The sequence below is a fragment of the Trichosurus vulpecula genome, chromosome 3, assembly GCF_011100635.1.
Source record: "Trichosurus vulpecula isolate mTriVul1 chromosome 3, mTriVul1.pri, whole genome shotgun sequence".
NCBI lineage: Eukaryota > Metazoa > Chordata > Mammalia > Diprotodontia > Phalangeridae > Trichosurus > Trichosurus vulpecula.
In genome coordinates this window covers 4,415,808-4,541,352 of record NC_050575.1, presented here as the reverse complement: position 1 = coordinate 4,541,352, position 125,545 = coordinate 4,415,808, and the positions used below count along the sequence as shown (strand labels likewise).

The 125,545-nt window shown below is 39.0% G+C and overlaps 1 protein-coding gene across 1 annotated transcript; it reads left to right on the top strand.

The window, feature by feature from the left end:
- The first annotated feature begins 3,866 nt into the window (after window positions 1–3,866).
- Window positions 3,867–98,932, top strand: DICER1 (dicer 1, ribonuclease III). The gene is made up of 27 exons (XM_036752249.1): window positions 3,867–3,989; window positions 31,068–31,256; window positions 31,897–32,059; window positions 33,499–33,629; window positions 35,095–35,229; window positions 35,840–36,000; window positions 42,951–43,119; window positions 45,474–45,946; window positions 48,237–48,369; window positions 49,636–49,878; window positions 51,110–51,264; window positions 51,868–52,000; window positions 53,369–53,444; window positions 54,210–54,349; window positions 59,937–60,116; window positions 60,371–60,584; window positions 61,037–61,190; window positions 62,842–63,024; window positions 63,280–63,385; window positions 63,499–63,674; window positions 64,580–65,369; window positions 69,961–70,116; window positions 74,801–75,683; window positions 84,624–84,892; window positions 92,891–93,053; window positions 93,144–93,219; window positions 94,439–98,932. Exons 2-27 carry the CDS (start codon window positions 31,113–31,115, stop codon window positions 94,602–94,604), a joined length of 5,772 nt encoding a protein of 1,923 aa, XP_036608144.1. The 5' UTR covers window positions 3,867–3,989; window positions 31,068–31,112; the 3' UTR covers window positions 94,605–98,932.
- Window positions 98,933–125,545: the final 26,613 nt, after the last annotated feature.

Sequence of the window (125,545 nt, the reverse complement as noted above, 5' to 3'; positions counted from 1 at the left end):
TAACATTCTACGTCCTATAAGTTGAAGATCTGTTCCCACTTTAACATTCTATGATTCTAACGATTTTAAGGTCCTTTCCAGCTCTGACATTCCTTATTCCCTTTCAGCTCTAATATTCTAATTTCTTGAGGATGAAGCAAATTGCATGAGGAAAGAGTGCTGGCTTTGGAGTGAGGTGGACCTAAATTTGAAACTTGGTTCTGCCACTTTTAGGCTATGTGGCAAGTCACTTTAATTCTCTAGGACTCAGTTTCCTCATGTAAGAAATGGGAGGAGGAGTTTTGTTTCCACAGAACTGAAGGTGTACTTCCCCTCCCCCACCCCAGCTTTAGCAGAAACCAGGCCTCAGGTCGGTCAGGTGAAAGGTCAGAGGCTTGTATGCATGCTTAAACAAGCCATTTGAGGAGGGCGTGATGTAGGCAGTCAGGGGGTTGTATCTGGCCAATAAAGAACCTGGTGGGAGATTCAAGTTGAGGATCTATTGAAGAGCTGGCATCCATCTGAGTCCTTTGTACTTTCTCCTGTACTCTGTTCAGGGGAGGTACCCATTTATTCAGGCGGAATAAATATAAATTATAATTAAAACGTTCCTGACTTCCCAACGAGTCTTGCTTATTCCTAGACAATGTGAGTATGTTTCTAACACTCACATTTAAAATGAAGAGGTTATATTAGTCCAGGGGTTCTTTATTTTTTTTCTTTTCAAAAAAAATTTTAACTAATTTATTTTTTGTTTTCAATATTCATTTCCACAAGATTTTGAGTTCCAAATTTTCACCCCATCTCTCCCCTCCCCCACCCCAAGATGGCATGCATTCTGATTACCCCTTCTCCCTATCTGCCCTCCCTTCAATCACCCACCCCTTCTCTCTTGTCCTTTCCCCCTTACTTTCACGTAAGGTAAGACAGATTTCTATACCCCACTGCCTGCATATCTTATTTCCCAGTTGCATGTAAAAACAATTTTTAACATTCATTTTTAAAACTTTGAGTTCCAAATTCTCTCCCATCTTCCCTCCCCACCCACCATCATTGAGAATTTATGCAAAACACTTCCCTAACAGTCATGTTGTGAAAGACTAACTAGATTTCTCTCTGTCCTATCTCACCTCCCATTTATTCTATTCTCTCCTTTGACCCTGTTCCTTTTCAAATGTTGGCTTTTGACTACCCCCTCCCTGAATCTGCCCTCTCTTCTATCATCCCCTACCTCTTATCCCCTTCCCCCCTGCTTTCCTGTAGGGTAAGATAGATTTCCTCATTCATTCTCACCTCCCCCCCTTTCCCTCCAATGCTTCTTTTATGTGAGATAATTTACCCCATTCTCCTTCTCCCAGTGCATTCCTCTCTCATCCCTTAATTTTATTTTTTAGATATCATCCCCTCATATTCAACTCACCCTGTACTTTCTGTCTCTCTCTATATATGTATGTGTGTGTGTATATATATATTTCCTCCAACTACTCTAATACTGAGAAAGGTCTGATTAGTTACAATATCATGCTTCCATATAGTAATGTAGACAGTTCAATTTTAATAAGTCCAGGGGTTCTTTATTTTAAAATAAATGTTATTAATATGTTTGAAATATAAATTATTTTGATTTTTTTTTATATAACCAATTCTTTACTACCACAAAAAGTGCTGCTATAAATATTTTGTTGTACGTAGGGGCTTTCTTCTTATTGATGACTTCCTTGGTGTATAAGGCTAGCAGTAGAATATCTAATTCAAACAGCATAGACATTTTAGTCATATTATGTGCAAAATATACTGATTCACAAGCTCTACCAGCAATGTACCAGCGTGCCCATCTTCCTACCATCTCTGTAAAGTTGACTGTTCCCACCTTTTGTCATCTTTGCCAATTTGCTGGATGTGAGATAAAACCTCAGAGTTGTTTCGATTTGCATTTCTCTAATTAGTGATTTGGAGCATTCTTTCATCTAGTTGTTAATAGTTTGCAAATCTTTTTGAGAACAATTTGTTTATTTCTTTTGAAGATTAATCTATTGGGGGATGGTTTTTGGTCACATATATAATATCTAATTATCTAAACACTTATCTCTGTTAGCATACTATATATCTTAGATACCAACTCTTATCTGAGAAATCAGAAACACTTTTTTTCCCCATTGGACCACTTCTCTTCTTATCCAAGATGTTTTAATTCTGTTTGCACAGCAGCTTTTCAGTTTCACGTAATCAGTTACCAGTTTTATCACTCGTAATTGCCTCAGTCTCTTGTTTGGTTAGGAATGTATCTCCTGTCTGTAGCTGTGAAGATATATTATCTGCTTCTTTTTTCATGGTATCATCTTCAATATTAAAGTCACTTAACCATTTTGGATTTATTGCGATAGAACCAGTATCGACCAGACGCTTCTCCACCCCTTACCTCCCCATCAGTGGACAAAGTCAAGGCTTGATTGGCCTAGGCATGAGGCAAGGTCCCTAGGGCCAGTTTCCCGGTGGCCTCTGTTAGGACAAGGCTTCCTGGTCACCTACTGGCAGAGACGATCTCCCCAAGGTGCCAGGGAGAGTCCAGGGGACCGGACCTGGTAGAGGTCTGAATACCAGACCTGTTTTCCTATGGAGATCCTCCCTCCTATCTTTACTATGTTAGGCCTAGCAAACCTCCTTCTGTAAACTGTTAAAACCTGAATGGACACGATGCTGGGGGCAGGCCTCCACTAACGTTGTGGAGTGCGGTGTAAGAGGTCGGCTTGAGGATAATCATTGCCGGACTGCTTTGTAGCTTTTAAGTAGTTTGTATAAGATTGAGCGTCTGTTCCTAAGTAATTTACGGTTTTCTTTTCATAGGACGCTGGGTTGCTGAGTTCTGTTCTTTCTGATTCTCACTCGTCCACTTTGCTCCATCGATGTACTCTATTTTTTTTTTTTGGCCAATACCAGCTGATTTTGATGACCGGTGTTTTCCAATAGATTACATCATACGCCCTGTAGACCAGGGACTCTTGGCCTTTTCTGTGTCCTGGACTCCTCCTGTAGTCTGATGGACTCCTGAGGATGTTTTTAAATCAATACTTTACATCAGATTACACAGGGCGCTAATTTTCATATACAGTTATGAAGGAATCAGATTCCAGGGTTAGAGCGGGGACTCCTGGGAGGACCGTCTGGGGCTTCGGCCGGTCTCTGGCACACAGTAGGCACTTAATAAATGATGGTTGATTGACGTCTGAGACTCTTTCTCACTCTCTCTCACGATTCTAGGTCGTCCCCCAAGCGCTTACTCGAGTGAGAAAAGAAGCCGCGGGTCCCCGACACTCAGGGGGCAGCCGGCCCCTGGAGCGGTCCGGTCGTGCCCAGCACCGGCCCTCGCTCCCCGGGCTCCTGTCCGAGGCTAGTCCACGGTCTCATTCAGGGCCGCGAACACCTCCCCCTCTGCTCCAACCTCGCGCCCTTCTGTCTCGCCGCTCTCCGGGTGAACCTTGCATTTCCCCGGGCCTCGGCCAATCGCAGGCTCGCTCTCAGAAGGACAAGCAGGCCGTGAGTGCGTGAGTGAGGAGGGAAGTCAGGGGGTCTGTGAGTGGCTGCAGAGCAAGGGAGGGGAGCGAGCGGAGAGGTGGGAGGTGGGGGGGGGGGCGCGCGCGAGCCGGCGGTATTCTCGGAGCCTCTTTGCGCCGCTGTCGCAGGCCGAGCGCCGGGAGCCGCGGGGAGCCGGTGACGGCCGCTGCGCTGTCTCCGCAAGCGCGGCGGGGAGGGGCGGTGGCGGCGGCGGCGGCGGCCGGAGGCTGATCCAGGCCCAGGTGAATGGAGTAACCTGACAGCCGGGGGAAGAGGCGGCGGCGACTAGCGAGCGAGAGGGGGAGCGAGCGCGAGCAAATGGCGGCGGAGGCGGCGGCGGCGGCGGCGGCGGCGGGCAGCGGCACAATGAGGCTCGGGCTGTAGCGGCCCAGGGGAGGGGGGAGTCTGGAGATCGGGGTCCGATGCTTCCCGGAGCCCTTCTGCGCCCCATCCTGCAGGTAAGGCCGGCCCCCGGACGAACCGCCATGGCGGAGCGAGAGCGCCGCGCAGCCGGGCCCGGCCGCCCGCCCGCCGGCGTAGGAGCGGCCTGCCCTCCCGCCGGCCGGACCAGGCCGGGCCGGGCCGCGCCGCGCCAGGCCGCGCGAGGCCGCCATCCGCGGGCTTCCCGCCCCCGGCGCCGGGGCCCGCTCCGTGCCTGCCTCGGGCCGGCCGGGCCCGGGCCGCGATCCGTTTCTTTGGCGGCCTCGGCTCCGGGCTCGTCCTTCCCGCCGCCGCTCCCGGTGCGGTCCATCCATCCTCCCGTCCCCCGGTCCCATCCGACCCCCTGGAAAAGAAGAGAAACAAAAAACACCCGGGGCCGGAGCCTGCGGCCTTTCTGCAGAATGTCTTTGCGTTTTACACGAGGGGGAGCGGGAGACCGAAAACCAAGAACACCCAAACCCTGCCCCGGCCCCCTCAGAGCCCCTCTCCCTCATCCCCTCCCGCACAGGTACGGTTAAAGCACTGAAACCGTCGAGTCAGCCACAAACGATAGGAAAACCCCCATTTATCGTGGAAGCGAGACGTTGCCCCGAGCCCCGGCCCTGCCGCCTCCTGCCGCGAGTTCCGATCCGTCTCCCGCCCCCCGAGTGTTCTCCCCCCGTCTTTGGCCTCATTTTTATTCCCTTTTCCCCAGACGGGCAGGAGTGATCTTGAGAAATGGCAGGAAGGAACGACTGAGGCTCCGATGTCACTTAGAGCGGGCCGCTCGCGTGTGCCTGGGCCGATGCCCCGAGCCAGAGCGGAGCCCGGCCCGGCAGGTGGGCCGAGGCCATCTTTCGGCCCCTCCTCCTCTCGTCAGTTTCTGCGCCTTGCCAGTCCTGCGGGAGCTGGGGTGTCCTGAGTCCCAGGAGGCCTAGGGGAGATGGATGCTTTCAAGGGGAGAAGGCGCATCGGGGCTGGTTTGTGTTTTTCCGGATAAGCGGGAGCGATCGCATTGGCCGTGGTGCCCCATCTTTACTATTTTTCTGGCTATTTTAAAAACACAGTGCCAAGTACATGCTATGTTCCCGCTAAATACTGACCGAATAAATTCTAATCTATTGCATTTGAGTACGTTCATTTAATTAGTGGAATTAATAAGCTAATAGATAATTAACCTTTATGAAAAAGCCCCCTGGGGGAAGCTGTAGACACCTTATATGTGTGATCATAAGAGTAACCCATATTTACATAACTCTTTAGTTTTCAGATTGCTTCCTAGAAACAACTCTGTGAAAAAGTATTTCCATTTTACAGATGATGAAACTGAGGCTCTGTGAGGGTGATTAAGTCATTCATCAGGTAGAGCTAGACTCAGACCCTCTTTCCATTGAACCATATACCGTATCATAATATTTGTCTGATGGAAAAAAAATGTGGTTGACTCATCAGACATTTATTAACTTTATAACGGGTACGTTAAACATTTAGAACATACTTTTATCCAGTGCCTTATTCTCCTATTCCGGTCACTTTGGCTTTAAAAATTTAATTGGAATTTCTTAATATTTAAAATTACTCCTTTTCCATATTGGTTTGGATAGTTATTATTTTGGCATAGATTACAGAGGCAATAAAAGTTCCTAAACAGACACAAATAAATTAAAAAGACAAACAATATATGCAGTTTTTCCTTTTTTCAATGAAAAATTGAAATAGTGATGTTGACGGTACTGAAGTAACATTACTTATTAACTAATTTTTAAAAAGAAGTGAGCCCTGAGTGTTCCTTAAAATAATTTAAATAATCTGAGGAATAAACTTATTTAGATGGAGGGCATATTAATATTTATGCAGATATCAGAACTGAAATCCTCAATTTATTTTGCAATATGACTTTTTTAATGCTAGTTAGCTGTTTTTTACGGTATACAGTTAATGATCATTGTTTCATGAATGTATTTGGAAGATTAATAATAATCACAAACCATTTTAGTTTCGAGGATGAAGGCAGCATAAAAATTATTGGTAGTTTTGCAAATTATGAAGTCATTGTATTGATTGGTAGCCGAGTTTGCATTGCCCTTTTCTTAAACCAAATCACTTTCTGAGAAATTAGTTTGGAAAAAGTGAAATAGTTAAGAAAGAAGCATTTTTTTCACTCTTTTTTTTGCAAATGTCTTGTATAGATTAGGGTTTTTCTTTTCATACTTCCAACTTCTGCAATTTCAAGAAGTAGTGGTACATTGGTACCCTTCGAGGTATTAAAAGAATAAGCAAAAGGTCTCTAGTGAGTTGGGTAGTCTGTCTCTGGAGGATCTATGGAAAGACAGGATAAGAGTCATACAGGATTAGAAAGCATGGAGGGGGTTCGATCTGCATTGGTGGAGGGAAGACCTACACCGATGAAATCACGGATCCAGCAAAGTAAGTAAGTGAGATGCTCTTTAAAGTTGCTGCTAAGCCTGACATTCTATGAGTATAGTATACATCACTAAAGGCTTAATTCCCCTAACTACTGTACTTTGCTGATAAAAGTGATTATCAGTGTGGTACATGTATTCTTTAGCTATATTATTTTTGGTAATAAGTTGAGCCTCCTTAGTTTTGGTTGTAGAAGACTTTTATTTTCAAACCCCTCATATTATTTGTTTATGGTTTAAGGTATTGGTAGTTTTTGTGTTGTAGTGTTTATTTTAATTCAACAAGCATTAAAGTATCTCCCATGTGACAGACGCTGTTCTTGCTTCTGTATATACAAAGGTAGAAATGAAACAGATTAATCTCAAGAACCTTCTAAAATGAATGACTGTACTTATGTAGTTACAAATATTAATTTCTTGCTGCAATTTTTCACTTAAAATTTTTTTAATGTACACTTTCTTCTGTGGCCATTTCCATTTATTTTTAAGAAAAGAAACAGAGTGGGTTTTAGGAGTGAATCTCATCTTAGAGTTCAGACAGGCAAATTATGACCTAAAATATTATTCAGTCCCTAGTGCTATGAATACTGTGGATCATTTAGTTGAAATAAGAGTCTGGGCTTGAATCCTGCCTATGCTGCTGAGTGACTGTGAACAAGTCACTTCACATCCCTGGTTCTCTGCTTCTTCATCTCTTAAATGAGGAGCTTAGTCTATGTGGTATCCAAGGGTCTTTCCAATCAGAATATGTAGCTGATCTTGTATTCTGATTTATATCTTGGACTTTGAGCCAGAAGATGTTACAGTAGAATTTCATGATTTCACAATAGGGTTTGGTTATACTGTTATATTAACGGATTTATTGAAAAACTAATATTGGCAGGGGTCAGTGTGTTCTACACATCAGTGTATTGTAGCATTGTTTATTACTGGGCTAAATGTAGCAATGGATTAATTTGATTTCAACTGATGATACCAGTCAGCGTATTAAAAGAAAACCTTAGCTATTTGAAATGCTTGGGAAACCATTTTTTTTCTGGATAGCTGAAAGTTGATCAACTTAAGCAGCAGTATTTTTTGTTTTATTTTATGGCAGTACTTCCCAGCCTCCTTAAAAAGTATATTGAATGTTTGACCCTTTCTTAACAACTCAAGGTGGTTATTGATAGCTGTTACTGTACTGCGTAATATGTCTCTTTTCTATTATGCCATGAACTATTATTTCTTGCATCTTTCAGTTTTGTCTGTCTGTAGCATTCAGTTCTTTCCATCTTCCCTTGTAATTTGTTTTTTGTTCCTTTTCATGTTTCAAGAAGCTGAGTTACGAATGGGAAAGAACTCTGAGCCAGAGGGATCCACGTTTAATTCCCAACCCTTTACTAGCCACCGTGCTATGGGCAAATCACTTCCTCTCTCAGAGCCCAGCTTTCTGAATTGCAAAGAGGGCATAATAATGCCCTCACTGGAGTCTTATGAAGGTTTGCTAATAGCCTGTGTACTGGCCCTCGGATATCCTTGATGGTTTTGTGTGTATGTTTAAGCAAAATTCCCTACATATGCTTGTTTCCTTGTGATTTCTTTTTTCAGAAAATCAGGACTGGGGGAGTGGGGGTGCGGGTGGGGGATCCTCAGTTAAGAGAAGATTCTGTGTAGGTAGTTTAATTGAGGTGTCTTTTGAGATAATTATTCTTTGCCTTATATCCAGAAAAGAGTTTTAGAATCTAAGGTGAAATTTATTTTTCTCTATAGGATTAATGTTCTTACCTTTATTGAAAACTTGCTTTTTTTTTTTTAATAAGACCACATATGGAAATGTCAAGTTAACTAACAGCTAGGTGGTGTGGAGGAGTCAGGAAGACCTGAGTTCAGATTTAATCTCAGTCACTTAACTGGCTCTGTGACCCTGGGCAAGTTACTTCACCCGGTTTGCCTTCGTTTCCTCATCTGTAAGATGAACTGGAGAAGGAAATGGCAGATCCCCAAAGGGGTCACCAAGAGTCGGATGCAGCTGAAATGACAAAACACAACAGAAGTCAGATTACTTGCATGGATTTTTCTTCTTAAGGTATTTATAGATAGACCTGGAATTAACAGGTAGACTGTGATTTTCTCTATCAAAATAGATAAAACTTCTCCATTTACAAAAGTGTCATTTTAGAAGTGATTAAAGATAAAGCTTTTTGGTTGCCATATGATATATGTAATAAGTGGTAAATGGAATTTTGGACCTCCAAACTTTAGGTGTAAGAATGATGAGCATGGGCAAAATCAATCCATTGCAACTAAGGAAACTCAAACCCTAATATGATTTGATTTGGATCTGAACTATTAGTACTTTGGTTAGAATAAACTCATCTTTGAAACAAATTAATCCCAACATGTAACATTAATGTTTCTTTCGGAGGTTGAAATGTTTCTTTAGCGAGGTCTTATTTTCAGTGTCCCTCAATGCGAATCATCTTGAAAAGTCTTCTTCATAGGCACTTTTTGGACATAGTAGAATGTACTGAGGAGCAGAATAAACTACCCTCAGAGGGCAGGCAGTTAGCGCTGAAACTAGTGTTTGGTCGGCAGAGGTTATGTTTTTTTGAATACTAAGAATTGACTAGATCCATAGCCCCTTTCTGGACTGTCTTTAGCCGTTGGTTTCTTTAGGGCTAAGGCTTGTCATTGGTTCTTGACAGGGCAAGTTGGTTTGTATCTCATATCCAATGGCATGTTCACTTAGACCCCATCATACTGATGTTCTTTGTAATCAAGAGGAATGATTACGACATGTTATACTCATTCTCAACCGCTTGTTATGTTGCTTCCCTCCTTACCCTTCAATATAAACCATTCTCTTCAAGGTCAGTGATAACCTTTGTATTGCCAAGTCCAGTGACCTTTTCCCAGTCCTCAAACTTTATCATCCCTCTTTAGCATTTGATCACCTCTCCTCCACCTGGCGCTCTTTCCTCCCCAGTTTTCATGTTTCTGCTGTGTCGTGGTTTCCTTCCTGCCTGTTGGACCAGATCTTTTGGGTCTCTTTTGCAGGAGCATCATCTAGGTTTCATCCGCTCTGCGTACCCCAGGATTTTGTCCTGAGCCCTCATCTCTCTGCATATTCTGTTGCTAATCTCATGGCTCCAGATATCATTTCTATGGTCATAATTTACATGTCTAGGCTTCATCTCTCCTAAGGTCCAGGCCTGTGCCCCCACCTGCCATCTGAACATCTCTACCTGTATGTACCATAGGCACCTCCAACTTAACACATCCAAAACTGAACTTATCTTTCTACCTAAATATACCCTTCCTAACTATCCTTTTTCTGTCAACATCTTTCCTGTGTGCCCCCTTCTTTCCTCTGACACGGCTGCCATTGCGGTACACTCCTGGACTATTGTAGTAGTATTCTGGTTGATCTTGCTTCTTCAAGGCTTTCTCCACTCTAGTCCGTCCTCCACTCGGCTGTCAAAATGAGCTTCCTAAAGTGTAGGGCTGATTATGTCCACCTCCTCCCTCAACCCCCAATTAAATAACCTCCGGTAGCTTACTCTTGCTTCCAGAATCAAATATAAAATCTTCTCTTACTACCTGCTCCCTTCCTACCTTTCCAGTCTTCTTATATTTTATCCCCCTCCGGGTACTCAGTAATCCAGTAACACTGGCCTCACCTCTGTTCCTCTGATAAGACATGCTCCTGACCCTGAGCCTTTTTGATGGCTGGCCTTCCTTCCGATAATTCCTTCTTTCCTCATCTCTACCTCCTGGCTTCCTTTAAGTCTTGGCTAAAACCTCATCGTCTATAAGAAGCCTTTCCTGGGCCTCTTAATGCTATTATCCTCCCCCTGCAATTGTCTCCAATTTATCCTAACATATCTCTTATTTGTACATAGTTGTTTACATGTTGTCTTCTCCATTAGATTGTAAGCTTCTTGTGGATAGAGTCTGTTTTTATCTTTCTTTGTGTCCCTCAGCGCTTTGCACAATGCATGACATTCAGTAGGTGTTTAATAAGCGTTCCTTGACTTTACTTGAAAAGGCACCAACATTCTTCCAGCTATGCTAGTTCACAGCCTACCTGTCCTCTGGACTTTTCACTCTCACTCACTCCTCCTTCCACCCTTCTTATTGAATTGGTTGTGCCACATTATAGATTTCACCACTTCAGTATCTCTTAGATCTGTCCCATTGCCTCTATTTGCATCAAAACCACCCTCAGTTCAGGGTCTAACAATCTCTTGATTAGACGATTACAATGGGTTTCCTATGACTGACCGGTCTGAACTGCCAAATAGCTGCCAAATTGAGATTCTTAAAGAATATGTCATTCCCCTGCTCAAGAAACTTCAGCAGCTCCCTCAGTGATCTTGAGAATAAAATTCCCTTTTTCATTTAAAGTGTTTCACAATCTGATTATGGCCTATTTCTCCACTCTTATTACAAATTAGTCTCCTTCAAACACTCTGGTCCATTCAAACTGATCTATCTACCCTTTGTTTCTTGTATATGCATGCCATCTTCTTAGCCTCTGCTCAGACTCTCCTCATTTCTGCCTCTTGGATCCCCTGGCTGCCTTCAAGTCTCAGCTGAAGAACCATATTGAAGAGGCCTTTCCTGACTTCCCCCTCCTCCAAACACTGCTCTCCCCATCACTGTGCATTTGTCTTGTATTTACTTGTGTATGAATAGATATCCCATTCTCCCAGGAGAATGTAAGGTTGGTGAGGATAAGGACTCTTTCTGTTTTTGTGTCCCCAGTGCGTTTTCAGTAGAAAGATCCACTAGATTGCCCACTTTGGGGGCAAGAACCTGGTCCGTCTGCAGCTCTCCCAGTGCGGTACATTGCATGTAGTAGGTGCTTGATTAGTATTCATTGAATGTATGAAATCTGCATTGCCTTTAGTATGTCCTGTTGAAAACAAAGAAAAAGACTGACCCTTTGCCAGGAAGGCAGCTGCTCAAAAAGAATGTTCTTAAATGCTTCTAACGGCCATTTCACAAGCTGGCCAGGTCCTGTTTCCTGTCGGCTATATTCATATTAGTACTGTGGAGGAAATTAAAATTAACCTAGCTTATAAAATACTGTAACTGCCAATCTTGCTATTCTGTTTATTGCAGTGGTTCCTTTCTTTGATTTCCTTAGGGTGGTTGCATAATAGAATCAGGGTAGATGGAGAGATCAGAGAGCCTGTCAGCTTTGTCCTGAGATAGTAATCTTTATTCTTATGAGCTCTTTTTACTTTTTACCTTCTTACTCTAGTATTTTTTAACTAGTTTCCTAGACTATCCATCATACCTCAAATTAAATTTAAAGCTGAGATGTTTTTAGTCATGTGATGATTGGCAGTACATTTAATTTTTAACCTTTAAACCTTAGCTTTCTTCATCTGTGTAGTAGTGGTGGTAATACCTACTTCATGGAATTGATATTTAGATCTTAAAATACTGTATGTATTGATCGTGATTGTGCCTTCTTTCTGATTACTCTGAACAATGTGGGTCTGATAGGAAAAAGATAATGAGAATACATTCCTGAATATTTTGGAGATGTTAATATCTCTGGGCAGGATTGCTGTGTAACTCGATTTCCATGCAGGCAGACTGCATGTGTCCCTCAAGAATGGAAGAGCCCCGAAACCTGATGGCCACAGAAATTCCTCTTATTCTCATTCCTATTGTTTCTCCTTCTGAATATAGAAGGGACCGTAGAGGCCAAACCGTACTTGAAGAGTGACAAGCAAGCATCCACCTGAAGACCTGTATTACCAAACTTACTTCCTATTAAATGAAGATTAGCCTCCTGGTTTTGAGCCATCGGCTCTATTTCTGCACACAGTAGATATAATCACAGATCTATCCCAGCAGTAGTGTGTCAGAATGCTTTTTTGAACCTTTTACATACTCAACAAATACCTACGGATAGTACAAAGAGATACATAGTACCAGCACACCTCCTCTCCTCCCCGGTATCCCTGAGTCTAGTTGAAAATAAGAGAAACACATGAAAAATTAATTAACAATACAAGAAAGCATATGATTGTATTGAGTGAATGTAAGCTTACTTATAAGTGCTCTAGTAGTTCAAAGGAGGGGAAAGATCAGAGGAGTTAGAGTGGTTGTGGAAGTGTGTATGGATGTAAGTGTGTATGTGGGGAGTGGGGTGGAGGGCTGGGTGTGCCAGCCTCACTGATTGTTCCACTGTCATTGTGAGCATGTGCACCTCAGAAATGGGCAAACACCCCAAATAAGGGCTTGATTTCTTGTTTTGTTGATTGTCTAGGCTGAAGAAAATGTTAATAATGCATATTAAACTTAAAAGTACGTCATGTGTACATTTTTTCCCCCTGTAGAGCCAGTTGTTAAGCATACATCAGCATAACTCTGGAAGGATTAATGGAGGAGTAGGGAATTTTGAATAGGCTTGGTATAGGAGAAAGGATGAAGAGTGTTCTGATTTGGACGATTGATCAGTGTGAGCCAAGGTATGCTAGTAAAAATGAACTAGGCTTGTTTCTGAGACTCTGTGTGTGTGTGTGTGTGTGTGTGTGTGTGTGTGTGTGTGTGTTTATGTACATAGGTATATGAACATATATAGACAGAGAGTGATGAAAATAGAGTTTAGAAAAATTAATCTACTGGTTGGTTATAGGTTGGATTAAAGGGGGAAAAGACTGGAGCTAAGTTGTAGGTGGGTGGCAGTAAGCAGGAAACTCTTTTATAAAGAAAGGAAATAGAATAGCTTGAAGAGACAGATAAAAAAGGATAAAAAAGGTTTTTAAAAACAGGAGATACGATAGGCAGTTTCCTTTTATGTGATCTGAGTGATATCCTTAAGCATTTTGATTTGTCCAGTAAGGAGAGACAGAGCACTGCCAGAAGCTGGGATCCCAGAAGGCTTTACTGAAGATGTGGTACCTGAGCTGAGGAAATAGGAGGTGGAATGTCAGGTGTGGAGAAAAGCTAGTAGGGAAGTTTGGATAGAGTGCTTGAGCATAAGGTAGAATAAAGCTGGAGAGGTTGGTAACCAGGTTGTCAAAGACCTTTATATGGGACTGAGGCGTTGGTATTTTATCTTCTAGGCGGTGAAGACCTACTGAAACATTTTTGGGTAGGGGAGTGATGTGGTTCAGGAAGAGATGATTGAAACACTATTTGGAGGATGAAGGGGAGAGGAGGAGACTCAAAGAAGGAGACTAATTAGAAGGCTGTTAAGGGTCTGGGGAGTAGGGATGATGGTTTGAGTGAGATATCTGGGAAGGAAAATTGATAAAATTTAGCAAGGAATTGGGTGTGGGGGATGAAGGAGAGGAAAAAATCAAGGATTATTTGGAATTTACAAACCTAGTGAAAAATAGAGGCGACTGGGGATGATATAAGAGGCAGGTTTATCTCCTGAGAAGGAGGTGTTGGGACTAGAGAATAAGCTAAGCCTTTATTAAGCACTTACTATGTCCAACAGGAAGCTCTGGAGTTACAGAAAGCTAAAAACAGCCCCAGCCCTCCATGAGCTTACATTCTAATGGGGAAGACCTGAAAATAAAGAGGTACATAGTAGATACATACAGAGTACATGGAAGGTAATCTCAAAGGTGAACGTACTAGCAGCTGGGGGAATGGGGACATGCAGGTTGCAGAAGGTAAGATTTGAGCTGAGTCTTGAGGAAGCCATGGAAGCCAAGAGGCAGATAGATGTGAAGGGGCAGAGCATTCAGTCATGGGGCAGAGCCACTGCAAAGGCATAGATAGGAAATGGGAGTCTGGTGTTTGAGAGACCAAAAGTAGGCCAGTGTAGCTGGATTGTACAGTGCGTGGAGGGAGGTAAGGTAGAAGAGGACTGGAGTGATAGAAGGGACCAGATTGTAATGGGCTTTACGTGTCAAACAGAAGACTTTATAGTTGATCCTGGAGGTGATAGGGAGCCATATCTACACTTTAAAAAAGTCATCTTGGCAGCTAATTAGAGGATAGATTCCAGTGGGGGGAGATTCAAGCTAGGAAGACCAGTTAGAAATCTGTTACAATAGTCCAGGCAAGAAGTGATTAGGGCCTGAAACTAGGCTAGTGGCTGTGTGAATTGTGTGATGGCATATATAATATGTGAAGGTAAAAATGACGATATTTGGCAATGGATTGTATGTGCGAGGTGAGCAAGAGTGAGGAGTCAGTGGCACTGAGGTTGAGGGTTTGGGTGGCTGAGAGGGTAGTGGTGGCTTATTGGAAATTTTAGAAGGAAGGAGGATTTTGTGTGGAAAGATAATCTGTTTTGGACACATTGAGTTTAAGATAACTTATGGGATATCCTGTCTGAAGTGTCAAAAAGTCAGCTGATGGAAGTAGTATAGCCCATCTTTTCCCACAACTGCTTCACAACAGTGATCTAAGAATGCTAGACTGAGTAGTGAATGGGAAATTAAAGAAGTTACAGAGGCTCATCTTTCCAGCCCAAGATTATAAATTTGGCCTACAAGTAAGTGACCAAGGCAATCATAGCGGAACAGCCTGGGATCATGGACTTAGTCTCCCAAGCCCAGAACTCTGGCAGCAGTGTGGAGACACCCAGAGCTGATCACTGACCCTGGCCCAACACAAGAAGTTTCCCAGAAGGCTTGCCAGGGCTCTGAGTTAGGACAATCTAGAGCGAATAGTGGAATCAGTACTCTACTTCCTTTGAGCCAACAGCTCCTCAGTGCCCAGAGCTCTGATCCAGCCAAGCAGCTCAGGGCCTGGAGCTTGGACTCAGTACAAACTCAGTGCCTAGTGGCTCCCAGCACAGAATCACTCAGAACAGATCATGGACTTGGTACCCTGCCCAGAAAAGCATTGCGGAAGGATCTTCCAGAGGTGCCAGGATCACAGATTCTGAAAAGAGCTCCCCAGTTAGGTCTGCAATGCCAGGTCCTCCAGAGCATATTGCTAGAAGAATGGCTAAACTCAGAAAAAGATAAAAAGCTATTATGAGACTAGAGATGCCCAAGACATAAAGCCAGAAGAAGAAAATAACTCCAAAACACCTGTAAGCAAAACCTCAAAGAAAATGTAAAGTGCTCACAAAATTGCTTAGAATTCCTAGGAGAAATGATGCTTAGTTTCAAGGAACAAGATGCCCTTCCTAGGTTAAGCCCATCACCTCTGATCTAATCACCATGCTGCTAATCAGGCCTCTGCTAGCACCTCCTGTCACCTCTGACTGAAGGGTAGAAGCCCCTCCCTTCCTTTATAGAGTGTGGACTCATACCACTCTACATTGGCTGCCCTGCCTGTTTTCAACTCCACAAAACAAGGTGCTCTTGAACCCTGTAGCCCTGGTTGTCCTCTCCCTGCCCCCTACTTTCCTGCCTCTTTTTCTGTGTTGTCTACCTCCATTAGATTATAAGCTCCTGAATTGTCTTGTTAATTGTATCCTTAGCTCTTAGCACAGTGCCTGACACATAGTAGCATAGTAGACAGTTAATAAATGTTTGTTTGATTTTGGATTTTAAAATAGTATTAGGAATAAAATGAGAACGATAGAAGAAAGAACTGAAAAAGAAATGAGAGCTATAGTAGAGACGCTTGGAAAGAGAATTAATAACTGGTAATTAATAATAGGTATAAAACCATACCCAGGTCACAGCTCCTTGTAAGTGGAACAGACCAAAAAGAATTTAATGATTCCATGAGACAATAAAAAATAATGAAATGAGTCAGAAGATTGGGGAAAATAAAAGAAAATGTAGGATATCTCATTGCAAAAACAACTGATCTAGAATAGTGGTATCAAACTCGAATAGAAACATGGGCCACTAAGCCATATGGAAGGGTCTCTGCAAGACACATTGACTTACAAAAATATATGTTAACATTATCTATGTTTTATTTTTTTTTTTGGGTAATATTTCCCAATTACATTTTAATCTGATTCAGTGTTGTGGGCCACGTTTGACATTTCTGATCTAGAAAACAGAATAAAGAGAGCTAATTTAAGAATTGGACTAGCTGAAAGTTACAACTACAAAAAAGAACCTGGATGTCATCTTTCATATGAATGAAAACTGCCCTAGCTTCTTAGAACCAGAGGGAAATTTGAAAATAGAAGAGTCTACTGGTCACCTCCTAAGAGAAACCACCCAATGAAAACTCCTAGGAATGTTATCGCCAAAATTGTGAGCTTGTCAAAGAAAGAATACCACAGACAGACAGAAATAAAAAGGTTGTTATCATAGATCCATAGTCATGATCACATAAGGCCCCACAAGATTTAGCAGCTTGCCATAAAGGAGTAGATAGACTGTAGTATTCAAAAGACAAGATATATAGGCTTAAAACCAAGAATAACTTACCTAGCAAAACTGATTATTGTCCTATAGTGGGTAAAATGGGTCTCTAATGAAATAGAAAACTTCTATGTATTCTTGATGTTTAGATCAGAGCTTAGTGGAAACTCTGAAATACAAGCATGAGAATAAAGAGAAACCTAAATAAGATAAACACAAGTGAGTAGTTGGAAGAGACTATAAGGATGAAGTGTTCATTCTAATGAGGGTTGAGAGAAGCATACTTGAAGTACTATCAGCTGTTCTTTCAGCGGGGTCGTAAAGGGAATCAGGAGTGACTGTTAGTTTTGATCATCTTAAACGGAAAAAGGAAAGTGAAAGGGAAAAGAATACCCTATGGAAGAAAAGGAGAGGGCTGGGGAGGGAACTTTTCTTACATAATGGCAAAGATGCAAGTAGAAGGGTATAAAGAGATGGAAGGGGTGGGAGAAAGTAACACAGCACTTGGACAGCACTTGGAACTGATGCAGAGTGAAATGAGCAGAACCATGAAAGTGGTTTGTACAACGTTCTAAAAATGAACCATCGTGAAAGGCTTAAGAACTCTGATCAATGCAGTGATCACTGTTGGTTTCAGAGGACCAATGATGTGCTCACCACCTGATGACAGAGAGGTGCGGAACTAGATGGACAGACTGAGAAACACAATTTTGGACTTGGCTCTTGTAGGGAATGCGTTTTTGCTTGACTGTATTTCTTGCAGAGATTTTCTTTTTCTTTTTTTTCCTAGGGGCAGGATACAGGTAGGAAGGAGAGAAGGCTAATGCTTGTTAATTGAAAAGTACAATTTAATTTTAAAAAAGTAAAATTTTAAGCTTTTGAAAAGCAGTCTGTAGCTCAGGAGAGATGGATTTATGATAAAGAGTTTGAGGAACATAGAAGTTTGGAACAAAGATCTGATAGGAGTAAAAGAACTTTTGTTTAGCAGCCATGACACATTTGAAATGAGATAACATGCATTTGTAGTTGACCTAGGCTGTATGGTTCTTTGTAACATCAGTTAGAACTTAGTGGTCTTCTAATCTTAACCCCTTCGTTTCACAGATGTTTATTCCAGTAGCATTCAGAGAGGTCCATGAGGAACAGATAAGGTAAAATGAGAGCAACCCAGGGTTGAGGGTTATCGGCAGGATGTGAATGAAGGAAGGACAAGGGATCAAGGGATGTGTGCTAGTGTTTAGTTTAACTGCTTAACTTGTCATCAAGATTAAAAATTGAGATAAAGAGACCAGAGCAGGATTTGCTAACTTGTAGTCTGTGAACTTTTATTTTTTCATATTTTGATAACTGCATTTCAATATAATTGGTCTCCTCTATATCTTATTTTATGTATTTAAAAACATTATGTTTAAAAGGAGTCCATAGGCTTCTTACACTTCGAAATGAGTCTGTAATAACAAAAAAAAAAAGATTAAGAATCTCTTAATAAGTATTGATGGCTATGAATGACTTATTAATGACTATTGATCATGGTGAATTGAAGGATAGCTTTAAGAAGGAGTGAAGAAGGAGAGTTGCAAGGAAAAGGTGCTGTACATAGTGGGAAAATTGAGGGTTCAGAATCTTGAAAGTGGCACAGTTTGGGGTGATGATGAGAGTACTAAGGTCTGACCATCACTGTAGAGGGTAGAGGTAAGAATGGATATAGAGATCATGAGTTGAGGCTGAAATGGGAGAGACTAGGATATTTGAGGGTATATCAACTTGAAAAAAAAAGATTGGGGTTGTAAGAGGAAGACTGAGTCTCGTACTAGGTCTCTTGAAAAAAAGGGAGAAAGTGTGACCCGGAGGCTAGTAGATAACAGCAACAGATCTGGGCATTTTGCAGATCAATATAAATGAATGAATGAAGAAAAAACACTTATTAATCACTTACTTTGTGACAGGCAGTGTGCTAAACTCTGAGATTAAAGTTTTAGCAAGCAAAACAGATCCTGTCTCCAAGTAGCTTACATCCTAAGGAGGAAGACACACATCTAGGAGAGTGGTGGCCAGGGAAGAGTATTTTGGTGAGGGAAGTCAAAGAGAATGGTGATTATGAATAATGGGGCAGCTGGTTGATTTGTCCTTGTTATTAATGTTATTAATGACATGGTTTTTGTTCCTAGAGCCAGAGTTGGAAAGGAAGGCAGGAGGATATGTTCATGGTGGCATGGCATGTAGAGCATGAAGAGACTGGTAAAAGGCATAGTGGTCTGAGACTAGGCAAGATTACATGACATGGATAAAATGGAATTCGCCATGTAAGAAGTCGCAGAGTGTAGTGTAAGCCGAAAGAGTCTGGAATTGACAGCTAGGAGGAAGTGCACAGGTTGTCTGCTTGGTACTTTGTGTGTTCCTGGGTCATGTGGATTGGGAGTAGGGGCAAGGCAGGAGAGGAGCAGACAGATAGAAAGGTGGACAAACACAAGGACCATGTGGTGAAGTTTAGATGTTTATGAGACCCACAAGCTAGAAAGAGAAGGGGGGGAGTTTGTAGATCGCGCTTTGTTACAGAGGGCACACCGGAAGTCAGGGATAGTGGAAGATGGGGAAAGGAGGTAGAATTTTGGTAGCCATAGGACAGTGAAAGGACCAGGTGATTAGTTATTCAGGGGACCTACTGGTCTAGAGTAAGGGTAGTCATGATGGTAATAAGTGGAGGGATGATGCTAATGCCAGGCAATATGTGGCAGGGCTGGCTTGCCTGGGAGTATCCAAGGAGGGATGTGGACATTGAATGACAGAAAAGGGAGTATCCGTGGCCTGGGAATAGCAAAGGGAGGAATGAAATATGTGAAGGTTCGATGGGACTGTTATTGACACTGGGAAATACTTATCCTGAAATCTTTGGGTCTTGTTTATTGACTTATTTATTTTCTTATTTATTTTCTCTTTTTCAAAGTAAAACCTTTTGATACACTGTGACTGTTGTCCTTGCAAGTACGATATTGTATAAACCTCTCTAATGTAACCTGAATTCTTTATGCCCTAGTGAAATTGTTATGCTTATATCTTAAAACCGTAATTAAGTAATTCAGATATTTCCTACTTCATTATAATTTGCCAAGCAAACATGTTGCTTGGCAGTCATTGATTATTGGTTTTGAATAGTTACTAGTGGTTTTGAAGTGAAAGAATCCTGGACTGGCATTATAAGACCTAGGTTTGAATCCTGGCTCTGTCACTTAGTACCTTTGTGAACCTAAATAGGCCATTTATTTAACTCTCTGGGCCTCAGTTTTCACATCTGTAAAGTGAGAGAGTTGGCCTAGATGATCTCTGAAATCCCAGTTCTAAATCTCTGGTCCTGTGAAAGTCTCTAAAATGATGAATAATTAAGTCTTTAGGTTTTGGTAGTTGTCATTTGTGTGACATACTATGAGGTCTTTTCTTTTTTATTTAATTTTTAAAATTTTGATTTTTTTCCAATTATATGTAAAACATCTTTAACATTCATTTTTTAAATGTTGAGTTCCAAATTCTTTCCCCTCTCCCACTTGAGAAGGCAAACAGTGTGATATAAATTATACATCTACAGTCATGCAAAAAACATATTCCCATATTAGCCATGTTGCAAAATAAAACACAGACCAAAAAAAAATTCCCCCAAGAAAAATAAAGTTAAAAAAGTATGCTTCAATCTGCAAGATTTATTCTTTTCTGAAAATTTTTATTAAATTATCAGGAACAAGTAAGACTGCATATCTGTAAGTATGTATACACAGTAAATTCCAGGGTTAACTTAAAGTCAGTTGTGTAGCCAGATATTTCTTGAAATATGAGAGTGAATGAGATTGTTAGACGTAAGAGTACAAAGGCAGAACTGTGGGAGATGTCCTTCCAAAGTCAGGAAGAGTATAAAAATTTGCTGGAGCAGATAGGAGAGTAGAGAGAGGCAGGAGGAGAATCAGGTGGTTCTTCAGAAGCTAGGAGAAGGGAGTACATCGAGAACTAAGGGATGGTCAGTTGTGTTAAGATGACCATCACTGTATATTAGTCACTGGACTTTTGGCTAAGTGGTATAGTAGATAGAGTGCTAGGACTGGGGTTCTGAGTTCAAATTTGGCCTCAGACCTTAATTGGCTGTGTGACCCTGAGCAGGTCACTTAATCCTGTTTGCCCCTGTTTCCTCATCTGTAAGATGAGCTAAAAAAGGAAATGGCAAACCATCCCAGTATATGTGCCAAGAAAACCCCAAATAGGATCGCTGAGTTGAACACAACTGAAAAGTGATTAGACCACGTCAACAGAGAGAGATACTTGGTGAAGGAATAACACGAAGGTTTGCCCATCAGACTTATCCTTTCCATTCTAATTTCAGTGTCAGTTATTTTGTTATCTTCCTGATGACTGCACCTGCGATGCATGCAGAATTATGGAGGTTTTGAATAACCATGGACTTGTAAATGCTGCAGATATAATTTATTAGTGTATACAGTAATTCAATAGTAAGTATTCTTGATAAAAGCAAAAAAATAACTTCAATACCTTCCAGGAATAATTTATTTTATTTTTGTTCTAAATTTAAATATCAGTATTTGTAAAGAAAGAAAAAAGGATAAAATGTCCGTCAGAACTTGTATTCTGTACAGTTGGGTTTCCAGAGTCAGTGCCTCACTGGTGTATCACCTTCTGAATTTCGGCTCCTTAGAGGTATTTGAAAAAGCTTCATTGATGATCTTTTGTTTCTTTTTTTCATAACTTTTTTTCATTACCCACCCACTCTCCTCTCCCCCACCCGCTCTGCTCAGAAACCCCTCCCAGTCAAGCAAAACAAATTCGCACATTGGCCTCATCTGAAAATGTGTGTCATTCTTCACATCTCAACCAAGAGGTGGGAACACATGCTTCCTGATCACTCATATAGAGTCTTTAGATGGTATTAACATCAATCAGAGTTAATTCTTTCAAATTTCTTTCCTTTTCATGTTTTCATTAATGATAGAAGTTGTTATTGGTTCTGTTCTCTTTACTTTGCCAGTTCACATAAGTCCCCTCAGGTTTGGGGGAATCTGATGTTTCTTACTGACACTTCTTATGACACAACATTGTCCATCATTTATTTGGTCATTTCTCAATTAATGGACAGTACTTTGTTTTCATTTCTTTACTACACAGAAAGTGCTGCTATTAATTCTTTTGTTCTTCTGGGTTCTTTTCCTTTATCTTTGACCTGTTTGAGGTATATATTAGCGTATCAGAAGTCATGCACAGTTTGGTGACTTTTAGGATATAGCTCTAAATTGTTTGCCAGAGTGGTTGGATCAACGCACAACTCCACCAGCAATGTGTTAGTGCCTGTCTTCTCAAAACCCCTGCAACAGTTGTTTTCTTTTTGTAGGTTTTATCTACCTGATGGATTTGAAGTGGAACCTTAGCTTTAAAAAAAATTACACTTTCACTGTTAGTGATTTGGAATATCTTTTCATATGCTTATTAATTACTTCTTTTCAAAAACTGTCAGTTCATAATATTTGACTATTTATTGGGGAATTGCTCTTCTAGGAGTAATTTCTACGTTGCTTTATGGCTTATGTAGCATTTCGCCTACAACATTCTTTGTGGTAGTTAGTATAACTGTTTTGTCCCTGTTTTAGAGCCAAGGAAACAGCCTCAGAGAAGTGAGATTACTTGCCCAAGATACACAGCTGAAGAATAGGAAATTTGAGATCTGAACCCAAATCTCCTGGATCTAAAATCAGAACTCTTTATACTGTATTTCCCAGTTCTTCAATCAGTGTGATTTGGTAGTTATCTTAAAGTATCTCTGATACTTAAATAGCAAGAAATACTATAAACCAGACTATAATCCTAGTTGAGAATTAGATTTCCAGAATGTCAGGTCTGAATTCCCTTCACCCTGATCATCTCCAGGCTCTTCTCTCTACCCTCCCCAATCCCTCCCTTTGACTTGTTAGGGATAAGGACTAGACTTGTGATTTCATAGATGTAGGGGACACCTGCGTGAGCAGACTTCCTGTAACAGTGCAAATTCTGTGTAATTTAATAATCTTAGGGATTTGCTTAGAGTTCTGAAATGTTGTGACTTGCCCAGAGTCCCATAACCTGTAGACGTCCGAAGCCTAACTTGAACTCAAGTCTTCCTGGTCACCTTTGAAGACATTGAGTCATTACTACCTTTCTTGCTCTGATAATTGTAATCATATTCATACTGCCATTGTTTCTGGAAAGGACACTGATAATCAATTGCCTTTTCTTCAACTCATCATCATACTCTGTTCCCAGACCCATATATATGTTGTCTCTCTTTATTTCAATGTGAGTTACTTGAGGGCAGGGGCAGTCCCCAGTGCTTAGTATTGTGACTGGTATATGTTAAGTGCTTAATAAAATGCTTTTACATTAATATAAACCCTTAATTTCTAAGACTTAGTTATACATTTCATTAAAATAGTTATCTTATATTTAAAATGATAACTTAAATTTCTGTAGCATTTTCCCCTTTAGGAGCCTAAAGATCTTGAAAGTTCTTTTAGTTTCTTTAAATTATTAGGCAGAAATATTTCTTATTTGTCTTTTAACAGTCACGATCATTATATTGTGTCTCCCACCTTGTATGCCATTGGGATTGTGTGGGAGGTGAGCATTTTTTGCTTTAAGGAGAGTGGAAATGAAATCTTGACACTTTTATTTGTGAAGTTAATGGTATTTGAATGTGACACTAGTAAAATAGATGAATTAGAAATTTTTTGGAGCCATTCACTGTTGACTATTGTTGAGAAAATCTCCTTGGGAAGCTCCAGATACCTTTAGCTTTCATTTGGTTAGAGTTAGCTGCCACAAGCCTTTGTCTGGAAGATTGCATTACAGCTACAGTATTTAAATGCTCACGTAGGTTAAGCACGCGGGTTTGTGGTAGAACTTGACTAAGTGTGTGATGTGTGGCCTGTCAGGATTCAGGGTTATCTTCAGGTTTTTAGAAGGGCCTGGTTTGCAGAAACTGGCATGTCTGTAATTTTAGCTATGTTCATTAATTAAAATTAGAATCTTGGGTCTTTATTGCTTTGTAGCATCAAAACAAAAGGTCCTACCAGTAGATTGTACTTGTCTTTTTAGCACTTTGTCACAATAGAATTGTCTAGAGAAGTATTAAGACCAAATGTTTTTATTTATTAGTTTAATATTATAGCATTGTGACCTTTATTTTTTCATAGATTGTTTATAGAATAGTGATTCGTTTAAACTAAGAAAGTAAAATATCAGACTGTATTGTCTTTGAATCATGCTAGGTGGTATGCATTAGAAATGAAATTAAATATTTAGCACATTTTAAGAGCTAGTTCTTGTTTTTTAAATACTCTTTATGAAACATAAAATATGATTGCGTATGTTAAGTGCTTTGACATATTAAATTTGGTGGCATTAGAAAGCTATTTAAATATAATTGGTCTAATAACTTCTTTTTAAGGTATGCTAGGAAACACTAGTTTCTTTGAGCCCTTTTAAAGAACAGCCCCTATGGAAGTGTTCTGTTGTCTTGGAGGAAGAAGAGTGTCTAATTTTTAAAAATCTCTTCGTTGATTCCTAGTGATCTAAATTTTAAAATTCAACAAAGCGTGCTGCCATGTTAGAAAAAAAATATTCTTTCTTGTTATATTACCTTTTAGGTTACCTAGCATGAAACGAATTTACAAATTCTGAAGAGCTCAGAATCAGCATTTTGAGGTAAACATAGACACCAAAGTAATTTTACACATAACCTTGACATCTGAAATTAAAAATTTTAATAGCCATACAATGAAAATGTTATATGAGCAGTTAATAAGGGAGAATTAAGAAGAAAATGTAGGCTAGCTAGCATCCACACCTGTTCTTTTTATCCTAATATCTTTTTACCTTTTATTGATTGAAGTCATCTGTGTTTTCTTTTTGAAGTTAGTTATATCTTCTAACGGAATTTAGATGTCTTTAGAAGAATTCAAAATTCAACTCTGAATTCAACTCTGAATTCTTCTAAATGTTGTAACCATTATCTTTGCAAATTATATAAAGAAAAATGTAAATCTCAGTCTTTAAAACTTCACCTCCCTTTCCTTGTTAACCCTCCCCCCAACAAATTTTTTGAAATTTTGTATTGAATGGTCTCATTTTCTCAAATTTTTGGCAGTTAGCTTTTTATTATAACTAACCTGTTGTTATCTGTTTCTAGAGAACTCTGAAATGTAGTTAACTAAAAAGCAACAGATAATTTTGTTTGGTTTTGACACAGAACGCTCCTTTCTTAATCCCTTTATACCAGTGATGTTCATTCCTTTTGGATATGTTTGTTTTTTATTTTCATGAAAGTCTCAAACTTCACTGTTTGTTCATTTTAGAGCAGAAGCATGGTGTGACTTTCCCTTATAAACTACTATCAGTGTCAAAATGCAGTTCATCCAACAGCAACACAGAGTTCTCAGAAATTAAAACGGTAAATCTATAATTCACAAAAATAAACAACCCTGTGAAGTAGGTACTGCAAGTTTTATCCCCATTTTGCAGGTGCATTGTGGTATAGTGGGGAAAAACACTGACTTTAGAATCGGAGGACTTGAGTTAAATCTCATTTCTGTTTCCTGCTTTTAAGACCCTGTCCAAATCATAACCTCCTTGAGTTTCCTTATCCGAAATGATGGAGTTGGACTAGATGCCCTCAGAAATTCCTTCTAGCTTTAGCTCTGTGATCTATGGTCCAGGTGAGGGAACTGAAGTTAAAAGAGACTGTGACTTGGCCACAGTCACACATGGCTGGTAAAATGAAAAAAGAGGCTGAGACTCTAGAAGTTTGTGGAGCTAATATTTTTAACTAAATATTTTTATTTAAGGCTTAGAATTTAGCTTTGTTTATACTATGTAATACCATAGCTATGCTGTCATATTAAATTTTTTAATGACAAGTTAAAATTTTGTGGGGGAAATGGCAGGTAACATGACTACATCTGCTGTCTTCGCTAAAGCAATTAATATTGTTTATATTCAGTTCAACTCTATCATGTAATGTTTTAAGTATACTCCATTTTGTTTTGTATTTTTAAAGATTCATGCAGTTAGAAATTCAAAACCTTCTTGTCTCTCTGCTTCTTCTCCAGGACTACTGCTGCCTTGTTGTTGTTGCTCCGCGTTTGGCTTCCTTTCTTTTTAATATTCTTTTGGATTTGCTTATTTCACTCTGGATCTGGAGGTTCATACAAAACTCCCAATGTTTCTGAATTTTTCATATTTGTCATTTCTTATATACGACAATACTGCATTACATTTGTATACCATATTTTTTCATCCGTTCCTCAATCAATGATACCTACTTTGCCCTCAATCCTTTGCCACTACAAAATAAAATGTTACTATGAATGTTTCGCTCTTTGTTAGACTTCTCTTTGAAAAATAAAAACTCCTTGTGATATATACCCACTAATTGAGGTCTTTGGGCCAAAGAGAATGAAGTTTAATCGTCCTTCTTACCTAATTCAAAGCTTAAGTTAAGAACAGTTGAACTAGTTCCACCAACAGTTTATTAATTTTCCTTTCTCGTAAGTCCCTTCAGTGTTGACTCTTTCTGGGTTTTTTTGTTATTTTTGCCAATTTGCTTGGTGTGAGGTGAACCTTCATGGTTGTTTTAAGTAATATTTCTCTTATTATAAAGAGGCTGCTCGGTGGTGTGGATTGACAGGCAGCCTCACATTCAGAAAGCCCTGCTTTCCAATCCCAGCCTTGACTCATGTGGCCTGTCTGATGATTGGAGTAAGTCCGAGTTACTTAACACTTCAGTGCTCCCAAGTAGTTCTTTATGATTGTTACATTCAGAACAGGTGCTGATCTGCATTGTTAGAGGGAGTTTTCTTGCTGGGAATTCTCTATACCAGTGACATCACAGGTCTGGACCAGCCAGTTCTCTCAGTATTAGTTATTTGAAGCCTGCCTTCATGTGGTCATTGATTGTAATTCTTTTGAAGACTATTCACTCATATATTTTGACCATTTGCTTATTGGGGAACGATTCTTTTGCCTTTGGCTTCTTAGGGGAGTACAAACTTCTGATAGGCCATATGAAGCCAGTGTGGCTTTGGGTTCTAACCCAGCAACAAATTGTATATGCACATTCATCGTCCAAGGATCAGTTGTAGCAAGATGTGGAAAGGTTCATTGCATCACTGCAGGGTGATTTTCGGTCATAGCAAAAATACTTACTAGGGGACAGGTTGCAGTTTATTTAGTTGTAGGGTGTGATAATATCAATAAAACCATGGATTACTAAAATATGCAGGCTAGTAAATTCTTTATATTATAAATGACTAAAAAAATTTTTAAATTTCAGTCTGTGTGTGTGTATCTCTCTCCATAAATATATATACACATATATCTATTTATGCACATATTTTTACAAAATTCCTATTCTGATGTACTCTGTGAGTGATCCTTGAGTCTTGGAAGGCGGTGACAGTGGACTGCAAGCTCCATCAGTATACTACAGCCTGGGGATTTGGCCAAATGGTTTTTACTTTTTAATTGTAATTTTATTGTATTACAAAAAGGTAAAAAACATTTTTAGTTTCTGGCCCAGGAGACAGCTAAATTTGGCTCTTCGTTGTAGTTTGCTGCTTTAGAAGATTCTAACAATTAACAAATAAAATAGACATAAATATTAATTTACATTTTAGCTGTGAAATTACAGTAAAAAAATTACCTGTAACCGTCACAGTTACTCTTGAGTTCTCACTTCTGGAATATAGTCCCACCAGTCAACTCTCAGGATTGCTTCCAGATTCTTTCAGTTTTTTTCTTTATAGTGTTCCTGTCAGAGATAAAAGTTAAACAGTTCTTTCGGTAAAGAAATTCTCTGTATTTTTCTTCTCTCTGAACCTGGGTCTCTCTTCAGCCTTGACCATAACAGTCTCTTCATAGATAAGATTTAGAACTCTTATCTCTTTACAGATAATTAAGATTCTGTCTCTTTACAGATAGCAATTAGAAGTCTCTATCTCTTCCTAGATTCCTCATAGGTCAGTGTTAAAATATTCACACAGTCCCATTGATTCACCTCAGGGAATGGTAGTTAATTTGTCAGAATGTAGACTCTTCAGTAGACGATAACAATTTTTATAGTTTCAGTAGAAAAGGCAGTTGAGGCTTATGTTACATAAAGAAATCTGGCAAAACTTTTGTGAAATAATGCAAAATGAAAACAGAACTGCAACAAAGTAGAGGAAAGGAGGGAGCCTGACTTAGTCTTGCAGGGGTGGGGTCCTTGCGGCCTCGAGGACACATGTGGCCTTCTAGTTTCTTGAGTGAGGCGGCCTTTTGACTGAGTCCAAGTTTTACAGAACAAATGCTTTTATTAAGGGCATTTATTCTGTGGAGTTTGGATTTAGTCAGAGGGCCACACTTGAAGACCTAGAGGGCCACATGTGGCCTCGAGCCTGCAGGTTCCCCACTCCTGATTAGTGGATAGGGTGCTTGACTAGGAGTCTGGAAAATCTGAGTTCCAAACCTGTTAGGCACATCCTAACTGTATGACCCTGTCCAAGTCATGTAACTTCTCTTAGCTTCCTTTTCCTTATCTCTGAAATGGAGATAATGATGTCATCTATCATAAGAGTCCTTACTAAGGAAGCGATGTCTGTAAGTCCGGCTGTCGCCCCTCCGACAGGGACCGTGCGCATCTGTTGTCATCTTTGCCAGTTTGCTCTTCAATATTGATAACACACGTTAGCTGTATATACTGACTACGGTCATATGAAAGGAAAAAGGAATGAACAAAGAACTTTGGATGGAATACAAGGATGATTTCATTGGCATCGGCAACTTCTTGGCAAAGGAAGCAAGCACCTTTCTATCGCTGCAAGTTGACATCTGTTCTGCAGTAGTTTGAAGGGAGTTCCTGGGGCACAGTAATATTTATTCTACCTACTTCGTAAGGTTATCGTAAGGAAAGCACTTTTAGGACTCTTCGGTGGCAAGCCTGAGTGACTGGGCTGGATGGTTCATGTTGCCAGCCGTAGAAATATAGAAATAAAAGAAGTTCCTAAGTCATCCATTCCTCTTCTGGTCCTCTTCTTTGTGCGGGAGTTTCTTTATTATTATTAGACACATTGAGTGTAAGATTTCTGTGGGACATCAGTTTGAAAGGGCCAGTAGGTAATTGGTGATCTGAAGCTTGGAGGAGAGAATGGTTAGATATATAGGTCTGGGGGGCATCTGCCTAGAGACAATGGTGAGTTTTCTAAGAGAGAGAGAGAATGTTGAGACAGTAGAAAATAGAGCCCAGGACAGAACCTTGGTATTCCCATAGTTAGGGGGCATGATATGGGTGATAATATCGGTAGCAAAGGAGACTGAGAAGCAACATTCAGACAGGTAGGAGATGAGTTAGGATTGAAAGTAGGATCATTGAAACCAAATTGGAAAAAAGTGGTGTCACCAAAATTGGAGAGTGTCCAAGAGGAGAAGGTGGTCATCAGTGTCAAATGTGGCAGAGAAGTCAAGAAGGATTAGGATTGAGAAAAAGCCCTCAGCTTTGTCAGTAAAGAGATCGTTGGTAACTTTATAAAGAGAAATGTTGGTTAAGTGATCAAATTCAAAGCTCTGTTGCAAAGGATTGAGGTGTGAATAAGAGGAGAGCATGTGAAGCCAGGGAGTATAGGAAAGTTTTTCAAGGCATTTGGCTGAGAAAGGGAGCAAAGAAAACCAGACTCTTATTTAAGGGTTTCACTTCACAAAGTGAAGCTAATCTAGGTTTTTATCAAAGAAAGGATAAGGGTTCTGGGTTGAGAAACAAAAAAATGCTAATGGATTATGAAGGAGGAGGGAGACGATGGCATGGCGGCTGAGCTTATGGAAAGCAACTCCTTTAAGATGTGGCCTTCCTTTTTTTTCCTTAGCATCCCATAACAACCACTTTTTCTGCTTTGAGGGCCATGAGGCACATTGGGATGTGGGTACAAGACTGAAAGAGACAAAAGGAGGAAAACCTCAAGGGTGCCAGCGGGGAGAGCAGTGGAATTCCTGGCCATTATCTGTCTTGGACTGCTCCTCTTACATAAGAAATACATCAAAGTCTGTGTGGTGATATTGAGCTGTTGGTTGGGCAGTCTTAAGATGATGGGCATGGGATATACTTTGTGTCCAAGTGACGTAAACAATAAAATCTATGTCTGGGGGAAGACGAAGGTCATTTTGGTTGTATTTCAGCGAATAATGGACAGATTATGTTTTGTGTAGGACACTTGTTTATTCTTATAGACAGAACAAGTGCTTGGTCATTTTTAGGAACATAGATGCCCTTTGTAAAGCTCTGCTATTTCACTGCAGTTTGAAAAATACTCTAAGAATGACTCTCCTGAAGTAATAATGATCCACAGTTCTTATCTCCTTGGGTGTCCTCAACTCCCGGTGATGGTGCTATTGCATTATCTACGTCAAAAGAATGGTTTAGAGGCTAAATAAGCTTCCCTGCCTTGTTGAATTTGTTTCTGAACCCAGTGGTTGTGCACCTGTGGGTTGCTTTTAAGTGACCCTGTATGAAAAATGTTTTTATATACTTGGATTGTAGGTTGAATTAAGTAGAAAAAAATCAAGTCAATAGACTGCATTTACATTGCAAATTTAACATCAGGGTATGTACTTGTATGCTCTTGTCACGGATCAAAGACAGTATTTTCTCTTTGTAGGTGTTAGGGGAAGGTAACCCATAGTGCAATAGAGAAAAGTCTGCTTTTGACCACTCCTATTACGAAGGATGGTAGAAGAGACAAATTCTCTCACACTGAGTAGGGAGCTCCCTTCTGGTACTATAAAGCCAACAATACTCAAGAGTTCCTGTCCATGGATTGGGAAATTAGAAGCATTAATTTATTCAGATTTTAGGTAGTCAAGCCCATGGGAAAGAATATTACATTTTACAGTATAATGTATGATAGAAACTTTGTGTGTGTTGTTCTGGTTCTGCTCCGCATCAGCTTATAAGTTTTGCCATTGCTTATAGTTTTTCAAAAGTATTTTAAAACATGCATATAGATGTTTATGTATATACATATGTGACAAATCTGTGTATCCATACACACATACCTGTATACATGCAGTTATTTAAATGGTTAAATGGTTGATCAGCTTGAAGGCTCTTATCTGCAACAAGGTGAAATGACAATCTCTTGGTTTGAGGCTGATCTGACGCTCAGAAGGCTTTCTATAGTGTATGGATAGAGTACCTTGCTATTAGCAGTACCTTATAGTCTTTAGATAAAATACTGTACTTGACTTGGAACATGTTCTTTGGAGATCGAAGAAATGCTACATCAAGTGAAGAGTGGAAAAGGATCCATAGATATGTTATTCTGAGATTTTCTTTATTTCTATGCTTTTTTAATGTTTTATAATAATGCATCGTTGGGTAATGATATTCTTTTTCTCTTTATAGTAAGCTGTGCTAGAACAAAAATGCAATGAAAGAAACACTGGATGAATGAAAAGCCCTGCTTTGCAAGCCCTCAGCATGGCAGGACTGCAGCTCATGACCCCTGCTTCCTCACCAATGGGTCCTTTTTTTGGACTACCATGGCAACAAGAAGCAATTCATGATAACATTTATACCCCAAGAAAATATCAGGTACTAATGCTAGTACTTAATTGAGCATTTTGCACTAACATGGAGTAAACTAGCTTGACATGAGTTACATGCGTCTAGTTTTACTGGTTATCAGGCAGTCGTATTCTGATTTATTCTTATTCAAAACACTTTTTTTCAGAGTTCCATTTTACCTTAATATTGTGTTTAATTAATTTGATATTATTTCTTAAATTCCTCATTTTTCCTTAATCAATTTAAAGATCTCACTGTACCTGAACCTCCATTTCTTAAATAATTTGGGTAGGCACCTTACTTTTGTCTTAATAGCTCAGGAATCTAACTTCATTTAAAATAACTTGCATTAAACTGGCAGAACAAAGTTTCCTTTTAACTTTAGGTTTTCTTGTCAAAGTGTATGTTTTTAGTATTGAAGTAAGATTTCTTAAACTTTGGTAGACTATAAGTGTTACATGAAAAATAAAACTTGCTATTAGATAATTCTCAAAAGCATCTCAGCAGGTCTAGCTATCATTCTTACATATCATTCTAAAATCTTTTTTTTGTGAATTTGTTCTATGATTTCTGCAGGAAACAATTATCCATTTCTTGCATTCTTTATTGTTGTTGCATTTTACATTTAACAGGTAAAAAGCTTTATTTTTTTCCAATGTATTTCTAGGTTGAACTGCTTGAAGCAGCTCTGGATCATAATACAATAGTCTGTTTAAACACTGGCTCAGGGAAGACGTTTATTGCAGTACTACTCACTAAAGAGCTGTCCTATCAGATCAGGGGAAATTTCAACAGAAATGGAAAAAGGACGGTGTTCTTGGTCAACTCTGGTAATTTAAAAAATGTTTTGTCCAAAAAATTGTAAGGAGTAAAAAATGGTGGAGGTTTGTCATAAAGAAGTTTTTTCTTGTGTTTATTGATAGGAGTTTGACTAGTAATGGACTTTTCAAATTCCTGAGAATAAGCATGTTCCTTTTGGTTTTCCTCTTATTTGCTTGTATTTAATTTGAAATAAGTGTTTTATAATTTTAAATGATTGTGCCTGGTAACTTTCTGATATATATTATTTTTTTCCTGACACAAAATTTACAAAAAGAAGTAAAATAGTCCCCAGGATTTTGACATTTGGGTAATGGGGATGACATTTGTTTTAACACAAATCAACTAACACACTTCTAAAGTTTAACAAACAAATTTTTTATTGGAAGTAAGGGTGGTGAGGTTCTTCATCTGCCTTTTTGAAACTCTGGCACATATACGAATGATTTTGAATCTAGCTTAACTAAATACGCAGTACTTAGGCTGCCTTATAGAGTATTTTAAAAGTTTAAATCCTTGTTGAATGATAAAATGATAAATGATCGAATGACTTGAAAATAGGACCACTAGCTGTAGAATCACTGTCATTTCTGCCCAAGTTCATTCCCACTGCCTTAGGCTGGAACAAGCGAATCTTTGGTGACTGGGAATTCTGGGAAGTAAAATTCATTTGTACAAGTTGGGAAGAAAAGATTTCTCTGACCGAAGGCTGTGACCAAGTGAATGAGAATGGTTTGAGAAGTGACACTAGTTAGTAGTATTTTGGCAAAGAGCATTTGCACTCTTGTATGATTGGTTAAATGCTAGCTCTTCTCTGTGTATCTTTCTTTAAACTTAGTATGTAAAATTTATGATTCCACATTTCTTTAAACTAGTACTGTTAGTATAGTGGTTTGAGAGTTGACCTTATAACTAAGGAAAACCTGGGTTCTAGATCAGCCTTTGACATATCCTGATTCTTGTAACCTTGGCTAGTCACTTAATATTTTAGTGCTCTAGGCAGTTCTTATATGATAGATAAGTTGCCCATCTACATGGCAAGTATTGGACTGGCCTTGGAATCAGGAGGACCTCATTGGAAACTCCCAGTGCTAATGAAATTACATAGTTTAGTCCAGAAAAATAAATATTATTATCAAGAAGTAAGTTGGTATAGTAGTTAAGAAGACTGGCCTTGTAGCCAGGATGACCTGGGTTCAAATTCTGCTTGTGAAGCATGTTAGCTCTGTGGCCATGGATGAAGCACTTACACCCTTTCACTGCCCCTCATCAGCTCTCTGAGACTCTTGGATGACAGGGCATCTTGGATGAATAGAGCTTTGCCATTGGGAGGTTCCTCATTCTGATAAAAATCTTAGTTATGAGCCCTGAAATATATATATTATTATGTCATGGAATCAGCTAGGAAGTGTTCATTTTATCTCACATGAAATTCTCTGTTGGTATTCAGCAAACCAAGTTGCTCAGCAAGCATCAGCTGTCAGGACACATTCAGATCTCAAGGTTGGAGAGTATTCAAGCTTAGAAACAAGTGCATCCTGGACAAAGGAGAAATGGAACCAAGAGTTTATAAAACACCAGGTGAGATAGAGGGAGATTTTTATAATGTGTATCATTAAATAGTTTTCGAATTTGACTTATAAAGTGATCTTAGCCTGAGTTAGGAATTAAAAGAATAAATATATATATAATTAAAAGTTGCCTTGTGCTGATTTTATTAGTATAACCAGTATTTTAATCAGATAGTAAGTTGAATGAGTACAGTAATAATATCTAACGGAAATATTTTTTCTCCTGCATACATTAGGAACTTAATGATTATTAAATTAATATCTCAGTCCTGAAGTTGGCTATCACCAGTTGTTTAGAATGGTAATATGGTTCTTAGTACATAAAGTGCTAGATTTTGAGTCAGGAAAGTTTGGTTTAAATCCTGCCTCTGACACGTAATAGCTGTGTGAGCATGGGCAAGTAAGTCACTTAACTCCTTTAAGCCTCGGTTGCCTTAGGTAAAATAAGGATATTTCCCGTAGTACCTACTTCACTGGGCTGTTAAGGCTAAAATGGGATACATACGTGAAACTCTGTGAGTCTGGAAGCAGTGTGTATGTACCAGTTCTCCTGAACTTACAGGGTCATTTACCTGTCACTTGCCTCTTAATTACTGGATTCGAAGCCAGTAATTCCAGGCAGCAGGAGACCCGTCGGAGAAATATGAGTTATTACTGTGCCACTTCTCCACGGCTTTTAAATTAGAATGTTTGTAAACTAGGAAATAAAAGGAGGCGTCCAGGTGGTTCAGTGGATAGAGCGCTGGATCTGGAGTCAGGAAGACCTGGGTTCAAATTAAGCCTTAGATACATACTGGCTGGGCGGGTGAAGTCACCTCTCTGTGCCTCACTTTCTTTATCTGTAAAATGGGGATGATACTAGTACAGGATTGTGCTGAGGCTAAAATGAGATAATGTCTGTAAAGCGCTTTTGCAAATCTTAAAGCACTATACGAATGCCGTTATTAATGTTACTGTTGTTATTAACTTTTCTGAGTTGGAAGGACTCTAAGTTATATATTTATATATATATTATATATGTGTTTATATAACAGTATTTATTAGAATTTGGCATAATTCATCAGCTTCCACTGAAGGATCAAATGAATTATTAGAATGTAGGAGGGATACTGGGTGTATTAACACCAAAACAAATGGTTTGCTTATTGTTTATTTTTTTTAAAAAAATTGGTCTAGAAGATTGAATTGACTGGTGTTTTATCTGTTTAATAAGTCAGTTCAGTGAACAGATGCAGAAACTCTGATATGGATGTAATCACATGGGCAGAGCCCCCATCACTGGGATCTTGGGTCTGTCTCACGGTTTTACTTCCATATTATTCATAATTATACTTTTCACATAAAATAAATGCATGAATTGGTTCAGAATTTTTGGTTTCACTTTGGATGCTAAATTTTGAAATAATAGCCTTTATAATTTAATCTGTTTAATGGATGCTGTGCTTCATATATAATCTACATTGATTTTATCTTAGGTTCTGGTTATGACCTGCCAAGTCGCCTTGAATGTTTTAAAAAATGATTACTTATCGCTGTTCAACATTAACCTGTTGGTATTTGATGAGTGTCATCTTGCAATCCTGGACCATCCCTATCGAGAAATTATGAAGGTATGGCTGTAAGAGATGCTCAGCTATCGGTGTTTTAAATTTTTGTATAGCTGATTAATTGTATACAGTGACAGATTATTTCCCAAGTAAGAATAACTCTGAACTGATGGCAAATCCCTTTTCTCTTCAGGTTTCAAGAAGAGTAATTTAGGCCTCTTGATTTTAGGCTTAATGCTATTACTTGCTAAAAATGGTGGGGTTGCCTGGGAGAAATCAGTTCTTCTCTGTGGGCAGTAGTTTTCTTATTCCTAAAATTGAGGAGTTTGGATTAGATAGCTTACATTCCTTTCCAGCTCCAATTGTAGGATATCTAAATAATTTTAAATAATTCAGATAACCTGTAGGAACAGTGCTTCTTTACTGAATGTATAATGAAATCAACATTTGATAAACAAATCATCTAAATATACTACAGTAAATTAGGGGGAATTGTAATTTGGTAGCCCTATAGTAAACCTGCACCAGAATTGCCATTAGAATTACTGCTACATAAATCCTTGTGTTTGTTTTTCAGAGCAGACTTTACACCTTTTTTTTCAGATTTAAGATCAGTGATAATAGTGTTATTAGGGCAAAATAAAATTCCTAATACCTTTTTTTATTATACTAGATCTGTGAAGATTGTCCATCGTGTCCTCGAATTTTGGGTTTAACTGCTTCTATTTTAAATGGAAAGTGTGATCCTGCAGAATTGGAGGAGAAGATTCAGAAACTGGAGAAAATTCTTAAGAGTAATGCTGAAACTGCAACTGATTTGGTAGTCTTAGACAGGTATGCTTTGATAGCATACTTTATGTTACCAGGACAAGCTCCTTATTCTTATTTTTAACACTTAATCCTATGCTTCAAACATAGTAAGTACTCATTGAATGTTTGTTGAATGAACGGAGGTCTCTATGTTTGGCATTGTACTTACTCAGAAGCCCTCTGTGGATAAACTGAGTATGGGAGAATTTAGCCTTTTTCCCTGTTGGAAGGTTTTTTTTTTCTCCTTTATTTGGCTTAATTGGATGTAGTGTTGTTTAGTTTGCATTGTCTCTTTCTCATGCCCTGGAATGCTCTCACTTTTCATCTCTGCTTCTTAGGATCCCTTATATCTTTTAGAACTCAACTCAAATGCCATTTCCTATAGGAACCCTTTCCTTATTTCCAGTAGCTACTAGTACTTCTTTCATTACTTGTATTTATTTGTATATACTAATATGTACACGCTGTCTCTATTAATGAAACTAAGCTTTTTGAGGGCAGGGATAATTTCGTTTTGACTTTGTATCCCCTTTGCCTCATAGTACCTAGCGCATAGTAGGCATTTTAAAAAATGCTTTATTAATTGATCCCAGACATGGGGAGAACACTTTTTGCAAAGGCACAAAAAAAGATAATTTTCCCTGGAAGAGAAAAACTGTTGCTAGTTTATCCTCAGGTGGCATAATTCTGTCTGCCATCAGCTATGGTACTTTTTTCTTCTTTAAGCTTCCTCTTATCCCAAATTGTTTTAAAAACCCTTTTTGTTGTCTTAGCATTTGACAGGGCACTTGATTCATTCTGCATTTTAGTGCTCCTAACAGTATTCTTACAGAACAATGTCATGCTTTTGTATTCATCCTTTGTTACCTGTCCTTGCTTCCAAGTTTTAAAAATCTAAGTTTGTTGATAATTTTCCTGTGTAGTCTCTTTAGACAACTGCCCTTGTTGATCCATGTTGGAATTTTTCTCTTATGATCTTCAGAAATGTATCCCTAAGAACTTCTCATTTTATTCCTTCTGATCCTATTTCTCTGTAGGATTTTAGGTCATGAATTCCTACTTGTCCTTCTCTAGAGCACTTGAAATGTGCTCTGCCAAAATTTAGGGTATATTTTTTTCAGAATATACCTGCTTTCTCTCCTCTGTTACATATTCTAAAATTGAATGGTTCACATAGGTCCCAAGGTTCCCATAATTCCTCAATCAGTTTGTCCTTGGTAAGTATCTGAGCATCAGGTACAGAATAAAGTGTCTTGTGTTTGAGTCCTCCTTTTTTTTTTGATGGATGAAATTATTAAGACTAACCAAGAGTTTTTTTGCTGTTCCCCTTGGGTAGAGATAAACCTGTAGCAGACATCCAGGTAATTGATATATTTTCCACTAGCTTGATCCCATTCCTCAGGACCAGGCTTCTGATCTGCTTAAAGTCTTTTTGTACAAGTGTTCTGCAGTAAACTTATTCACCCAAATATTTTCTTCCTTAGTTCCTCTCTAGATTTCCTCACATGAGTACATCTTATGTGATATATATTTGATAATATAAAATCCCAAACTGTTTGGCTTCACTTTAATCTCTCCTATTTCTTTTGAAATAGGGCTTTCCTATCCAAAGATGTATTCAAAACATGGGTCCAGTTGCAGGAGGGCAATATTTTTTTCTTTGCATAGGGAAAAAGCTTATCACTTGCACTTTGTATGGGGATTATGTGAGACCATGGATTGTATTGCTGGCCTTTTCTTGATTTTTTTCTTCAATTTTTTTTTTTTTTTTGGTATTTCTACTGCCCTACAGTCTTCTACCTACATTAGATCTGTTCCTTTTGGTATCTTACTTGGAAGATATATTAGATAATTTTTCTCCCTTCATCCTCCTTTTCATCTTAAAGCCCTTTTGATGTGATTTGCATGATAGTAGACAAATCATTTTAACTGGTTCTTGTCAGACACATTTCATCCCTTGTAACGAGCCTACTGTAATTTAATCTGTAGTGCTGAAATCCACATTCTGTCATGTATGGCGTATGCTTTGAAAATAAATGTGTGGAAATTGATTTTTTATGGAATATTCATTGAAAAATATAAAAAAGTTATAGGGTATAAGAAGTCAAGGAATTGTTGAAGTCTTCATGAATGGAGATTTCCGGAACTACATAGCCTCAAGAACCTCCCTGGGTTTACAAAAGTCCTTAGACCTCAACTAAAAAATTCTTTTGGATATTAGCTCCCCTCTATCTCGGTTTCTCAGATCAGTTACCGATTTGAGTGTAGTTTAGCTAGAGTTAACTTTCACTTGGAAGTGGCTGTTACAGGGACCACAGCAATCCTGTCCCCTTCACTTATTTATATATCCCTTTGAGGTTATCACATAGACTGGTTGTTAGCTGTTTACTGTCTCTTTGGATTTCCTGTTGGTGTCTTCAACTCAGCATATTCATAACAGAAGTAATTATCTCCCTCCCTAAACCCATTTCTCATACAAATTTACCTTTTTTTTCTTTTCCTGTTGAGGGCACTGTCATCATTCTCATATCTGACACTTTCTTCTTCCTTCCCCCCTTCTCCTATGATTCTCCATCAGTAGCATTTCTTGCCTCTTTTCCCTTTTTCCTCACACAGCTACTGCCCTGGTTCAGCCTCTCAACAATTACCTCTTACTTGGATTATCGTAATTACTTCCTAATTGGTCTCTGATTTCAGGTCCTCTCCTTTCCAATCTTTGCTTTGTATTATTGTTGAAATAATATTTCTAAGGCACAAATCTGATCTTGTCACTCTCTTTATTAAAAGCTTCACATGGTTCCCTATTACTTCTAGGATAAAATATCAACTTCTTTCTTATGAATTAAAGTACAATATGGCTCCAGTTTACCTTTCTAGACTTTTTATATATTACCTACTGCTCTTCCCTTGCCTATTTCTGAATTTCATTCGTCTTTACCTGCACCCTTAGGATCTTAACCATCTCCCAGGGCTCACCCTGTCACCAACTCTTTTGTGAAACCTTTCCTTAAGGCCATCCCCCGCCCCCCGCACCCCCCTCTCCCAGCCCTTAGCTCAGTGCCTTGTACTTTGTAGATGCTTAACAAATAATTGAATTTAGTCCCAATGTTTGTCAATCCCAAAGTCTGTCAATTATCTCATCGCTGATGCCCAGTCTTTAAATTAGGATCCTTCTATTTTCGGTTCTTCCTTGTGAAGAGAAGTCATGGAAAAAGGGGACAAGGATATTGTTAATAGTTTTAGAAATAAGTATAATGGAGCTAGAGAAAGAATTGAGGAGGACAGCTCAAGTGAACAAGGCGTGTGAGAATAGTTGTTTAAAATTAGTAATGTTATGTATACGTACATGTGCATATATACATGTATGTCAGTATGGCTGCAAAGTACATGTGCACGTATTCAAATATGTAAACACAGATATACATATGTATGTATGTATCCTTATGGGTATGTGTACGTGATTCACATATGTATCTGATACATCTACATTTATATACATATACATACACACATAAAGAAACTGAGGCAGAGAGATGTTAAATCAGGGCCGTGCAACTAGTGTTTAGGGCAGGATTTGAAGTTAGGAGTTTCTGACACCAGGTCTAGCACTCTATTCAAAAAAATTAGTAATATTAAGTCTTGTAAAAAAGTGGCTGAGGAAGGATAGGACCGAAGCCTAAAACCATACAGCCAGCCCCCCTTAATGGATTGGGCCTTGTATTAATAACCCAGCTAGCAGCTTCTGTGGGGGCGTAAGATCCCCCCACAGCCAGCACCCAGGAGGCTTTTTATCTGCTTAACCAAGGAAAGCTCGGTGAAGGGGTTGACCGGCTTACTTTAATCCAGCATTCAGTTAGTTCAGGGGAGCAAAGAGACAAGCATCAAGAGATATACCAAATACAGATTCATTCACGTACTTCAGGGGGAAAAGCCAGCACCCTGAGGTTCAGAACATTCATTTAGTTCGGGGGAAAACAAACCAGCACCCCGAACCTCAAAACCAAAATACAAATAAGTTACAAATATCAACAGACAGACCCAATACAATTCATAGTTACCAACATCTGGGCTCGGCCCGAGAGCAAGGGCTGGCCCAGAGTCACGCTTGCTTGCCGCTGCTCCCACACCAACCGGAAGAGGAAAGACGAGCTTCAAGCTGTCCTCTCCCCTCTTAGAGGGTTTTTGACATCATCAAGCGCCGCCTGAATGACCAGGGCTGATTGGTTCTTGACTTGGCCCCTCCCCCTAGCGTAGACCAGGTTAACACACCTCCCCTCAGCCAGCGCCATGACTCATCACACAGGAAGTTGCCTGCTTCCTGGCATGCTCTTTGGGCTTCCTGCCCCGGAAGAGCAAGCCCCAGCGTCCAGAGGCTCCATGAGGTAAGCTGAGTCACTCAAAGAAAACAAAGGCCACTCCGGTTACAGGCCTTTGTGCTGGGGCCAGGCCTTGCTTAGCTCTGTCCTTGATATACTTTGACTGCCGTGGCTCTTCTGTAGTTTAGGGTCATGTGGCTGGTCCTTGGGTCCCCCCTCCTGTCTGTTTGAATGGGCTGATTTGAGACCAGGCCTGCCAGCTGCCGAAACTCCTAGCTTTTGGGTTCAGGCCTTAGCCCTGTCTCCATGTCCCTTTCCTTGGCCAGTCACCAAGTGGGAGTTAACTGTGTCTCCTGCTGAAGCATCGATAGACTCCTGCCAAATAGTGGAGATTATATTGGCTTCAGGCCTCTTGGAGGGTCTCTCAGAATAGGCTTTATGGCTATTGTACTTATGGGCTGTCCTATAAACTGACTTTGAGCCTCATGGAGGGCCCTCAGGCATGTACTCACTGTCCAGGGTGGAGCCATCTCAGTTTCCTTTCCCACTGACCTATTGGGAACTGGCCTTCCCCCTATGGTAGCTCCATCAGCTCAGAGCTGAAATCCTGTTGACTTTGAGCCCCATTTATTGCATTTAATCTGGGTTTTGGCTTCCTTGTTAATCCCTATTCTCTGAACATTTCCATGTTTCTCGGTATCTGTTTTTCAGTTCCGTACTAGATAAAGGAGCTTCCTGGTGTTTCCCTTAGGTTGTATTGAGACCATTAGCTGAGAACTCCCACTCTTCCTCCCTCTCTTCATCTCATATCACCCAGATGCCTTCTGCCACTATCTCCTCCTTTACCCTGTCTCAGATGAAGAGATGACCATTCTCTTTGCCTAGGCAAACCCTCTACATGCACAGATGATCCCTCCTTCTCTAGCATAATGTCCCTTCTATCATCCCCACTCTCTCACTTCAGTCTTTTATCTACTGCTTCCCTTCTGTCTGCAAACATGCCTATGTCTTCCCTGTCCTCAAAAAACCTTTGCTTGATCCATTCCTCTCTGCTGGCTGTCATCCCATATCTCGCTTTCCTTTTGGGCTAACATCCTCAATCTCAGCTCTCTACAGTCTCACTTCTAGCCTCATTATTCAGCCAAAGTCAGTAGCCAAAGTTACTGACAATCTCTTAATTGCCAAATCTAATGACCTTTCCTCGGTCCTTATCCTGCTTTACCTCTGTGTAGCCTTTGATGCTATTACTTTCTTCTCCTTCATACTCTCTTCTCTCTAGGTTTTCAGGACATGACTTTCTCTTGTTTCCTTTCCTGTCTATCATTGTTCCTTCTCAGTCTCCTTTGCTTGGTTTTCATCCAGGTCCTGCTTGCCTGGGCCACATTCCCTTCTCCCTCTGTACTGTTTCCCTTGGTTATCTCATCCTCTCTCATGGATTCAATTATAGTCTCTACACTAACGAGTCTCAGATTACTTATTCAGTCTAAACTTCTTTGCCGACCTTCAGACTCACATCTTCAGGTGCCTATTGGACATCTCAAGCTGGATTTCCTTTGGACATCTTAAGCTCAGCTTGTCCAGAGCTGAATTTATCTTTCCCCAAAAACTTTCCCCTTTTCATCACTTCTTGCACATAATCTTTTGCCAATCAGTTTTACTTTCTTAACATTTCTCAGATGTGAGCCCCACTCTCTTCTGACATGTCACTCCTGTGACATAGGCCCTCATCACCTATTTTTGCAGCAGCCTGCTTGTCAGTTTGCCTGCCACAAATCTCTCCTCCCCATGCCAGTCTTTCCTCTACTCAGCTGTCAAAGTGATCTTCCTAAAGTCTGACATTTTACCCCTTTCCCCTTCTCCCCCTTCCCTCCACTTCCAGTCTTTAAACTCCAGTGGCTTTTTAGTGAGCTCTAAGATCAAGTATGAATTCTTCTTTTTGGTGTTCAGAGCCCTTCATAACCTGCCCTCTCCTCTACCCTTCCAGTTTTTTTATACTTGACAGCCCGCTTGTACCCTTCTGATCTAATTTGACTGTCCTTTATGTCATGCACAACTTTGATTCTTTGGAGACCACGGTATTCCGAGGATCCTAGCCTAACGGTTTATCCAGGACCACATTTGAGGAAGAGATTAATTTTTGTGCTTGGTATTGTTAAAGCCGTGCACAGTTTACCAAATGGGAAATTTTTCCAAATGGAATCTAGCCTAGTCTCTTCTTCATTTTAATTCCTGGGACCAATCTTGGGGAAGAACTTTTTTTTGGACCAAGAAAAAGGATGTCCTGCTTTACGCAAAAAGTAGTAAGCCTAGAGCAGTTACTATCCAAACAAGTGTGATACATGTTGAAAGTATAAATGGTTTCAAGAAGTTTGCAGGTAGGTTTATGTTTGAAAGACCCCTTGATGAGTTATTAAGAGAAGCTTGAGATGTTTTGGGTAAATGCCTAGCCTTTTGAAGTTGACACTAATGGAGAGCAGGCGTGCTCCCTCACATTATGCCCTATAATGTTACTGTCAGACAAATTCTGTTCTGGGGGAACAATAGGTCTAGCTTATGATTATTCTTAAATTTTTATGACTGTCAAGAAAAATTGTAAAGTTGTGTTTTCAGCAGTTCTTTCTTTACTGATGAAAATTTGTGTTTGTTTTCATCTTAAAGATATACTTCTCAGCCATGTGAGATTGTGGTAGATTGTGGACCATATACTGATACTAGTGGGCTCTATGAAAGGCTGCTAAAGGAATTGGATGAAGCACTTAATTTTCTCAATGACTGCAACATATCTGTGCATTCAAAAGAAAAAGATTCTATATTAATTTCTAAACAGGTAAGAGCATAAACATTTGGCCATAGGAAAGGACTACTTTAATTGTTTCCTATTGATTCTTTGTCAGTCATTTTGCATTGAACTGAATATTATAACCTTGTGACTTGAAACATTTCAATTTTATGGTTAAGAAGTTAGGCAAAGAAATTTTCAATGATATTCTAGGAGTGGAAGATAGAAGGCTAGTATGTAATTTTTTAATTAAAAGAAAGACAGTTCTCCTAAAGCAGCTTTTTTTGTCTCCTCAAATTAAAATGTATGAATCTTTTTTGCTTTTAAACTTTTTTTCTTGTTAATACCATATTTAAATGGGATTCTTAATTCCTGAATTCATAGCTTTTTGTAAATCAGAAAAGCAATGGTGCTCTTGGGCCAAACATATTTATTTTAGAGAAATAGCTTCAGATTAGCTTTGGTCTTTTGTCAGCTGCAAATTTTGTAGTAAATTTTTCCAACTGCTCATGTCATAACCGGGTTCTTAATTTTGAACTCTGAGACTGAGTTAATTCTTATCTACCTTGTATCTGTGTGTGCATACATATTGTTCAGTATTAAAAAGAGATCTACAGTAATCTGTGTAACCACCTGGATTAAGATGGTTCTTTCAGTTGTTCCCAATTATAGTGGATCATAGGGACCCACAATTGAAAGGGACCTTAGAGTTCATAGAATCCTACTAACTTGTTTTACATGTAGGGAAACTGAGGCCCAAAGAGAGTGATTTGCCTAAGTGACATAGTAGCAGGATTCAAATACAGGTCATTGAGCCTTGTGCTTAAGTGTATTTTTTAAAAAGTAAAAAGGCCAACCCACAAAAAAATCCCCAAGAAACCAACTTGTAGAATTTAGTTCCTAAAGTCGGGTGATAACTGAGATAAAGTTGGGTTTAACTGGCAAATATGATTGAAATCTGCATTTATACTTTCTAATCAAGATTAGTCTTTATGTCAATCCCCACAAATACTTCCTATTCATTTAAAAAATTATTCCTCTAGTCCAGGAGTTTTTAACAATTTGTGTCTCTCTCTCTCTCTCTCTCTCTCTCTCTCTCTCTCTTTCTCTCTCTTTCTCTCTCTGTGTGTGTGTGTGTGTGTGTGTGTGTGTGTGTGTGTGTGTTGTGGACTCTTGGTAGTCAAGTGAAACTGTGGACCTCTTCTCAGAATAATTTATATTTTTTGCTTTTAAAATGAATAATTGAAGAAAATGCTAAATTTCATTTAAGGCTAGTGAAAATAAAGTTGTAATTGTTTTCCCACTTGAGTTTATTGATTCCCTGATCTATATCTCTGAAGCCTTAGAGGAGGTGAGGTCCATAGACTCTGGGTTCAGAACCCCTGTTCTAATTCAGAAAATTCAAAACACGTGCAAGTGTTACTGTTCTATAGATCTTGGGTAGAAATGCCCTGGACTTATCTTACTGAAACCACTTGTAGTAAAGGACCCTCCCTGTGGATAGATTTAATCTAAAATTTTCCTTCAGTGTTGTTTTTCTTAAAGACTAGTTAGACCCCTGCTCCAAACATACCAAATATGGGAGATGGCAGGGCCAGGTAAGAGCAAGGGAGTTTAAGGTCCTAGATTAAACTCCAAAGTTTACAAACCTGTGCTTCTTTGGGAACTGTGTGACTAGTGGGAAGCTTTTTCCTATTCTCTCCTCCAAAATAGTACTTCTTTTTGGAGGAAAGGGAAATATTCATTGCTCTTTGGAACTCCCTTAGGAATTCATCCAGTCACTTTATAATAGGGTCTGATCCCATCTTGTCCCTTCTCTTAGAGGGATAACCTAATAACCTCTGTGAGCCTTATGTCCAATAGGAATGTCATTGTAAAACCGAACACACAGTTCTGAGCAAAATGTCCAGCAAACTTTAAAGCGTGTTGCAGGTGGGAGTTACTGACTATTTTCTTATCATCATCGTCAGTTACAGGAATAATTAGATTTGCATTATAGTCTTTGCATAGTGTGCTAAAATTTAGGGGGGATGGTGTCCCTTTGCTTCTGAAACTCAATGGACCCTCATTACTTGTATTACTTACTTAGAAATGAGCTAATGGGATTGTAATTCTTACTGCATGAACTTAAAAACATTATGGATTTTTTATTTTTTATGTTTTGCAATTTTACAGCCTAAAGTCAGGTGATATGTAATAGACTCCTCTGTGGGCTGTAGCAGAATCACGAAATACTAGATGCGGACGGGGGGTTTAATCCTTAAGCGATTAATCTTTGTGTTGTGAGATAAATTTACGTGCGTAGTTTGAGAAGTGAAGCTTCACGTTGTGAATCGTCAGGCCATTATTGTTTGACTTCTTTCTTTTTTCATGATCTAAAAAAAGTGTGTATATTTGGATAGATTCTTTCAGACTGCCGAGCGGTGTTGGTGGTGCTGGGCCCCTGGTGTACAGACAAGGTAGCTGGAATGATGGTAAGAGAACTTCAGAAGTATATCAAACACGAACAAGAGGAGCTGCACAGGAAATTTTTATTGTTTACAGACACTTTCCTAAGGAAAATCCATGCACTCTGTGAAGAGCACTTCTCACCTGCCTCACTTGACCTGAAATTTGTAACCCCGAAAGTAATAAAACTGCTTGAAATTTTACGCAAATACAAACCATACGAGCGGCAGCAGTTTGAGAGCGTTGAATGGTATAATAATAGGAATCAAGATAATTACGTGTCTTGGAGTGATTCTGAAGATGAAGATGAGGATGAAGAAATCGAAGAAAAAGAGAAACCAGAGACAAACTTTCCCTCTCCGTTTACCAATATTTTATGTGGGATTATTTTTGTGGAGAGAAGATACACAGCAGTTGTCTTAAACAGGTAAAGCTCTAGGGTTAATAGTTTTTCTGTAGTAGTAAAAGGAAGGGTTTTGCATTTTAAAGTAATACACAGAAAAACCTTTGAGAGCAAATGGAAGGATTACAGATATGGTATAAAATCTCATTTTTATTTACTAAAAACCAGCTGAGAAGGGGGGAAGTACATTTTGGGCAATCTGAATTGAGTACAAGAAGTACAGTATACGCCAATCCAAAATGATGTATCTCTTATAGTAGATGATTGGTTTATATGGCTGGTGATTCTGGGATCCAAATCTTAGTCACTGTGGAAGCTTCCAGGAGCTCTCTGCCACAGACTTGTGGTTTGTAGGCTGCTTCTAATTTAATCAAAGACTGTTACTTTCAACTAGATGGATTAGATATCTATAGCTGAATGTTTAAAAGTTAAGTTATGTATGTCAAAAATATATATTGCATTTGGTAGATGTACTAATAAAAAAGTAATGTGTTTAACTTTCTTTAGCTGTTAGTTGGCAGGATATTTGGGCACCCTAGGTAGCTCAGTGGATAGAGTGCCAGGCCTGGAGTCAGGAAGACTCCTCTTCCTGAGTTCAAATCTGGCCTCCAACACTTACTGACCATGTGTCCCTGGGCTGTCACAGAGACAGCACACTTTGAACCATTTATCCCACTTGAGTTCATTTGCTGTGACCACCACAAGAACAAAGTATGCTTGAATTAGAGAATTCATTTGGTATCATGTAGCTTAAACTCCATTTTATAGGTGAGGGAGAACCAAGCTCAGAGCTGAGTGACTTATTTAGGTTACATGGCTAATTAATGGCTGAGTTGACAATTGTTTCCAAGTTTTTTTTCTGGATATTTAGACAGTGTTATGGAGATAATTAATAAAAATATTCCTTTCTACTTTTTCATTTTGATTCAGTTTGCAGTATAAAATGATTTTAAAACATTTCATTATTGTCTGGTTCAAAAACTACACTTTGAAAATCACTGTTCTGAATAGTACTGATGGAAACCAGGAAGACAGTATCCATATGCTTGAATGATAGATGTTTTTGTTTTTCAGATATAATAGAAAAATTGAAAATTTTGAAATAACTAGTACCATATATTAAGTTGTAGAATGAGTGAATTGACTTTATTTTAAGTAAAATGCCCGAGTTAAAGGAAATAAATTATCCACATTATTTTCAAGAATTCTAATGGCTGTAGGAAACCTTAGAGAAAGCAGTTTACTAGACTACATGTTGTTAATGCTTTTCTTGTAACTCCTTACAACCTGAACAGTGGAGCCTCTAGGCGTTATAATTCTTGTTAAAATGTTGCCCTCCTGCCCAGATATTTTCAGTGGTTCCATATTGTCTCTTAAGATAATATGAAAACTTGTCAATCTCCTATTTAAAGATGTCCATCATTCAGTTCACACCTACTCCTTTAGTCATTTCGTATAACTTTCACCTTCCACACTTTGTTATACTCTTGCTGGCCTCCTGGCTAACATGCCGGCTCTTGCTTTTAAGTTGCCATTCCCCATATCTGCATTACTCTCCCTGTTGTTGCCATGTGAAATCCTTGTAGCTTCTTTCAAAGAACATCTCAGAGCCACCACTTGTAGGAGCCTTTCCTGATCTCTTCCTGGTCTTAAGAGCTCTCATTTCTTGTTGAAATCACTTTGTGTTTGTATACATGTTGTTTCCCCATAGAACGTAAGCCCTTTGAGAGCAGGCGCTACGTGCTTTCCCTTAGCATCTGGCACAGCACATAATAACCACTTAATACATTTTTGTGGAGACTAATATGGAAATAGGTTTACTATGATTCTGCATGTGTAGCCTACATTAGATTGCATGCCATCTTGGGGAGGGGAGATGGGAAGGAGAGGGACAGAATTTAGAACTCAAAACCTTATAAAAGTGAATATTGAAAAGTAAAAATTAATATTTGAAAAAAATTTTTAAAAGTTTTATTGAATGAATAAAAACTCTTTAGGGTTAGTATGGCAGCCTCCTGCTGTGTAAATGGCGTTTTCTGCACTGTGTAAAACTCTGTCCAGCATGGAGTTAGACAATTATTTTCCAACATTTCATGGAGAAATTAACTGATAACTTTATAAACCTCTATTTAACAAACAAAACAGTTAGGAAGAGAAGGTACAGAATACCAAGGCCATCTAATGTATATGTATGCTGGGAGGGACTGGGGATTGATGCTAATTTCTATTTTTCATGTGGACCTTACAAGCAGAAGGTTTTCTTAAAAAACCCTCACGTATGTTTAACTTTCTAATTAATATATAATTTTCTTAGATTGATAAAGGAAGCTGGTAAGCAAGATCCAGAGCTGGCTTACATTAGCAGCAATTTTATCACTGGACATGGCATTGGTAAGAATCAGCCTCGTAACAAACAGATGGAAGTGGAATTCAGAAAACAGGAAGAGGTAATTCAAATAAAAAATCATTTTTCAGTAATTAAGATTTTACACAGACAAGCTCTGTCTTTAGAAATTTTATTTAGCTCTTTAACATTTGTTTGAAATATAGCTTATTTACACAAAAGACATCTTTTTCATTTAATAGCTCCATATCAAATCACACTCTGAAGTTGAAAAATTGTCCAAAAAGTTAGCGTCTAGTTTTAATTGACCTATCATCAGTAATTTCATTTTTCTTCAGAGGGTTGAAGATGATTTCAACTACAATTTCAAAGAAAAAAATGAACTTCTTAGTTCTTGTTTAGAATAATAAACTACACTTAGACTTGTAGCAAGTTATACAAAGTTGAATTTATATTTTGATTAACTGAAAAGACATTTAACGCCTCTCTGAGTGCTTTTTTAAAGAGACTTTACATTTACAAAATTTTTGCAGACTTGATTCTTACTACCATCTTTAATGCCCAAGTTTCAGGTATATCCTTGTAAAGAAGCTTAAACTAGAGGTAAAATACTCTTACTGAAAAAAACAATAAAACACTTTCAGGTTTATAAGTTTGTTTTCAATTAAAGAACTAGAGTGGTGTAGCTCTTGAATCATTTTTCCAGAAGAAACTTTTATAACACTATTCAGAACCAGTCTTATCATTTCACCTTTTTGAGACTCCACTCAATGTTTAACTTTTCCAGTAGTGAGAAAAAAATGGCACCGTTGAACCTGGTATATTAGAAAATTTTATACAAAAATGGAATGAATGTTTCTGCTTAGAGCACTCCTTTCTGTGATTGCCGATGAGCCTCCAAAAATAAAATAAGCCAGTGCTTGCATCGTATAATTGCAAATGACTGGACACGTTTGGAATATTGAGCTCAATTTATTTGAAAAGCCATGTGTAAAAGGAATTATGCAGTTGTTATATTAGCAATACTTTAAGAGTTTTATAGTGTATTTAGTCACTTAATGGGATAGACTCTTGTTACAGCAGCCCAACTACATGCTTGGATTTTATGAACACATTAAGGTATTCATTTGGAAGGTACTTTGTGTATTTAGATTGCTTTTTTTTCCTTTACCGTGCTGTTATCATTTTAGCCTGTTGTCTGAATACTCAGTACATCACGTGTGTGGAAGTCGTGGCATCAATTTGCTCACCTTTTTTAGGTTTAATTGCTTTAACTACCTCCTCTTGCACGTTGTTTTGACCTCTATTATAATGATGGTTGTGCAGTTTAAGAACTATTTCTGTCTTGGGACTTTTTTTCTGGTTACAGGTACTTAGGAAATTTAGGGCACATGAGACCAACCTACTGATTGCAACCAGTATCGTAGAGGAAGGTGTTGATATACCGAAATGCAACTTGGTGGTTCGTTTTGATTTGCCTATGGAATACCGATCTTATGTACAGTCCAAGGGAAGAGCAAGGGCACCCATCTCTAACTATATCATGTTAGCTGATTCAGACAAAATAAAGAGTTTTGAAGAAGATCTTAAAACCTACAAAGCTATTGAAAAGGTGGGTTTTCATAAATAATGCAGTCGTCATCAGCAGCATTTCTAGAGAGCTCAGTGTATAGTGATAAACTTCTACTGAACATAATGTGTCGAGCATTGTAGTCAACACTTACAGAACGTAAACAAGGAATAGAGGAAACAGAAACTTTTTCATCGAATGAAGAGCTAAGTCTCACACATCAAGATGGATCTCAAGTTCCTTGAAATGGCATCACAGGGATGGCACAATAGTAGTATAAATTGGAAGTTCTGAGACCAGTGAGAATAAGTGGATGATTGAATTGAAATGGTGTTTTGACTGAGAATGGCTTCCGGGGGAAGATAAAACTTTGAGTTGTCTTGAAGGGTTTACTGGGTGTGGGTTGGATTAGTGTAGGAATATGTGATAAATTGAATAATAGTAACTGACGTTTATGTCAAGCAATTTAATGTTTACGTACCTCTTTACGGACCTTGTCTTATTTTGATCCTCAACAAGGGAAGGAAAACGGTTTGGTGGAAGGAGCACCAAAGCTGGCTTTAAATCCTACTTCTCCCCCATTTCTGAATAGGTTTTCTTATTTGTTAAATGAGGGGATTGGAGTAATCTTTTTTGTGTCATGGACCCATTTGGCAATCTGGTAAAGTCTGTGTTTCCCTTCCCAGGATAATGTTTTTAAATATGTAAGATAAAATGCTTAAGATTTTAAAGGAAACACTATATTGAAATATAGTTATCAAGATATTAAAAAAATCCAAAACAAGTTCATGGACTCAGTTTAAGAGCCTCCAGACTAGATCTCTAAGATCCCTCCCAGCTCCTCGTGGTTTTGTAGGTAGTGCAGCCGCTCTCATCCTTATGTTACAGATGAGGGAACGGCTTCAGATCAAATGATTTGCCTAAGATTACACAGCTGATAAGTGACAGAACCAGGGCTTAAACCCAGGCCTCCTAGGAGACTGTCTTTGATAAACCTGTAACATAATGGGAAAAGTTCAACAATTGCATTTATTAAAAGAGATGTGAGCATTTACAGAGGAATACAAATACAGATGTAGTGGAGACTTTACACTTGTATGTTGAGGGAATGTGGCATGGGTGTCATTGGGGAGGCCTTCGTGGAGGTGTAAGTTTAGGGTTTGGAAGTGAGAAAGGGTCACGGATAAAGAAAAGATTAGCATGTGTAAAGGCAGAGAGAACTGACCAAAAGAGCACTTATTCTCATCAGAAGTTCTTCATTTGAAACATACAGATCTTAAGGAACAAATGTTCAAAGTCGGTGGATACTGGTGAGACTGAAACTGAACCTATTGTGGATGACGATGACATCTTCCCACCATACGTTTTGAGGCCAGATGACGGAAGTCCAAGAGTCACAATTAATACAGCCATTGGACACATCAATAGGTATGGTGCTAAATCATTTGTGTCTATTTCAAGACTAAAAACCTATCCCTATTACAGGATTTGCATTCTCCTGAAATCATACCTAAGTATCCTATTCCACATGAGTGATGCACTGCCGCAGATTCTAGTCAGGAGGTTTAAAAAAAGATGATCTAATGTATAAATGGATTAATGGATACGTGTTTCTGCTTGATTATATTTTATTGGTCTTGATCTATAGTAATTTCTTTTTAAAGTGTATAAATATCAGGTGAAATCACATTTTTTCAAAGCAGTGACACCAGATCGTTATGTCAATTTGTATTTTTGAGATGGCGCTAATTTATTTTAGTGCGAGTGAGTAGTTTTTTCATTTTGGCTAGAAAAAGGTTTCAATATACATACCTGGCTTTTGTAGTGTATTGTGTTCTATCCAAGCACATAGCAGAATCATTATATTAAAATAAAACGCTGGTGTAATCCTGTATGCAGGAATTAAAAATCACATTCCTTTTAGTACTTCTTAGAGTTGCAAGCCAAGTTTGTATTAAAGGTAATGAAAGTAAACACCATTATTGTTCTACCCTCCTGTTTCCCAACTTTAGAACTTCTTTTTCTTCACAGATACTGTGCAAGATTACCAAGTGATCCGTTTACTCATCTAGCTCCTAAATGTAAAACCCGAGAATTGCCAGATGGTACATTTTATTCAACTCTCTATCTGCCAATTAACTCACCTCTCCGTGCTGCCATTGTGGTAAGTATGGAAGAGTTAGACATGCTTTTGCGCGCAGAACCTGGAGAGCAGTATTTCTTTTTGTTGCAACTTCTACTATAGAGGAAGCCATCCAAGTCATATTTCAGTTTTTTCTTTTTTCTCCCCTCCTCCTTCCAATTATTTTATTCTGTGATTAAATCTTGTACTTTTAAGATCTACTAATGTGGGAGGTAAGTAAAAATTAGGACAGCACACACACAAAAGTCAGACAGATATGTCCTTGTGGAAGAAGAGGAGAAATACATAAGAATTATTTCTGTATCATTTGTACAATTTCACAGTTGGAAAGGACCCTGCAGGTCGTTTAGTCTGACTTCCTAACCATTTCGGAGGGTCCCTTCTGCAGTATTCCTGACAAGTACGTCCACCTTCTGCTTGAATATTCTGTGTTTCCCAAACACCACACTTAACTGTTGAAGGACTCTAACTTTTTTTTAAAAACGTAGTGATCAATCGTGACTTCAGAAGATGAGTGATGAATGCTCTTCAGTTCTTGGCAGAATGATGATGAACTAGAGGTGCTGAATGAGGTCACATTTTCGGAATTGGCCAGTTTAATTCTTCTTTGCTCAGTTATACTAATTTGTTTTAAGGGCAGGCATCTATTGGGGCAAGGCCACAGCAGGAGGTAGAGATAGAGATGTGGAAAAAGAAGTAGTATAGCGTAGCACATACAAATCACATAGAAGGATGCAAAGTGGGCAGTTTTGTCACTATTATGTTGTTTAATGTATTTTCTCATGATCTCTATAACAGAAGTTCACGATTCATATAAGATCCTATTCTTTATATCCTGAAATGTTCATGTTTGTCTTTGGTTAAATTTATGATATAAAATCAAATATAAATTTAAAATAAACCTGCCTAGCTTTCACCTATTGCTCCTACCTAAACCTGCTGTCTAAAGTAACAGAGAAAAAGGCTATTCCCTATTCCACATTAAAAATTAGGTAACATCACTAATCATTTGTATTATAGTTACATATATTAAAATAGGCCTACGGCTACATAAGTGATTCTGTTATACTTAACAGTTTTTGGTTGGAATGAAGATTTTATTCTCGCTGTGTATAAAAGCTATTTTAATTTTATTAAAATTAATTGAATCATAATTTAAAACTGTAATAATGATAATGCCCTTTTGTTCTTCCATAAGAATTTATAAAAATGCATCTTCTCTTAAATGGAGAGCTTCCAGTATTTCTTAAAATACAGAATTTTATAATATCAGATAAATGGAACTTTAAAAAATGTTTTGAGGTAAAACATGTATTGCCTATTTTTAAATTAGTAGAGTTGAAAACTTAGTGATGTTCACATACAAATTAAAGGTCTCATTATTTTCAGGGTCCACCAATGAGTTGTGCAAGACTGGCTGAAAGAGTTGTAGCTCTCATTTGCTGTGAAAAATTGCACAAAATTGGTAAGGATATTTGAAAGGTAGCATCAACACAGAAAGTGCATGAATAAAACTTTTGAATGGAAATATTGAAAATTTATAGGGACCCAAATTTGTAGAGATTTATTACTTTGATGGTGTACTTCAGTGAAACAAAATCTTAACAATATCCTTAACAGACAACTTAAAATAATATAGGGATAGTCTGACTATTTTGTGTGGAAAAATACCCGTCATGGACTTGCATCATTTTACAAATAGCGTAATTACAAACGGATTGCAGATATCTCACTTATTGTCCTTGCCGTGACCCAGCCAGATGACGTTTCTCCTTCAGATAGCTGTGGAAAATTTGTGGTGACAGCCACCCACTTAGATAATTCCATCTTAGTCCATTCTTATAGAACGAAAAGCAGAATTTAATGTTTGCATTTGCAATTTTTACGGGAATAAGTTGGTATTTCTTGTTCAAATCCCACCTCGGACATTTGTTAGCTCTTTGATTGTGGGCGAGTCACTTGATCTTTCTGTGCCTCAGTTTCCTTTTCTGTAAAATAAGGAGTTTGCTGCATTGGCATCTAAGGTCCCTTCCAGTTCTGAATCTATGATCCTTTGTTCAGAAATGTAGTGGACAATAGTGAATTCATGCTAAGTGCTTCTGGAGTCTCACTAGCAAATGTACTCAGTAAAAGTACAAGATATGCTTACGGAGTACAGTTTTAACTATTAGAGAAGTGAGGTTCAGGTTATTTATGCTAATTTTCTTTTCTCTTTTTTGTTAATGAACAGGTGAACTAGACGATCATTTGATGCCAGTTGGAAAAGAGACTGTTAAATATGAGGAAGAGCTTGATTTGCATGATGAAGAAGAAACCAGCGTTCCAGGTCGACCAGGCTCCACAAAACGAAGGCAGTGTTACCCCAAAGCAGTTAGTATTGATTATAACTGGATAAAGACATGATATCTTTTGGGGCCTTATTTCCTACAGTGTCAAATCTAAATGCCTTGGTTTCACTTTGAGTAGTTTGAGCCTCTTCTGATGGTAGTTCATGTTCATGTGATAATAACTTCCATTTGTGGAATGCCTTTAGGGTTTGTAAATAGCTTCGGAGAGGCCATATACCCGTGTAAGGGGCAGAGTTAAGGTTCACACCTTCCCCTTGATCGCGTTCCACTGTTGCCCAACACCCACCTTCTGCTTCAGCAAGGCTAGCCTCCTCTCTGTCCCTGAGACAAGCAATATTTCTTCCTATTTCTGTTCCTCTGTTCATGTCATTGTTTCATCTAGATTTCCTGCCTACTCATCTATAAAATGAAATAATAATATTTATTATTGTGAGGATCATATAAGATAACATAATGTATATAAAGTCAGTCACACAATAAACTTTTATTAAGCACTTACTACATACCAGGCACAGTGCTAAATGCTAGAGATAAAAAGAACCCAAAAAACAAAACTCTTGCCCCCAAGAAGCTCAGAGTCTAATGAGGGCGACAGCATGCAAACAACTGTGTACAAACAAATTATATACAGGTTAATTTGGAGATAATCAATAGAGGGATTTGAAGGAATCCAGGAGGTAGAGATGAGGAGGGAGAGAGCGAGAGAACGTGCGTAGAAGGGGCAGATGGAGTATTTTGTTTGAGGAGCGGTAAGAGGGCCAGTGCCCCTGGACTACAGAGTGTGAGGGAAGGATTCTTTTACAGTGTCCAGCTACACCTGTTACTTCAGTGTGAGAACATGAGTGTGAGCAGTGCCTATAAGAGTTAAAGATTGTAACTTGTCCGTAACTGCTCGTCCTAAGTAAGTTGTTCTCATCCATGTTCTTACCTCAGTCACACAGAGGATCAACCCAGCCCAGATATTTCTGAAATTGGTATCGCATGATTCATAGAATTTATTAGTAGATGACCAGTGGTGATAGAAGGTTGGGCCTGCTAGGATCCAAAGGGAAGTTGTTTTTCAGTTGTGCCCAACTTTTTGTGACCTCATTGGGGTTCTCTTGGCAAAGATACTGGAGTGGTTTGCCGTTTCCTTCTCCGACTCATTTTACAGATGAGGAAACAAACAAACAGGGTTAAGTGACTTGCACAGGGTCACAGAGCTAGTAAGTGTCTGAGGCCGGGTTTGAACTCGGAACGAAGAGTCTTTCTGACTCCAGGCTGGGTGCTCTATCCACTGCACAACCCAGCTGTGCCTTCCAAATGGAAGAGATACTCCCTGTAGAGGGTCAGGTCCTACAGTTGTTTCTGTTTGTGTATGATAACGTACCAAGCCCAATAATATAGCAGTTCAGTTCAACAAACATGTATTAATCACTCACTACTATTGCTGGACACTGGAAATAGGCGTGTAAAAGTGACCAAATTTGTCCCTGTCCTCAAGGAGTTTATATTTTCTTGGGAAGTTTTTATTTTCATCTACAGAAACAGATAAGTCAATACGAGGTAATTTGAGAATGGGAAAAGCATTGGCAACCAGCAGGGACCTGGAAAGATTTTTACAGAAAGTAGGATTTGAATTGAGCCATGAAGAAATCTGAGGATGACAAGAGATAATTAGAAAAGAATGCATTCCAGGCAGGGGCCACAACCTGGGCATCTTCAGTGAGGTCCTAGACCATTCAAAGGAGCAGTGAAGCCAGGAAGTCAAGTCAAATTAAGTCAATAAGCATTTGTTAAGCACTTAGTATGTGCCAGACACTGTGCCAAGTGCTGAGAACACAAATATAAACAGAAAGACAACCACCAGCCCTTGGACTCAAGGAGCTTACCTTCTAATGAGGGAAGACAGTACATAAAAAGAAGGTGAAAGAAGAAGGCGGTTGGTAGAGGAAGCCCTGTAGAGATGAGTCAATGGTGCAGCCTGGAGAGGAATGAAGAAAGAGTTGGCTTAGGCCTTCCTAAGGTTCTGGGTGATTTTGGGAGGAGCCAGTTAGGTAAGGAAGAGGGGGGGTTTGGGGAGGAGTGTCTGCTGGTTGACCTCCCTGCCTCAATTCTCTCCGCACCCTAGGCCATCCTCCATTTAATTGTCAAAATGGTCTTCCTAAAGGGCAGTTCTTTCCTCCCGTCTCTCTCCCTCTCCCCTCATTCAGTAAACTCCAATGTTCCCTTTTACATCCAGAATCAGATATAAAATCTTCTTGGCATTCAAAGCTATTCATAACCTGGCCTTCTCCTACTTTCCAGTCATCTCATACTTTACTTTCCCCCATGTACTCTACCATCCAGTAACCTTGGCCTCCTTGCTGTTCCTAGAACAAGACAGTTATATCACCCTATCTAGGCATTTTTACTTCCTATCTCCCATGCCTGGAATTCTCTCTTCCTTAATCTCTGCCTCCTGACTTCCCCTGCTTCCTTCATGTCCCAGCTAAACTCCCACTTTCTGCAACAAGCCCCTCCTGGTCCCCTTTAATGCTAGTACATTCCCTCTGTTGCTCTTCCAGTTTATCTTACGTATGTCTTGTCCATGCATAGTTGTTTGCATTTTGTCTCTCCCATTAGCCTGAGCTCCTTGAGAGTATGGACTTTTTTTTAAACTCTCCCCCCCTCCCCTTTTTTTTTTGGTGTTTAGAACAGTACCTGACACATAAGCCAGTGCTTCACAAATGCTTGTCAGATTGTTTTGTTGACTGTACTCCCTCTCCTGAACTTCTGTATGTTCAGTGCATTCTATACCATACACTTTAGCAGCTGATACACTCTTTTATTCCTGCTGTGTCTCTTCAACTAGAGTGCAGATTCCTTGAGTGCGATGATTATATTTTGTGCTTCTATGTCTTTCACAAAGACTGGGTACATAGGATCGCAGATCTAGAGCTAAAAGGAACCTCAGAGGTCCTCTAATCCAAACTCTTCCTTTTACAGGTTAGGGAGCTGAAGCCCGTGGAGGCTAAGTGATTTGCACAAGGTCACACACAGATAATATCAGAGGCAGGATTTGAACCTTGGCAAGTCCTTTGATTCCAGAGTCAGCCTTCCTTTTCCTATACTGCTGTACTCTTGGGTACAGATTAAGTGTTCAGTAAACTGGTACTTGAATGATTTATTGGGCACGAAAAAATTCTTTGGTTTTGAGTCTAACTTACATGCAGTCTGCTCGTCCAGGGCAAGCGGGAGGCTTTGTGCTAGGTCTGTCTTTGTTTGAGTACTAGGTAAATAGGGCTTTGACAGTATCAGTAATGTCAGATGTATCTGCTGAGGCATTTCAGACGACCATACGTTAAGATAAGCTGTACAACTAACACAGCAGTCATAGATTTTCCGAAATTGTCTCTTGGATCCTGAAAATGGTGATACATAGTTTGGGGACTGATAGATGTAGGACAGAGGTGGGGAACCTGCGGCCTTGAGGCCGCATGTGGCCCTCTAGGTCCTCAAGTGCAGTCCTTTGACTGAATCCAAACTTCATAGAACAGATCCCCTTAACAAAAGGATTTGTTCTGTTAAACTTGGACTCAGTCGAAAGGCTGCACCCCAGGACCTAGAAGGCCACGTGTGGCCTTGAGGCCCCAGGTTACCCACCCCTGGCGTAGGAGATGTTGAAACTGCTCTCATGCTTAATAGATATGCATTAAACAATTGCTTGATGACAGTAGTGACTCCAGTAACAGCATTCTAGGTGAAAAGGGAGTGTAGTTAGAGAGGTAGTGCAAGAACTGGGTGCCATCTTGATTGAAAAAAAAAATCACATGTTAAATAAATGTGTGCACATAGGTTTTCACTATGTAACTTTCTTTCAATACCTGGTTTCATTTTCTACCCCGCCTCCCCCTGGGTATCTTTATTAGAACCTCGGAGAACTTGAATTAGCCTGTGTTTATATCATTCTTTTAGTGCCCACATCCCAGTTTCTTCCTACTTTACAACTTCAGTTTTCAAACAGTTTTATCTAGTCAGCCATGTCGGGGCGGGGGGGGACTCTTGGAGTCATCTTCAAGATTCCTCGACCTTTGGTGTGATTTTTGGAGTGACAATAACATCTTTCACCCATTTCTACTTAGCTGTGGTAAACAGATGTGTGATGTTAATGGACTGGGCAAGGGAAAATAATAGACTTTTGGAATGTAAGGAGAGGGTTTGATGGAGAGGAGCCGAAATGGGAAAGACGAATCAGAGCAGCGCTGATCTGATACCCAGTAATCCATGGGATAGGGCAAGGCGCGGTAGCTTTTGAGTCAGAGGACCTGGCTGTAGATTCAGCCTTTGGTGCTTATTACCTGATGTGACCTTGGTCTGTTTCTTAACCTTCCTGACCCGTGGTTTCCTCAACTGTAAAATTAGGGAGTTTAATTTACCTTCTAGCTCTAGATCAGAGTTTCAGGGGTTGAGTTGCAGTTATGAACTGTGCTTGGTCTGGTCTGTGGAATTCTTTTGAGATTGCTTTGTGGTCTTTGGGAGCAGGGGTCTGATTTCTAGATATAGCAACACTGGTCTAAAGAACTTCCTAGGATTTTTGTTAAAATTTCCAAATCTTTAGTTTTTAGAGACTTTACCTATTTGCATCCTACTCTCCAAGATTTTGTTTTGTTTTGCTTTTGCTGTACATATTTTCACCTTCAAAATTCAGTACCATTCGGCTTGATACTTTGGTCTGTTTGCACTCTGTTGATAGTGCCTTTGTACTTTGCCCTCCTCAGTTCTCATCTGGAATATTGTGTTCAGTTCTCGGCACCAAGTTTAGGAAGGACATTGTTATGCTCGAAAGTGTCAGAGGAGAGCAGCCAAGATAGTGGAGGGCATCGAAATGTCATAGAAGGATTCCTTAGATCCGGAGAAGAGAGGACTCAGGGGAGACTCGGTAGCTGCCTTCAAGTATCTGAAGAACTGTCATGTTGAAGAGACTTAGATTTGTTCTGTTTAGCCCCAGAGGGCAGAACCAGGAGCAATAGATGAAAATTGTAAAGGAGCAAATTTAGGCTTGAGGCCGCAAAAAAATCTATAACAATTAGAGCTCTTCAAAAGTAGAATGGCCTTTCTGGAGAGTTGGTAGGTTCTTCCTCTTCATAGATCTTCCACAGAGACTAGAGGGCCACTTGTCATAGTGGTGAGTTCTTTCTTGTATGGCCACTGAGGTAAACCAATCTAAACCAATTATCAAATTTTCTGAATACTTAGTTTCTTGACTTTTCAATAACAAAGAATTTATTGTATTTTGTTCTTTGAAGGACTATATTCATGAATTTTATGTGGTTAAAAAAAAGTTTCAGCATCACATTAACAAATGTAAGACCATCTTTCTGCGTCTCTCAGTTAAATAGTAAGCTCGTTGTGGGCAGGAACTGGTTTTTCCCTCTTTTTGTAATCTCAGCACTTAGTACGGTGCCTGACACATGGTAGGTGCTTAATAAACGCTTATTGATTATTATAGATCTTGGGCTGTGTATTTGTTTCTTAAGCTTTTTTCTTCACAGCTTTTAACTAATTTGAGAAAAGTCACTTGATATCAATGAGATTATTTGACGTGAGACTTATTTTAGTGATTCTGATTTTTTTCTCTCCAACTATAGATTCCAGAATGTTTGAGGAATAGTTATCCTAAGCCTGATCAGCCCTGTTACTTATATGTAATTGGGATGGTATTAACTACTCCTTTACCCGACGAGCTTAACTTTAGGAGACGAAAGCTCTATCCTCCAGAAGATACTACAAGATGCTTTGGAATACTGACAGCCAAACCTATACCTCAGGTAGCAATTTCCTATGGCCTCTCCTCTACATTACCTTCTACTTCCTTCTCCTTTATTCTTCTCCAGAGAAAGGATGGGATTTATGTGGAATCTTTTATTAACCCAAAATTAAGTTCAGTGTTTGAAAAGTGCTATTTCCCTTTTGTTTTAATATTTCACATCTGTATTTTCTGTGTGTTTAGAGGTGATGTGACTCTATATTCACCATTCAATCATTAACTTTTGGCTGGGGGCTTTTTTGTGTTGGTGCTTAGATTCCTCACTTTCCTGTGTACACACGTTCTGGAGAGGTTACTATATCTATTGAGTTGAAGAAATCTGGTTTCACTTTGTCCTTACAAATGCTTGAGCTGATCACAAGACTTCACCAGTACATATTCTCACATATTCTTCGGCTTGAAAAACCTGCACTAGAATTCAAACCCACAGAAGCTGATTCAGCCTACTGTGTTCTACCTCTTAATGTTGGTAAGGCTTCAGTCTTAAAATAGAGCAGAAATTCCAACTTTAAATATCCTATCCAGTGTCCCACAGAATCACTAATTCTTTTTTGTTGGTTAATTTGTAAGGGATAACTTTGGGCCCAGTGGTGGACAGTATTTCTGTGGTCTGAGCACCAGCCTAAGATGGCCGTGACTAGGTGGGTAACAGGGTGATGATGAATTTTTCACCTGTAGCCACTTTTAGAAATTGTCTTCCAAGCCATAGAGGAATGGCAGCGTACATTGGTGAAAAGTGGACTGCCTCAGTGAAATCACGGGTCCTTGAAGTGTTGAAGCAATTTAAATCTATGATGTAAAAATTTATTTTTCTATTCATAACTTAGACAAATCTGGTAATTTGTGGCAGAATTGGAAATCTCTTGTCTTTGTCATTTTTATTTTTAACAAAGTAAAGATTTTTTTTATCCTTCCTCTAAGTTAATGACTCCAGCACTTTGGACATTGACTTTAAATTCATGGATGATATTGAAAAATCTGAAGCTCGTACAGGCATTCCCAGTACTCAGTATACAAAAGAATCACCTTTTATTTTCAAACTAGAGGATTACCAGGATGCAGTTATCATTCCAAGGTAGGTATAGCCCATTTTTGCTCATTTAAATGGCTTCAGTATATTTGTATGAATCTACTTGTGAGTGCAAAAGTTTATATGTTGGTTTTGAAAAATGAATATAGAAACATTATTATTCTTATTTCCAAGAACCCTCTTCCCTCTAATCTATTTAATTATGTTTACAAACAATTATTTCATAGTAGAAGGGTCTCAATATAGGAAGCAGAGATAAATTTAAATATTTACTTTCTGTAGAACTTCTTTGTCTGATCCTGTTTTCTTTTGCTTCCCTCTCTCAATTCACCTACAACCTCGGATCCCTACTATGGAAAAGAAGTAATTCTTAGTATAGTTCCTAAGAATTTTGCCAAGAAAAATCCACTAAAAACTGTAAATTGCAATGATAGAGTGGGTTTTTTTTTCTTGAGGAGAGAGTGGCAAATGTAGGATAATACTGTTATACGGCTCATTCAGGGAATAGCAAATATTATGTAGCTTAGATAGACCAAACAAGTTTACAATTTTCAAAGAATTAGAATTCTAAAAATATTGAGTATATTTTAATCTTTCTGTGACTCAGAAACCATTACAGTGTTTTATTATGCCTTGTGATTACTATCACTGCCCTGTAGATTAGCCAGAATTGAGCTAAACCAACTTTTACTTTTGGCTATACTTTAAGTATTTACCGTGAAGTTTTGTCAGCTTTAGAAGTTTTCTACCCTGTTTACCTTGGTGAAACTAAGTAGAAATAGTATTTAAAAGGCACAGATGTATGTTTTACCACAGCACAAGTATTTATCATGGGGATAATGAGGGGAGATACAAAGTTAAATGCTAAAGAAATGAATTTTTCTTGCTGCGGAACAGCACACATTTTGTGTCCCCACCAAGTGTTGAAATAATATTGTTCCACTCTGGCCAAACCTCACCACAGTGCCGTGAAGTCTTGCTCTGACGTCATTCAGCCAGGCCCTCATTTGTAGCATTCTCTTGTAGAACCATCCGTTACCTATCGCATTGCTTCACCTGAGGTTTACGTAGCTATGATAGGTAATTAGTGTTTGTGAAGTGAATGCAGAGTCAGGATATGGCTGTCCGTGTGTTTGAGCCGTGTATCTCTTTTCTGTAATCACGCCATTCCCATACCTCAAAATAAGGATATTTAGGGGTTTTTTTTAATTATCATTGCTCACCTTTTAAGGCAGTGTAAACTTTGAGTGGGGTTAATTGAAGGGGCTTTACAGTGAGATTTAGGTGTGAATTGCCAAAGTTTTAAAAAACAGGAATGTAGAAGAAATAATATGGGCCTTTAAATAATTTTTTTTTTGAGGCAATTGTGGTTAAGTGACTTGCCCAGAGTCACACAGCTAATAAGTGTCTGAGGCTGGATTTGAACTCAGTTCCTCTAGCTACTGTACCAACTAGCTGCCTTGGTCCTTAATTTTTTAAAAGTTGGGTGCAGATCTTTTTAGGGTCTATTTGAAATGAACCATCTAAGATATATTATCTGAAATTTATAATTTTCTTAAATGTCATCTAATTTTTCATCTTCAGACTTGTTACCTCATTTAAATTACTTTTCTATTAGTTGTGATAATCTAAACTTAAAGGTAATCAGGCTTAAACCTCTTCCCCTCACCCCCCCACCTCCATCTTTTTTGTTTAGGTATCGGAATTTTGATCAGCCTCACCGATTTTATGTTGCTGATGTATATACTGATCTTACGCCGCTCAGTAAATTCCCATCCCCTGAATATGAAACTTTTGCAGAATATTATAAAACCAAGTACAATCTTGACCTGACCAATCTAAACCAGCCATTGCTGGACGTGGACCATACGTCTTCAAGGTAAGAAGTAATTGAAATGTGAGAAGGCAGCAGAGAGAGCTTGCTGTAGAAGAACAGGGCTTAAATCTCATCTAATACTGCCGTGTAAAATGAGGCAGTTGGACCAGTGGTTTCTTAGGTCCCTTCCAGCTCCAGTTTAGACTAATGAGTTTATTTTTAGAGGTAGTGATGTGTATGTTTATTTTTTGTCACCTAAAATTTGTGTTGGTTTTTACTATCTGGTATAGTAAAAGAAGTCTTATCTCTTAATTTTAGACTTAATCTATTGACTCCTCGCCATTTAAATCAAAAGGGGAAAGCCCTCCCACTAAGTAGTGCTGAAAAAAGGAAAGCCAAATGGGAAAGTCTGCAAAATAAACAGGTACTGCTTTTACATCAGTATGATATGACTAGATATAATCTTTTTATTATCAAAATGACTAATTTTGAAGGTCATTAGAAATTGCCGATTAATCTTTTTCCTCCTTTTCAAAGATATTGGTTCCTGAGCTCTGTGCAATTCATCCAATTCCTGCATCATTATGGAGAAAAGCAGTCTGTCTCCCTAGCATACTTTATCGCCTGCACTGCCTTTTGACAGCAGAGGAACTAAGAGCCCAGACAGCCATTGATGCTGGCGTAGGGGTCAAATCGCTCCCTGCTGATTTCAGGTAAATACTTTACATTATTTTAAAAAAATTTTACTTGCTTAGTTTGAAATTCTAGTTATGAAGTAATTGAATAAATGAAATTTCTAACTTGAAATTAGTTCATATTTTTATACCTTTAACAAGTTATTCTGAAAAAATTTTAAAATAGCATGTTTCATTCTGTGAAATAGATTCCTTCTTTGCTTATAACTTAAATCCTTGTTGTCATTATGTAAAGGAAGATAGATTCCCAAGAAGATTAACTCTTGCTCACTGATGGAAGGGTTCTGTAGGAGATCCAATAGGAGATTCTGAGATGAAAGCCTGGCTATTGATTTCTAGGCATTCCAAAGGTTGCTTTCATTTTTAAAAAATCCACATCATCATCTTTAGTTCTTTCCTCTTACGTCCTTTCGCCACCCTCTGCCCTCTTTACTTTAGTCACAATCTAGGGAAAGCCCTGTGTATTTATTTTTCAGTGCATAAAGATGGACGAACATAATGAGGGGGACCTCATCAAAGTAATAAAAGCTCATATTCGCATAGTGTGTTAAGATTTACAAAGCTAACTTTCTTCATGACAATGTAAAGCTTTGGGAGGTTGGCCGATTTTCCCCCAAGACCGTATAACTTATAAATGTCAGATCCATGATGCAGATTCAGCCCTCCTGTCTTCCAAGACCAGTGTGTGTTCTTTCTGTTATGCTTTAGCTTCTCCATTGGCACTAGATTCAGCCCTTTGTGAGTTATAGCATAGTAGGTTTAGTAAGTTGTCTTCTTATAATGAGCTCTATCTGGATAAGAAGATGATTTCTCTTTTGAGCCAAGAGAAAATGTACAAGTTTGTGTTTGCATATTTCAGCTACTCTGTTTCGCACTTGATACTTTAGAATAATAGCTTTTCAACAACCATATTGTCTTCACAGATATCCGAACTTGGACTTTGGATGGAAAAAATCTATTGACAGTAAATCTTTCATCTCAATTCCTAACTCCTCTTTAGCTGAAAATGAAAATTACTGTAAGCACAGCACAATTGTAGTCCCTGAAAATGCTGCACATCAAGGCACTAATAGAACCTCCTCTCTAGAAAATCATGACCAGATGTCTGTGACCTGCAGATCTTTATTTAATGAGTCGCCCAGTAAGATCCAAATTGAAGTTTCCACAGAACTCACAGCAATTAATGGTATTTCATACAATAAAAATCTTGCCAATGGCAGTTATGATTTAGTCAATAGAGACTTTTGCCAAGGAAATCAGCTAAATTACTACAGGCAAGAAATACCTGTACAACCAACTACCTCATATCCCATTCAGAATTTATACAATAGTGAGAACCAGCCCAAACCCAACAATGAATGTACTCTGCTGAGTAATAAATACCTTGATGGAAATGCTAACAAATCTACCTCAGATGGATGCCCCACAAAGGCAGTGACAGTGACCACCAGTACGTCAGAAACTTCTGTTACTTTAAAAGGGAGAATGGATTCTGAACAGTGCCCTTCCAATGGGTACTCCTCGAAAACCCTTGGCCCGAATCCTGGACTCATTCTTCAGGCTCTGACCCTGTCTAATGCTAGTGATGGATTTAACTTGGAGAGGCTTGAGATGCTCGGCGACTCCTTTTTGAAGCATGCGATCACCACATACCTGTTTTGCACTTACCCTGATGCTCACGAGGGCCGCCTTTCTTACATGAGAAGTAAAAAGGTAAGCCGTGACCTTTCTCAGGAATCATGATCAGATTCTGCTTTTGCGTAGTATCCGTTGCAGTTTTGTCAAAAGTAATGTCATTTTTGGAAGTATCATTTGACTGTTCTGTGCACGTGGCAGCATCTACTTAAGATTGCTTTGCTCCAGTTTCATTTCCCTCCTCTGTCCAGCGGCCAGCAAAGATCTAAGCAGTGAGAGCACAGCTCTTGACGTGGAGCTTCTCTTTCAGCAATGACATTTAGAAGTTTCTTTGAATTTCTTCTGATTTTCTTAGGTACACTGCTTTGCTCAGTGCTTGAATTCAGATGAAGTATCAAATGATGCTTTTTGATTGTTGACTAAATATGTACAGAGCTCCATTCTAGGCACTGGGGAGAAGGGAGATGGAGTGCTAATGTGAAAAAGCACACCTCTTCCTTGTCCTAGGGAGCATGCAGTCTCATTAAGGAGATGAGGTATGAACAGGGGAGAAGTTAAATTTCAGTAAAACATTTAAGCAGCAGTACTCAATTGCAGAATAAGAAACATCATAAGGCAGTATATGCCTACTTAACAAGTGAATTGTACAGATGGTTACTGTTATAATTCAGAGGAGGGAGAGAGAACTTCAAGAGTAATCAGGAAAGACTTTACAAGGGAGATGACCTTTGATATAAGTCTTGAAGAGTAGGTAGGATTTGGCAAGAAAGGAAAAAGAATGTTCCAGGCAGGTAGAATGTTGTGAGCTTAAGCTCAAGGCATCCTTTGAGTAATATTTCGAGCAAATCATCAGTTTCCTGACAGATAATAGCAAGTTTGTCAATCCTGGATTCAAATTTCTAGGTAAATATATTAACGAGCAAAGGGAGAAAGTAGGGATGGTAAGAAAAAGAGAACAGTGGGGAGGATTAAAATTATCATAGGAATATAAATAAGGTGGTTTTCTTCCACGTTACCATTTTTACGAAATGAAAGACAGTCTTTTACTGCACTTTGTAAGATTAAAGAGTAATACTTGCGCTGTGCTCAAAAATGCACAGATCTTTAAATGCATCTATGATACCATTGACCTAAATGTTGAGATCCATTTAAGGCTGCCCACCTTGTGTGATGTGAGCTATATTATAATTTGAATTATATCTATGGTTGAATTTCAAAGAAACTTAAGTTTTAACTGGTTTAGACCAAATTTCATTCTACATAAAGAATTTGTGATATTCCTTTGTATGTGTAAAGGGGTATATTGGGACATTACTGACTTCTAATATGGATTTGTTTTAAATAATTGCTAGTCTGATCCTCAAAAGCAGTTATTTGACACTTAAGTCATTAAGTGGTGTGTGGAAATACGTTTAAAACCTATTGTCTTTGTATAAGCATGTTGTTAATTTTTCCATGTTCTGTATTCTTTGTAGAAAAATAGTTACTTTCCAGTTTAGTATTTGTATACTAACATGTTAAAATACATAGAATGTTAGTTACATATTGTGATATTTTCCATTTTTTATTCAAGTTGTGTGCTTTAATGAATGTTGAAAATCACTAGAAGATTTGTTAGTGTTTTGCTACAACTTTAAGGGATAATGTAAGAATAAAGTATAGGTAAAAATATATTACTTCAGTACTTCAAGAATCTATAGTTTCATAGGAGTGGAGTACTTCTGTCAATAGATTATAGCACCTCTGTAATTAGTAGCTAGTTTTTGAGAGTGTTGTGGCTGGAAAAACTGGTCACTTTATGGTCATTCTGGTGAAGAGTTGCTCTAACTTCACCAACTTGATCCTTGTACAACAGACAGTTTTTGACTGGGCTATACTTTGGAGCCATTTTAGCCTAATAGGAGCTGACAGATTTGTGTTCCTCTGAAATAGTTTCTAAGAACACTTCTGTGCCACAATGAGGTATAAATGAAAGCTTATGGTGAAGTTTCTATTTTAAATGCTTTAAATATCTATACAGTACTAATGAAAAATAGAAAGAAACAAAGAGAAATTGCATTCAAAGTGACCACAAAATGCATAAAATATCTGAAATTAATCTACCAAGACACACTTAGGACTTATATAAGTATAACTATAGAATATTCTCTATAGAAAAAGAATTAAAGAATTAGAGATATAGTCACTGTTCATTGTTGGGTTGAGCCTATATAATATTACAATTTAGTTAATTAAATTAGTTTACAGATTTAGTACTATCTGAATTAAATCATCTAGCAGTTACCTATAGAACTTTACGTTTAAAAAATTCATTTGGAGGAAGAAAAAGTTTAGAAACTCAAAAGAAATAATGGAAGAAGAAATGAAGAATATAGCATTATTTGATTTCAAGCTATATTATATTATACATTGTAATAATAAACCATATTGCAATCATCAGGGCTATCTGGTACCAGTTAAACAGTAGAAAAATAGATCTGTGGACCTTAAGCAGCAAAACTCTTAAGGAATTGAACACGATCCAGTGCTTCATAAATCTGAGAAGACAAGCTACTGGGGAATACCTGTTTGACAAGAATACGTGAGAGAGCTTGAAAGTGTTTTGGCAGAAAACAGGTGTAGACCAGCATATTCCATAAACCACCATAGATTCCAAATGTGTACAAAACACAAGTTATAAAAGGGTGATTCCGTATTTTTAAAAAGACAAGAATGGAAGGAGGTAACCCAAGTGTCTTGAAAGCCTGTGGCTGGGGAAAGAATTACCAAAATGTTTATCTATCTTTTTTATGTCACCTCTACTTGCCAAAGTACCTTTCCCCCCAATTCTCACTCAAAGATTATCCCTTTTAATAGAGAACTTTAAAAAAATGGAGGAGGGAAGAAGTTTAGCAAAACTCATCAGGATATCAAACTATAAACGTAGAAGATGTTCCACATGCGTTGTCTCCCCTCTCAGCAAATCCATGGGGGGAGATGTGTTATTGTCTGTCTTCTTTGGGGCCAAACTTTAGTTATTATAATTTAATGGGATTTAGTTGAGATTGTTTTGTTATTGTTGACATTTATATTATAGTCATTGTGTGTGTTTTACTGATTTCATTTTGCATCCGTTCACATGTCTTTCCACACTTCTCAATATTCATTTTTTCTTACAGCACGGTAATATTTTATTATTTTTTATGTACCACACTTTGTTTATCCATTCCCCAATGGATGGATATCCATTTGTTTCCAGTTCTTTGCTACCTCCCCTCCACCCAAAAAATGCTACTATAAATAGTATGGTGTACTACACAGGGCTTTCTTTCTGTCATCTGCCTCCTTGGGGTATATGTCTCATGGTGGAATCTCTGCATCAGATGTTTTAGTCACTCTTAACCATACTATTCCAAATTGCTGTAACAGGAGATTGCTTAACAACAAAAGAGTTAGGGGGTGATCATAAAAGACAAAATAGACTGTTTCAATTAGGTAAATTCAAAAGCATTTGCATAAATAAAAATCATGCTTTTAAGATAAGGAATGAAACTTAATTGAGGGAAAAAGGTCTTCGCTTCACATACATCTGAATAAAATCCAACACCTGAGATAAGAGATCTAGGAGTCATTCTCCAAAAGATAGCTGGTCAAAGGATATGAACAAAAAAAAATTCTCAAAAAATTGATAACTAACAACAACTGTAAGAAAGGATTTTACAAATTACTGCTCCTAATAGTGAAAGTGAAAACAGTTCTAATATTTGCTTCAGCTTCTAAGGTACCAAAGATGATAAAAGATAGCAAGAGTAAAATTTTAGTCGGTGTAGGGGCAGACAGGCACACTGTCAATGAAGCTGTTACCAACTGTTTTGGAAAAACAAGTTGCAATTATGGAAAAAAGTTACTAAATTGTATTTTTGTCCCCACAATTCCCTTCGCCTGCCCAGCAATCTCTCTCTAGAAAGTAAGTTACAAAAGTGAAAGGCCCATAACATAACAAAATGTGCATAGCAAGGCTCTTTGTAGTAGGAAAATACTGGAACTGAGTGTTATTCATTGGGGAATGGAAAACTAATTTGGAGTATAGCAATTTAATGGAATATTATTATAGTACGAAGAAATGATGAATATGAAGAATTCAGAGAACTATGGGAAAATTGATATGAACTGATGCAAAGGGAAGATTAAACTGCCTACAGATTAATGTGTACTGTAGATTAAAAAACTTAAGATTAAAATGACTACAGTATTAATGAAACACAAAACGGCTGCCTCAGATTAGTTGCATTGACTGATCTTTGTACACAAGAAAAGAATGGGAAATATTCCTCCCTCCTCTTCTTAGAAAGGCAGGACCCTACTAATATGAAATGATGTATATACTGCCAAACCAGATTGCTTTATTGGTTGGATTTTGCTTATAATTTTCTTACAGTGGAGAATAGGAAGAGGATACATATTGGGGAATGATTTCACTTTTAAAATGGTAGTGGGGAATATATGTGGATGGAAGAAGTTAATACGGGAGAAAAAAAAGGTGTGATGTTTATGATAGACGATTCTTGACCTGAATTTCAAAAAAAAGTAGTATTTGAAAAAAACAACAAAAGCATACAACAGTTTTGCCTTATTTGAGGTCCTTTGTACATTTCTGAGTATTGGTGTTTTATGAACATTTCTGTTGAAGGTCAGCAACTGTAATCTCTATCGCCTTGGGAAAAAGAAGGGTCTGCCCAGTCGCATGGTAGTGTCGATTTTTGATCCCCCTGTAAATTGGCTTCCTCCTGGTTACATCGTAAATCAAGACAAAAGTAACACAGATAAATGGGAGAAAGATGAAATGGTAAGTTTTTATTCACCTCTTTGTTGTGTAAATGAATTACAATTTGATTTTTATGTAGCTAGCTGTGTGTTTCTCTTCGTTACTGCCATGCTCCCGTACCCAGTAATATGTGAAGTACGACTGACGGCCTGTTCTTGCGAATGAAGCTCTTTCTTAAAACAAAGTGAATAAAACTTGATTGGCTGATTGAGTAAGCCCTGCGGACAAAGTGTCCGTGAATGTTTTCAGCACTTGCTGAGAACTAAGTTCTTAGCCACATTTTAAACGAAAATAACCGTTCGAATCCAGTCCAGTGATAACACCGAGGCACCTCTAGAACTAGCTTTTAGGAGCCCGGTAGAAATGACTTTCATCGGAGATTTTCTTTGTGCTCTTTTATTATTCAGTTATTTCTGTCCATTTTGCCTTTGCTGGTAGAATTGCAGTAATTTTCAGTCTATTACTCACTACTTAAAACTAATCGTTTTCACTGAAGCCAAGAACTTTTCCTTTTTTTGGTCCATGATTCTCTTTCAGAGAGTACCCTTTTACAATGGCAAATGGCTTTTTAAAAAAGAAATGAAAAAAGAAACCTTTCCATTTTCTCGAAATGGTTGTTTCATTAACATACAGTCTGACCCATTAAAAACAGAATAAAAAATTGCTTGTGAGTTCTAACCATGAGTTCCTGTACTGTTTGTAAAATAAATACCATTTTTTAAAAGATAGTTTTGCCAGCAAAATTCAGAAATTACTAATCTCCACTAAAAACTTTTTTCCAGTTTATATTTTAGCTAAAAAAATGTTTTTCATCTTGTAAACTTTTAAAAAATTCAGTAGTTATGATAAATTTGATATTAAAACATCAATGCAGTCAGTTAATGAATTTCATTGCTTAAAGGGTCATATATAACTTTAATTATTCTTGCTTAAGTCTCTTTACCTCTGCCCATTTTTCCTCTTAGGTAGTCATGGTTTGTATTCTCTTATTGGGATTCAGTTTTTTTTTCCATTTTTCATTATTTCATAAAGGTCTTTCTATATTTCTTTGCTCACATTTGTCATCTTGAATTATTTGTTTTCCTTTTGATTGTTTTTGTTGTATAAAAATTAAAAATATAATATCCACATCTTTTGTCTTTAATATTTTTAATATTTTTCTATTTAATACTAAAAATCTCCCCTCCATAGTTCTGATAAGTATATCCCATTTTTCCCAGTCTTTTTTTATAGTTCATTTCTCAATCTTGTGAACTTTAATAAAAACAGTCAAACAAGCAAAAATTCACTGTAAGGAGGTTGTAGGTTTCTTAGAAAATAAAATTTCAGTCTTGGCAATAAGAAATACATCTGTAATGTTTAGTCTTAACTTCAAGGCCACCAGAGGGCACCTAGCAGGGTTACTAGAGTTTCTAACACTAAATGTTGATTAAAAGATTTTCCTGAATTTTCAAAATTTGTCTTCTGGGTAATTTCATTTCTCGGACATTTATATTGCATTGCTAGCAAAATACTAGTGTGTGTGTGTGTGTGTGTGTGTGTGTGTGTGTGTGTGTGTGTGTGTGTCTGTACTAATTATTTTTGCTGGTTGATTTTTCATTTTGCTCCAATAGCTCCTGTTACAGTTTCATAGACAACCATGCCTGTAAATATGCACTCCATGAATGATTATTTAGAGTCTAGATATACATATTAAATGTTTCCAAATGGTATAATTGCTTCTTTGAAAAGTGCATGAGTGGGTAGAGGGATGTCCTCAGGCACAACAAAAACTGATCAGGTCTAGGCATTTGGCACACACTGGCTGTGTGAACTTGGGAAGTTGTTTTTTCTTCCTGTGGCCCAGGGGGCTCTGTAAGATTTTTGAATTGCGCAATAGTTAGGATTTTCTTATACTAGTGAAGTCACAGGTCCAAACCAATAAAATAAACTGGAGTACATTTATTAAAATATTAAATTTTCTTTTTACTTGGAGGAACAGAAGTTTAATATGGTACTCAACTACTTATTACTAAAGCATTTTATATGGTGCTGAAATTCTGGGTCATAGTATAAAGCAAAAAATTTAAAAATTGAGTTACCTAGAAGGCAGATCAAATATAACCACATAAGAAAAATAATGGAAGGAAAATTTATATTGATTTTCGTGGAGACATGAAATTCCAAAATTGCACTTAAAATTTAGTTAGAATTTGGAAGAATGTTAGAGGAAAAAAATGCTATTAATTGGATAATCTTTAGCAAAATGTTAGCTTCCTAATAAAAATACAGACACGTTATTCTACTTTATAAGATCTGTATTGAATAAAGTTGCTACGTGATTGTGGTGTGGGGGTAACTTCAATATTACACCACTTTTAATATTCTATTTTGAATAGTGCAGTGTGAGGCACCATCTTGGGTTTAACCATTTTGTGTGTCATTCCTTATTCTTCTCCTCACAATCCTCCTTCATTTGGCCTTTTATTTTAGCTAATGGAATGGAAACTCGACAGCATCTCACTGCTCTTCATGTTTGGTTTGAATCATCGACACTTTGACATCCACTTTTTGTTATGCTGGAAATAATACAATAAATCTATTTCTTTGAACAAACCAGTATACAATCCCTATTTTAATGCTATGAAATAAGCATTTTAAAAGAACATTGGAGTGATTTAGGTAGGATATTGGAGTTGAATATTTACGTGGTATTTAAGCTTTCATTGAAGTGGTATGGAAACTTTAGAAAATTATATTTTTTATCATTTTATGATATGTATATATTTAAATAACAACAGGGGCCATGCTTTATTCAGACCAGAGGAAAACTTTCACAGCCAAGCCCAGTGTTCTGAACACACTAGCTACTTATTAAAGATTTGAATTGAATTGGATGACAAACCTGTAGTGACCACCTACTGTTTGCAGAACACTGCTTTTTTCCCCTTGCCCTCAAAGATCTCCTGGGAAATATTTGATATATACATGAAATATATATATATATATATATAAAAAACCAAAACTTTAATTCAGTTGGAACCAGGGGTGTGCTGGTAAATGTTTTAACAACCAGGTTTCCTAAAAGCCATGACACACTTTTAAGTTTAATCTGCATTATTAATATTTTTTCTGTCACTTTCTCAAGTCTAGAAATAATCAACAAAACAATAAATAAATCTCTAATTTGCAGAGTTTGCCCATTTCCAAGGTATAGATGCTCATATTGAAAATGTAACAATTGTTATGCTACTGGTTTTTAATTAAAATTATCAAAACTAATTGTTTTGTTTGCTAGTTTGGTCATTCAATACCCTTTATTATGAGGGCCAAAGGCTGACCTATTCACCAGGCATATTTCTACCCTTATATTTGATATAGAAATTATGACTTGGAAAATGAAGGTTTTCAGCATGGAATATTTAATTTAGTTTTTCTATCATAATAGAAGTTAGTTTGCATTGGTCGTAACTTTGTGCTAAGGGTGATGAGAGCTGATGTAGTCCGTGTCTTTTTATTCAAATTAGAAGTGGTCTTATAGTTCTGGGGAAGCTATCATTATAGCCATAGTTTGACACCATTCCCTGGTCTACACTTTACAAACTTATAGTAACAATTGAAATTTAAAAATATGTGGTTGCAAATATTTGAGTGTGTTAACCACTTTTTCAAGGAAGTGTAGTAGAAAATTCCTCAACAATCTAATAAAATATTTGTAAATTTCTGAAATCTTGAAAACAAAAGTAAAAAAAGACCCTCAGAATCGTTTTTAAAGGTTGTCACTGTTAAAATGCAATTTTAAGATAAGTTGGAAAAGGGTGATGTTGCTTGGCACCTTTCTAGCATTGCAGAAAAGATATGTCACTATTGAATCTCAGCATTTCCCAAATAAGCTTTTGCCAAAGAAATTGGAATTAGCACAGGTTTCCTGACAAAGTAGATTATGTTCTTTGTCAACCTATATTTCTTAGTGATTTTACTAGTCATGATTATAAATGAGAGTATCGTAAATGTAATCGTAGCATTTTTAAAGATGCAGATAAAATACGTTACTTATTTAGTATCTACTGTGTGAAAGTGCAGTGATTACCATATTTTTCCTTTTTAAGCAAAGGAATTTGCTTTAATGTGTGTTTTTATCCACATGCATAAACATTGCCAGAAACTTCAATAAAGTACTGACTCTTCATTTTTCATGAAAACTTTGGTCATCTTTTCTCTTTTAGTGGTGTAACTTTTCTTGATGTGTATGGAGATCAAACCATTTCCGTAGATCAGAAACTTAACGTTACTAACTGGAAAGTTCCTTGTTTGAATTCCATCGCCGTATTTTACAGAATATTGGAGATCTTTTATAAGGTGTAAGAACACCATGTGTGAAAGTATTCTTTTTTATTTATTCTGTAAAAGTTAGAGAGCTCAGATTAAATTTTGCATAATGAGCATTACAAATTTATGTTCTTGTACAAAATCTTAGTTCTTAGTGGATAAAGGTCACTGTGTAACTTCAAAAATAAACAGTAAAATGAACATGTCTTTGTTTATGTGATTAAATAACTTATTTTATGTTAATTGAAAACAAATGGCTGGTTTTTAAGTTGACTTTTAGTATTTGAAGTTGTCATTTGAAATTATCCATAACCCCTTGCTTTTATTGAATATCAAATTGCTTTTTAAAGTGGCAGTTATACTTCTCCTTCATTCTGACCTCTTTTCCTCTTTTCAGACAAAAGACAACATGTTGGCAAATGGTAAAATGGATGAAGATTATGATGAGGAAGAAGATGAAGACCTGATGTGGAGGGTTCCAAAGGAGGAAGTGGATTATGAAGATGATTTCTTGGAGTATGATCAGGAACATATTAAGTTTATAGATAATATGTTAATGGGATCAGGGGCTTTTGTGAAGAAAATTTCTCTTTCTCCATTTTCAACCAATGATTCAAATTATGAATGGAAAATGCCCAAAAAATCTTCCCTAGGTAATATACCATTTTCATCTGATATCGATGATTTTGATTATAGCTCTTGGGATGCAATGTGCTATTTGGATCCTAGCAAAGCTGTCGAAGAGGATGATTTTGTAGTAGGGTTCTGGAATCCATCAGAAGAAAATTGTGGCATTGACACAGGGAAACAGTCAATTTCTTATGACTTGCATACAGAGCAGTGTATTGCTGATAAAAGCATTGCAGACTGTGTGGAAGCTCTACTGGGCTGCTATTTAACCAGCTGTGGTGAGAGAGCTGCTCAACTTTTCCTCTGTTCTTTGGGGCTGAAGGTGCTCCCAGTAATTAAAAGGAGTGATTGGGAGAACACGTTGTACCCCAGCAAAGATAATATCAACAGTCAACAAAAGAGTCTTTCGATGAACTATGCTTCTATCTCTGTAGCCAATTTACAGTCTTCTTTATATAAAGACTTAGAATATGGCTGTTTGAAGATTCCACCAAGGTGCATGTTTGATCATCCAGACGCCGAAAAAACACTGAACCACCTTATATCAGGCTTTGAAAATTTTGAAAAGAAAATTAACTACAATTTCAAGAATAAAGCTTACCTTCTTCAGGCATTTACTCATGCCTCCTACCACTACAATACCATCACTGGTAAGGTCTCCTAAAATACAGTTTTATTGTTTTATAAATTAAATTCTGTATTGATTACTTTTCGGACTTACGGAGAGTTATACCTTTATGTTCACACCAGATGTTTACTTTGTGTGAGAGCCAAGCTCTTTGGAAAACATGAGACATTTGTCTTCGCCCGTGCTGGCATTCTCAGTACTTATATGCATCAGCTTCTTTTTTTAGCATGTATAAGCCATGTTTGGATATGCCTCCTTTTCACCTCCCTGCTCCAAATTTGAACCTCCCTTATAACAAAGAAAAACCGTTAAGCAAACACACCCATGACACTGTGTCTGTCAATTTATATGTTCTAGTTTAGTAATCACTCCCCTCTGAGCAGACAGGGTGGGAGGGGCATTTGATTTATCTGTTCTCCAGCACTTTGATTGCTTTTTTTCAGTTGGCTTCCTTTATTCTTTTCATTTGTATTATTATAGTCATGCATATTGTTTCTACTTATTTTGATCTCTATGAGTTGGTAAAATTTTCCCATGTTTCTCTCGGTTCCTCGTATTTGTAATTTCTAACTGTACTGCAGTTTATTCAACCATTGCCCTAATAGATTGCTATCTGCTTTGTTTTTTCTACCCTTGTAGCAGAAAATGCTTCTTTTTAGTCTTTTTTCCAGTGACGAACACCAAAGTGCTGATGAATTTAATACTTGGGCAGCTCAAGCATTACACAGCGCCATTGTATGTAGCAGACTGTATAATTATATATCCAGCTATACTTTCTAGAACAGAATCATAGCTGACTCTGTCTACCCTTCCTAGGCTTCCCTTTCCCTCTATAAACACAATACTATGTTATTTTAGCTCAAGCCATTTTAAGGTAACCCTGTTCTACTGGCTTTCCTCAAGCCTGTCCTCCCTTCCTATTTGTTATCTTTTTTCCCCAGTTTTGTAGTTTTGTTTAACTTATTAATTTGCTTTTGCTTTTTTCTAGTTATTTCTTTCCTCTCTGTTTTCCTCTGAGTTAAGTAGTCTTGTAGAACCTCGTTTCCTCTCCTCCCTTTCAGCTAGCTTATTAGTTTCAGAAATTTCATTTTCTATACCTTTTTCTAAAAAAAAGGGTTTCTTTCCTTCATTCTCTTTGTTATATATCGTCCCTTCCTATCTACTCGAGACTTCTGTTCTTTGATACAAGGTCTTTATACTTATTTCATCCTTCTTTAATGTCTGTATTCTTCACTGAATTGAAGCTTCTCTGATACCTATTTTTAGTTTCCTTCTTCTAAACAGCTTCTGCGTTACTGCCTTATATATTACATATGTATGGCCACAAGAGAATATTGTCCCATGGTAGGAATTTTCCCATGTCCCTGATTGTGCAGTTCACTATTGAACTTTGCTTGCTCCCCTTGGTCATTTTTTTCCCCATTTGCCTTAAAATCTGCTCTCTGGGTCCATGTGCTTCCACTCTTCTGGTGTCAATTGCTCCTAGGAGCTCAGACTCCTTTTTCTCTTGAGACAGTGGAATGTTCTCTTTAGACATCAAATCCCTGCAGATCATACCCCTTGTAAAGTCTCCATCTCCCTTATAGAATATTTCTCTTCTCATAGGAGCATTCGTCAGGGGTATCCCCTCCCACCACTGAACCAGGATCTCCCCATTTCTTTCCCTTTTCTCAATCTCACTCATTCTCCTGTAGGCTCTCTTTTTCCTGAGAGACTACGATTATTACTTTCCCTTCAGTGTCAGCCTCCACCACACATTCCCCTCCGTCCTCTTCCTCCCTTTCCTCTGTTTATGCGCCTTCCACATCGATTCACCTATAGGCTGGGTACTATGAAATTTAGTCCTTGGAATTTTGCGCTGTCACTTCTGTTTGTCTTCTGCTTTCATTCTTGTCTCCTGTGAAATGTCTTACTGATTTTTCTGTTGTTGTCCTTGGTTGCTATATTTGTCTAACCTTCTTATATTTCTACTGTCCGTGTTTTTGAGAAGCAGATAATGTAACTACAATGTATCTTGGAATTTGCAACAAAAGATTTTTTTCTGGAGGCAGTCTGTAGATTCTTTGGATCTTGGTTTTGTGTTCAGAAGTTATGTGCAGATTTCTTGTATCTTACCTTGTGGTGTTGAAAGTTTTTAATTTGTGTTCTTCTGGGAGCCCTCCATCCTTAAGTTATCTGTGTACATCCTGTCTTTGGGAACAGTATATTTTGCTTGTATAGAGATCATGTTTTCTCTTAATGTTAATATTATTTACTTCTCTTCCATTTTGTGTATTTGCATTCCAATCAGTTCTTCTCCCGTTTGTTTCCTTGGTGAGCCTTGTCACAATGGATTCAAGTTTTCTATTCTGCCAATCATTTCTGCTTTCCAGGCCACACATTCTATTTTCACAATTCTTATTTTTCTCCTAAACTATTCAGTCTCCCCCTGCGTTGGTTATGTGCTCTCTTTGGAATCCACCAGGTCCTCTGCTTCACCAGGCACTGATTCATTGCTCTCTGGTCTCTCTTAGTTGATCTGGTGGCTCTATTTCTTTTTTTTTTTTTAATTTAATATATTTAGTTTTCAGCATTGATTTTCACAAGGGTTTGGATTACAAATTTTCTCCCCATTTCTACTCTCCCCCCCACTCCAAGATGGCATATATTCTGGTTGCCCTGTTCCCCAATCAGCCCTCCCTTCTGTCACCCCACTCCCTTCCCATCCCCTTTTCCCTTCCTTTCTTGTAGGGCAAGATAAATTTCTATGCCCCATTGCCTGTGTATCTTATTTTCTAGTTGCATGCAAAAAACTTTTTTTTTTGTTTTTGAACATTGGTTTTTAAAACTTTGAGTTCCAAATTCTCTCCCTTCTTCCCTTCCCACCCACCTTCCCTAAGAAGTCAAGCAGTTCAACATAGGCCACATGTGTATCATTATGTATAACCCTTCCACAATACTCATGTTGTGAAAGACTAACTATATTTTGATCCTTCCTAACCTATCCCCCTTTATTGAATTTTCTCCCTTGACCCTGTCCCTTTTTGAAAGTGTTTGTTTTTGATTACCTCCTCCCCCATCTGCCCTCTCTTCTATCATCCCCCCTCTTTTATCTTCTTCCTCCTCCTTTCCGGTGGGGTAAGACACCCAATTGAGTAGGTATGGTATTCCCTCCTCAGGTCAAATCCGATGAGAGCAAGATTCACTCATTCCCCCTCACCTGCCTTCTCTTCTCTTCCTACACACCTGCTTTTTCTTGCCACTTTTATGGGAGATAATTTACCCCATTCTATCTCTCCCTTTCTCCCTCTCTCAATATATTCCTCTCGCAACCCTTAATTTAATTTTATTTCTTTTAGATATCTTCCCTTAATCTTCAACTCACCCTGTGCCTGCTCTCTCTCTCTCTATATATATATATACATATATACATACACACACACACATACACACACACACACATATATATATGTGTGTATATATATATATACACACATGCATATTCCCTTCAGCTACCCTAATACTGAGGTCTCATGAATCATACACATCATCTTTCCATGTAGGAATGTAAACAAAACAGTTCAACTTTAGTAACTCCCTTGTGATTTCTTTTTCTTGTTTACCTTCTCATGCTTCTCTTGATTCTTGTGTTTGAAAGTCAGATTTTCTATGCAGCTCTGGTCTTTTCACTGAGAAAGTTTGAAAGTCCTCTATTTTATTGAAAGTCCATATTTTGCCTTGATACTTGCGCATGATACTCAGTTTTGCTGGGTAGGTGATTCTTGGTTTTAATCCTAGCCCCACTGACCTCCGGAATATCGTATTCCAAGCCCTTCCATCTCTTAATGTAGAAGCTGCTAGATCTTGGATTATTCTTATTGTGTTTCCACAATACTCAAATTGTTTCTTTCTGGCTGTTTGAAGTATTTTCCCCTTGATCTGGGAGCTCTGGAATTTGGCGACAATATTCCTAGGAGATTTCTTTTTGGGATCTATTTGAGGAGGCGATCGGTGGATTCTTTCAATTTCTATTTTGCCCTGTGGCTCTAGAATATCAGAGCAGTTGTCCTTGATAATTTCTTGAAAGATGATATCTAGGCTCTTTTTTTAATCATGGCTTTTGGGTAGTCCAATAATTTTTAAATTATCTCTCCTGGATCTATTTTCCAGGTCAGTGGTTTTTCCAATGAGATATTTCACATTGTCTTCTACTTTTTCATTCCTTTGGCTCTGTTTTATAATATCTTGATTTCTCATCAAGTCACTAGCTTCCACTTGCTCCAGTCTAATTTTTAAGGTAGTATTTTCTTCAGTGGTCTTTTGGACCTCCTTTTCTATTTGGCTAATTCTGCCTTTCAAGGCATTCTTCTCCTCATTGGCTTTTTGGAGCTCTTTTGCCATTTGAGTTAGTCTATTTTTTAAGGTGTTGTTTTCTTCAGTATATTTTTCAGTATTTTTTTGGGTCTCCTTTAGCAAGTCATTGACTTGTTTTTCATGGTTTTCTTGCATCCTTCTCATTTCTCTTCCCAATTTTTCCTCTACTTCTCTAACTTGCTTTTCTAACTCCTTTTTGAGCTCTTCCATGGCCTGGGACCAGCTCATGTTTTTCTTGGAGGCTTTTGATGTAGGCTCTTTGACTTTGTTGACTTCTTCTGGCTGTATGTTTTGGTCTTTTTTGTCACCAAAGAAAGATTCCAAAGTCTGAAACTGAATCTGGGTGTGTTTTTGCTGCCTGGCCATGTTTCCAGCCAACTTGCTTGACCCTTGAGTTTTTCGGTGGGGTATGACTGCTTGTAGAGTATGGAGTACTATGTTCCAAGCTTGGGGGGATGCGCTGTTGATTTCAGAGCTATCACAGCCAGATCTGCCACACCAGCACTCCTCCTTCCCCAAGAACCCCCAACCAGGACTGGACTTAGATCTTCAGCAGGCTCTGCACTCCTGTTCTGATCCGCCACTTAATTCCTCCCACCAGGTGGACCTGGGGTTGGAAGCAACTGCAACTGTAGTTCTGTAGCTGCCCCACCTCCTCTGCCCCCGGGGCTGTGGCTGAACTGCGAACTCTTTCATTCACTCTGTTCCCAGCAGCTTTTCCCACCAACCTTCTCTGTTGTCTTTGGTGAGAAGTCTGGTAACTGCTGCAGCTCACTGATTCAGGGTGTTAGTGCACGCTCCGCCAGGTTCCTGGTCTGGTTGGTCCGCGCCGCCCACGCTGGGCTCAGCCCCGCTCCTCTCCCCTCCCAGCTCCGTGTAGGATAGACCTTACCCAGAGACCATCCAGGCTGTCCTGGGCTAGAACTCTGCTTCCCTCCGCTATTTTGTGGGTTCTGCAGTTCTTCTCTGTTGTCTTTGGTGTTTGTGGGTTGAGAAGTCTGGTAACTGCTGTAGCTCACTGATTCAGGGCTCTAGGGCATGCTCCGCCGGCTCTTGGTCTGGTTGGTCCACGCTGCCTATGCTAGGATCTGCTCCGCTCTGCTCTGCTCCCAGCTCCGTTCGCAAAAGACCTCACCCAGCAACCATCTAGGCTGTCCTGGGCTGGAGCCCAGCTTCCCTCTGCTATTTTCTGGATTCTGCAGTTCTGGAATGTGTTCAGAGCCATTTTTTATAGGTTTTTGGAGGGACTTGGCGGGGAGCTCTGGCTCTATTTCTTTCACTATTAATTCTTTCATGTTGCTTCCTGTGTCTTCTCAAGTTTTTTAAACTACATTTTCTTCCTCCTGAGATCTTTGATAATTTCAGTCTTTTCCCCCTTGTTCATCATTCACTTTCCAGCTCCTTCCCTGGGTAAGCAGCGCTGTCATCCTAGAGGTGGACCGCTGAGCTTTCTCAGCCTCTTCCCGTGCTGGGCGTTTCACAGTCTTAGACTGGGGAGATGGCTGAGATTGCTTTATCCCTTGTGCGTGATTCCTGTTCTAGGAAGGTATTGAAGATCAGAGAAGATGTCCAGTCCTCCATCTTGTTGGTCACATGACCCAGAAGTCCTGTGCTCCCCAGCAGCGCCTATTCAGGATGACTTTTTCCGTAAACTGGTTCCGATGCCTTGGAGGAGGCTTCGTACCCTTTTGTTCTGTCTGATCTTGAGGGAAAAAAAGTGCTGAAATGGCTTCCAAGCCCATCTGAAGTGCCTTCTGATCTGACCGGCTAGTCCCATTCTCCAGCCCCATTTTCTACTTACTTTGTGCTGACTTTTTATAATAATAAAAAAATAATAGTTAAACCTAATGCCTATTAATGTGGCAGGCTCTGTGCTAAGTGCTTTACAAAGGTGGTTTCATTTGAGCCTCACAACAGCCTGGGGGTAGGACTATTGTTTATGCTCATATTCCAAATAAGGAAACTTAGGCAAACAGAAGTTAATAAGCATCTGAACTCAGGCCTTCCTGACTCCAGACCCAGTTACTCTCTCCACTGTGACACCTGCCTGTCCATGTGCATGTTGTATCCTTTCCTCTAAAGAATATAATTTTCCTGAGGACCGGGCCTATTTCATTTTTGTCTTTGTCTCCTCAGTGACTGGCACAGATTTGTTACTTAATGCTTTTTGGTTCATGCTATCATGATTCTCAAATCAACATACATAGGTAGAGACTGTCCTTAGAATATTTCAATTAGCAAGGTCTTGCCCTCCCAGCAGGGAAATTTTAAAAATCAGCATACAGTGGAATTGTACATGAAACAGTTAGAGCTTAGAGGCCTGCCTTCATATTGATGGTGTTGGGTGATTATAAGCAGAGGACCAAAAGTGAAGTTGTAATCTTTATTTAACTTAGATGAAAAATTATTTAAATTCAGTGATTCTAGAAAAAGTTGCTGGTGCTTCCACTTCTTCTTCTCTCCTCAACCCTTTACAATATGTCTTTCGTTGTCGACACACTCAAATGAAACTGTGCCCTCCAAAGTTATCACTTATCTCTCAATTGCAGAATCTGGTGCTTCTCAGTCTCTTTTCTTCTCTTTACATTGTATCTAGGTGATCTCATCTGCTCTCATTGTTTTGCAGATGGTTCCCACCCATGTAACCAGCACCCGTCTCTTTCCTGAGCTTCAGTCTTGCAGTAGCAATTGCCTACTAAATATTTCAAATTGCATCTCCAACTTACCATGTTCAAAACCTAACTCATTATCTTTTCCCCAAAACCCATCTGTCTATTTCTGTTGAAGTCACATCAGTTCTTCTAGTTTCCCAGCTTCGTAACCGTGGTGTTATCCTTCACTCTTCCTCACCCTGTGTATCCAATCAGTTGCTAAATCTTGCTGTTGCTACCTTTACAAGATCTAGTGTATCTTCTACTAACACAGCACTTTGTGACCTCTAAGCTTTTAAAGCCCTTTACAGTCTGGTCCTGAGCAATCTCCAGCCTCATCGAATGTCACTCCCCTACCACAATGATCCAGCTAAACTGGACATCTGTCTGTTCCTCACTCATGACGCTGCACATCTTTTCTCCATGTCTTTGTTCTCACTATCCCCTGCTCCTGCCGTCACCTCGGCCTTACAGAATCCCTCAGATCAGATACCACCATCTTCATGAAGGCTTTCCTGATCCCCCCAGCGACTAGTGCTCTTCCTCCCAAGCTACCTCATACTTCACTACTCTCTATTTTGTTTCTGTTTATTCACCGGGTACATAATTATGTTGTTGCTTCTCTCATTAGAATGAAAGCTCCTTGTGAGTGGGGATATTTCATTTTATGCATTTATATGCCCAGTGGTAAGTGATTATTGATTATTATAGTTAAGACTACTAGAAATAAAACTGATGGAAAATATTGACATTTTATGCACATATTTCTTTTTTATTCATTATTGAACCTGAAAACTCAAGAAACTCTTAATGAATAAGTCTTTTAATCATTTCTAAGATAGTAAAAATGATGGTTCCTTCTGACAGTTTTGAAAATCAGTGATAAATTAGGTATGTCTCAAATCTTTCCTCATCTCACAGCTCAGCTTTCCAAATGCACAGGTAGGTGTCAGAATCCAGTCCTGTTAGTTCATATCTAGAAAATGACCTCCCATTTCCCAAAAGTCATGTTGAGTAATGTAACACTGACTATGCCAAAGTAAGGACTGTGACTGAAAACATGAGAATAATTCACCCGTTGACCACTTGGTCAAGTCAGTGCCCGCATATATGACAATGTCAAACTGGTAATTATTCTTTAGTGAAGTATCATTCAGGTTTTCATAACTGATGCAATAAATGACTCATTTTATAGCATGAATTTTAGCCTGTGAATTTTAATTCCCAATGTCTTTTAGAATATACTCCATCAAATTAATGTATCTTTCTGAAATATGTTAGCAATAAAAACATTTTTTTCCCAAAAAATCTGTGATGGCAAGTCCAGTTAAATTGCTGTATGATATTAGATAATTCAGTCAACTTCTCATAAGTAAAATAGGGAGGTTGGATTGGATGTCCTGAACTCTCTGCTGGATTATTCATCCTATGAGTTTATACAAGTACCTGTGTAAAAAAGGCATCTTTATGTAAGACCAGTTCATGGATTATTTAAAGTGGCTTACAGAAGGACAGATTCCTTCTTGTACATACAGATACTTTAAAGATAATATTACACCTTTTGTTTTGACACCATAATAATAGCTAAAAATTAATTCCTACTACCTTTACCCCCATCTCACTACTGGAAGGTTGGGGGCCAAGATTGTTTCTTAAAATCACTCAGCTCTTTTTACTGTTTTCTTTTGCATTATTGTAGTTGTGAATATTGTTTTCCTGGTTTTCCTTACTTTTCTGTACATAAGTCTTCCCAGGTCTCTCTCAGTCTCAGTTCTTTATCTTCATTGCTTCTTATATCACAGTATTTTCCATTATTCATATGTTCTAATGTACGTAACTATTCTCCAAAAGATAAACACTTTATTTCCAGATTTTTGCTGCCACAGAAAGTGCCAAACAGGTCATATTTTAAGAACTTGCTGTGGCGACTACTTTAAAAAGATTTTTCTCCCTCACAGATTGTTATCAGCGCTTGGAATTCCTGGGAGATGCAATTTTGGACTACCTCATAACCAAGCACCTTTACGAAGACCCCCGGCAGCACTCCCCAGGAGTCCTGACTGACCTGCGGTCCGCTCTCGTCAATAACACTATCTTCGCGTCACTAGCCGTCAAATACGACTACCACAAGTACTTCAAAGCTGTTTCTCCGGAGCTGTTCCACGTCATCGATGACTTCGTGCAGTTTCAGCTGGAGAAGAATGAGATGCAGGGGATGGACTCGGAGGTGGGTGGTTTCTGGGTTCAGCGCTGAATTTCACATGACCGTGTTGCGGCGTGTTTGTAACCTTGTAGAACGGGCGAATGCCGCTGGAAAGTGAGTGGTGAATGTCTTCAGGGGAAATGTCTACACTGAGCTCGAGCCCTCCAATGGCCCTTTTACAGGGGTGGTGATGGCCCGACACGAAAGTCCACTCCGGCTCTGTTTAGGAACTTAGAGGCTTGAGAGTACAGTGATAGGTGTACACTTCATTTCAAAGGACTTTTTCTTACCATTCTGATTAGACTTAACTATTTTAGATTTTTTTTCTATTTGCTGTAAAAATAATGGAAAGTGGAAAAGTTGGTCAATAAACATTTATTAAGCACCTACTATGTGCCAGCCACTGTGCTTAAGATATTTTAATTTGGAAAAAACCCCATAGTATTATATAATTTTTCTTTGCATACTACTCATTTTATGTCAGCTAAACAATTATGATTCTGTTTGGAAAGGGAAGGTATTCTTCTTGAAAAAAAATAATCACAGCTTGGTTTTCGTGTTTGGCATTCGGCAGGCTTTTCAGTAACTTCAAAAGATTCACAGGGGAGCTAATTCTGGTATCTTTGAGGTGTGGCTGCTGTTTTAGATTTTTAATAGGAAAAGATACTACACACCAGGTTGTCCAGCAGGTGGTTGGAGATGGGAGTCTAGTGGTCAGCAGAAATGTTAGGGCTGAATATGTAGATGGGAGAGTTATCAGCATAGAGATGATAAGTGAATTCGTGGAGCTGAGAAATCACCAGAGGAAGTAGTATAAAAGGAAAATAGAAGAGTGACCAGGACAGAGCTTTGTGGGCCACCTACAGTTAAACAGGACCTGGAGAAAGATCCAGCCAAGGAGACTGAGAAGGAACAGTCAGATAGGAGGAGAATCAGGAGAGAAGAAAGTATCAGATAGAAGATGATTATCAAGTCTCAGATTTTGGTATCCATTCCACCCTTTGGGCAAGTCATCCACAAACCTTCAAATGCTAGAAATAGAATAATTTCCTATCTTTCCTCTTAGCTTTGTCTTCATTTAACCTTTTCTTTTGAAGAGACAGGAAAGTTTTAATTTGCTCCCTAAATAATGTACATCCTTCTAATTACCCTGCCCTTAGTGCATGGCGTTTCCACCTATGTTAGTAGAATCTTTAGCACAGCTTGTGGCCTTTTGACACAAAGGCTAGTGATGGGAAGAGTAGATGCTTCCATGAATGGAGCCTTTCCATTTTCTTCAGATCCTTCATGTCAGGGTCAGCACTCTGTTGTGGAGCATTATACTGAATGAAAATTAATTAAAACTCATACTCTTACTTTTTTCTTCATATTTAAAACTTTATAAAGTTAACAATATAACTTATTTAGAGCAGAAGTGCTTTCATGTAATATAAATGTCCAGAAGTCCTTTTTTCTAAAAGAATTTATCTCAGTTTTCTCTGGAGAGATTTAAGCATACAATGACATGAGTTACTTGATATTACTTCTTCCTTCCTCCATTGCCGTCAGTGTATCAAGCTGTTTTTGTAATCTTGGGACCATCTCTCTGTTCACATAAATAAAAGTTTACAAAAGTTACGATCAGTAGTGTCATACGATATATTTATAATGGTGGCATGTACTTTTTTGAGTGGTTCTTGTGTTTTTCAGTAGCTGTGTTTTCAGCTGCATGTAGCTTGCTGCTACATACAGCTGAAGAAGACATGCAGGTTAAAAATGGAGTAGGATGCCTTAGCAAAGTTCCTGTCATTGGAGGTCTTGGGAAGTATGTTATAGAAAGAGATTCATGATTTTGGTAGGGATTGAATTGGATGATGTCCGGTTCCTTATAGTTCTCAGATCCCATGATGCTAAGTAGTGGGAAGTAATCTTTATTTCAGAATAATGAATAATTTTTCATTGCTGTGTCAATTTTTTAGGGTTTAAGTGCCTTTATTGCTTCTGAAAGGTATTGGGATTGATAGCCTGAGAAACTCCAGTTTTCAGCCTGTTCTGGTGTACAGAATGGGTTTAGCATGTGGAAATGGTAGTCGTAAATAATGTAAGTCCATTAATATAATTCTACCTTTTCCAGAAAGAATCATTATGACATTGAAAACCGTGTGTTCTGTTTCATTCGAGACTTTCAGCAATAGTATCGTTAGAGGATTTGGTAGGGCTAAAGGTAGTGAACGATATTTGTCTACAAGGAATCGAATTAAAATGAACTTGTTACTCAGTAAACGTTTAAGTGTCTGTGCTGCGTGAGGCATTGTGCTAAGTGCCAGGGTTAAAAGGAAAGATAACAGGCAAGCCCTGCTCACGGGGGAGACGATGCGCAGGCAGCTGTACAAACAAGCTAAATACAGAATAAAGAGTAAATAATCAATAGAGAAGAGGCACTGCCATGGAGAGGGAGCAGGAAAAGCTTGTTACCGATGGTAGGATTTTGGCTGGGACTTGAAGGAAGCTAGGAGAAAGAAATGAGGAGGGAAAGCATTCCAGGCATATGAAAGTGCTGTGAAAATACCCAGAGTCTGGAGGTGGAGCAAGGAGGCCAGTGTTACTAGATTACAGAGCATGGAGGGGAGAGAAGAGAGTGTATGGTATAAGAGGACTGAAAAGGTGGGAATAGTTGGGGTTAGGAAGGGTTTGGAATGCTTGACAGAGGATTTTAATCTTGGAGGTAATAGAGAGTCTTTGGAGTTTACTGAGAGGGAAGGGGAGCTGTGACATAGTCAGACCTGAGCCTTAGGAAGATCAGTTTGACAGCCGAGTGGAGGGTGGACAAGAGTGGGGAGAAACTCGTGGCAAGGAAACCAACCTGCAAGCGTTACAATAGTCCAAGCATAAGGTGGTGAGGGCCTGACTGTATCAAGGTGGTGGCAGTGCCGTAAGACAGAAGGGGGCATGTCCAAGAGATGTTGCAAAGGTGAAATTGACAGTCCTTGGCAACAGATGGGATGTAGGGGGTGAGAGGTGAAGGATGATACCTAGGTGGTGAGCCTGGGGGACTGGGAGGTTGATAGTGCCCTTAACAGTAATAGGGAAGTTAGGAAGAAGAGAGAGTTTTGGAGGAAAGATAGTGAGTTCAGTTTTGGCTTTGTTGATTTTAAGATGTCTGTGGGACTTAGAGTTCAGGTTGTCCAGCAGGTGGTTGGAGATGGGAGTCTAGTGGTCAGCAGAAATGTTAGGGCTGAATATGTAGATGGGAGAATTATCAGCATAGAGATGATAAGTGAATTCGTGGAGCTGAGAAATCACCAGAGGAAGTAGTATAAAAGGAAAATAGAAGAGTGACCAGGACAGAGCTTTGTGGGCCACCTACAGTTAAACAGGACCTGGAGAAAGATCCAGCCAAGGAGACTGAGAAGGAACAGTCAGATAGGAGGAGAATCAGGAGAGAAGAAAGTATCAGATAGAAGATGATTATCAAGTGTCAGGTTGCAAGAGGTCAAGGAGAATGAGGTTTGAGAAAAGACTGTTATATTTTACAAAAAAGAGATCATTAGTAACTTTAGAGAGTGCAATTTTAGTTGACTGGTGTGGTCTGAAAAGTCAAACTAGAGATTAAATCAGACAGTGAGAGGAAAGGCTGCGGTGGCAGCCTGTGTAAACCACCTTCTCGAGGAGTTTAGCCACAAAAGGGAGGAGAAACATAGGATAGTAGTTAGCAGGGATGGATAGGTCAGCCAAGGTTTTTTGGAAGGTCAGGCAGACATAAGTATGTTCATAGGCAGTAGGGAAGCAGGTAGTAGACAGGGAGAGATTGAAGATAAGTAAGAGTGGGGATGATGGGTGGGACAATTGACTCGAGAAGATAGGGTCACTTGGTGCATGTAGATGGAGTTGTTTTGGCAAGGAGAAGGGCCGCTTCTTTATGGGAGACAGGTGAAGGAAGAGAGAGTAGCAGAAGGACCTGGGTGATGTGAGATGAGAGGGGAGGGGAGAAGAGGGAGGTCTTGACGTATGGCTTTATTTTTTTCAGTAAAATAAGAGGCAAGTTTCTCTTCTAAGAGGATAGGGGGGTTGGAGAGCCCTGAGAGGTTGGAAGGCGAATAAAAAGAAAAGTTACTGTGATGGGTGGGATAGCTAATTATGGAGATGTAAAAGAACTGCATTGCCCAGAGAGGTTAGGTAACATAAATATGTAGTAGACCCAATTTATTGATTTTTCTCTAGCATCAATTAGCAGGCACCTGTGTAGGAGCAAAGTGGGAGTGATCCAAAGCTGAGGCTTGGCAGGGAAAGATCTTTAATGGGATAAGGGGGCAAGAGAATCAAGAAGAAAGTGTAGAATTGAACTGGTTTATCAAAGGGTCAAGATAAGGAAGAGGAGGAGGAGAGAGTGGCTTGTGCATGGATGATGACCTGGGAAAGAACTGAGGGGTCAGTGGATTGGAGGTCATAGTGTGGACAAGAATAGGCTCTGGAGTTGCAAGGGAGATGTGGAATGACAATAGATTATGATCAGATAAGGGAAGTTTGTGAGTGATGGCAAAGCCGAGGGTATAACCATCTTTGTGTGTAGTTGAGGTGGGGTGAAAGGGTAGGTCAGGTGAAAGAAGTAAATTGAGGAACTGTAAAGTTATGGTTTTGAAGGAGTATCTACATGGATGTTGAAGTCCCTTAGTATGAGGGCAGGAGTGGAGGAGAAAAAAAGACCGAGTCAGACACTGAACTCATTAAAGAAGGAAGGGGGTTGTCTTGGAGATCAGGAGACAAGAGCTACCAGAATTTCAATTGGATGGTAGGTACAGATTCAGTGAACCTCAAAAAAGGAGAGGTTATTGAGTGATGGTAATGGAAGAAGAGCCTGGAAGTGGCAATGGTGAGCAAGGAGTATTCCAATCCCTCCATTTCAACCAGTGATTCAGGAGAATCTCCCCTTCATAACCTGCTATTCCCACCTTTCAGTGTTCTTACACCATATACTCTGTCCTCTCTCCTCCGTACTCTGTGATCTAGTAACACTGGTGTCCTCACTGCAACTCGACTAAAGCTCCCTCCTACCTGGCTCCTCGTTCCAGCACTGACTCCACTATCACAAGACTCTTTTAGGAAGCCAGGTCTCAGTGAGAGCCAGAAAATGGAGTGTGAAAGGGAAAGATAGAAGATGAAAACGTGTCTGTTGACTGTGGAGCAGGCATTCTGGAGAGCTGATGGAATGGGTGGGCTTGGGTTGAGGTGAATGCGAATAAGGATTGACGCACTGAGGGACAGGGAAGGGGGTTTAAATGATGACCTCTGGAGTTCAGAATCACTCGTACAATAATATTTCATTAGATGCATATATTCCAGTTTGCTCATCCATTCCCAGCTGATGAATATCTACTTAGTTTCTAGTTCTTTGCTTGTTTTTTTTTTCTTTTAATCTCTCCTTCAGGACCTAGAAGTGTGTTCTGCTTATGACCACTTCCTCCCCAGTATCATTTCCCATTTTAACCCTACCTTTCCCTCTCTCCACCCATGTCCCTGACAAATTTGATGATTTTTACACCAAACCTGTGTGTGTGTGTGTGTGTGTATGTGTGTGTGTGTACGTGTACATATGTACGTACATTCAAGCTTCCTTTGTAAGGTTCAGATGAGAGTGAGAATCTTCTGATGCCTGTCTCCGCCCGCCACCCAACCCCCCCAGTTAATTATAAGAAATAGTCAGTCCCACCCCCTTCTTCCTTCTCTCTACACTACCCTGTGTGTTTTTCTCGCCTTCTTTTCTTTTCCCATTTAAAATCCTTAGAACAACCAATCCACCCCCAGCTGTCTTGCATGGAGGCAGGGTTGGGGGCAGGGGAGTTTCCTCCTCCTGCTGTTCTTCCTCTGAGGTTCTCAGAGGCCCCTGACATGTGTTGTAAGGGTGGCAAGATGGCATTTGCTTCTCTGGTCACCCACACTGCCTTCAGCATCATCTCCTGGCTTTGAGGGTTTTGGGGGAGCTGGGGGGAGGTATTTTCATCACAGCAAGGAGTTAGGGATCTTGCCTGTGTTACCCCCAGAACACTGTGACCTGATAGGCACAGGCACGTGACCTTTGGGGAGAGATTCTAGGGGAAGTCTTTCCTGACTTTCCAATTCTAGTTAGTTCTTAAAGGAGCCCTACACTTTTAACTCTAGCATGTTTTATGTCTGTTAGTGAAGCACTGCTATCTTTCACCTCTTCCCTTTCCTCCCTCAATGGGAGGAAGCTTCCCAGATTAAAAATGTGGACTCTGGTTCTGAGGTATAAGAGGAGATTACTTTGGAGTGTAAGAAACTTCATTCTAAACCTTTCACTTTTCCTTATCAGCAAAAAGTCAGTGTGGCAGAGCAGCTTGTTGTTTCTGCTCTCATTTGAGTCAGGTACAGGCATTCTCACTATACCTTCACACCTCTGGTCACTGGCTGTCTGTTTTGCAGCTAAGTCATCAGGCCGACTGGAGCCAGCCTAAGTTTTGTACCACTGCTCCTGCCTTCTCATTGTGAGAGCTTCTCTCTGTTATCCTGAGGAGTAGCCAAGGGATAGAATCCTTAGTCCCCTTAGTAACCTTGGGGGTTAATGTTTTGTTCTCAGATAACCCATCTCTGAAATTCTGGGAGGTCCAAGGGGTTAAATCCTTTGACCACTGAATACCCTTGCAATCTTGGGCTCTCAGGCACACAGATGCTATACTTCTTGGGGAGTATTCCTCCTCCCACAGATGTCGTCCTCCAGGGGATTTCATCCTTTAAAAAGCCGTCCTGATGGTGATGCTCTTTCCATTCAACTTCAGACACCAGCTTCAGTATGAAAAGGTAGAGAATTGGTCTCGAAAGGTAACATTGATACACAGGAAAGGGGTGCCAGTGGAGAACAGCATGAGTATGTGGGCCCCAATGTCCCTAGTTCCACAGACAACATGTGAGACTGTTGGTTCAGTTTTGCAATAGAATGCACACTGATCAAAGGCCCCTGAAGGCCAAGAGCCATTTAAAGTTCAAACTTATATAAAATTTTTAAACAAAGAGCTGCTGTGGTACTTATAGAAAACTGCCCTGTCACTAGTGAGGTGAGGCAGTGGGGGGATTATGGACCACTGAAATGAAGGCACTGTCTGAATTGCCTAATAAGGAATGAGGAATGAAGGGCAAGGAGCCAGGAAAATTAACTCTGAGCCCCAGCATAAAAGTGATGGTGGCAGGGGAGGGTTGGGAAGGAGGCCTTCTGGGTCAGTTAAGCTTTAGCATACTGCATTCAGGGGGCACAGGGACCAAACCAGTCAAACTGGGTTTTGTAGGCTCATAGTTGGGTTTCTGGATATTTCTGGATGTTCCAGCTCCCAGTGCTGGGCTGTTTCTTCCTGCCTTTACTCATCTCTCCAGCCTTAGTTTCAGACCATAGCACGATGTGGCCCATACACTACACCCTTGATGCTTTCTTGTGGGAGGCTTGTTGCTTTCACTGACTGGATACAGTCTTGCGGAATACATGTTTCTGGCACATTTCTGGCTGTGCCAGGAGACTGCATTCTTGTTTACTTACTCGGCTGTTGGCTATTCTAGTGACTGTTGCCGTGGCCTTCTGGCTGACATTTCTGCGTTTCTGGGTTGAAGAAATCACTTGATGTCATTTCTTATTGGATTTCTTGATAATTATTCAATTCAGTGTGATTTTTATGTTGTTGTAGTAGATACATAGGAGCTGGGCTGGCTGTATGTACCCTTTTAGGCATCCGTCTTGGCTGGAAGCATCTCCGTAATTGGTATTCTAAACAAAAAATAGCCTTCCTAGAGCAAGAGTTGCCTTGCTTAGTTAGTTTAGTTGAATTTAGGGCTTGGTTTGTTTTTTTAGTTGCATTGTCAGCTTTGATTTTTTTTATATGGTGCAGCATTGTGGTTTATGTTTTGTTTGGGATGTTGAGAAAGTTGCTGACCTTTATTGAAATGAAAATCAAGGAAAAGGATTATGTTGTGTGAAGATTAGTTTTAAAAATACATCCTTTTCCCCCCGATGCTCCACGAAATAACTGTTCTTTCTTTTCACAGCTTAGACGATCTGAGGAGGATGAAGAGAAGGAGGAAGACATAGAAGTACCGAAGGCCATGGGAGACATATTTGAATCCCTCGCTGGTGCCATTTATATGGATAGTGGAATGTCGTTGGAAATGGTTTGGCACGTCTACTACCCGATGATGCGACCATTAATAGGTATTATTCACTGGCAAGAAATGAAGAATTGTAAAATCATTTTATCTCTCAGAGAACATTATTCATACTATGTTTTTAATCTAATTGTAGAAAAATTCTCTGCTAACGTGCCCCGTTCTCCTGTGCGAGAACTGCTGGAGATGGAACCGGAAACTGCCAAATTTAGGTAAGAGGAACCTCGCGTGGAGGCTCGGGGCCATTCAGCCGTCATGAAGTCCCTGCTACACTTAGGTGATTCTCTTATGTGATAGTCCACTGAATGACACCAGTAACAATAACTGATGATTCCTAAAGAGGAAACGATGCTTTTTCATGAAGAAGCTCCATGGATGAGTAAAAAGATCACCAGGCAAGAGAGTTAGAAGCCCTAGCTAGGTGTGGTCCTGGCCCTGCCTTTATTAACCACTACTGAGGGGAAGTCACTCCTCCTCTCGGAGCCTGGGTTTTCCCATTTATAAAATTGGGATAATTATATGGTGCCACAGATTTCTTTATAAGATTTAAAGCTGGAAGGGCTTTTAGGTGATCATACACCCTTGATGCTTTCTCGTGGGAGCCTTTTTTGCTTTCACTGACTGGATACAGTCTTGCAGAATACATGTTTCTGGCACATTTCTGGATTTCTGGAAGAGAGCAGTGCTTTGCTAACTGACAAAAGACACACTGGGAGTAAAAGTATAGGGTTTCTTTAAGAACTGTGGTGAAAACCCTTTTACTTCACACACGAGGAAACTGAGGCCCAGAGTAGTTAAATAAGTTGCCTAAAATCCCACATATATAATCAAGAGAAGAGCTGAGGCGGTTTTTAACTCTGGTGTTTTGATCTTATAGGATTTCTCTAAGGAATGCTTTGTTAAATTGTACCTGTTTATTTATACATAGATATAAATATAAATGGATATATCTATATCTTTGATATTAATACTTACTCTGTATTATGGTTTGTTGGCCTGAGTGAAGGAGAGAGAAAGAGCTTCTGGGAAATTAAGTATATTTATTGGGTATAAATATATACAACTTAAATTGAGATTTTAAGTTTAATGGTTTTTTAAAAAATAAATTGGTTTTAAGGGAAGTCACTTTAAGTATTAGTCACATTATCAGATGTAGGTTAAAACCAAATCAGTCTTGGTCCCTATTACCATAAACTTTTATAGTCACTAAAAAATCAGAATTGATAGTAACTTATTTTTGTAAGGATTCTATCATTTCAGCAGTTCCTTCCTTGGTTATTTATGTCTTCTAGCTTATTTGCCCACAACACTTTTTACTTTTGCCATTTTATGCTGAGCTAAGGAACCAAGGCAAGGCTAAATCTCTCTTTTGTGCCGTCTCCTCAGAAGGTGATTGGGCCTCTCATGAGGAATGTTGGTTTTTTTTTTCAGCCCTGCAGAAAGAACCTATGATGGGAAGGTCCGAGTTACTGTGGAAGTGGTAGGGAAGGGAAAGTTTAAAGGCGTTGGCCGGAGCTACAGGATTGCCAAATCTGCAGCTGCAAGGAGAGCGCTACGAAGCCTCAAAGCAAACCAGCCTCAGGTTCCCAACAGCTGAGACTCCCACTTGGAAACAAAGAGCAAAACTGAGAGTAAAACACATTTTTAAAGAATTTTAAAGTTGATGTTGAGAGGAACAAATTGAAGACAGAATTTAAAGTTTGTTTGAAAACAGAGTAGTAGCAGAGTCAGACATTTAACATGTATAAAAAATGTTGGAACTAATGGTAGTTTAGTCTTTTGCGCAAACACAATCTTGTCTTCTTTCCTCACTTCTGCTTTGCTTAATCACAAGAGTGCTTTAATGATGACATTGAGCAAGTCTCCAAAACCATTGTTGTCAGGTCTTTGTCAGTGCAGCTTTGCTTAGTGTTAGAAGGCCAGGGAGTGTACAACTAAAGCAGTTGCTAGATCTCTCTAGTGTGATCTTGAAATTCCTCCATCTGTGCACTAGTGCCAGTCACGAAACAGTTTATAAACCGTACTGAATGATATGGGATGAGAGCAAACAAGTGTGCCAGTCAGTATTGTCCTCTGTTTCCATGTTATCTTGGTGTCAGATGACGTTCCCTGTCGCTTTGCACTTATTACTTAGGGACGGATTGCTAATTGAAATGGCTGGGCTGGCATACTGGTAGAATAAAATTTCAGCTTTCTGATGCCACATGATCTTGCATAGAAAAGGTTCTTGCCTTAAAAAGTAAAACCCTCATGGATGTGCTTTTTTATTTCTAATCTTTTTAGAACAAACTTATTTTTCCTTCCCTGCATTTTGTCATGTGTCATATGATGAAACAGCTCAATATTTACAACTCATTAATGTAGATGGATTATAATACTTTACCTTCATAGTGAACATACATAAATTATTTGAAGAGAAAACACAGAAGATATGGTTAATCTATGGAATTTTTTAATGCCATAAATACAAGTGGTCTTTGGCTAAATCTTTAATTTCTTTGAAAAATGCCAGCTAGATAGTTCTAATTAAGGGAATGTTTATGGGGAAAAATTTTGCCATGGAAGCCAAGCCGTTGCTCTAACAAAATAACCTTAGACATATCACACCTAAAATATGCTGCAGATTTTATAACTGATTGGTTACTTATTAAAAAAAAAAACCAGAGCACCTTTACACTTAGACTTCTCATAGGAATTTCTTACTGTGCTTTTCACAATGTTGCATGCGTGTGTCACCTACCAAAGCTCTGCTGTTAAATGCCAGGAAAGTTTGATGTTAGAGATAAACTGCCGTACTCGGGATGGGATGCCTGTGATTTAGGTCATTGATTTAGAGAAGCTAGCTCATTGTTGTTTCAGTCTGTTTGAAAAAAAAAAAAAAAAGAGGAAAAAAGTTGCATTTATAGGCTTTGGGCCTAAATTTCTTTGATTAGATTTGGTAGGCACTCTTCACTTAAATACCTCAGTTCTTTTATTTTTCTTTTGCATGCATTTTTTTTTCTGTTTGGTGCTATGTTTATGTATTATGCTTGAAATTTTAATTTTTTTTTGCACTGTAACTATAATACCTCTTAATTTACCTTTTAAAAAGCTGTGGGTCAATTTTGTACTCCCACCAATATACCAGTAGAGGTTTGCTGCAATTTTGCTCCATTAATTATGCTTGAAGTTTGAGAAAGCTGAGCAGAGGTATTTGATGTTTTCCAGCCATCAGTCTGAACTTGATGTTTCATGTAATGCTGTTTTTGATGTGTTAACTCACAATTGAATACTGTATTCCTTGCTTTTAACTGCTCCAGAGAACAACCCTTTGTGCATGCACACGAAGAGAACTGTCAGCTCCAGCTTTCAAAGAAGCCTGAATGACAGGGGAGATTAAGCTTCTTGGAAATTAAGCTTATTTATTGGACTCAGATGTCTTAAAATTTAAATTGAGATTCTAAATTATTTAATGAATTTTAAGGAACAAATTAATTTTAAGGAAAATAATTTTAATGTGGTGATGTTTTTAAAAAAAATTTCAGCCTAAGGTATCATAGCATGCTAAAACCAAGTCAATCTTGATCTGTATTACCTTAAATTTTTACAGCTGCTAAAATAAGGATTGATATTAATTTTATTTGCATTGGTTATATGTGGCAGTCATTTCAACAATCCCTTGGTAATTTATGAAATAAATACCTGATGCCAAAAATTAAGGTTTTAGGATAATTTTAAAGAAATGAATAGAAATGCTAATTTTTAGACCAATTAATAGAAATTCCATTATCTCCTGGCACTAAGATCAAATGTTTTCAAAGTGACACGACGTTGGAGAAAACATTCCTCAGTATCTTTTGTAACTTAAAAAAAATTAGTAATCTCAGTTGATATTAAAACAAAATTAGGTCATAGGATTCTCAGGGGTTCAAATTTCCTGCTGCCATCAAAATATTTTATCAACAGCTATTCCATTTTTTGTTGGGGGAGAAGGAGCTTAATTTAATTTGTATCTTTCCTTTCTGAAGCATTCAATGATCCCCTCGTTCCTAGGCGAGACTATGACTTAGGTATCTGGAATAGATATCTTGTGACTGCTAAACTATAGTTCCTGCTGCTGATATGTTTTTGATCCTGTAAATTTCTTCCCAGTGTAACCTCATCAAGATGTTTTGCATCCATCTATTAAGACAGGCCATCCTGTGTTGCCATGTAATAGAACTTTGTATTCCCTTCTGTTCACGTGTTTGCAGTGTTGAGCAGAGAATGCTGTTAAAGATGTGGTAGTTTGAGGAACAGTCAGTCACAGGAGACTGTTGCAGCCAGTCTTGGGAGAGGATCTGCACAGACTCCTTCTGAGAGGATTGTGTGGGGCTTAGTTGGCATGAACCTCCAAACATTTAATAGATTTTTCTTATTTCTATTATACTGTACTTTCAACAGTTCTAACTATGCTGCGTTTTTAATAGCTTTTTTTTTTGCGCTGTTCTGTTCATGTAGCACAATTAAGCATTGCACTTGGTACCATGCTTTACCTCATTGCAAGGAAAATATGCTTAACAGAGAGGAAAAAATGTGGTTTGGCCTTGCTGCTGTTTTGATTTACTGAATTTGAAAAAGATAATTATAATGCCTGCAATGTGTCATGTACTTGCACAACTTAAAATAGGTCATTTGTAATGTCTGTGGCATTTTTACTGTTTGTGAAAATACAACAAAGATGTGTTAACGAAATTCTTAATTATGTTTTTAAATTGTTGGTTATATTTTTATTGTTATGTGAAGTAATTAAAATTAGAATGACCTCTGACACTCCTGTAATTATCTCTGAACAAACCAATATTTCACATACCTGGTGTATACTAGATTGGCTTCTGAAAGAGTCAAGCGCCTGAAATGATACACCCTGTTTAAATATCGAGAAACTCTGGTTCTGGTTGTTCAGTTCATAACTGCTATTATTCACACGACAGCCTGTTCTTTCAGCATTGTTACTGGAAATTATGCTGTGACTTCAGAGTACAGAATATAATAGAAATTTAAGCCAACCACAGTACAGTCTCAGAACTCATTGAAAGGCCCAGATTTAAGACTATGAATGCTGAGTTAAGGCTTCAGCTCCTTTACATTCAGACGGTGCCACCCAGCTGAGATCCTGAGACCTCTATTTACAGTATACATAAAATCCATCCCTCATGGGGCTTTCATATCTACAGAAAGGAAATTCACTTGTCATATTTGTTACCTTATAAAGTGATTTTAAGTATGTTCAAATGTGTATATTTTTCAACCACTGATTAATTTTCAGGAATTTATTTCCAAATGAATTCCTTTATTTTATACTGTACATTAAGTGTTTTTAAGTAAGATATGCCATTTTAAGACCAAGACTATTATTAAAAATGAATATCAAAATTGTGGTTACACCAGTTGGGAAATTTCCATTGCGGTAGGCCATTATATATTCCACTAGCAGTTCAAATGAAATTTTCAAAGGTAACTTGTAAATACATTTCAATCATTCGTTGTATCGATTTTTTTCCCCAGCCCACTTCCATGGGCAGCGACCACAGACAATTTTAAATTGCTTTGTCAATGCACTCAATATTCACTGCAGCAGCAGGTTGTGTAGCAAAAAGCGCAAATGTTTTGTGAACAGGAATGGAAAATTGCAGGCTTTTTAAAATTGTAAATAGTTTTGATGTAAAAGATGGTTAAAATCAAGTAGAATTAATAACAAATATAATTTGATGGACAATAAAATATTTACCATCACATGCTGCAGCTGTCTCTAAGGGACATAAAATGTAATTCATTCATACTGTAATCATGCTGCAGAAATTTGCAGTCTGCACCTTATGGATCACAATTACCTTTAATAGTTTTTTTAATGTAATAATTGTAGCTGAGTATATCTCCAATAAAGTTATGGTCTGTTCACTCTGAGTCCTTTTATTTGTTTGATTGCAAGCTGTGAAGTTTTCAAAGTTGAAATAAGGTAGATTTTTGTTTTTATTTAAAGGGCTTACACTTGAGAATTTTTTTGAATGCAAATTCACTGAACCTGGGTAATTTTATGTCTAAAACTCACTTAAATTAGGTAAGGGAAAAAACATTTATTTAGTGTCTATTTTGTGACAGGCACTGTGCTAAGTGCTTTTATAAATATTCTCTCATTTGATCCTGTAAGGTAAGTACTATTAGTATTCCTGGTTTATATTTGAAGAAACTGAGGCAGAGATTGAATGACTTGCCCAAGGTCACATAGCTTATTAGTGTTTGAGGCTGGATTTGATCTCAGGTCTTCCTGACTCCAGGCCCAGTGTTCTCTCTACTCTGCCACCTAAAGCACTAATTTACTAAGTTATTAAATGCAGCCGTGGAAGATGAAGTAGTTTTAAATTACTTGAGAGTGTCAACATGAAGTTCAGGACTTAGAAGATCTACCTGGCCCCTACTCTTAATTTTGCCATGAATTAACTGACCTTCATGTGACCTTCAGCAGGCATTTTTATTAAGCGCCTATTACATTCCAAGCGTTGCGCCAAGTCATGAGGATACATAGAAAGACAAGACAGCTCTTGCCCACGGGGAGCTCACAGTCTAATAGGGAGACAATACAGAAACAATCGTGTACAAGCAAGATATATACGGGACAAACTGGAGGGCATCTCTGAGGGAAGGCACAGACGTTGAGGCCCAAGGAAGGTGGGATTTTAACTGAGACTTGAAGCCAGGAGGTGAAGGTAGGAAAGGAGAGAGTTCCAGGTAGGAGGGAAAGCTGGTGAAAGTGACCCGAGGCAGGAGATGGAGCGTCTTGTTCAGAGAGCAGCAGGGGAGATGAGTGAACCTGGAATGGAGCCCAGGATTTGTTAAGATTCCGATCAGTTCAACAGCGCAGGCTTAGCTGGCACATCCGATTTGTGGATGACACAAAGCTAAGAGGGATGTCTGCAGTACTGGATATCGAGGATTCCAAAAGGCCTCTGACTAGACTCGGACCGGATCTGATCGGATGAAATATAGTGCAGATTAGCTTCAAGTCTCACACTTGGGCTCAAAACATCAGCTCCGCAAGTAGGAGATGAAGGAGGCGTCCTGGGCTCACTGAGAAGAGGTAGGGTTTTAGCAGACTCCAAATAAACGCATATGGCAGACGAAAGAAAAGAGCCAGCTCCCTCATACCTATGACGCTTGTTGCATGGTTCCCAAAATGAGGGAAACCCTAGTTGTGATACACGCTTGGGTCAGTCTTCATCTCAGTTAAATTCAGTAAGTGGTACGAGCCCACTCTGTGCTAGGTACTGGCTTTACAAAGCCAAAAGGAATACCATTCCCAGCCCCCAAGGAAAGCTAACATTCGTTTGTGATATTATACCACATTGTAGGAAGGATGTTTTGCTAGATTGGAGGACGGTGTCCACGATGAAGGACTTTGATCAGTGCACATATACGTTGAAGGAAATAGGATGTTTTCCTTAAGAGAAGAAAAGAATTAGGAGACTCTTAGTTGTCTTTTGAGGCCCGTAATCTGTTGGACACCAGACTTGTTCTCTTTGGCTCAAGAGGGTAGAATCAGGAAAAATAGGTAGGAGGTTTTAGAGAAACATAAATATCTGCTTGATAAAAGAAAAACAAAACCTCTCTAAATTCAAGCTGTCCAGAAAAAGGATGAGCTGCCTCAAGGCAATAAGCTTACCTTCACTAGGGGTTTTAAAGCACAGGCTATGGGACTACTTGTTGAAAATATTGTAATATTCCTGGACAACTATAGGTTGGATTAAATGATCTCTAGGGTCTCTTCCAGCCGAGATTGTGATCTTGGCTACTTTTAATCCTTGAAAAATGGCTTGCTGAATTGGGTGCAGGTGATGACTACTTGGCTTTCAGAAGAAAAGCAGTAATTTTGATATCCAGAGAAAGTAACAATACCAATCTGAAATAATTTCAGATTCCTCAGTCTTATGAGGTGGATAGGAAGGCGTATTCTTCCCCTTTTACAGATGAAACTGAGGCTTAGAGAGGTAAGCATCAGAACAGATTGGAAACTTTGGTCTCCTGACTCTGAGCCTTCTTCCCACGCTGCCAGACTTGAGGCCCAGATTAATGTGGGAAAACTTACCGATCTGTGATGCAAATCATAAAAATCCCATCCCACTAAATATTTCATAAGGCAAGCAGATATTTTAAAATCCCTTTTTAGGTTAAAGGTTCGGCACCAAGTCTACGATCCTGCATCTGATGTAAAGATCTCTAGAGTGAGATCTTTCAAATTGCTGTTCTGTTGGTTAACTAAACTGCATGACCTTAGACCTGTCACCTGCCTAATGGACCTCAGTTCCCTTCTCTATAAAGTGAGGATTTTCGACTTTGGTAGTTTCTAAGGTCCCTTTAAGATCCACATTTTCTGATCGAACTTAAAATAAGATAAATCTTGGGTTGATTGACAGAGACATACCCTCAAGGGGGAATGCTAAACTCACCAAAAACGAGTACTGAGGGTAAGTATGGGCATCAGGGCGGCCTGAGTCAGAAGCCCCATACTCCATTGTGCTTATAGTTCCTGGAGTCAAAAGAGCCAAGAAATGAGAAGTATCCTAGGGTATTACTTTCTCTTAAGCAAATAGAGTTGTTTTTCTTTATGTAGATGTCTAAAATTAATTTGCTAATGGCTTGATAATAGCTACCCCACCTCAGCATTCCTAGGATAGAATTAATACTGATGTATTCCTAGTATCCAGGAGTTGGCTTAGAACACATAGAACACTTAGAACCATAGAAAAGCTGTTCTAAATGGTAATTAAATGAAAAGTACAACTACGACAAAACAGTCAAACTTGGATGTTGTAAAATTATAAAAACTGAACCTGATCTGAACAAAGCTATGAAAAGACACCCTCTCTGTCTTATCTTCTCTCCTTTGCAGAGGTGAGGTTTCCTGCATGTGAAACATTACATATAATCTTAATCTTTTTAAAAATACATTGATTTGCCGATTTAAAAAAAAGTTCTTACAAAGGGATAGCTCTTTTGGAGGGGAAGGAGGAGAGATGTACAGAGAAATGTAGGTGATGAAAAACAAGAGATACCCATAAAGTTCTATTAAAAAACGAGTGAGGATTGGACTCACTGGCTGATTTTAAAAATCCCTCTCACCTATAAATCCTGAGGTTAGATTGTGACTCTTGGCCCTGACACTACTTACGTGATCGTGGGCAGCTCACCTAACATCTCTGAGTCTGTTTTCTCATTTGTCATGGGACCATAAAATGTAAAGTTAAAATGGGCCTTAGAGGTCTAGACCAAACCATTACCTGCCCTCCACCTTTATTTTTTTTAAGCAGATGGAGAAACTGAGGTTCAGGTGAAGTGAGCTGCCGAAGATCACTCAAAGAATTATTGGCAAAGTCAGAATTCATCCAAGATCCTCTGGCTTTGCAAATCCAGGGCCTTTTCCATTATACTGCCTTGATAGGCTCTTCTTCATCAACTTGTGAACAAGAAACCTCTATGGGCTATAGAATTGTAACTTGTTACATGGGTCACTATTTAGTTCAACTTTGGTTTTGCCCTATTACTAAGGAACTTACGTCTAGTTGCTATGACATAAAATGCAGAACCTAATTGATAAATTTAGTTATCCCTTGTTTTTTGAGGCAATCAGGGTTAAGTGACTCGCCCAGGGTCACACAGCTAGGCAGTATCTGAAGTCACATTTGAACTTATGTCCTCCTGACTCCAGGGCCAGTTTCCTATTCAGTGCACCACCCAGCTGCTGCTTTGTATACTTTCCTTGTGAAGACCAAGGCAAGTCCTCCATATGCAGTCAGTAGATTTCTCTCTTTCATGAATCCTTTTTTATTGTTCAGTTGTCCAATGCTTCATGACCCCATGGTCCATACTATCCGTGGGGTTTTCTTAGCAAAGATACTGAAGTGGTTTGCTACTTCTTTTTCTAGTGGCATCTTTTTTTTTTTTATATCCCACTGATGTCTCAAGCTCAACATACCTCAAACAGAACCTCATCATCTTTCCCTCTCAAACCCAAACCTCCCAAACTCCCCTATTTCTGTTGAAAACACCTTTGTTCTTTTACTCTGCCAGGCGCATAACCTGTAACTTATCCTCCATTCCTCACTTGCCTTCACCTGGTATAGCCAAACCATTGCTAAATTTTGCTCTTTCTGCCTCTCCAACATATCTTTAACCCGAAGGCTTATCTCTGCTTACAGAGCTACCACTTTAGTTCAGGCCCCTATCATCTCTTGCCTAAAATAATTACATTGGCCTCCATATCAGTCTCCCACCCTCAAGTATCTCCCTATTCCGATTCATCTTCCATATAGCTACCAAAGCGATCTTTCTTAAGTACATCTGACCATGCCACTATCCTACTCAATTAATTCCAGGGGCTCTCCTTGGCCCCTAGGATAAAGTATAGACCCCTGTGCTTAGCTTTTAAAAGCCTTACCTATCTTTCCAGCTTCCTTATACATTACTCACTTTCCCACACCCTCCAGTCCGGTCAAATTGGCCTTCTCTCTTTTCCCTACGTAAGGCAGGTATTTTGTCTCCATGCCTGGCATACACTCCCTTCTCACCACTGTGTCAAAATCCCTCTCTTCAAAACCTTACTCAAGAACCACTTTCTCCACCAGGCCTTTCCTACTGCTTCCAACCCTTGGTCCCTTCCCTCCCTAACAACCTTGTATTTAACAGCCTTGTATTTGTATTTATTCTGTATACATATATATTATATTCCCCCTATAGGATATAAGTTGTGTGAGAGTAGGGATTGTTCCAATCAGTCAATAAACATTAAGTGCCTACTGCATGCTAGGCACTGTGCTAAGGACTGGGGATCTTAAAAGAGACAAAAGGGTTTCATTTTTGTTATCTGTATCCTTAGGGATGTAGCATGTGGCATAGAGGTCCTTAATAAATATTTGTGAATTGATTGAACATCTTAACTCTGGCTCATGAGATTTTAGAACTGAGACATTAGAGATCTCTGGTTTGACCCCCTATTCCACAGAGGAGCAGATGACTGGCCCAGTTATACCAGAATTCAACCCCAGGCCTTCCAACTGCTCATACAGGGAGTGCTCTTCCTACAGCACCATGCTGTTATTTTGGTGTCTGTCAAACTGAGAGCTGGATGAGAAACCACAATGGGATTTCAGTTCACTTGGATTTAAGTGCCTACTGTGTGTAAAGCACTGTACTGGGTAGGGTGGGGGAGGGAGGATAGAAAGTTTAGTCAAGCCCATCCTTATCCTTAACTGTCCCATAGGAAAAGAAAACAAGCACCTAATACATTTCAGGTAATACATGATAAAGGCTTCCTCCCCGCTTTCTTCGCCACCACCTTAGAATGTAACCTTCTTGAGGGCAGGGGTTGTGTTTTTGTCTCGCTTTGTATCCCCAGAGTTTAGCACATAGCACATGATAACAGCAAATGCTTGTTGGCTGAATGCGGTGGAGGAGCAGGGCAAAGTGCTGTGTGAAACCTGGGGAGGGATAGAAGGGGAGAGAGCGAGTTACACACTGACTTAGGGAGAGGGAGATGAGGAAAACCGTGGAGGAGGGGAGACTTGAATTGGAGTATATTTTTTACAGTGAGGACAACAAACATCAAAGCATGTATCTATAACTGAAATTTAGCACGACGTCTGAAAATGGAAAGCTTCGTTATAATCTCAGGGAGGCAGAGAAGGGTGAAAAATGCCTCTAATTTGAGGACAGTGGCTGGCTATGAAACAACGTTAGGATGAGGCCTACCTCTCTTTTTCCCTCTCAGGAGGGAGGAATTGCTTTATAGACGTTATCATTTGACCATTATACATATGTACATATGCATACATAGATAGATAGATATTTATATTCCTATGAATGCTCATTAGGTGATGAACAGTAGCATCTCATCTCACAGATGAGGAAACCTGCAGAGAGAGATTAAGCGGCAGAGCTGGAGCCCGCATCCAGATTAGACGGCCCTTTCCATCCACTGCTTTGGCAACTTCTGCAACATTACCAAAAACGTTCCTTCTGGGTAAGATTTGGATTGGATCCAGTCTTCCCACTATGCTCTTTGCTGTTTCCCAGGAATGGTGATAAAGTTCAGGCACTTCGTGAAAAGCTGCACCGCTAGTCCTGTAGTCAGATCACAGAACTGCAAGACCGGGAGATGTTGAGTTGGGAGACCTCCTTCCTTGAGAAGTCTTACACCTACTTACTACTCTCTGGAAGTCAGGAACTCCCTCGCCTTAAGCCCATTAGGTAAAAGTACCTTGTGACTCCGGCCACCTGTGACCTAGTCCACTTGTGCATTGAAGTACTTCAAAGTAATGCTATCCAGTGGTGTCTGGGGATTTGCTACCTTTATGATAGTAACTTATTTGCTATTTCCAGGAAATAGGCAGCGTACAGCTAGGTCCCAATGAGTAAGAAGAATGAATGCCCCTGGAGTGGTCACATTGCATGTTTGAACTTGGACAGCATCTTTCCATTGGGCTGGAACCATGTTTTACAGAATTGTAACTTCAAATAAACTTGGGGGACAGTGAGGTGGTGCAGTGGAGAGCGCACTGGGCCTGGAGTTAAAATCTAACCTCAGACACTTCCTAGCTGTGTGATCCTGGGCAAGTCGCTTAACCCTGCTTGCCTCCGTTTCTTCATCTGTAAAATGAGCCGGAGAAGGAAATGTCAAACCACTGCAGTATCTTTGCCAAGAAAACCCCAAATGGGATCATGTAGCGTTGGACACAACCAGAAAATGACTGAACAATGACAAAGAACTTCAAACAGTGTAATTTCACACACACACACACATTCATTATTCTCACTCATTGAAACCTAGCTGTAGGGACAAGTGCTGGGTTTGTAGTCAACGGATTGAGATTGAAAACGAAACGTCCTTCTCACTATTTGAACCCTAACCCTAATTGCTCTGGGGCTTAGTTTCCTAAAATGCAAGGGTTGTATTAGATGACCTCAAGGTCCCTTCTAGCTCTAAATGCTACGAGCCTGTGAACTTTGTGTTTTGATGTGCGGCTGACCTGTGTACACGTCTTTGGTTTCCCAGTCTGTCAAATGGATAGATCTCGTACGGGGATGTAAGGTTGAATGAGACCATAGGACTAGCCCAGATTTCCAAGTGCCTGGGGTCAGCCTAACAATGATAGCTAGCATTTAGACTAGGTTTGCAAAGAGCTTTATAAATGTTTTCAAATGTATTCTCATCACAACCTGAGGAGGTAGGTGCTGCTATCTCCATTTCACAGGTGAAGAAACTGAAGCAAACAGGTTGTGTAACTTGTCCAAGGCCACACAGCTAGTTAGAGTCCGATGCCAGATTGGAACTCATCTCTTCCATGCCATCTGCTGCTGTGCCACCTTGCCTTTTCAGTTCCTTTCATCCCTGGTTTTCAGCCCATTTTCCTCAGAAATGAATTGATAGGCAGACATTGGTTACTTTTATGGAAAAGTCGCTTGAATTTTAAATTCTTCTAAGAGCCTGGAGCCTGGACTGTGTCTCATTTGGTGGTTAGGTTTTACTTTTGCCGATTTTGGAATAACGGGCTGATTCAGTTCTCCCAAGAAGCCAAGAAGATTGGAATTTGTGGTTATATACATATAAAATCACAAGCGAACATTTCCCAGGCTGGACTTGCTAAACGCAATTGCTTTGACAAAGGGTGGGTGCTGCCAACGGCTTGAGCCTGCTGTAGTGTAAGAAATGCCTGTGCTTTCATAGAGCTTCTTCCAGGGTCTGACTTTAGTCCCAGAACCCCAGAATGTTAGTGCTAGGCAGGAGCAGAGACTGTAGGATTGTAGAGCTGAAAAGGACTTCATACTTTGAATGTTACAGCTGGAAGAGATTTAGAACCTCAAATTTGAGGGTTGTTAAAGGACCTCAGAGCCCACCTGTTCTGATTTCTTTATTTTGCAAACGAGGAAGCTCCAGTTCACATAGGTGATGGCAAACAGCTAATTAGTAACAAAAGACAGGACTAGAACCCAGGTGTCTTGAGCCTCCAGTCCAACGTCCCTCTTGTTATTTGTAAAATTGTGTTGTTGATAATAACAACACTAGCCCCTCCTTTGAGGAACACTGGCCAGCGACCTTGTGCAGTTCTCTTAACTATTTAGTATTCCAGGCCAGAGGGGTCAAACCCACCACTCTTGGGCCCAAGCTGGTGGGAAAACTCCAAGACTGCCAAAATCAGATCAGCATGTAACTGGGAAACATGTAACAAAATAGACAAAAATACAACATAGATACTGTTAATTGGTGATTTTCTAAGTCAATATGTAGCCGACAGGGAACTGTTTCCATTTGAACTTGACATCTAGGCAACTTTCTAAGACTATGTATCAGTTTCAGAGAAAGTGCCATCCTGCATTGGTAAAAAGAAGTTACCTTATCCAGCAATACCAGGGAAAGGATAGCTCCAGCTTCTATCCCTAAGAACAATAAGAAACACCAGTTGGCCGTATTTGAAGGTTTGCAAGAACTTGGGACAGAGAAAAGAGCTGTGATTGAGTCCGATCTGGGTTCTACCAGTCCTATGACCTTGGGTAAACTACGTCTCTTTGGGCATCTGTAGCAGGATGGGGCTTCTTCTAGCTCCAAGAGTCCAGGATTGAAGAATCTGTGTGCTAAGGTCCCTTTCAGTTCTGAAATCCAGTGTCCTAGCATGTATTCTAAGTCAGAGGTGTCAAACACATGCTCCAAACCAGATTAACATATAATGGGGGAAATATTTGACAAAAATAAATAAAATGCAATAGAATATAGATAATGTTAATATGTGGTTTTCTGACTCAAAATATGGCCTGCTGGGATCCTTGTGTAAAGTTTAGTCCTCCCATCCCCCTTCTATTTGAGTTTGGTGTCACCATTCTAAGGTTCACATCAACTTGTAAACATTCTATTTAGAAATAAGGTTAAAGTGCCATAGATTCAGAGCTCTAAGCGTGTTCGAGGTCATCTAGCCCAAGCCTCTCATTTTACGAATGAAGAACCACGGCCCAGAGAAATGAAGCAACTTGTAGAGGATTGCACAGGCAAGAGAGCCCGGTGTATCCCCTCGTCCTCCCCGTAGCGCAGCTACACTTCAACATTTTACCCTGCTCTAAAGTTCCATGTTCCTTTCCTGAACTGTTTTTGGATGTTCCTCCGCTGTCCCTGAACAGCTGTTGCCATTCATTCGTGATGGGGAAATACGTCCTAACTATTGCAGCGTAATGGGTTGTTTTACTCCTATGTTCTGAATGATGGGGTAGCACCACGGTGACGGGTATAAAGCATTTGAGATCCTTTGGGATCAAGTGCAAGATATTACTAAAACAAGACTCCATTTAATAGGTGATAAATCTTGATATTGTAAATTTAATATAGTTTGCTGGTTGTAAATCCAGTGAATCTACTGGAGGCATTTGCTGTTTGTAGCATTTATGAAATATTTAGTCAGGTGCTTTGGAAAGTCCGGTTTTTCTCATAAGGTACTAATTTTGCTGGGCTTAACAAGAAGATTTTGTATGGGTGTCAAGCATGCTGCTGCATTTGACCTTGCCAGTGGAAAAAAATATTCATTTTAGCCAATTTTTAAAAATTATTTTTTGCCAGTTTTTTTTTTCTGACATGGTAAATTAAATTGGGCATTCACAGGCTCAGAGGATGTTAAAACTGGAAGTGGCCTTAGAGATAATCCATTCTAGTGTAGTTACAGATGAGAAAATTTAGGCCCATAGAGAGTGGTATCTTGTCTAAAGTCACACAGCTAGTTAATGGCATAAAACCAATTAGAATCTAGGTCTTCAGTCACACTCATGTTCATGGCTAGGACAGTTAGGCGGTACACTGTCTAGACCTGTGCTAGACCTGGAGTCCGGAAGAGTTAAGTTCAAATTCAGCCTCAGACACTTTCTAGCTGTGTGTCCCTGGGCAAGTCACTTGACCTCTGACTCAGTTTCCTTATCTATAAAATGGACATAATGATAGTACCTCTACCTCCTAGGGTTATTGTAAGGATAAAATCGCAAAGTACTTTGCAGACCTAAAAGCGAATGCTTGCTGTCGTTCGGTCATTTTGGTCGTGTCTGCCTCTTCTAACCCTGTTTGGGGTTTTTGTGGCAAAGATACTGGAGTGGTCTGCCATTTCCTTCTCCAGCTCATTTTACAGATGAGGAAACTGAGGCAGAGTTAGGTGACTTGCCCAGGGTCACACAGCTAGTAAGTGTCTGAGGCCAAGAAGATGAGTCTTCCTGACTTCAGACCTGGCATGCTATCCATTGAGCTACTTAGCTGCTCCACATAAATGCTAGCTGTTATTATTATTGGAAAGAAAAATAGATTTGGAGTAAATGTAAGAATTGATTTAAGGTTCAGCCTTGGAAATAAGTACAATTTTTCTTTTAAAGTAAGCATTGTGGCAGAGTGGGAGGAACTCTGGTTTTCAGCTCTGCTTCTAACCCATCATGTGACCTTGGATAATTCACTTCCCCCTCTCTGGCCTTGAGTTTCCTCATCTATGAATTCAAGAAAGGAGTTTAACTAGATCTTCTCTAAGGCACCTTCTAACTTTAATGTTCTGTGTTCCATGATTCTAGGTCCTTTCCAGCTCTGACACTCTATGACTCATGTAGTTAAATGAACTTCAGCTCACAGTCTCTTGATCAGGATGCTAGAATGTGTATGTTAAAGCATGAGAACATATTTCTGTTTCTAATCCTGACCTTTTTTCTTATCGACTTGCTCTGTGACCCTGGATATATTACTTAGCCTCTCTGGGTCTATGCATATAAAATGAAGGGATTGGATGAGATGGGCTTTAAGGTCCCTGCCAGTCCTAATGATCTCTGCTTCTGTGATATCAGAACTGTCTCTAACACAGACTTGTTGAGGTGAGGAAACCAAGCCAATGTGGAGCAAACTTGAATATGGCTTTCATTTGATTAGAGTTCTGAAGGAGGAATAAAATTGCTTGCTGTTCATTTTTTTAAAAAATTCTCCAACCGACCCAAACGATTATTGGCCAAGAACATATTTTTCAGATTATGAAAGATTGAAATATTTAATATTTTACGTTCACTCATTGAGCTTCTCCTGAACATTTCAGGCTCAGAGGACGCCACGACAGTCAGTTTTTATAATTTACAGAATGAGCTAATTTGAATGAAGGGGATAATAGTTTATTTTCTGGTGATTTTCCTGAACTGATGATTTTTTTAAGTTGGTAGCTGGAACCTAACGTGAAGTGGAGATAGCTGTGGGTTTGAGATTAGATGACTTGGGTTCCAGACCCATCAGATGCAACTTTATTTGGGACCTTGGGTAAGTCACTAAACTTCCCTAAAACTAAACCATAGTATCCTCCCTTGTAAAAAGAGACTTTTGACCTAGATGATCTCTGAGGTCCCCTTCCATGTCTAACAAGCTATGCTCCTATGATTATAAGGCCATTTACAACTCTGACATTCTATGTTCTGTGATTCTAAGGCCCCTTTCAGCTCTAACAATGGTTCTATGATTTGAAGTCCCCATTCTAGCTCTGCTCTTCTAGGTTCTATGACTGCAAGTCTCTGACATTATACCGTTCTTATCCTGAGGTTCTCTGGCTCTGGTGTTCTGAACTGTAATTCCGTGGCCCTTCTGGCACTATTTTATGATTCCAAGTTTTTTGTCTTCCCTTCTACCAACCACTCTCCCTCTGTAACTCCTCAAATGTCCCCTGCTTGATTGGTTTCCATTTCATAATTAATACTAAATTCAATTGGCAGTTGATGGGAACAGACAATTTTTTAAACAGATGGTCCAGGTCACTTGTAAGTTATTTGTCAAATATTCTTTGCAACCCAGATACGCTGCTTTTGCCATTGTAACCAAAGGCCTAATGGCCTTCTGCTATAATTACAAAGCCAGGGTGATGACGGGAAAATCCATCTTATTTGAAAGTGTTTTCATGTCAGCAAACAGATTGCGAGGCCATTAGGAAAGTTTTTGTTCAGGATGTGTCCAGCTTGAGGTTTTTAATTTGTTTGAAGTGTTCACTAAAACAGAATTATGCGGGAGTTTACATAAAATGAGAGAACGACATGAAAGTTTTAACTTAAGCAGCAAAATATAAAAGCTAATCTTATTTAAAAGTAATATGTATGTCTTGATTGAGTGCCCAGATACACTCAACTGGGACTTTTTAGTGGAATCGGTTCTAAGCTGTTACACTGAGTTATACAGAAGAGGGTTTCCTGAGCTTATATTGCCAGACCTGAAATACTCTTGTGGCTGCATTTAATAAAGAAACGAAAGTCTTGGGTAAGGGGATATGATTTTTTATGACAGAAGGAATGCAAATAACTTTTAGTCTCACTGCCTCAACCGGGCTTGGTCTGATTTGATGGCATTTAATAATGACTTATAACCTGTGCTGACAATGTGCAGGCCCGCACAACGTCATTTAACTCATTTATTCGGCTTGCTGTAAAAACAAAGAGACGGCAAATAAATATATGGAAAGTTCATTGTTTGTCAGAGGGCCCAAGCCAAGAGTTTTCAGTGACCTTTTAAAATATGGTCCCAGGCTAGCACTAAAATGTCTGTCACTCAGCACACACACTTGCACGGTTTGGCCTTTTGACCCACGCATCTTGTTCTTCTCTCTTTCAACTGGGTGTATGAATTTCGAATCAGCTGCAGCCATTTAAGCTTTTGCATCGGAGGATTACTGTAAATTGCAGTCTGACAATTACAATGCGCAGCGCACCAGAGAGTTATTAATGGATAGGCCTACTGACCGCCTTTCAGTGCTACCCCAGACCTGGCATTCCTCAGGCCTAATGAGATCCAGGGGTAGAGGTCTCCCCCCTTGTCCTCCCTCCAGGAGTTGGGGGGGGCGGAGTAAGGTTGGGGGCTGTGTGTGGGGGAGGTGTTCTTCTCAGATACCTGCCCCTAGCAGAGGAAGATATCAATTGATTATGGATGGCTCCTATCGGTGGAATCTCTAATTCACCTCTTGCTTAATGACTTGTATTGGCTTAAAGAGCTCAAAGTTATTTGACAGCATTAAGCTCAGCTGACAAAGGCCAGCAGGTGGTTTTAATTGAGGCTTTCTACTTTCTATTGCAAGAGATTTTACTCAAGACAGAGCAACAGTTCAACAGACACAAAAGAGGCCCGTAAAAAAAAAAAAAGTCTGCTACATTACTCAGACTGGGCCTGGGCCTGAAGCTGGAGTTCACTCCTTGGCTTTCATTTACTTGATGGTGGGATGGGGAAAGGAGACAATTTCCCCTGTTAGAAATTCTGCGGCAGCCTCTCCTCTCTTGGGTTTCAGTATTTATTTTAAGGGATGAATTATGTATGGGCATAAATTGTGTTTGACACATCCCAATGTGGAAAAAAAAATTAAGTTTTTCCTCGCTATGAAAAACATTCTCCAGAACATATCATACTCAGAATGAGTTCAAAAAAAATTTAAAAAACTCAAAACCAACAGCTCCCTCCCCTAACTGCCCCCATTGATGCTGCTGCTTAGTTTTAAGAAATTAAAAGGACACTGTCTGAAACTTCAGGAAGGTTGGCAATGATTAGTGAGGGAATGAACTCATATTTACAAATGTTGGCTGATAGGATGACCGCCTAGAGCTGAAGTCCAAAGAAGGGAGAATCAAACTTGAACTAGACATTAGATAAGCAAGCACCTAGTTGTTATAAACTAATTATATGATCATGTCAGCATAGAATGTTAGAAGTGAACAAGGCACTAGAACATAAAATGGTAGCAAACAGGATGTTTGAGAAGAGAATCGTAGAGCTAAAAGGTAGCTTAGAACCTGGAAGGTTCTTATTGGAAGGAATCTTAGGCTACAAATATGCAAAGAATAAAGCATATTAGGAACTGTGAGAAATTTTAAAGATCTTCTCTTCTAATCAAACATTTTTAAAATAAAGAAAGAGAGACCCAGAGAGATCAACTCACCCACGGCCCACCCAGCTAAGTAATAGCAAAGTTGTGACTAGAACCCAGGTCAGGTCTCCTTCCCAGGCTAGGGTTAGTTCAAATGTACCATACTACGTCATTTCCCCTGGCAAATGCCAGAGCTTACTGGAAACTTTAATTTAGCCGGATGTGTCCTTGGGGAATGCATTGAGGGGCACCAGTGGCTTAGAAGGTGGTCTTTGTGACCCCTGATTTGTGGGGATGATGTATTTTGCAAGCTCCAGGGTCAGATTGTTCCAACAGCCTAGCATGCTCCATAAGCTGTCAGCAGGCTGGCAGACACTCCAATTCCCAAAGAGAGTGAATTCATTTTAAAGTTGGAGAGCATGGGAAATGAGAGAGTCTTTCATTCTAAAAATTAATTTGGGGAAATTGGCTTCAATTGAGTCGGGCTTATTTTTTTTTATTTTGGTTTTAAAAAATAAATATGTGGGAACACCCATCATATGTTTTTCTGGCTCTTCAGTTAGGTAATAACACAGGAATAAACTTGTTCTATCCTTGGCTCTCAACTCTTGTCTTTCTACACTGCTGCCTGTGGCCATCTTTTTTACTCTCCCAAATTTAATTCTGGGCAGCTATTGGCTCAGAGGTAGAGGGCTGGGCTTGGAGTCAGGAGGACTTGAGTTCAAATCTAGCCTCAGACATTTACTAGCTATGTAACTGGGCAAGTCATTTAATCTTTGTTTGTCTTAATCCACTAGAGAAGGAAATGGCAAAACTCCAGCACCTTTGCCAACAAAACCCTATGGACAGTATTGGCGTGTTATGGCCATGGAGTCACAGAGTCAGATGTCTCTATCTTGTTAGTTCTAGACCCCAATCTCCATTTTCCCACAGAATGTCTTTCCCAGGATGATGCCTTAACGGCTGATAAGGATCAACTCCTCAAAGCCAACATGTTCAGAACCAGGCTTATCATCTTTCCTACTAAACCTGCTTCTCCTCCAGACTTCATCATTTTGTTAGGGGTACCAATATGCTCCCAGTCTCTGATGTTCAAAACCATGAAATCTTCATGTGTTTTTCCCCCTTCTTCACCTTTTGTATCCAGTCAGTCACCAAGTTTTATCGATTCTACCTCTATGATGTCTCGGGTATCTGTTCCTCTCTGTTCTTGCTGCCACCATTCTAATGCACACCCTCTTTACTACCTGACTGAACAGGGAGCTTTAGCCTCTTGAGACAAGTCTTTCTGTCTCCATTCTATCTCCCTCTGATCCATCCTTCATACATCTGCCGGATCAACCTTCTTTATACATAGATCTTGTCACAGCATTCTACTGCTCGAAATACTTTGGCTCTTGGGATGATTTTGCTTAACTGGGTGTCATGCACCATTTTTCTTTCTTTTTTCATGAATTGGTACTGCTAATATTCTTTTCAAGTGCCAGGAATTGAAAAGTTCATTGAGCAGTTTGATCATTGGTGCACTTGGAGATGCTTGTCTCTGTATCCCCAAAGTCAAGCATAGGACTGAGCATGCTGTAGATACTCCAATATTTCATTGTATCCTTGATCTCATTTGTGTACACACATCAATATGAATTTCTTCACTGTAAATGAAAGCAGAAGATACAAAGAAATTACAGCTAAATCAAAGGGTACCTAAACACTGGGGATACAAAGACAAGAGCAAAACAGCTATTGCCCCCATTTAAATAGGGAAACAACATTTACATACATAAGTGTATATGAGCCCCCACTGATGTGTTTATCGCTAACGGTCAACAAGATGACACAATTAGATCAAAACAGAGTAATTAATGAAATGGAATAGTAAGAAAAGTAACAACGAAACATTTCCCTATAAACTGGATACACATTTGCCCACAAATATTACATTAGTGAGGAGAGTAGACACAAATAAGGAATATATGTGGAGGGATGTATGCATAGGGCATACATACAGCCAGGATGCATTCAGGGAGGGGTGCCCTTGTGGCTAAGACTCATTCCTAGAGGGAGAACATACCTCCCGTGCTATAAGGCTGCTTGGGTCTTGGCGTGATAGCATCTCACTGCTCCTCACTGGTCTCATGATCCCATCTAGGTACTGCTTTGCTAGACCCTGCTCTTCTTGACTAATGGTTTCTACCAGATACTCTTCTACTGGACATGTATCGGTAATCTCTACCAAGATGCTGCAATACCGGTTATTTGCTTAGCAGGTAGCCTTAAACTTCTGTCTTAGCTAAAGTCCTTAGCTATCATTTTAAGAGAAGAATAGGTGCTTCTGTGCTCTTTCACATTAAAACCCTTATACGATCTTTTCCTAGTTCTGTTAGAAAAATCCCTTATTCTAGGACCAGCAAAAAGTCTCCTGGTGTTTTCTCAAGGGTCTTGGGGAGAAGAGGGAGAGAAGAGAATACACATTTATATAGTGCCTACTCTGTACTCTGTGCTAAACACTTTATAAATATTATCTCATTTAATCCTCACAACGACCTGAGAGGTAGGTGCTATTATTATCCCTATTTTACAGTTGAGGAAACTGAGGCAAGAGGTTAAGTGACTTGCCCAGGGTCACACAGCTAGTAAGTACCTAAGGCTATATTTAAACTCAGGTCTTCCCAACTCCAGACCCAGAACTTTATCCACTGTACTATCTAGCTGCCGTCTTGGTATCTTTGACTATTTCTTATTTTCTTAGTTAGAAATTCTCAACTCTAGGTGCAGAGCTTTAGAACAAAGAACAGGGTCCTGTCAACTATGTTATGACTTTAGACTTAGTCTTTTCTTTGGACTTCTCTTTTTAATCCAGGGCTTGGGTCCCTCTCAAAGGAACCACCTTAGCTCATTGTCAGCATTCTATAAATCTCCCAAATTTTTATCTCTGAAGGTAAGATTATAAGCCGAGTAAGGTTAGTTGCCTCAAAACTCAGGAGTTAATCAGTTTGATCATCTTAGCCCTGGAGTTCAGAATTTCCCAGTTTTCAAACCCTGAGTCCTTTCCACTCTCTCATGTAGATGAATGCAGGGAGAGGAAAAAGCTTAAGAAATAAGAGGTCAAGGTCATTGTCTCTGCTCCCTGCCCAACTACATTCCTGGTGATTCTGAACACAGATGCCACTAGTTAAGGCCTGAAAGGACTTTTGTTTCAAGCCCTTACAATTCTATTTCTAATTCTTCATTTAGTACTTTGGGGATTGAGGTGTTAGAATATAAATGTAGTTATTTTACTGTTGTTGAAGAAAAAAAGGCATTATGGAAATGCTGATACATCTGTCCCATTTTCAGTCTTTTTAGTTTTATCTTTAAGTGTATTAAATGGTCTTGCTTAAGAGAGAGTCATACCAAGCTTTCTGTAAACTTGCACCCTCTCCCCCTTCTCACTCTTTTATGAGCTCCTACTGCTCGTAATCCTCTACCATGTTCCTAGGTAAGATTTTGAATGTAACAGCATTCTAATCAGCAATCTCAATAATCTTTCTGGTTTGGGGTTCAAAGCTACTCACAACAATGCTCTAAGTCCCAGTTAACTGGATGCTTCCTCTTAGATTTCTACACCAAGACAGAATCCATCACATAACCCTATATAAAAAATTTGCTTAAATCCAAAAGCATTGTGATATCTAGAAAGCATCAATAGACAAACGTCCAAAATTTTGAAATTCAATGACCTTTTCAAGCTTCTGTTGGTGACTATTTGTGATCTTTGAGATATTATGAAGAACTGGAAAGACACTAGAAATTTAGAAAAGGGCAAATGTTTCCTCAGGTTTCAAAAAGAGGAAGTGAGTGAAGGATAGGCCAGTAGGGTGGACTTCTAGAATGAATTATTAAAATGATGCTTCATGAACATTTAGAGAAGGAAATGAAGATTACAAAAATTTCATCAAGAAGAGGTCGTGCCAAACTAAGCTTCTTTTCTTTTTTCCCTTTTTTCGGGGACAGAATACTAGACTGGAACATTTCAGGAATGCTTTAATTATAGTTTATCTATATTCTAGGAGAGAATTTGACAAAATCTATCACATTATTTTTATGGACAAGTTGGAGAGACACCGTCTTGAACAGTTAGGTAGGGTTATAGGAAAGGACAGGGTTTGTGCAAAACCTCTTTGATTTGACATAATCAAAATTATCTATTTTACATTTTGTGATGCTCTCTATCTTTCATTTGATCATACATTCTTCCCTTCTCCATAGATCTGACAGATAAACTATTCCTTGCTCTCCTAATTTGCTTACGGTATCAGCCTTTATATCTAAATCATGAATCATTATCATGGTATATGGTGTAAGATGCTCGTCTATACTTAATATCTGCCATGCTGTTTTATAGTTCTCTCAACAATTTTTGTCAAATACTGAGTTCTTGTCCCAGAAGCTGCAGTCTTTGGGTTTATCAAATACTAGATTACTATGGTCATTTACTATGGTCTTGTGTACCTAATCTATTTCACTGACCCAACACTATTTCTTAGCCAGAATCAGATAGTTTTGAGAGTTACTGCTTTATAGCATAGTTTGAGATCTGGTACAACTAGTCTACCTTCCTTTGAAGATTTTCCCCATTAATTTCTTTGATATTCTTGACCTTTTGTTCTTCCAGATGAATTTTGTTTTATTTTTCTAGCTCTATAAAATAATTTTTGGTAGTTTGGTTGGTATGGCACTGAATAAGTAAATTAATTTAGCTGGAATTGTCATTTTTATTATATTGGCTCGGCCTATTCATGAGCAATTGCTATTTTTTCCATTTGTTTAGGTCTGACTTTATTTGTGTGAAAAGTGTTTCATAATTGTGTTCATATAGTTCCTGGGTTTGTCTTGGCAGGTAGCCAGCCAAGTATTTTATAATGTCTATAGTTATTTTAAATAGAATTTCTCTTTCTATCTCTTGCTGCTGGATTTTGTTGCTAATATATGAAATGCTCATGAATTATGTGGGTTTATTTCATATCCTGAAACTTTTCTAAAATTGTTCATAATTTCAAGTAGTTTTTTAGCTTATTCTTTAGATTCTCTAAGTAAACCATCATATTGTCTATAAAGAATGATAGTTTTGGCAGCGGAGCCAAGATGGCAGCTGGAAAGCAGGGACTTGCCTAAAGTTCTCCCCCAGGACCCTCCAAACACCTATAAAAATGGCTCTGAACAAATTCTAGAATTGCAGAACCCATGAAATAGCAGAAGGAAGCAGGGATTCAGCCCAGGACAGCCTGGATGGTTGCTGGGTGAGGTCTATTCCACTGTGCTGGGAGTGGAGTGGAGCAGAGCCCAGCAAGGGCCATGCCTGGATCAACCAGACTGGGAGCTGGGCAGAACAGGCCATAGCGCCCTGAATCAGTGAGCTGTGGCAGTTACCAGACTTCTCAACCCACAAACACCAAAGACAACAGAGAAGGTTAGTGGGAAAAACTGCGGGGAGTGAAAGGAGTTCGTGGTTCAGCCACCACCCCGGGGGCAGCGGAGGTGGTGCAGCTGTGAGACTGCTTACAGAACTACAGCTGCAGTTGCTTTCAGCCCCAGGCCCACCTGGTGGGAGGAATTAAATGGAGGATCAGAACAGGAGTGCAGAGCCTACTTAGATCTGAGTCACAGTCCTGGTGGCGGTTCTTGGGGGAGGAGCAGTGCTGGTATGGCAGAGCTTGCTGTGTAGAAATAGCTCTGAAAACGACAGCACAGCCCCTCAAATTTGGGACAAAGTACTCTCTACTCTATAAGCAGTCATACCCCAACAAAAAACTCAAGGGTCAAGTAGTTGGCTGGGAACATGAACAGGCAGTGAAAACGCACTCAAATTCAGTCTCAGACTTTGGAATCTTTCTTTGGTGACAAGGAAGACCAAAACATATAGACAGAAGAAGTCAACAAAGTCAAAGAGCCTACATTAAAAGCTTCCAAGAAAAACATGAACTAATCTCAGGCCATGGAAGAGCTCAAAAAGGATTTGGAAAGCAAGTAAGAGAAGTAGAGGAAAAATTGGGGAGAGAAATCAGAGTGATGTGGGAAAACCATGAAAAACAAGTCAATGACTTGCTAAAGGAAACCCAAAAAAATACTGAAGAAAATAACACCTTAAAAATAGGCTAACTCAAATGGCGAAAGAGCTCCAAAAAGCCAATGAGGAGAAGAATGCCTTGAAAGGCAGAATTAGCCCAATGGAAAAGGAGGTTCAAAAGACCACTGAAGAAAATACTACCTTAAAAATTAGATTGGAGTGAATGGGGGCTAGTGACTTTATGAGAAATCAAGATATTATAAAACAGAACCAAAGGAATGAAAAAAAAGAAGACAGTCTGAAATATCTCCTTGGAAAAACCACTGACCTGGAAATAAGATCCAGGAGAAATAATTTAAAAATTGTTGGACTACCTGAAAGCCATGATCAAAAAAAGAGCCTAAATATCATCTTTCAAGAAATTATCAAGGAGAACTGCCCTGATATTCTAGAGCCAGAGGATAAATTAGAAATTGAAAGAATCCACAGATCGCCTCCTCAAAAAGATCCCAAAAAGAAAACTCCTAGGAATATTGTTGCCAAATTCCAGAGCTCCCAGATCAAGGAGAAAATATTGTAAGCAGCCAGAAAGAAACAATTTGAGTATTGTGGAAACACAATCAGGATAATACAAGATCTATCAGCTTCTACATTAAGGGATCAAAGGGCTTGGAATATGATATTCTGGAGGTCAATGGAGCTAGGATTAAAACCAAGAATCACCTACCCAGCAAAACTGAGTATCATGCTCCAAGGTAAAATATGGATTTTCAATAAAATAGAGGACTTTCAAGCTTTCTCATTGAAAAGACCAGAGCTAAATAGAAAATTAGAATTTCAAGCACAAGAATCTAGAGAAGCATGAAAAGGTAAACAAGAAAGAGAAATCATAAGGGACTTACTAAAGTTGAACTGTTTTGTTTACATTCCCACTTGGAAAGATGATGTGTATAATTCATGAGACCTCAGTATTAGGGTAGCTGAAGGGAATATATATATATATATATATATATATATATATATATATATATATATACATACACACACACACACACACACACACACACACACACACACATAGACAGAGGGCACAGGGTGAGTTGAATATGAAGGGATGATATCTGAAAAAAAATCAAATTAAGGGATGAGAGAGGAATATATTGAGAGAGGGAGAAAGGGAGAGATAGAATGGGGTAAATTATCTCACATAAAAGTGGCAAGAAAAAGCAGTTCTTTGGAAGGGAAGAGAGGGCAGGTGAGGGGGAATGAGTGAATCTTGCTGTCATTGGAGTTGACCTGAGGAGGGAATAATATACACACTCAATTGGGTATCTTACACCACAGGAAAGAAGGAGGAAGGAGATAAAAAAGGTGCAACGATAGAAGGGAGGGCAGATGGGGGAGGAGGTAATCAAAAGCAAACACTTTTGAAAAGGTACAGGGTAAAGAGAGAAAACTGAATAAAGGGGGATAGGACAGGAAGGAGCAAAATATAGTCTTTCACAACATGCGTATTGTGGAAGGGTTTTGCATAATGATACACATGTAGCCTATGTTGAATTGCTTGCCTTCCTAGGGAGGGTGAGTGGGGAAGGAAAAGGGGAGAGAGTTTGGAACTCAAAGTTTTAAAAGCAAATGTTGAAAAAACAAAAGTTTTTACATGCAACTAGGAAATAAGATATATAGGCAATGGGGCATAGAAATCTATCTTGCCCTACAAGAAAGTAAGGGAAAAGGGTATGGGGGGAGTGGGGTGACAGAAGGGAGGGCTCACTGGGGAATGAGGCAACCAGAATATATGCCATTTGGAGTGGGGGGGGAGGGTAGAAATGGGGAGAAAATTCGTAATTCAAACTCTTGCGGAAATCAATGCTGAAAACTGAAAATATTAAATAAATAATAATTAAAAATAAAATAAATAAAATAAAATAGAATAATAGTTTTGTTTCCTCATTGCCTATTCTAATTTCTTCAATTTCTTTTTCTTCCCATTGCTATAGTTGAATAATAGTGGTGATAATGGGCATTTTTGCTTCACCCCTGATCTCATTGGGAAGACTTTTCTAGCTTATCCTCATTACAGATAATGCTGGTTGATGGTTTTAGATAGATACTACTTATTTTAAAGAAATTTCTACTTATTCCTAAGCTCTCTGGTGTTTTTAATTGGAATGGGTGCTGCATTTTGTCAAAAAGCTTTTTCTGCATCTTTTGAGATAATCATATGATTTCTTTTGGATTTGTTATTGATATGGTCAATTATGCTGATAATTTTCCTAATATTGAGCCAGCCCTGCATTCCTCCTATAATACCCACCTGGTCATAAAATGCACCCCATTTTAAGAAAATGTCACCAAATGAGCGTCCAAACTTACAAAACAAGGAAATTAGGGAGTCATTCTAATCATAAATGGATTCTTTTGGCTTTACAAAAGTGTTAAAATCCTTTTGTGTTTACTGAATTAGCAGATCCTATAATATTTTAAGGCTTTTTTCCATGATACTTGGAAAGGAAGCTAGGGGAATACTGCAGACATTGTTTGGTTGTTTTCGTTCGTGCTTGAAGAGGACCAAAGTGACATCATTATGCTGGGGTTGAGGTGCAGTGTGTCTGACTATGGCTGATCAGACCAATATGAGCTTAGAAGGCTCTACTCATGGGTTGGGCACAAATAGTCCATATGAACATTTGGAGTGGAGATATCTCTAAATTTGCACATCTCACATTTTTTTTTGAGCTATTGCAATTCTGTTTTGCTCATAAAGCACAGTGCCTTCTGTGACGCGGGTGTGCCATGCTTGGTGGTTCTGTGCTAGTGTCTCCTATACCTCACAAACAATTCCAAAGTTCTTCAGAAACACCTTGAGAGTGTCCTTGTATTGCTTCTTCTGAGTTCACCTTGTATGAGTTAGTTTTTAAGACAATTTGGCATTAGAACAATGTGGCCAATCCATAGGAGTTACACTTTCTGCAGAAGAATTTGAATGCTTGGCAGTTCAGCTCAAGGAAGGACCTTATTGTCTTATACTTTATCTTGCCAGGTGATCTTCAGAATCTTCCTAAGACAATTCAAATGGCAGTAATTCAGTTTCCTGGCCTGGAGCTAGTACGCTGTCTGGGTTTCACAGGCATCCAACAATGAGGTCAGCACAATGGCTCTGTAGACCTTAGTTTGATAGGCAGCCTGACACCTCTTCTCTCCCACACTTTCCTTCAGAGCCTCCCAAACACTGAGCCAGCTCTGGCAATGTGTGCTTCAACCTCATCATCTTTCTGCACAACCTCGGAAAGTATACTCCCAAGATGAGTGAACTTATCCACAGCATTCAGAATTTCTCCACTTTCTGTGATGGATAGTTCCATATACAGATGGTGTGGTGCTGGCTGGTGGAGAACTTCTGTTTCCTTGGCGCGGTCAGGCCACAATTAGCACAAGCAGAGGAGAATCAGCCCATACTTTCTTGCATCTAAGCAGGGACACCTGAAGGCAAAATATTTAGAACCATTGGATACATCACTTTAAAGTAATAGCTGACATTTAGCATGGTGATCTACATACATGATCTCATACGACCTTCTCTATTGCCCTATGAGGGAGATATCAGAGCTAATACATCCATATTTTAGACACGAGGGAAATGAGTCCCAAAGAGGTGCTGCATTCTATGCAATGTGCTTCTGATACATACTCTAGGCCTCATTTTTCTCATGTATAGATAATAGGGTTGAACTAAATACTCTCTTCTCCAAATCTGTTATCTTCAAATTGGTTGAAATGCTGAAATCAGAGCACAGACACTACTGGTTTGATGTCAGCTTGGAGGGATGTCTCTAGTAGAGTGCACCCAGGGATCTGTGCTTTCCATCATTTTTGTCAGTGTTGTGGAAAATGGAATAGATAGTCTTGCTTAAATAAATTTCCACATGACACAAATCTAGGAGAAATAGGTGACATGCTGGGTGAGAGAGTCAGGATTCATAAAAAGCTCAACAACCTAGAATGTTGGATGCAATCTAATTAAACAATATTTAATTGAGATTAATGTAAATTTTTTACACTTGGATTAAAAACATCAATTTTACAAGTAAAAGTTAGGAAAAGTTTTCTTAGACAGTTTGCCTGAAAATAACCTGGGATTTTCTCCCAGACTAGATAGTGTTTTATCTGAAAAAGATCTGCCAATTTTAGGACACTGCTAGCTCAATATAAGTCAATCTGAGTATGACATGGCAGCCAAAAATGGTAACAGCAATCTTAAGCTATATTAATTAAAATATAATGGCCAAAACTAGAGAGGTGATTGTCTCACTGTACTGTGTACTGGTCAGACCTCATCTAGACCATGGTGTTCAGTTCTGGGTACTGCCACATTTTAAGAAGGGCATTGATTAGTTGGAGAATATACCGAGGAATGTGACCACACTGGTAAAGGCTCTTGAAATGATTCCATAAGACGATAAGTTTAAGAAACTAAGGATGTGTAAGCTGTAGAAGAAAAGATTTAGGAGGGCAATTATATTTTTCTGCAGGTATCTGAAGGGCTATCATATGGAGAAGTGATTAGACTTATTCAGTGTAAACTTAGAGGTTCTAAGAGCAGTGATTGGAAATTGCAGGGAAGCAGATGTGTAACAACAAAGTTTCTAGCAGCTACTGTGGAGGTGAAATACCAACAACATCAGCACACAGGAGGACTGCTAGCACAGATTCTTAGATCAGCTTTTCTAAGGAAAGTAACTTTAAGGGGTTTACAATCTTACTTTAATTAAACATGCATGTATAATTCACCTAGTTCAGCGGTAAAAGCCAGCATCCTGAACTTCAGAGAAAACACAAACAGAAATTACAAGCAGAACTTATAGAAACCACAAAATAACACAAATCAGCAGACAGGCTTCTAGCTGTCTGTCCAAGCAACACATACAGTTACCAGAGAGAGAAGGACCAACATCTGGGTTTTCAAAGCTGGGGGATCCATGAGGGCTACCCAGAGTCTTGTCTGGTCAAATCGCACAACACTCTTCCAGTGAGGGAGAGCCCCAAAACAAAACACCAACCTCAGATCTTATATACCCTTCTCAGAGTCAGAGGGCTTCACAGCCATGTGACTCAAACCTTTGTGAACTAGGCTTTCTTGTTTCTTAAGCAAGTCATTAAAGACTCTTAATTCAATCAAAGAAACAAAGGCAAGACTGATCAAAGGCACTTGATTACCTAAGTGCCGAGAAGCACTCAAACAAAAAACATCAAAAAGTCCCACTTTGCTTGTCATTGCATTTGAAAGGCAAGACTCAAAGGCACTTGGTTACCATAGCATTCCAAAAGAGAAAACAATAAAAAAAAAAAGTCCCACCCATCTTACCATTACAAAGATGTAGGTATTATGTAAGGAAAAACTTGTTTGTAATTAGAGTATCCAAAAATGGAATGTGATACCTTAGGAAGTTACGGTTTCATTCCGTTGAATGTCTTAATGACCACTTGTTCTTTATGCTTCAGAGAGGATATTTGGTCCATTGTGAATAGGTTCTCTGAGACTAAAAGTTACAGAGAGTATGGAAATCTATAATGGATAAGGGAAGTTTCTCACTGGGCACTCTCTGGATTGATGCAATAACAAGTTTGGCCCCAAGTAGATTAGACTAGATGCCTTTGGAGAGGTCATTGTTCCTTTCCAACTCTGAGATTCTGTGAATGGATAGTGTGGTATGCTAGTGATGCTAATGGTGCTAGGATGTAGTAAAAGCAAAAGGGCCCATTATTCAGGACTTGTGAAATGATGATCTCACAAGACTCCATGTTTTTGTTAGATTGTATCTAGCTACTGTATCCAGTAGTACAAAATACTGTGTCCAAAATACATTGTTGTATTTTGGAGAGGATTATGATGAGCTTGAGTGTATCTAGGGGAAGAAAACTGTGTGAAATTATCGGGTAAGAGTGAATTGAAGGAATTTAGCTTGGAGAACAAAAGACTTAGGTGGGACCACAATAGTTTTGAATTATTTTCAAGGTTGCTATGTGGAGAAAAGTTAAGACTTGTTCAGCTTAGTCCCAATGGATAGAGTTAGCAGATAGATCAAATGAGATAGTGTATATAAATTATTTTGCTAACTTTAAAGTACTTGTACAATGATGGCTATCTTTCTCCTCATTGTCATCATTACCAGATAACGGGTGGAAGCTATAGGGAGGGCAGATTTTAGGTTGATGCAAGAATGAAATTCCTAATAGTTTAAACTGCTTCTCTATCAGGAATTTTTAATTAGGGTTCATGGAGGCCCAAGGGTTTGGTTGATGGATTTTAATGTGTCCATGTACTTGGATGGGAAAAAATAATATATCTTTATTTTCACTAATTTTGAACTGAAATTTAGCGTTTACTTGATATATGAATGTAATCAATAAACCATTATTCTGAGAAAGGGTCAGTTAGGCTTCACCAGATTACCAAGGGAGTGCCTGATACAAAAAAGGTTAAGAACCCCTCCTCTAGAAAGAACAATATATATCAAGTGGTAGACAGCTTCCTATCATTGGAGACTTTTAAGAAGAGCCTGGATGATCTTTCTTCAGAGATACTGGGGAGGGGTTCCTCCTTTA

What these genes read in the sequence shown, in the direction of transcription:
- DICER1 (XM_036752249.1), top strand. Translation starts at nt 31,113, where the DNA reads ATGAAAAGCCCTGCTTTGCAAGCCCTCAGCATGGCAGGACTGCAGCTC. An exon ending in CTCTCCGTGCTGCCATTGTG is followed by an intron (nt 52,001 to 53,368) that starts GTAAGTATGGAA and finishes CATTATTTTCAG; the next exon opens with GGTCCACCAATGAGTTGTGC. An exon ending in CAGCCAAACCTATACCTCAG is followed by an intron (nt 60,117 to 60,370) that starts GTAGCAATTTCC and finishes GTTGGTGCTTAG; the next exon opens with ATTCCTCACTTTCCTGTGTA.